The sequence below is a fragment of the Pygocentrus nattereri genome, chromosome 13 (genome assembly GCF_015220715.1).
Source record: "Pygocentrus nattereri isolate fPygNat1 chromosome 13, fPygNat1.pri, whole genome shotgun sequence".
NCBI lineage: Eukaryota > Metazoa > Chordata > Actinopteri > Characiformes > Serrasalmidae > Pygocentrus > Pygocentrus nattereri.
Genome location: NC_051223.1, coordinates 30,341,931 through 30,486,109, shown reverse-complemented (window position 1 = coordinate 30,486,109; position 144,179 = coordinate 30,341,931). Strand labels below are relative to the sequence as shown.

The 144,179-nt window shown below is 40.5% G+C and overlaps 2 protein-coding genes across 5 annotated transcripts in view; both read left to right on the top strand.

Annotated features, from left to right (window-relative positions):
• Window positions 1-26,777: 26,777 nt before the first annotated feature.
• Window positions 26,778-123,903, top strand: odad2 (outer dynein arm docking complex subunit 2). Of its 2 annotated transcripts, XM_037544426.1 has the most exons (22): window positions 26,778-26,855; window positions 27,676-27,902; window positions 28,562-28,719; window positions 29,074-29,230; window positions 30,587-30,693; window positions 32,277-32,413; window positions 34,637-34,753; window positions 43,862-44,079; window positions 47,155-47,298; window positions 52,846-52,999; window positions 70,142-70,288; window positions 71,260-71,469; window positions 74,093-74,326; window positions 75,157-75,267; window positions 75,450-75,604; window positions 85,642-85,884; window positions 90,731-90,845; window positions 98,671-98,859; window positions 99,138-99,359; window positions 114,983-115,086; window positions 123,373-123,554; window positions 123,802-123,903. In XM_037544426.1, the coding sequence occupies exons 2-21, from the start codon at window positions 27,694-27,696 to the stop codon at window positions 123,500-123,502; spliced, it is 3,261 nt and encodes a 1,086-aa protein (XP_037400323.1). In that variant the 5' UTR covers window positions 26,778-26,855; window positions 27,676-27,693; the 3' UTR covers window positions 123,503-123,554; window positions 123,802-123,903. The 2 variants fall into 2 exon arrangements, with proteins under 2 accessions (XP_037400323.1, XP_017556367.1); XM_017700878.2 differs by lacking the exons at window positions 123,373-123,554; window positions 123,802-123,903 and having other exon boundaries at window positions 114,983-115,336.
• Window positions 123,904-129,609: 5,706 nt separating this feature from the next.
• The window catches only part of mkxa (mohawk homeobox a), a 44,766-nt gene continuing 30,196 nt past the window's right edge, over window positions 129,610-144,179 (top strand). For 2 of the 3 annotated variants that reach the window (XM_017701960.2, XM_037543919.1), the window contains exons 1-5: window positions 129,610-129,678; window positions 130,685-130,998; window positions 133,536-133,695; window positions 136,920-137,073; window positions 143,622-143,951. In XM_017701960.2, the coding sequence (XP_017557449.1) occupies window positions 130,823-130,998; window positions 133,536-133,695; window positions 136,920-137,073; window positions 143,622-143,951 (820 nt within the window). In that variant the 5' untranslated portion in view covers window positions 129,610-129,678; window positions 130,685-130,822. Of the gene's footprint in view, window positions 129,679-130,565; window positions 130,999-133,535; window positions 133,696-136,919; window positions 137,074-143,621; window positions 143,952-144,179 lie in introns of those variants that run through there. The other variant, XM_037543920.1, reaches the window with a different exon arrangement.

Genomic DNA, 144,179 nt, shown 5'->3' with positions numbered 1-144,179 from the left:
ACTGAGGTAAACATCTACATCGAATTTAAAATATATAAACCAGATCACCTTCTTAATGGATCAGGATAGCAATGTCAATTACATGTTCCTCAGTAACATTTTTCCTCTCTCGGTCTAATATTTCTGACTGATTTACTGCCACCACTGCTCTTACTGCAGATTTGTCCTGAGGAGTTTTTCTTGTGCTTGACAGAGGAAGAAGTACTTGGAGACAGTTATAACAAGTCAGCTGTTATTTTGCTGTCAATAAGCTGTTTACCTGATGATGGCTGAGAAACTGAAACCTTTTGACGGAACTTCCTGGAAAGGGCTGTGAGCTGAATGAAAGGTTTCTGTGAAATGTGTCCGGCATATTTATTCGCCTTGAAGTTTTATGTTATTGTGATGAAGGACCAATGGCATCCACTCACCTTCTCTGCAAATCTGACACGCTGTTGAAGTCTGTCCTTGAAAAGAGTACGCACTGATCCATAACCAGGCCGTGACGGGATCACAGTGGTAGCCTTAAACAGCTGGACTGAAAAAGAGCTGCATAACCTTGAGTCAAATCACAGAGGAGGTACAACCTTTACTGAGCTGTTCTACCCATAGTTTCTCTCTTAGGTCTTTTATATGATTTATTAATTTACTCATTTAATCTGATTTATTGATTCTTGTTGACCTGGAGTCATTGGTCATAACCTTCAAACTGCACATTTAGCACTGCAAGCCAGCTGTGGACAGCTGGATGATTCATATTGCAAAAACAGGCTGAGCAGGAAAAAAGGTTGAGCTGAAAGAATCTTTGAGAGTTTATGTGTCTCATCTGTATGAGCCACTCCCCAATTAAAAGGCAGTTTCGCTGTGTTGGGGCTGGTGATGGCTAAGTCAGATGTTGAGGAAGTTGTTGTGACACAATGGCCAAAGCAGGACGGTGGGCCCTCTCAGCTCCGTCACTCCAGGGAGCTTCACTCCCGCTTGATGAGCTGCCAAACCAAACCAGCAGACAGAGCACGGCCCCATAACCTTCAGCCCTCAGCCCCCAGCACCACATAGCTCCAACCCTGCAGGAGACTTTCAGAGGTCAGCGAGAGGTAACGGGTTTACAAGCCCAACTGCACAGTACAGGTTTTCATGACTTCTGTGACTTCTGTGTCTTTGTCCCTTGTTCTTTTGTTACTTATTATCCTCTTCTGTCCATGCTTTATCACTGAGTTAAATTTATTCAGTAACAGCTTTGAAACTAGCACTGAAGTTATGTGGTAATGAGAGTGAGGAAGTGAAATGTTAACATATGGACCCTGTGGTGAGACCAGCAGCTTCTTTGTTTGATTTGCAGGTTTTCTTCTTTATCTGTTTTCTTTTTTTCAATAATGACTTCTTCACAGATACACATCCTTTCAGATCCACAGTCATGAGTAGTCTTCTTACTATTCAAATTTTATTTTAACTGCGTGTGGATTGGTCACATCTGCCAATATTGATCCAGTAGTGGTTGGTATAATGTAGTGGGTAACACCTCTGCCTTCTGTACTGTAGACTGGGGTTCAAACCCTGCCTGGCTAAGCACCCTACACTATACCAATAAGAGTCCTTGGGCAAGACTCCTAACACTGCCTTTGCCTATCTGTGTAAAATGTTCACATTGTAAGTCGCTCTTGATAAGCCATAAATGTAACCTAAGGTGAAAAATGGTAGAAGGATCTAGGAAATGAAATGGTTAAGGTTCAGAAACCGAGCGAGATGCAAAGAAAGAGAATAGGCCTCACAGTTGTACTTTCCATGTCCTGCCTCCTTTCTTTCCTTTGCCACTTATTAGGTTACTGACGAGTTTGCTTGCAGTTAAGCCAGTGTGACGTGGGAAAGCTGCGCAAGGTAGGAACAGCAGAATTGAGATGTGTGTGCCATTATGTTCTCTTTCCTCTCCTGCCTCAGTCTGCCACAGGCTAGAACCTTCAGAATGTGAGCAGGATGGAGTAAGAGACAGCAGGAAAATGAGAGTGAAGGAGGAAAGACAGCATGAGGAGGGAAAAAAGACTTAATCTGGTTAGTGCTTGTGCCACCTCCCCTCAGACCTGTCTGCTCGAGGCTCAGAGGGCTCGGTTGAGAGAGCTCTGATGCCCTTTTTACTTATCCTGCTTACTGATCACTGTGAGTGAGCTGCAGAGGTGAAAAGTCCAGCATTCTTTCACACTCTCTAACCCTCTAGCCAACTTCAGTTACATCAACTACAGTTTATTTTCTTATGTCTGACGTTAGTGGGATTCACTTACAGTTGCGAGAACACTGTGCTCGGTGACAGGCTTCTTGTGACGCCAGCGCTCGCAGCCAAACAGCCACTTAACCTGCGCAAACACAGTGCAGACTTGACAGGCTGTTCAGCACTGCAGCAGTGAGGGAGAGTCTCTTGAGGAGAGGAAGAATGAATGTCACAATGTTTTAATCATTTCACACATCAAAATGGTCGTGTTTCATGTTTTAGTGTGTCTATGATTGTAAGTATTGTGGTGTTGGCGATGAGGAAGAACCAGAGCCATTAGTTCACCTTAAGGAAGTGCTGTTTTATTGAACAAAACAGAAAAGGCCCCTGAAAAAGAGCCGACATAGCAGGAAGGTCACTTCTAACCATACAACTTCTCTCTGCGGTAGATACACAAATCCAACACACTAAATCAACAAAGGGGGGTGGCACATGTGGGACAGCATACCCATGCCCCCTCTGAAACATGGAGCGAGTGGCAGGGGTCACAATATAAAGCACTGAGCCAACAAACACCAGCAACCACTAACAACCCTGAATGGTTCTTGGCTTGGAACTAAAGCTGTACTAAACTCATAGGGGTAAAGAACCTTTATGTTCTGTAATCATAGACGTTGCTTCTCCTGCTTTCCCCCTTTTCCGTATCTTGATATCAAACCTTATTCTCTGCTGTTATTGTTTGCTATCCAATGTTTGCCAGAGGATGGTGGGTTCCCCTTTTGATTCTTGGTTCCTCTCAATGTTTCTTCCTCTTGCTCTTAGGGAGATTTTCCTTGCCACTAATGGTGATGCTCATGGGGTATTGAGCCCAGATATTTCTGTAAAGCTGCTTTGTGATGACTCCTCTTGTAAAAAGTGCTATATAAATAAACTTTGACTTGATATGCTAAAGGTTCTTTAAAAATTCACACTTGCATGACTCATTTAGATATATAGATAGATTCTTTATTGTGCTCTCAGGAAATTTTTACTGTCCATGTCATACAGACATGTTTGTTGAGACATCTCTATCACCAGCTGGATGGGAGTATAGTGGAGAATGAGTGCAGTGGTTTAACAGGATCTTATGTCATAATAAAAGTAGTTTTTTAGTTGTGGACTGATGGGTTTTGTGTGGGAAGGCTTTTGAGGCAAAGTGCATGATGCATGCAAGGTTGTTAATATTTAATATTTTAACACAGATTGTAAAATACAGCAGTACATGCTGAGCTATACAGGAGTAGGAGTAACAAAGGTGTTACATTTAGTGGCTTCTTCTAATGACGTCTCTGGTTAAAGTCCATGTGCTGGCCCCCCATTCATATTGTTCTTGTGTGTTCTCCTCCATTCACATTGTTCTAGGATGTTCAGCCCTGTTCACATCGTTTTAGAATGTTCTCCACATTCACACTGTTCTAGAATACCTCCATACATATTGTCCATTCCCTTTCACATTGTTCTAGTGTTCTCCCACATTCACACTGTACCAGGATTTTTCCCCTATTCACATTGTTCTAGAATGTTCTCCATACACATGTTCTAGAATGCCCCCCCCATTCACACTGTAATAGAATGTTCTCCAACATTCACATTGTTCTAGAATCTTGCAACTTTTAGAATTTTTTTTTTTTCCCAGCTTTTATTTGGAATGTTTTTCCCAGTTTATGCTGGTACATTTAATTTAGTACTTCTTTTTCTAAACATTCTAAAGCAACTGTTAACATTTGAATGTTGATGTTTGGTCTGCTCTGACCTGATGTAGAGGAGAAGAGGATCATGGAACATTTTGTCAGTGATGGGCGGTGTTCTGCTGAGCATTAGAACAGAGAATTCTGAGACAGAGAGAGACCAATATGAAGGAATGTCTCTTTGAACAGTAAATGTTGCATCAGCCTGTTCAGGGTCTTCGTCCAGAGAGTGGGCAGGAGAGGAATGCATGCTTCCACGATTGAGTGTCTGCCACACTGCCACTAATAACCTTCCAAAGCTGCAGAGGAACATCACCACAGCTCCAGATGCAACCTTCTTTTGGATCAAAGAACTGTTTATCTCTATAAATAGACAGAAGTTCAGACAGAATTCAGGCTTCAAAATGACTGCTAATACTGTATTTAGCCATGTGACAGTTTTGTCTGTTTTTATACATAACATTGTTGTACAGGGTCAGAAACCACATAGGCGAGTCTGAACATAGTCTGAGACAAGTATGTGATGTTTTAGTGATGCAGTTTGCATTATGCTAATCTGGTGGGGTGTAAGTTTCCATTACTTTTTAGCTACATTAACCTCATTAACTCAAGTGCAAAAGTAAAGAGGCAACAAACATGTTTTGACCAACAGTCTAAATTTGGACTAAGCAGAGAACTATGAATTTAATTATAATTAAATTCTATAAATACTTCTAAATGGAATTTTTGGCCAAACCATAGCTTTAAACATGGATTTATTTCTCTTTTTCAATCAATAAATACTGACGATCTCTCTCTCTCTCTCTCTCTCTCTCTCATGTTTCTGCTGTGTGTTACAACTGAATCATAGTTATCGTGACATGAGTGAGTAAGAGTGTGTATCAGTGTTACTGATTTAAGATAATATACAGTATGTCTCTTTATATCTGGTCCCTCTCCAGAGCATGACCTCGTCACTGAGCTTGTTGATCCTAATCATAGCTTCCCTGGTTACACCATGGCCGTGCGTGCCCTGTTCGGTCAGGGAGAAGGAAGGTTGAAATCAGAGAGATTTTTCCAGCTGGTCTTTTTAACAGAGCTGTTCAGGAACCTCAGAAGCAGCCCAGAAGTAGCTCTGGACTCTAAGAACTCTCTGTCCAGCAGGAGGGTTGATGGAGCGCGTCCATCCCAGCCTTTTCTTTCTTCCCCATAAATCCTCCTGATAACCTTCCTTTTTAACAGGGCCCAGACAGTCCAGAGTTGTGTCTCTGAAGTTCCTGCCACTTGCCCTGTCTGCAAATTGGAAGCCATTAGAGCTAAATTATCTGGGCCTGCCCTCCTGATATAAGCTCTAATCAATTTGATTTAACAGTGTGAGCTTGTCTGGCCCCCAGTTTTTCCTTCCATGGATTTGATAAGTCCCACAGTTGTCTGACCTGAGTGGATGGGTTCTGCAGAGAAGAGCTGGAGGTGGGTGCGTGGGTGAATGGCCGGGGTTATGGGGTCTCCACGCTACTGAAGTTTGATATTCTTCCAGAAGAGACCCCTGGGAAAAGCACTCGTATTGCTTTAGACTGTAGACTAGCATCAGAATTCTCTCTCTCGTTCTCCTCAATATTGCTGGTTTTCTTCTTCTTTTTTTTTATCTCTACATAGCCGTTCAGAGCCGTGCAATCTGAAGCTTTGTTCACACAGCTTCTTACACTTGATTACTAGGCTGTGTCCACATTGCAACTTACAAATAACCATATATGATTTGTACAGCATTTAAATAAATCTCCAGCCTCCCCGTGATGTGCAGACACATGGACTGTGCATGTTAAAAAGAAAGTCCACAGGGCTGTCTGCTGTTCCTCTACTATACAAGGGGAGGTGATGCAAACTACCAGAGTGTATGCTTGGGAAGTGGAGTTCAGCAGACGTCCCCTGTGGAAAACCTAAATTCATAATGAAATCAATGTGACAACATAAAGGAAACAGGACTACTTCCAAAAAAACAGAACGCTACTTAAGACATGTTTCCAATGCACAGTTACTGTGCGAAAGTCCATTTCAGTCAAAACAGCCATTAAGTTAAACCTATTAATTTTTAGTGAGATATTTCTCAGGAGATTAGACATGAAATAATCCATTTTCATAGTGAAGAGGAAAGGAGAAGGAAAAGAAGAGAAAAAAGATTCAAAAGTGAATTCAAAAGTTCAATATATTGTTTAAAGATAGTGAAAATGGGTCTCCTTACAGCTGTGGTAGACCTGGTAGATAAACAGCACTTAGTTTTCATCTTTGAGAGAGAGGAGAAAAGCTTTACTCTTGCTTCAGATCTGCAAACATTGACAGGTGTTTCTGTCTATCCCTGTAACTGTGAGAACATAATGACTTGGGTGTGAGAGGATGTGTAGCTGGCAAGAAGCTGAAGTTGTTACACTGTAAAAAGTGGCTCTTCATATTGACTTAAAAAATGACCTCATGTGGGAACAAGTAAATTAACTAGTTTAATTCAACCTAAATAAATACTTTGAATGAATGGCTCCTTTAATTTTTTGAGTTGAATAACTAGATGAACTAATTAATTGCTTATTACTACATTAAGTATTTTTAGGTTGATCTGAGGAGACATTTTTTTACAGTGTACCAAGGAAATAAAATACAACAAACATGAAAATTTGCAAAGAAGCTGCTACTGATATCTCAGAGCAACATACTGGCCTCCCCAGACCTCAACATTATTGAATGTGTTTGGGATTACTTGGACTAGAAAATGCAACACAATTCTAAGACTACAAATACCTCTGCTTAAAAAAACTGATTTCTTCCAGCAATTCTTTTAAAAAGAAGTTGTAGTAAAGCCAAAGGTTGTACACTAAAAGTAGTAAAAGTCCTCCCTCATTATTATTATTATTATTATTTTAACTAGCTGCCTTTCAGATGACATAATGCAGACAACATGAATATCACAGAATGACCAAAGACTGTGAGAGACTAGATGATGATCTCCTCAGCTCAGAGTCTGGAGGTTTGGATTGACCATGTTGCACATTCTGAAACCAAGAAGAGCTGAATGAAATCTGATCTGTACTGGTCAAACTAAGTCACATGATCAGAGATCCCATTTGAATCTGATGTGGCTGAAATCCTGTTAGAAAAGTCATATTTCACTTTTTTCACTTTTTGCTGTTCTAACTGCAGAAAATCTTGCTTAAATCGCATGTGCCCAAAACACTTTGTTCCCCTTTCTTCATCTCTCGCTCACGTTGCTCTCTTTCACTTGCATATTACTTCTGTCTCAGGCACTGACGCTCCATTTCCATTTGTCATTTTTCTCATGTTCTCTCTTGTACTGTAATGTAGGGGTCTGCTTGGGGACGTTTTAAGCCAGCGGACAGTTAATCCGCTGTCTTGGGGCTTTAAGCCCTGTTAGCTCAGCCTGTTTTTCTCATCTGACCACAGAGAAAGAGAGAGAGGGAATAATACACAATGAGACGGGTCAGTGTGGAAACTGAATGATGGTAGAAAAGAGGGAAGAAAGGATAATGGAATTGTGGTAGAAAATGAAAAAATAAGAGAGCCTGTTGGCCTTTAGTTCATTAGGCCTGCATTAGCTAATGTCTGTAATGTGGAGGCATGTGGACCTGGATTACCTTGAGCTGCTCCACACAATTAAAGCCAGTGGAGAACAGAGACCGGAGGGAAGGATGTAGTTTTCTCCTCTGTTCTCACCTCTAAGTGGGGCTCTGGGGTTTTTCAGATTAATTTGCTTTCCACGTGTTCTAGGTAGCATGATGCTAAGTGTGTGTATGTCTCCGCAGTGCTCAGTTTGAGAAGTTAAAAGTTCATTTTGTAGTGTTTATTTCGGTGGTCATCAGTAGATTCTAAGATTCTTTGACATACAGTATACACACTCAAAGCAGTGTTCAAGGCCTCCTCTGGCAAAGCACGAGGACAACGTTGGAGAACGTATTAACAATCTTATGCAGCACATTGACAGTATTTAGACAATTCACAGTTGGCGCCAGGGGGCTGTATTGAAAATGTAAAGCGGACTACATTGACAGTGTTGAAGGAATGTCTTGACTAGTGGCAGCTCTGTTCAGGGAAATCATGGAAGACGTTTAGGGAATGCACTGGCGCTATTTGCGGAATGATTTGGGAGAGCCTTGAGAATGTCCTGGTAGTCTACAGATCGCTAAGGAAAGGCAGGGCTGTCCACCTCCTGTTTTCTTAAACTTTCCCTCACTGCTCTCTGCGGAACCCCTTCACCCACCGCATCAGCAATGCTAATTACCTGCCCAGAACAAGTACACACATACAGCCAACACGGACGAGGGGAGGGGAGGTGGTGTGTGAGGAGGAAGGTCAAGCGTGCGAATGTACATTTTTGAATTATATCAAAGTCTCTGAGGTTTTGAGCCTTTTCAGTGGCTCATTTTGTCCTAAGTGTTTTTCTTGCCCCATTCATCACCCCTTAAGGAAAATTAAGAGCCTTTAATGCAACCTGGTATGAGTATTGAGGGTGTATTGCATTACTTTTAGTGGTAAGCAAATTATATCCTTCAGATCCTTGACCATGTTCTCTCTGTTGAGTGTTTTTTTGTTTAGCCTCTTAAAGCTAAAGAGCTGCCTCCTGTGTTGCTGGAACATAAGGTAAAATGGTATATTGTTGAGCTTTATATGTATATGGAAAGCATATCTAATCATCTATAATACTGTGCAAAAGTCCATACTTTTTTTTTCTTTCAACATTTCCAAGCAAAATTTCCAGTCAAAATGGCCATTAAGTACAAATTATTGTTTTTTTGGCATCAGGAAAAAAGGTCAACAGCAAAAACCTCAATGATTAAATATAACATCAAAACATTCAGTATTTAGTGTCCATCCAAAAGACTTACTTTGAGTTTTTTCAAAGAAATCTGCAGGAATATTTGTCCACCTCCAAAGTTAATTCTTATCACTTATCATTCTGTTTTTATTTACATTTTGCACAGCGTCCTTACTTTGTTGGAAATAGGGTTTAAATAATTTGTACTTTAATGTCTAGTTTGACTGAAAATGAAATAAATGAAGGGTGGTCTCTTAATTTTGCACGGTACTGTATATGTTTTTGTTTTAGCAGCACAAATTAGATTGAGCTCAAGGCTGACCCTTACAGTCACTCTCACCAAGGCAGCCACACTTACACAAGGTACACTGTTAGCTAGTGGTGACTGTGTATCCTCAGACTTTGACATGAGCAGAGGAAATAATGACACACTGTCTGCAGCCATCATCAACTAACAAACATTCCCACGCAGCTCACACGCACATACGCACACACTCATACCGGAAGCCTATGCACACATACGGTTAGTAGTTTCCACATTTTTGACAAAACACACACAACTTGCACAAATTGGCCACTGTGGCCTCATAGGAGGTAGTGGCGCCACGTTTCAGAGAGGTGTTCAGGTCAGGCCTAACTACAGGGGCACGTGTGCATGTGTGCAGCAATCTCCTTTGTTCACATTTGTCTTAATTGTGGGTTGACCTGCTGGCACTAAGCTAGCTGCTGTAAATACTTGCTGTCTTTATAAGGCTCTGTTTATTGTACAAGTGCAGTACAATACATTACAATCAATACTTAATCAAAGAGATGTGTCTTCAGTCTGCATTTGAAGACAGCGAGAGACTCTGCTATACAGACAGCCAGTAGGAGTTTGTTCTACCACCTGGCTGCCAGTACGGAGAACAGTGTCAATGCTTGTCTTCCACGTCCCTCGGAGGATGGCAGGTTAAGCCGAGCTGTACTCTAAGCTCGAGATTTCACCATTGCCATTAAGTAGGTAGGGGCTGGTCCATTTTTGGCTTTGTAGGCAAGTATTAGGGTTTTAAATCTGATGCGTGCAGCTACAGGAAGCCAGTGAAGGGAGCACAACAGTGGGGTGACGTGGCTGAACTTGGTGAGATTGAAGAGCCATGCTGCCACATTCTGGATGAGTTGCACAGGCTTGATGGCCTGCATGGGAAGACCAGCCAAGAGCAGTTGCAGTAGTTAAGTCTTGAGATGACCAGAGACTGCACTAGCACCTGGGCGGCCTCTTGAGTGAGCAGGTCGGATCCTCCGGATGTTGTACAGGAGAAACCTGCACGACCAAGTTAGGTTTGTGATGTGAGTCGAGGCCATCCAGAATCACATGGCAAGATCATGATGAGGACCTCAAGTTGCAGGGATGAATAGCAGCTCAGTCGTGCTAGGATTAAGCTTCAGGAGGTGAGCTGCCATCTGTGAAGAGATGACATTTTAGTTTGTAAGTGGCCCATATCTGCTGTTAGTGTGAACATCTAAAGGAGCTACATGCACACATTCTGTCTTTAAGCTAATGACCGAATACAAACACTGATTAATGTTCACAGAGAAGTGTGTATGCACTGTCTGTCAATCTACAACCATATTTAAAACTGGGTCAGTTTTGATTTGGAATGATCTGATTTTTGTGTTCACATACTAGGTCTAAAAAATTAGGTTGGTTCGACTTTATTCACCTTCTACCCAGAGATGAGTCAGAGATGATCTTAGTGATGCCAACTTGTGCTGGTAGTTTTTTACTTAGTTGTTCTTCATGACATGACTATCTGGATTGTTCAAGCCCAGAGGCGTGTTAACACTAAAGATATATATATATGGATCCTACAGACATTAATGTGGATCATCAAAGCAGCATGATCACATCTGTGCAAAAAATGTGAATTGATTAATAAGGCTTTGAACACCAGCCTTAGATTTAAAAATTTCCAGTTGGTAATAAAAGCATATACTGTATATAAATGCCTCAAGCCTGATTTGGAAAAAAATTTTTTTGTTCACACAGCTCTGAAAACATCACATCTGTGTTGCAATCAGGCAAGGAATTAGATTTTCACCACCTAAACCCTGTAATGTGAATATAGCCTTGCATTTTCTCTTATCTCTTTTCGTCTCTCTCTCTCTCTCTCCCCCTCTCTCTCCCCCTCTCTCTCTCCCCTGAGAGAAAATGAAATGATAGAAAAGACACGTTCCACTGTTCCATCACAGCACTACAACAGGAGGACCAGCAGAAAAAGAGGTGTGTGTGTCTGACTCCATAGCAGGTCAAGTCCTTTTATGAGCTGACGTAACGCACAGTAAAACACGCACTCCGCCACAGTCACTATGAGCTTTAGATGTGTTAGACAGACCTCAGTGTGATCAGAACTCTCTTTTGCTCACCAGAGGAAGTGCACACACACAGGTAAAAATCTGTGGGTCTGTGTATACATACTTATTCAGGCGTGGAACACAAATTAGATTTCGGGAAAGTGCAGGACCACCGTGGTCATTACACATGTGTGTAATAGGTCTCCACTCTGGCAAAAGGCTCTGCTAGAGAGGCCAGTTCCATTGCCATTAGATGAAGGAAATGAAGAAATGGTTGAGATGGTCCATGAAGCAGCATGATGAAGGGAACAGAAATGAACCTGGAGCAGAAGCCAGGTGGACAGGTGTTTATCTTTAAGGAGCCTGAGTCTGGGTTCTGAAGACCAGCAGATTTGTCAGAAGGTGTAGCGTGTATTCATTCCAAAGCAAATACACATAATCCTAAACAACTGCACTGTCCACTGTGCAGCTGTTTAACAGGTTTAATATGGACTTTTTCTCTGCCTGTCAGAAGTTCAGGGCACTTTGCTTTCTATTTAAATATTCCACATATTATTTGCCTCTCCTTGGATCACCACCTTATCGTGGTGGAGGGGTTTGCGTGCTTGAATGATCTTAGGAGCTATGTTGTCTGGAGCAAAAGCTCCTGGTAGGGTCTCCCATGGCAAACTGGTCCTAGGTGACAGGTCAGACAAAGTGTGATCCATAATAACCCCTATGAAGACACAAAAACAGGACTTGCGTACCCTGCCCGGAACAGGGTTACCGGGGCCCCACCCTGGAGCCAGGCCTGGGGGAGGGGCTCGCCAGCGAGCGTCTGGTGGCCGGGCATTTACTCATGGTGCCCGGCCGGGCCCAGCCCGAAGGAGTTACATGAGTCCCCCCTCCCATCGACCCACCACCAATGGGAGGGGCAGTAGTAGGGGTTCGGTGCGTTGTGGATCGGGCAGTGTCCGAAGGCGTGGGCCTTGGCGTTCTGATCCTCGGTTGCTGAAACTGGCTTTTGGAACTTGGAACGTTACCTCACTGGCAGGGAAGGAGCCTGAGTTGGTGCGCGAGGTTGAGAGATACCGGCTAGATATAGTCGGGCTCACCTCAACACACAGCTTGGGCTCTGGGTCCAATCTCCTTGAGAGGGGCTGGACTTTATTCTTTTCTGGAGTTGCCCATGGTGAGAGGCGGCGGGCAGGTGTGGGCTTTCTCATAGCCCCTCGACTCGGTGCCTGTATGTTGGGGTTTTCTCCGGTGGACGAGAGGGTAGCTTCCCTACGCCTTCGGGTTGGGGAACGGGTCCTGACTGTTGTCTGTGCTTATGCACCGAACAGCAGTTCAGAGTACCCAGCCTTCTTAGAGGCCTTGGGAAGGGTGCTTGAAAGTGCTCCTCCTGGAGACTCTATTGTCCTACTGGGGGACTTCAATGCTCACGTGGGCAATGACAGTGAGACCTGGAGGGGTGTGATTGGGAGGAATGGCCTCTCTGATCTGAACCCGAGTGGTGTTCAGTTTTTGGACTTCTGCGCAAACCACAGTTTGTCCATCACGAACACCATGTTTGAACACAAGGATGTCCATAAGTGCACATGGCACCAGGACACCCTAGGCCGCAGTTCAATGATTGACTTTGTAGTCGTGTCATCGGACTTGCGGTCATGTGTTTTGGACACTCGGGTAAAGAGAGGAGCTGAGCTGTCAACTGATCACCACCTGGTGGTGAGTTGGATCAGGTGGTGGGGGAAGATGCCGGTCAGACCAGGCAAGCCCAAACGCATAGTGAGGGTTTGCTGGGAACGTCTAGCAGAAGAACCTGTCAGATTGATCTTCAACTCACACCTCCGTCAGAACTTTGACCAGATATCGGGGGAGGTGGGGGACATGGACTCAGAATGGGCCATGTTCCGTTCCTCCATTGCTGAAGCGGCTGACTGTAGCTGTGGCCGTAAGGTAGTTGGTGCCTGTCGGGGCGGTAATCCTCGAACCCGGTGGTGGACACCCCAGGTGAGAGATGCCGTCAAGCTGAAGAAGGAGTCCTACCGGGCATGGTTGGCCTGTGGGACACCAGAGGCAGCTGGCAGGTATCGACAGGCCAAGCGATCTGCGGCTTCAGTTGTTGCCAAGGCAAAAACCCGTGTATGGGAGGAGTTTGGTGAGGCCTTGGAAACTGACTTTAAGTCAGCTCCGAAAAGATTCTGGCAAACCGTCAGGCGACTCAGAAGGGGAAAGCAGTGTGCCACTAGCACTGTATATAGTGGAGATGGTGTGCTGCTGACTTCGACTGAAGACGTCATTGGGCGGTGGAAGGAATACTTTGAGGACCTTCTCAATCCCACCGACACGTTCTCCAGTGAGGAGGCTGAGTCTGGGGACATGGGAATAGGCTTGTCCATTACTGAGGCCGAAGTCGCTAAGGTAGTTAAGAAGCTCCTTGGTGGCAAGGCTCCAGGGGTGGATGAGATCCGCCCTGAGTTCCTCAAGGCTCTGGATGTTGTGGGGCTGTCTTGGCTGACACGCCTTTTCAACATTGCCTGGACATCGGGGGCGGTGCCACTGGATTTGCAGACTGGGGTGGTGGTGCCTCTTTTTAAAAAAGGGGACCGCAGGGTGTGTTCCAACTACAGGGGAATCACACTCCTCAGCCTCCCTGGCAAGGTCTATGCAGGGGTAATAGAGAAGAGAGTCCGGCTTATAGTCGAACCTCGGATCCAGGAGGAACAGTGCGGGTTCCGCCCTGGTCGTGGAACACTGGACCAACTCTTCACCCTCTCCAGGATTCTGGAGGGTTCATGGGAGTTTGCCCAACCAGTCCACATGTGCTTTGTGGATCTGGAGAAGGCATTCGACTGTGTTCCCCGGGGTATTCTGTGGGAGGTGCTTCGGGAGTACGGGGTACATGGCTCTTTGCTACGAGCCATTCAGGCCCTGTACAAACAAAGCTGGAGTTTGGTTCGCATAGCCGGCAGTAAGTCAGACTCGTTCCCAGTGAGAGTTGGACTCCGTCAGGGCTGCCCTTTGTCACCGATTCTATTCATAATTTTTATGGATAGAATTTCTAGGCGCAGTCAAGGGATGGAGGGTGTCCGGTTTGGTGACCTCAGGGTCACATCACTGCTGTTTGCAGATGATGTGGTCCTATTGGGGACATCAGGCCGAGAACTTCAGCTTTCGCTGGATCGGTTTGCAGCCGAGTGTGAAGCGGCTGGGATGAGAATCAGTACCTCTAAATCCGAGACCATGGTTCTCAGGCGGAAAAGGGTGGAGAGCCCTCTCTGGGTCGGGGATAGGCTCTTGCCTCAAGTGGAGGAGTTCAAGTATCTCGGGGTCTTGTTCACGAGTGATGGTACAAGGGAGCGGGAGATTGACAGGCGGATTGGTGCTGGGTCAGCAGTGATGCGGGCTCTTTACCGGTCTGTTGTGGTAAAGAAAGAGCTGAGCCATAAGGCAAGGCTCTCGATTTACCGGTCGATCTATGTTCCCACCCTCACCTATGGTCATGAGCTTTGGGTAATGACCGAAAGAACGAGATCGCGAATACAAGCGGCCGAAATGAGTTTCCTCCGCAGGGTGTCTGGACTCTCCCTTAGAGATAGGGTGAGAAGTTCAGTCATCCGGGAGGGACTCGGAGTAGAGCCGCTGCTTCTTCACGTCGAGAGGAGCCAGCTGAGGTGGTTCGGGCATCTGGTTAGGATGCCTCCTGGACGCCTCCCTCGGGAGGTGTCACAGGCGAGTCCACCTGGGAGGAGACCCCGGGGAAGACCCAGGACACGCTGGCGCGACTATATCGCCCAGCTGGCCTGGGAGCGCCTCGGAATCCCCCTTGGAGAGCTGGTGGAAGTGGCTGGGGAAAGGGAGGTCTGGGCTTCATTGCTTAGGATGCTGCCCCTGCGACCCGAACCCCGGACAAGCGGAAGATAATGGATGGATGGATGGATGGACATATTATTTGATTTTTATTTTTACTTTTCTATACCATAAGAAAAAATACTGGTGGCTTCTGAGAGCCGAAGCCATCTAAGTATTGGTCTTATTATTAAGTGTGTTTACAAGCTCACAGATTTCTGCGGTTATCTGATTATTCAAATGGTCGTGTAAACAGCATACTCCAATTTGTTAGATCAGAGTAAGGTCTATCAATCTGATAAAGGGAGCTGGACTTAGTTAGTTTAGCTTAGTTATCAGATTTCTCGGTGCATGTGTACTCTTATACTCCCAGATTTCTTTCGGGTTTCTCAGTCTGCACATATGCGTAGACCGTGGGACCAAAATAAGTAATCAGTGTTTAACACAGCACCTGCTAGGTGGCAAGAAAACACTTTTGGAGCGATGCTGAATCCAAACACATGCTTGACAAAGTGGAGGATTTTAATAATCTTCATCTTCTAAGTGTATGTTCATAGCTTCAGGTAAAGTAACGCAATTTTTAAGCCGTGGCATAATGTTTGAGTATTACATTACGTTTACATAACATCTTCTATGAGTTCAGCAAACCCAGCGCAGAGTTGAGCAAACCCAGCAGTTGCAGTTCTTCTCAGCCCTCAGCAGTGTTGCTGAGCTGAGCAGGATGCACAATGACAGAGCCATAACCCATATAGAATCCAGCAGGCCACCCTATGGGTCCCACCATTACCGATGAAACATGCAAGCACCACTCAGCGAGGATCCCCCCTTAGGCCTGACAGTTGGAGGGGTAAGTTAGGGAATGTGTGTAAGTAGCTGCAGAGTGAGTGGATAAAGGCCCTGCTTTGATCATACTGCTGTTGTTGGTGAATGTGCTTGTGATCACAGGAAACTCCAGCACTGTCTCATGCAACTCTAAGTGCTTTTCCATGGTGCCACAGCATGATATCACATATACACATCCTCCATCTCTCTCTCTCTCTCGCTCTCTCTCGCTCTCTCTCTCGCTCTCTCTCTCACTCTCTCTCTCTCACTCTCTCTCTCTCACTCACTCACTCTCTCTCTCTCTCTCTCTCTCTCACTCACTCTCTCTCTCACTCACTCACTCACTCACTCACTCACTCTTTCTGTCACTCTCACTTCCTCGCTCACTTGCGCTCTCTCTCTCTCTCTCTCTCTCTGTTTCTCTCTGTCTCTCTCTCTCTCTGTCTCTCTCTCTCTCTCTCTCTCTCTCTCTCTCTCTCTCTCTCTCTCTCTCTCTCTCTCTCTCACACTCTCTCTCTCTCTCTCTCACAATTTTATACAATGCCAGTACATAGGGTCATACAAATGTCCTTCTGCATAGAAGTTGTCCTATGCTATCTGGTACCAAAAAGTTAACAGCAGACCCTTCGGGTCCTGTAAACTGCTAGATGGATCTGCCACAGATGCTCAATCGCATTGAGATCTGAGGAGTAGAGGCCAGGGCAACAGATTGAATTAGTCATTCCTAAATCATTCCAGAACACTGTGTGCGGTGTGGCAGGGCGTGATGGTAGCGTGTTAGTGTGTGTTGTGCTGGTACGAGTGGATCAGACAGCAGTGCTGCTGGAGTTTTTGAACACCTTAGCATCGCTGCTGGACTGAGAATAGTCCACCAACTAAAAATATCCTGAGTCCCATGAGCAGCGTCCTGTGACAACTGATGAACGACTGGAGTAGGGCTAACACAAACTGTGCAGCAGCAAATGAGCTACTGTCTCTGACTTTACATCTACAATGTGGACAAACAAGGTAGAGGAGTCTAATAGAGTAGACAGTGAGTGAACACAGTGTTTAAAAACTCCAGCAGCCCTGCTGTGTCTGAACCACTCAGACCAACACAACACACACCAACACACCTGTGTTGGTCCTGACCATTGAAGAGCAGAATAAAACTGGACTAGCAAATTATGCAGACAAATGGTCTGGAATTATAGAAGTACAAAGTGCATCTACTATATATGTAAGTGTAGCTGATAAAACGGACGATAACTGCAGATACACAAGCAGGTGTACTCAGTGAAGTGGCAGGTCAGTGAGTATATAAATATATCACAGTCACTGTCGGAACAAAACTGTGTTAATGTGAAAAGATTTTATTCTAACTCTGTTTGGTCTATTTCTGTTGGTCTGTTCATCATGACATTTTGACACAATGCAAACAGCTGCTGCTACTTTCAAAGTATGTAAAAAATAAAAGAACAGCAAATATAGTGGTACAACACTTTGTTCCCAGTGCGTGTTCATTTTTGGATGATTTAGTAAAATTATAAGTTTCTTAAACGTGCATGTGACGTAAGCAAGGACGGGCCTTATCGATGTACCTGACTGACTATATGAGGTCGTCCCGTTGCACGTGCTTTCCATTGTGGCTCATGCTCCTGTGTTTGTAGCATCCTTTGCAGGTGAAGTCTGCCTCGGAGAAGAGTCTGCGAGGGCTTGCATCACAGAGTTCCAGCAAGTGGGTCTTATCGACATATTGCGCGCCTTACTGGTCCTGCTTATTTAACTTACTTAGCATGCTTTCTCATTCCTTCCTTCTGTAGAGTTTTGATGCAGGCACCATCTTTTTATGAGGCTCTTAACCCACCCAAATAAAATAGTTCTGTATGCTGTATAAAAAAATCTTTCATTTTATTTACAGTTTACCATTCAGTAGAAAATACGTGAACGACCCTCTTAGGGCTTTACAAACTCCAGAGAACGATCATTCGAGTTAAACCTCAGCAAAGAAACAAAAAACGTTTTACCCGTTTAGTTAAAAAAAAAAAAAAAAAAAATCAGTAACAATGTTAATTATAATAAAATTACCGTTACATAGCCGTGACTATTGCCTTCCCTGATATTGCAGGGATTTTTATTTATTTTTTATTTATTTATTTGCAAATCATTTTTTTCTATTATTAGAAAAAAAAATCACAATAAATGTACCAACATAAACATAATAATCTAGTAACATAATACAGTATTCTAAAATGACTTCTTGTTCTGTAAAGTTATTAATATTAAGCAATTTCTTTTTGTACGAGACTTTTTCCTGACCATTTTTTTCATGACCATACATTTTTATGCGTGTTCACGTGTGTGTATGTTGTGTGTTGTAATGCATGGCTCGTGCCAACGTTGGACCAGTTTAATCCCTGAGGACAGGACCTCTAGAGTCAGATCGAGCCTGTTGTTAGACTCAGTTGTGCTGTCAGTGGAGAAATGTTACTCAAACATCTTTAGTCTTGAGCTCCGCTTGACCTAAGAGCAGAAAAGCGGCTCTGAAACAGGGAAGGTAAAAGACAAGTACTACGCCACATGGTAGTCAGATGCACACATCTGCACACGTTCATCCAGGGCAAGGAAAGGAGAAAGAGAGCGGGTCTGTGATGTCTGCCCGCAGAGATTATAAAACAAAAGTCAAACTGTATTAAAGCTCCTGACACGTTACTGCCATGGACGGTGCCAAACCCAGACAGGCTCCCTAGACCGCACTTTCAAAATAATAATTACAGTGTGAGGGAGCTGGAGAGGGAGAGGAAGGAGAGTTAAAGATCTGTGTTTTAGCTCAAACATGTTGAGTGGCTTTGAAATAGTAGAAGCGGTGGCTATCAGCAGGACAGTGAAGTGTGTGGGTGTAGGACTTGGCCACTGGGGAGGCAGAGGCATATGCAGCCTGGATTAAGGCCATAGATAATTAGAGATGAGGACAGCGTGCACATACACAGATACGCAAAAAAGGCTTATAGATTAAAGAAACTGGGACTGTAATTTGCTCTGGAATATGTGTTATACTGTAGGGCAACTTAGTTTCCTTTATTTTCCATTATTTAATTCACCCTCTTTGCGTATCTGTGTATGTTCAAGCTGTCCTCATCACTACTGTTGATGACTTTCATCCAGACTACATAAGCTTGTAGGAAAGTCCTTTTTCAAAGTATAATTAAGCATCTTTTGAACAGCCTATACAGCCAAGTCATGTTTTAACATTTAGCAAGAACACTGGTTTTGCTGGACTGTGCTATTTAAGTCTGTATGATGTCAAATTTGGCTGATATTTTGGAAACATTGGTCATGATATGACATTTTTGATGTTTTGAAATGCTTTTTCCCCCTGAAGAATGTAAAAATTACAGACACAGATGATATTTTGACCATCAGTCTTTTTAAAATGGTTGGAAATATTCAATTTTATGATGATATGATGTTCTTAAATACATGATTTGAGGTTGTGGTCTGCAAGAGTGGCCCTATCTCTAACCATATCTGGTAAAAGCTATCTTTGATTTAGCGTGAAGAATTGGGGTTCTGAGATTCCAATGAAAAAATAAGAAAAAAGCATAGTTAGGCCTAAATAAACAAACAAAGAGAAAAAGCTCTCTCTAATATACGCAGTCAGAAAGAACCAGTATTGGCTTTTCCATAAATCCATATATTCATAAATCTCTTTTTAACATCTGTATTTGACAGACAGGCTTCTGCTCCAAAGAAAGCACAAGCACCAAGCAACTTGAAATACACACACACACGAAAGCCACAATTGCAGGTTTACGTCTGCGAGCGGACCGAGCGGCGATGCTCATTGTTACAGAGCAAACATTTTCAGTCGTATCTGATGATGTTTTCTCAGTGCTGAGAGAAAGTTTAGCGCAGGAGTAATTGACTTTATTGCCTCTGTTTTATAGCATGAGCACTCTGCATAGCCACTTGTGTTTGGCTTTCGATGAGCGCTTCTGAAGTATTGGCACTGATTAAGTACTTGTGTTTATGTTAGGTGCACATGGATAGGAAAGTTATGGCTGTTATTTTTTAGAAAGGGAAAAAAAACTCAAGCAAAAATAAAAATCTAGAGCAGATCTGTACAGAGAACAAAAACCTCAAGCTCACTTTTTGGTTACCAACTTGACCTTGCATGGCCAAAATAGCCTAACATTATTTTTAACCAAACAAGAACACTTTTACTATTAAAACATCCCCAATGCTGCCACAGCTGGTTAGGTAAAATGGCCTGTTCCCTCAACCACTGAGCGCATTTATATATACTTAATAACCCGCTAACTGCAGAAAATCAGATTTTGCCAGTAATCTGATCAAAATGTTTATGTGCACTTGAGTAATCAGACTTCTGCTTTACAACCATAACCTCACAGAATACATGAGGTCAATGTAATGCAAAGCTCAAACTTTATGCTGCAGCTTTTAAAAAAAAAAGTCACACCACCTTAAAATATGAACATACATCGTATTTAAATCCTTCATTTTGTCAAGCATTTGGTTTCACCGTCACTCCAAAGCTGTTTTTCTGCCATCTCGTGGCAATGCTGCTCACTTATTTCCAGTACCAGCATCTGTTTTCACACATGCACAGACTGAGAAATGCGAAAGAAATCAGAGTAAGAGTTCACATACATTGAGAAATCTGACTACTGAGCTAAAACTCAGCTTCTTAATTGGATTTCTAGACATTACTCCTATCTAAAAAATCTGAGTATGCTGTTTACATGATCATTTGAATAATCAGATAGCTGAAGAAATTGGACTGTGACCAGACTGTTGAGTGCATGTTAAATGCACTCATTGAGCACAATATGCCAATGCGGGCATCTGTTAGCTGATGTAACGGAATTGGCAGTTAGTGTTCTCTCTCAAGTGCGTTGAGGTGTCCAGTGATGTTAAAGTTAGCGGCAGTTTGAAAGATGCAGTGGTGCTTTTTGTGACTTGAGATAAGCATGTGTTACTCTTCACCATTCCAGCGTTACAGCATTGATGTGACAGCTAACAGGTGAAACCGGACATGACAGAATTGGGTGTGTGTATGTAAAAGCACAAACTTGGATTTATGCCTATGTGAAAGCATTATATGCAAATTCTGCTTGGCTCAAAAAATGAAGTAAACTCCTCCTCTAAATGAAAGACAGCAAATCTCTCCTCATCTGCTTTTAGTGCTGTCTCATAACCCGTTATTGCAATATGAATATAAGCTATAAATTAAAAGCAGTCTACTTAAACCACCATTTCTTCAGGTATTGCCAGTGCTCTCCAGATGGGGGGAAAAAAGCCATTCATGTTGAAATGAGTTGATGTGCACATGTAGCAGCCGTGAAAGTCATCACATAATGCTTCATAAACACAGAGATGTTCAGAGGCCTGCTTTTGTCTGCCTTGGAATATTAAGTGTGGTTTTCTTTGGCATACTGTGGCATCTGTACGGGTGTGTGTGCGCATGTGTCTCTGTCTGCTTGTCTGGCCCATCAAACCTTCACGAATGCTTGAGCATTTTTACATTCTCACACTCACCTGTATGGCCACCTGCACAAATACTCCATAAAACGGATTATTATTCCAAATGGGCAAATAACACTAGCATTTATGTTTATTTTGCAGCAGAATTAATTATAATGCAGAATCATAAAAAATGGAGCAGAGCCCAGAGATCTATCAGCACAGATAAGAAATCAGACAGTGCTTTACTGAAAGACATTGAGGTCATCACCTTTCTTGTTCATTGCAAGTCAGTTAGTCAGTTTTACTCTGACTGTCTCATAACCTTGTCATTAAAACCTGCCATACAGGAACATGGAGTGCTTTGCAGCTGTGAGGCCTTTTAAAAAGGCAGAAACTTGGTGAACCTACTGTATCCCTTCGTGTTTGTCCTTTTGCCCCCCAATATCTTGAGCTGACTGTGTTTTTACGAGTGTGTGACAGGCTTTGCAGGTGTTCATTACTATGAACAGAGTCATTCCTAGTTCAGGCCTTCGCTGTAACTCTGCTTTTGAAACATTTTTTTTCCGCTCTGCTGAACTGTGATTTGACTTCCTCAATTTATTAAACAGATCTGAAATATGACTGGCTGAGCCACATTTGTGACCACACACATCAACTGAATTCTGGGTTGATGCACAAAGTTATTTAAAACTGTTATGTTGCTAAGTAACATGGCCTACTGTTAACAAACTAGGAAAAAGTAGAGCACAGCCACAAATATTTACTTAATAATTTAAAACATAAGCAAAGCAAGAATAGTAAGAATAGTTTTTTATGCAAACAACCTGCACATCTGTGCTACATATGAAAATGTAAAGTTTGTTTCCAGCACCTACTGTTTGTGAGCAATTCAGTTGAAAGCAGAATAAGTTTCAAATGTTAGAACTTTGCCCATAGAGAGGTTAACTGTAAGAGACGAGGCTAGTTTTAAGTCAGTCTAAAATGATTGAATTAATTCAATGCAACTCTATGTTCTTTGAACAAAATAAGCTTTGATTCTAAATACCTAAAAATAGAATATATCTTCGCTGTTCAAAGACACACAAGTACCTCCAAAATGGAAATTTTTCAGACACTTGTAATGTTCTTTAATGTGCAGAGACTTTTTTTACACGCAATTTTGGAACTTTTCTTTTGGTCCATTCATGAAGACATACAAAGGGTAGCTGCAGAGCTCAAATGATATCTAAAAATATGGAGATAAATATTTGCTTTTTGGACAGTGACAATGTGAATCTCAATAAATATAATTAGTAAAAAGAAATGCTGTGTCAAACTCAAAGTACAGGAAGAAAATATTTTATTTACATGACATCTGTAGTCTTTGATGAATCTGTGAAAAAAAGTCCAGTTTTAAGTTATAGCAAGCTTCTCTTAATGTCTGCTTTAAGTGGCTTAGTTAAAATGCTGTTAAACCTAACCCTCCTGTCTGGAGGCTGTACTTTATCCTGATTAACTCACTCTGAGTTCTGTATTTCCTTCAAAATGGTGCAATATTACAACCACCAATCATATGGTGTGAAATCTCACAGCATCATGAAAACAGTTACTTTTATGGTACAACTACAAAACAGAAATATCTTTCTGATTGCTCTCAATATTCATAGATTATGTTGCAAGGGGAATTCATAGTGATGTTGCTGGGGAGTATAATTTATAAAAAAAAAATCTAAATTATCCAGATGCAAATTCTACTTGACCTTGTTTAACTACATAAAAATCTGCATTGCCACATTAGCTTGTGCCCTGCCCTCCCCAACATTGTTTGACAAAAGAGTTATTTTGTATTGAACATGGGTGCTTTTTAACATTGAATTCTGTCCCTGCTTTATACCAGATGACACCCAAGATGGTGCATTACAGTGATTTTGCCCCAGCTGAGGGGGCTGTAGGCATTTTACTTCAAGTTGTGCCTAAACAACATCCCTAGTTAACTATGGTCATCACTGTAACCCATAGCCTTGTGGCTTAGTGTTTTAACAATAATAGAATTCTGTGAAACCTAAAGGCCTCGTTTGTACTATGGAGCAGCTCTTTCAGTCACAGACCCTGCACTCTTGCTCCTACTCCAGAGTGTAACTCCAGTAGGCCCAGACACTTCATCACTCCCTGTGTGCATGTATATTTCTCCCTCAGTCTAACTTCCCTGTTAATGGGCTGTTGTGAGAGTGGGGAGAGGGCTGTGGACGGATGCAATCACAGCCTCCATGCTTTAAAATGGGCCGGTGCATCGTAAATCTCCTGCAGAGCGTTTTCCCCGCTCCAGCTCAATCAGCGACTCCGCTCAGCCCTCCAGACACCCGCTTTTTGTTTATTATGCCGCGGCTCAGTCAAAGGCGAATAGGGGCAGTGAAGAGAGGACTGGGCAGGTGCTTCTGACCGCAGGCTGGATGTGTTTATGTTTGGAGGAAGCTCTGGTGCACCAGATCATAGCTCTTAATCTCTCCAGCTTAACTCCCAGCAATTAGCACTGCTAATGAGAGCGTGAGGCAGATTGCAGATTAACTCCCTCATTTGTCCTCCCTCTGATGCTTTTTTGTTTCTGTTTTCTCTCTTTTGCCTTTGAGCTTGAACTTTCTCCATTCTTGCCGTTTACTCCACTGTGTAACTTCTGTCTTTTGTCCACCTGTTTTACACACGCATGGTCTTTCTGAACTGGGCTGGAGGTAAGGAAATTCTGTATTAGCACATAACTTAACAGACTTAGTTTTCAGTTATTAATTCTAGTTTATGATTCAACAGCTAGTGTATAACTAATGTACATTATGTAGTTATGAGAGTGAGGAATTAAAGATAAAACCCACATACAGGCCCTTAGGGTTTAAGGTAATACCACAGAGCTTATCTATTTTGTAGTGTGCAGTAGGGTGTTTTAAATTATACTGCTGATATGTTACCATTATTTAGTGCATATATATGGCCATTTGTGTTTACTGTTGATGTACACAACGAGTAAAAGGAAAATGAAAGGACTTTTTTTTTCTAACAATTGCAATGGAGAGCGAGGAGTGACAAAACTCCACCGACTGAGTCAGTCAGTCGTTTTACTGGCAAAAGAGCCTTGACGGTACCTTTCTCTGGCTCTCTTCTCCACTCTGCTGTCTTTCCAGAGAGTCCTACAAAGGCCAGAAATCTGCCATACAATAAGATCAACAGGGTTGATTTACACCCGCTCATTCAGTCATGGATAAAAGAGTGGGTTTTTGCAAATCGAATGAAAACATGTCTGGACTATAGGTATAAATCAAAGTCTGGGCATGCACATTCACATGCTGTTCAGTAAGCATTCGAATCATTAGTTGTGTGTCTATGCTAACCACTGCTGTGGCTTCGAGTTTGAAATCGAGCATTTTGCTGAAGGAGGCCAAGAGCAGATATGCTTATGACTCCAGATCAAAGCCCAAAGCCACTGCTTATTTTCTTTCTGCTTCTATCTGTAAGGGAAAATGTGGTGCCCCTAAGTCCCTTTAATTAAATGCTTTAGCCTATAGCTATGTTTATCTATGATGGATTTGGTAATTGGGAAACACCTGTAAGTCATCTTACCAGGCAGTTATGATGAAGTGAATATAAAATATCATTGCTTTGCTGCTGAAATAATACGTCATTGAATTTGTAAATTGTGGTTGGGGTCTTAGACAAATGCCCTCTTCTCTGTGGGTGAAGAGCACTTATATATCAAACCACTGTATCTTCTGACTAGGTCTTTCCTGCAAAACAAACATAAATGTAAGACTTGCAAGAAAATGAATTAAATACAGTGTAAATGCGCTGTAAATTTACCTAAAACAGTATTTGCTCCATCAGCTTCTTCAGTGGTTTTGATGAACTATATTCTCTTACTGTGGTGGCTGTACTTGGCACTAAGCCTTACATATATAATAAGTATAGCCCTGTACAGTACACAATCTGACTGGAGAAGAGTGAGCTGCTGTTCAGCTCTGCTTCAGTGAGTGAAGCCCATCAGAATGTTAAGCCCAGCATGAATAATGCTGAACTGTATGAACTTATTTTTTGAAAGCCTTGCAGTCAATGGTCAAATGGAGACTTTCTGTTGACCAAATGTTTGTGTGTATAACTCTGCCAAACCATACAACACAGCATGGGGAAGTTTATAGAGGCTGGGCACGCAACCAGAGAGAGAACCCAAGCAGTTAAGCAGTTGGCATTATGTAGCAGCCTTTAATCCTTTAATTCACCTGGGTAATGATTCTTTAATCTTAGCACAGTGTGTCTTTATATAATCTTTTTTTCACTATATCACGATTTAAGCTTTTTTTTAATCTTAGCTCTTTATGTATAATGTAACATTTTATGTTTTATGTTGTTTTTTCATTGTCACCCATCTGTGTGTGTGTCCGCGCATGATGGGTGAAAAAAGAAGGAAAAAAACAAAACATAAAATGTTCTCGAAAGGTGTTTGCCATGGATGATGGAATACCATTCTTCCAAAATATGTTTTGTCGGTCCAAAATCTCGCATAAGTGTTCAACTGAGTTGAGATTTGGTGACCTTGAAGACTGGAGCACTTAATTTATGTCATTTTTATATTCATCAAACCACTCAGATCCCACATGCTCTATGGGTGCACTGCCAGGACAGAAGATACAGGTGATTAATCAGAATGTATAGATTTGCCTTGACCATTCCTGGGGTCTCAAACTTCCACCCATGGGGGGCATATCCAGCCCAAGAGAAAGCTTCATACAGCCTGTCACACATTTATCTTGGCCCACAAACCATTTTTATTTATTTATTTATTTTCTGTGCCCTTACAAAAAAATGTCCTGTAGGAATGTGAACCTTCATAAAGGAATCATGAGGGTATCTTGCAGGAATTGAGCAGGAATTAGAAATTCCAGCAGGTAACACATATGTACCTGCGGGATCCCTATAATAATACTAAACAAAATTAAATATCAAACCAATTTTAAATCTTGCATGATTAGTTTTTGGTGAGCCCAAAAATTGCTTTTTGCCTGAAAAAGTGAATTCATTAGTGCATTTGAGCATCAACACGTACTTCAACCATTTACTCTTGGGTTGTTTTATTCCAGCTACTCCAGAAAGCCTTCAGACCTCTGATCATTGAAGAGGAATTGTCCAGATGAAACAGTATGTGGGTATTTTTTTTTAGGAATCAGTTATTTTTGTCTTTTCCAAAGTGACCTACAGGAAATTGTGAAGGAAGAGCCAAGAATTCCCATGACACTTGTCCAGCTTTCAGGAATCCCACAAGAAAATGATCACTGAAAGTCCTGTAAGATTTTATCGCTGCAGAAATAGCCCTTACACTATTCCTGCGCTCCAGCTCCCCCTGCTACCCAGAAGAATAAGCGGCTTAGAAGGTGTGTGTGTGTGTGTGTGTGTGTGTGTGTGTGTGTGTGTGTGTGTGTGTGTGTGTGTGTGTTTTCAGGAGAAATCTTATGGGACTTTTTAAATAAGGTAAGCTAAAAATCTAATGGGCAGTATTTCTTCACCCATTTTTAATGATGAACCTGTTTGGCCCTTTCTGCTCTATGTTGTTTAACTGTATCCTAGCAACCGGGGTGCGCGTGTGGTTGTCGCCATAGTTACCGCGTGACGACAGACGACCTGAGCAGCCAGAAAAGTTGAGAGAGAGAAGGAGCGGAGAAACACTCTACATCTGATCTTAATCTGGGTAATTCACAAAAACTCTTATTTTAACCTCATTAGCTACCTCAGATACCGAAATGTAATGTTGCTGGATAGCAAGTTTAATATCAGCAGTTTCTCAGCTCATCAAATTCTCAGTCTTGCAGGTTAACGTTAGCTAACCACGTTAGCGAGGTTATGGTAAACGGACTTAACTGCATGTCTTCAAACTTACAGTCGTTTTTTGTTTTTTATTCGCTTGTTTGTTCGTTTCTTTGTTCGTTTCTTTGTTCATTTTTAACCCAAATTGTTAACAAACAATAAAAGTCACCCCTGAACCAACTAACTAGCTTTACTGCCGCTAACTAGCCTAGTTAATAAACCCAAGTTTCAAAGTAATTTGTCTTTGTTTTTGTGAATAAAGCCCTTTTGTATGAAATGAGATTCCTTTAGCCATTGTTCCGTCAGAGAGAGCTAGATTACTGTTTTTAGTGGAGAAGCAGGGCACACAGCAGTTTCTGCACCTACATGTTGGCAGTAATGGTGTATTTCTTTCCCAACACCAGACGGAGAGTAAAGTAGCACAGCGTTGCTGACTGACAAAGCTACAACATATTCATAAACACTTTAATCACTGACTGTTTTTCTAAGAAAAACATTGTGAAAGACCTGAAGCAGGAAAGTCCTAATGGAAATATCTTAAAGGGTTTTACTTGTGGATTTATTGCACAACAGCAGCATCCTGAATTTATGCTGTTTAAGGACAAGAGAAGTCTGTTAGAGCTGCTATGTTGTCATTAAAAGATCTCCATACCCACAAAACCGTATAATATAAAACAAAACGATAAACCTGTGTTAATTTTTAGGAAAGCCTTTTTCTTGCCATGGGGGTGGCACTGACCCGGGCAGCTCAGTGGACCATGGGAAAGCTGGAGGTCAGCCCGCTAAATGAGGCCTTACTGAATGACATTGTGAACTTTGTGGAACAGTTCAACAGCAGACACCCTCAAGAGGCAAAGCTGGTGTTTACTGAGCCACTGCAGTGGACAACGGCTCTGCAAGCTTCTGATTTCACCTCAGAATATGAGCTCAGGTAACCATCAGCACTACTTATTGCTATATAAGCTTATGGAGGATTTGGTCTCTGTATTCCTTCTGTGTTTCTATCTTTGGAGAATTCATAGTTGCACTCGTTTAGATCTTTAAGAGACATTTGTGTAGCAGACTTTAGTGAGACTCTGGACAAACCACATCTGCTTATCTTTAATTTTTTAACCCGTGGCAGGCCACTGCTTATGATTAATCTTCATTCCTCTGCTTTTGCTGCTTGATTTCGATAGATCACACTAACAAGCTCAGATTTCACACTTTAAAATGTATAAATATGTCAGATGTCAATAATAATTAAGAAATCATTTGAAACATTGTTTTAGCTATCGCACAGTCAACACATTAAATGGTTGGATGAAAATCAGTTGACACAATCACAGTACTTGATCCGTTACTCATTCCCCTGGAGTATATTGCTCATGGATCACAGATAAGGAATCTTTTTTTTGGCTGTTAACATTTTTAGCTTATTAGACCAAGAAATAGAAAGCTTCTCATTTTGTCATGACATTTTTTGTTAGCCCCTTTATACAAAAAAAGCTTGTATGTGGGCCTGTTTTAATTCCTCACTGTCACAGCTGTGTAACTTGCATATTATTTTCATACTGTATTAGGAGCTGATGTCTTTTCTCCCTCTTTTAGTGGCTCCTCAGTGCACTCTCAGGATACTGACAAAGATGGATGTCCCCTCCTCCAGTTGATTCCTCCTGACATCTCTGTGCGCAGTTTTAGCCACCTCTGCAAGGTGGTGCAGCTAGCTAATGACAGCAAACTCAAGGAAGTGTGGGCCTGTTTGGAGGGTATGCTCACAACAACTGGACAACCACAAGCCTTAAGACTAGCAGCTCCAGTATTTATGATTTCTGATTTGCTCATGATACAATTTGTGAGTGCTGTTAAGTTGTTGAATGATCTTTGTCTACCAAATCCTCAAGCTGGTTGCTTCACTTTATAATAAATCCAGCTTTCTTTCAAAAGCTGTATCTGTGACCCATATAGTTTTTGACAGGCACTGTTGGAAGTTCATTACACATACTATCATGATATAAAAGTAACAGGAAATTGTAATTTCCCTTGAAATGCATATGAAGAGAAATATTAGTAAAAACACTGTGCAGTCTGAGTGATAATTAGAGGCTGATGTGTTGGTGCAGCTAACAGGGAGCCTGTGGTGAAGATGCTGGGGCCAAACTTTACTACAGCAGAAGTATCAGACTCATCTCCAGAAGCTGAGTTCAAAGTGAAACTGCTCCTTATCCTGCAGCAACTGGACACACAGCTACTCAACAGCTCCATCACACAGCTCTCACAGTATGATCTGCATTATATACTTTACACCAACAGTATTGAATTCCAGTCCTGGAAGGCCAGTGTTCAGCCTAGTTTGTTGATTTCATTGCTCAATTACTCGTTCTTCAACTCATCTGATAACTGCCAGGTTAAGTAGGTGCGTTTGAGCAGGGAGCAGAAAAAAGAATAGAAAGATTTGCTGGACACTGGCCCTGTAAGACTGGAATTAAATAGTCCCACAAGATCATTGATAGACTATCATCTATCCATCCATGTTATGTTAACTTATATAAATACAGTTGTCAGGAAAATGTTTGTGAACTCTTTTCTGAATGGCTCCTAAAATGTCATCAGATCAAATATGATCATACAAAATAAAATCAGTAATATTTAACATGCAGCATGCACAAAATTCTACATAGCTATAACTGTATTATAACTATGTTACTACCTTAAAAAGGTTCAAATGGATATAATTGATGAACAAAGTATCCTCTGTAGAATAACGACCAATGAAAAAGAGGATGTTAGAACACCAGGCTGTTCTACAGCACTACTAAAACAATGTTTTGCAGACATGCAGATCTTTGGGGGTAATTGTGCACAAGAGATTTGGAGAAAACAAAACCCTACATGCCACACCAAGACCTCCTCCCAACTGTGCAGCATGGTGGAGGGAGTATAATGATATTTCTGGTGTTGGGCTGCTTTGCTGTCTCAGGGCCTGAGTGGCTTCCAGTTGCACTAAGGAAACAATGAATTCCAAATTGTATTAAATTCTGCAGAATGTCAGGGTGTCTGTTGGTGTTGTAAGTTATGCAAAATAACAATGATACAAAAACAGAGTAGCTTCAATTGAAGAAATTCCAGATTTTAGAATGTCCTGACCTCACTTCCATTGAAATGACATGGTGTGATCTGAAGCCAGCTATTTAAGCAAGACACCACAAAAAAATGATATAAACTGAAACATTTTTGGGTACAGGAATGGGCCAGAAATTCACACGAACCGCTGGACAGGACTCATCAGTGGCTACAGAAAGCATCTGGTTGAGGTTATTGCCAATAAAGGAGGTTCCTAGTAACTAAATATAAGGGTCCCATGCTTTTTCCATCAATAGGCTTTATTCAGTGTGTTTTTGTTTTGTTGTTTGTTAAATAAGACTGTCTTTTCACTATTTTGACTTAATGTAGAGCAGATTGTAATACAATTGATTCAGATGTCCAGATAATTTCAGGGTTCATAGCATTCACAGCATCCCCACTGACTGTACCTAAAGCCATAGTTTGTTAATTATCAGCAAAACTGTATCCTATTTTAACATTTGGTGAACAGACCAGAATTTAACCGCATGTCTCTTGTGTGCTTGTGCTCAGAAAGGTCAGGCTGAGTCCAGCTGCTGTAAAGCGTGATGTTGAGCTGCTGAAGAGTGTGTGTGGTGCAGGAGAGAAGAGACTGCTGAAGTCAGTGCGCTACACATCAGGTTTGCATTACTTTCTCTTCTCCTTTGCCTCTCACCCTCTCATTTTCCTCCACTCCATCTCTTTCTCTCTGTCACTCATTCAATTTCAAATTTACTTTTGCCCTCCTGCTTGTAATGTATACTAGTTTGGGCATATGTTTCTCTCTCCCTCACTCCTTGAGCCACCACCATTAGTGGGCAATGCTGGATATCCTTTAAATATAAAATGTCTGTGTTCAAGCCTCTTCAACATGGAAACCATTACATATGTCAGGTTCTAGTTTACAAAGAGATTCATCAATTCCACCCCTTTCCCTCATGAGAAGGGGCAGATTTGCCATAACAATTAAATGTTTGGGGAGGAGAGAAGCACGCCTTGCAAATTCCGAATGATGAATGTGGCCACATTTGAAAAATACGTCCCCCTACACCGGGGACAAATTGGAACCTTCTATGCAAATAAAGTCGGAGGTGGTGGGGTGGGGGTGGGCTGAAGCTGGAAAGGATGCGCAGAGCGGTTTGGAATATGTGGAAGTATTGGCGGGGGTATTTGGAGAGGGTGATTTATTTTGGGGTGAAATCAGCGCTCTCACCCGGGCTGTCTGCAGAAGCTCCACACTGAAGAGCCATCAGTCATCCTCACTGGTAGCACTTCGGCAAGCAGCCCGCAGCCTCCCTCACGGGGCCTGCACTCCTTCAGGCTGCCACAAGCAACCATTTACTGCACGCACACCTCTGCTACATACCGAGGAGTACAGGCCAGTTATTGCATGCAAACAGATCACGTGCATGATACTTTTTTGGTTCTGCAGGTGATATGCAATGCATGTCAATATAACTATACTTTACAAAGAGTACTATTTAAAAAGTCTCAGGTCACCTGAGAGAATTTTATTTAAAGCTGTTTGTCTAGGCAGTAAATATTCATTCAATTAGAAAAATACCATAAGAATAAATAGAAAATAAATGTAAGCTTAATCATTTCCAAACTGCTCTGTTTTGGCTAAATTGCAAAAAGCAGTGATTGCCAAGCCACTTACTGGAGATCTGCTTTCCTGCAGTTTGTAACTCCAACCTGCATATTACATGCTGCCTCCTTCTTACCTAACAATAATTCATCTGATCCAGCCGTCAAGAACCTCTGAAGGCATCCATTGGATGAAGCAGGTGTAACAGATTGTAGTTGGAGCTAGACTTTTGCACCACCAGGGTTGGTGAATACTGGCATAAAGTAATGCTAATGTAAGTTGTGCTATTGGTGGAATCCATGCACTGTCTGAGCTGCATTCTGGAGAAGAGGAACAAACTTTTTTGTTCTTCTAACTGAACATATCAATAGCTTTTTGGTAAATAAGAAATTACAAGTAGGTAAAGTTTAAGCAAGTGGCCTCAGATTGCCTAAGGCTTTTGCAGAGTACTGTAGAGAGGTAAGAACCTCTTCTGACTTACCATCAAATGCATTTGATTCTGGTGTCCTCACTCAATTTCAAAATCTCAAACTCTCAGGTTTCAAGATACTGGCTCTAGTGTAGACTAATGTGCTCCTTTATTTATTCATCTTAAAGAGACGATCTTTATCTTGTGTACTCTGGATGACTCCACAGATTATGAGTTCAGCAATGGCTGCCGCTCACCTCCATGGAGGCAAGCGCATGGAGAGATTGCCTACCTCATCATCGAGCCGTGTGACACAGAACCACTATTCATCACCTGCAGCACTGCTGGAGTCTACCTCAATTCGGTGAGAAATGCTATAATCAGCAGCTTGAGCTTAGAGTCATTTAGCCCTTTAAAATACAATTAACCTTAATGAGGAATTCCTTCCATTATTCAAAAGAAAAATCTGCATAATGAAATTGTTAAGATGATAACAAAGGTATTCAGTGTGGCCTGATGTGTGAAAAATTTACCAAATCAAAATTGTTTACAGTGGTTGTGATAGGACCCAGACATCTGAAGTATTTAATGAAAAGGTTGTTGCAGGAAACAGTTATGAAATATCCTGCCTGATACATGAGACAATGTTTTATCATAGCCTGAAGACAAGGTTGTGGCATGCATTTTTTTATTCATTCAGGACAGAGAGTTACATTCAGGGTGTTGTAAGGCAAAACAGTACCCAAAGAAAACTTGGTTTATTTATTTGATACATGTTTCAGATTTATCACTATTTTGCCATTATTAACATTGCATATAAAAACTCAGAAGACACATGTATGTAGCTTATAAAAGGGCAATATTGCATTATAGATATCTTGATCTCTGGCTTTAATCATCACCACTGTAAAGAAATCTGATTCAGTATGTTTCTACAATGTAGCATTTTACCTCAAACCACTCTAAATGTCTTTATAACTCAACAATTTATTATATAGAGCCTTACTTAGAAATCATTGCAACCTGACACATTTGTCTTTTGTAAGTGACTGATTTAATCACTTTCACCAAAGTTCGTCTCTACACAAAGCAATTATTTACAAATTTTATGTATATTGTGTTCAAATGTCAAGAAAAACTGTTCTGCATTGCATAGTTTGCATGGCTAGCAAATTAGTTCACTGAGACCAAACTAGTTGAGGATGAGTGCATCCGACTGAATAATCATTATAATCTTTGAACCACTCATCACTGTCCCCTCCTTCTCTTCTGCTAACATAGATGCGATCCACTTTTGAGTGGTGAGTTAAAGTTGGTTTGTTTGACCTCTTTAAAAAGTATTGAAACCGGACCTGAGAACCCATATTGCAGGATAAATGAATGTTTTCATGGTCCCATTTGGGAAAAAGTGGATTGGAAAAAGTCTGATTTCATGTGGGTTTTGCTGTTCATGTTTCTTCAAATCTTTAATGCTCAAAGTGCATATGCCAAAAAATCTGATTTGACCTGCTTGTCTGAACAAATACATTATTCACTAACTGCTAGGAAACATAAATAAGTTATATAGTTATGGGAATGAAGAACTGAAGTGAAGCCCTTATGGTTTAAAGGGTTGAGTGTTTTGTCCAAATGAAATAATTACTCCCAGAGCACTGAGTGCTATAGCAATTTGTGCCTGCCTGCATAGCAATATGTGAAATGTGTACCATACTTATGATATGAGTCTGTCCTTACTTATTTGAGCATGTTTTGTTTCAGACAGTTTCCTCATGGCAGTCTTTTGCTACAGTAAGACTGTAACCCAGACTTGCTAATCCTAGCAGGCCTAGTTTGAGTGGCTTGTGGGGGATGAATGGATCCCATCAGGATGCTAAATGGTGCAGCATGGTTTTTCTACAAATGAAATGTGTCAGCCTGTCAAGGAAACTAATGTCGTGAGATAATTTTAATGTACACAACGAGCTGTTAATGTGTGTGAAAGAAATGATACACAGACCCTTTTCCAAAACATGAGGTAAGCGAAATAGAAAAGTTTAGATATGCACTTGTGTGGTTGTGGGCCAGCTTTGCCTCTATAACTATGCTAAGTGTTTTGAGCTGCCGCTCAGACCAAAATGTGTGTGTAATTAATCAATGGGAACATTTTACACACCACAACATTCCCCTTTCTCTCATCTAGCACATTGGAGGAAGGTGAACACATTTCCTCTCTTTCCTCTCCGTTTTGTCTCTTTCTTTTTCTCAAAGCACATATCTGTTCCTGTCACCTTCTCATATTGGGATGAGGTCAGATTTAAATGGTCGTTCCAAATGGGTGACAGTGATGTTAATAATAAAGAACCCTCAGGAATTCTAAAGCTCCATGTGTTTTTAAGTTTGTGTGTGTGTGTAGTGACACTCTTTTAAGTTTTGGCCCCTAGATTGTTGACCCTTCTAGCTGGCTCTTTCAGCCACCGTTTCCCAAAACTCCTTCTGTGCCAGTAGATGTAACCACTTAAGCATCTCTGCCAAAGGTCCATGATGCAGGCCATGCACCAGAATGCTTCCAGTCTCACAGTTCTAGACCTTCTGTATTTTGATTTTACAGGGAATCAAGCAAGAAGGAGAGGAGAATGCTTATGAGAGAAAAAGTGATGTCTACAAAGATCTGGTCACACTTCTCAAGAGCAAGTCTCTGCACTTCACTGAGAACATCAATGAGCAGGTAGTGTTTTTAAACCTAAGAAGAGAAATTAAAATGAATCTGTTTTGTTTTCAGCCAGAAGAACAAAATGATAGATGACATTTATTTGCCTATTGATTGTATGAACTGTATGTCACATTATTAAAGGGGAATTCCACCTTTAAAAAAAACTGCATAATACATTGATTGAAATGAAAACAAAGTCATTCAGAGTGGTCTGATGTAAAATGAAGCAATGTAGGGAAATGTACCGACCTAGATTTCTCTTCAGTGATATATGATTATATTGTCTACCAAAGAGCAAAATTGTCAACACAAATGTATCCATTTTATAACCACTTATCCAGAATGACCAGCGAACCTACATGTCTTCTGGGTTTTTATATGTATTTGCTTTCCATTTAAAAGAAGTTCTGAACTTCTTAATGTTTCACCATCATGCTGCAGCTCCATAATTCTAAGTATTCTAAATACTGCATTTTCAAAATATAACTTGGACTGAATACAGATACTTCCTTTCTGTATTCTGAGGACATATTTCATATACTTATATTCCATTACATGCCAAATCTGATTACAATTAGGTGTGTTGAGTTGAAGCAAATATGTGTTAAAGTACATCAGAAAATGTATCTACTAAGACAGAGGGCAGAAGTGAGTAATGTTTGTTTATGTGATGATTGTTAATTACACTTTTAGAAGGCAGTAGTGAGGAATGTGAACTTTTGAGCTTGAGCTGGGCCTGTCATTAAGTATTGACAGCTAGGAAACAAGGTAGCAACAAAAGAATGCATTTGTAGGCAGAGCATGGACAGGTCACTTAATAAATCAGGTAGAGAAGCTCCCAAAGCTTCCAAAGCTCCAAGAGGAAGGAGAAATTATAGCTCCTCAAGGTGAGGGCCTTCCTTCAGAGTTTTCCCACTCGTGAACAGCACAGGTGGTGGTTCGTGGGTGGTTTTGAGAGATGGCGTGCATGTAGGGGTTGTTAGTCCTTCATGCCCCTCGAGGACACATGACCTCATCCTGTGAGTAAGTCACCTTAATCAGATACACACGCACAACCAATCAGAGTCATAGCTCAGCTGTCTCACACTCCCCTGTCAAGATAAATGGGAGGGCAGCGACTCAGGGAGTGAAAGAAAAACGTGCGCACACAAGCAGCGCAGACGTCCTCCAAGCAGATCCGAGCCTGCTCACTCACTCACTCACTCACTCACTCACTCACTCACTCACTCACTCACTCACTCACTCACTCACTCACTCACTCACTCACTCCTAAGGCTGCAGTGTGAAGTATGCACTCTCAGATTAATCAAAGCTGAGGAGAGGAGCGGAGGACAGAGTGATGGGAAATCAGTGTCTGCTCTACACTTTGCTGTGAGATAGTGTCTGTGTCTGCCTGTCACAGAAAGAGAGAGACTTTCTCTTCCTTCGTCGTGCTGTTTTTCACATCACCGCAGTGTGAAAGAATGTGAAAACGGGCCAGTTACTCAAGCCCCCACCGAAAAAACAAGTCAGATGCACTTCTGAAAAATCAGTGATTCATTCAATAGTGCTGTTTCCTGCTTTAGTGACTTGATAAATTAACAAATCGGTCCCCAACAATGACGTCAAGATGTGGAAAAAAATGTGTTTATCATTTAGAGAATATAGTATTTCTCACCAATGACTATATTTGTTGGAAAAATGTATCATTTTGCAAGATTGGCAGAGTTTACAGGGCCAAATATTTACAAAGTCCTTACGTGTTATATATTTTCACATTTTTAAAATGAAATGCCCTTAATAGATTACCATCTTCTAATATTTATGAACTGGCTCCTTTGCCCTGTGTCTTATCTTAGTTATAAGCAGTGCAGGGCAATAAATACCTTCTTGTTGATGCAAACAAAGGCTCCTGTCCAACATGTACTTTTCATTTCTTTAAACAAAGCCTTTAAATCCATCCTGATGGTTTGTGCCGACTCTTGACCTTTTTTTACAACCAACATAATTCTGTCCTTGAACGATCATAACGGAAACTCTATCACAGAGACAGATTTCCCTTTATGTTCTTTGGTAAATTACAGTGATGTTATCTCATTGCGATATATAGTTTGCAGATGGAAAATGAAAGGCAGACGGCAGTATCTATGTTGGCTTGTGCTGCAGTGATTATAGCTAATGGCTGGTTTAACAGTGAAGTCGAGAACTACCGCATGGTGCTCCCTTAAGTTACCTTTAGGACAAAAACTTTGGAATGTTATCTTCCTGCACTGTTTCTACATCTGAAGCCACTGACTGAGACACAGATTAAGTTTATCACAGGATTACAATAGGTCCTTGAATAGAGCTATCCAAGTAAAACTGGGCTGAAGTCCAGCAAAATGCTTCATTTTGAGAGTTTGAATGTATGGCCCTTAGAGCTGAGCTTTGCTCAGTAGCTCTACTTACCTGGAATTCTCCTTTCCTTTGAGGAGTGACAAATGCTCAAATGACAAATGCTCTACTGAGTAGGGCCACTGCTCTCAGGCTGGAGGAGACTGAGAGAGAGTGGAGGAGTCTGTAGGGAGGTACGCCTGAAAACAGACGCTTTGCAGCCAAAACTTTAAGATCAAATTCTACCTTCATCAGCAAATTATTGTTCAACCAAAAAAGCCCCAAAATGAAAGTCACGGTTTTTGCACTTGTCAAGTTGAGGTGTCGTAGTTGTGACTCCATTTGAAAATTCAAACAGCTGTTAATCCATCAGCTGAAACGCTGATTGACTCTGTCCAGTTGAAGGATATCGTACCAGTGGTGCTCCTAATGAATTCTGCAATACCATTGCATTCTTGGAACCTCTAATGTTTGCTTTCATCAATAGTCTTATCACAACAGAATGAAAGGGCTGCTGATCTGTCTGCATTGCTTTTTTTACTTTTTTTAGCCAGATTGCGCCAAGAAAATCTTCTTAAATGTGTTTCTTTCAACGTTCATTCTACAGAAAAAAAAATAAGGAAAAATTGTTGTTCAAAAACACTTCTTGCGAATTCTCTTAAGCTTTTTTTTGAGAATAGTATTTGAGAACATTCTTATATTAAGAACTTATTTAAGAACTTCTTAGTGTTTGTCATTAGAACATTCACAAGTTTTCTGAAGAAAGCTTTTGTGAATTCAGCCCCTGTTGCATTTTCTTGTAGCACTGGTGGTTGGCTGTGGGAGCGACACTGAGGAAAGGGCAATAAAACTGGGCATGGTGGTAGTGGGCTGGGCTGGATTATGAGTGGCAGTGAATAGAAAGACATTATTATTCTCTGAGGACAAAATGCCAGGCAGTCAGTATGTGTGTGTATGCTTATGTGTGCATAAAAATGCCCTCCAAGCTTTCATGTTTTACAATGCCAGCAGCAGGAGCTTGGCCATGAGTGCGACCAGCTGAGGATTGACAGACTGGCTGTAAAGAAAAGAGTTGAACAGAGTCCACTCTGACTAGCCTGTACACTTCCATTGAAAAGTTTGGAGTCACTGTTCAAAAGTTTGGAATCAGTGTTGTTTAGTTGAGTTAGGCACCCCTGAACAAGTGGCATATTTTGTGAAAAGTGGAAAGAAGTAATTTGTCTGCAAATATTAATGCACAGTTACTTAATGTTTGATTAATTAAAAAATAGACAAAAAGTAATTATGTCAATTATGTACAAAAGTTTGGACAGCCTGCTAAGTTTGTACTTAGTAACAGCCCTTTTGGCAGATACAGCTTGGAAATGCTTTCCATAGCCTGTAAGGAGTTTTTCTATTTTTGTTTTAAGAATTTCTACCCTCTAGGGCTGGAATATAATTTTTTTAATTCTGGGATTCTGATATTTCTTTCTTTATTTGCCTACATGTAGGTTATCAATCAAACTGCAAAATATTGTAACATTCAGGATTTTCTGGAGAAAATTAGATGACTCGAGGTTACAGTCCATAATGTAGCTTTATTTTTAATTTGCTGAAAACAGCACCAAATGTGCCAAAAATAAACACAGCCTCCACTAACAGCTGAAAACACAGCCCTCTGATCTACCCCAGAAACTGTTCAACGTAGCTGTTTGTGGATTGGTTCTCTGTTAATATCGATATTGTACCATCGCATCTTGCTGCATTGTCTTAAAATCAAAACCGATCAAATATGTTCAGTTCACAGTTCGCTTTTGCTAACCAGGAGAATTCTCCCTTTCATTGCACCTTGCCTGTCTGTAATTTGGTTAATTATATTTGCAGACTGTTTAAGGAAGGAGTGCTGTATGTGTCCTCACTCAGAGTTAAGTAGCAGTGTCCCCAGCTGATGTTCACTCACCTGAATTGTCCTCTCCAGAGGCATACTGACTCATCGATCGCACGCAGATAAAGCTACCAGCAGTGTGGAGGGGGCTACTGCTGTGTGAATTGAATAATCTGCTTTACTCCAGAGGCTCATTTCCTCTGGATCAATGCCTGGGCTGCAGTAATAAGTCTACTCCGACATCCAGCTTGCAGTCAGAGCCTGATTACGGCACCCAGAGAGGCTGAACTCACACCAGCTCCAAGTCAGGACCAGCACAGGGGCCAAAGACAACATACTGTATCTCCTGACATATCAGCTCCTCAGAAAACCGATGCCTTTTCACACTTTTATTAAATCAGACACTTTCATTCAAATGTGCATGGCTGGGCCAGAGCAAAAGGGGGCTCCCATTAGGGAATAGCAATCAAGTTGGACTGTGTTTGAAGGTGTAAAGTTTTTGATTAGCACACCGCTTGCATTAACATGCATGGTCAGACACAGACACAAGGATAGGACGTATCATTTAAACTCTGTTCTTTCTGTACTTCTTTGTTCTTACACATTCTGGCACTCCTTTTTCATATCACTCTGTTATGGGCCAGAGCATGAGCTGGATGTGGCCAAAGCTCTGTCACTGTCTTTGTGGAGCAGGTGTGTGTTTCAGTTGCTTCTCTGACAGCTAACACAGAACTGACAGCAGAGAATCTGCTCCTGCTCTTCTCTGTGCTTCTTGTTTTCCATCCGTGCAAATCTAAGCATCTCCAGTTCACCCAGCACATGGAAAAACAGTAACAAAACAGTAAGGTTGTACGTCAGCTTTTCAATCATAGCCTGCTCCTGAGCAGAAATGCAAGCTTTTGGTTTTTCTGAATGCTCTGCTCGTGTTTTGACAAGCACTTCTCTGTTTAGTGGCTTGCGTGCCATATTGGAGCACCGCTGCTTCTCACATGTTCCTGGACTAAGCAATTATAGGTATATTAAATAAAGGCGGGTGGAGCTGGACTTTGGCTGTTCCTGCCACTCGCCACTTTAGACTTTTTATGACTAAACAAAGTTCTGGAAGGGACAGGGTGTGCTTGGCACTACTAGTTTAATGCAAACAAACTTTTTTTTTTAAATTTTCATTCTTTTTATGTTACCTTTTTAACCCATTAATGCATACACAGAAAGTGCTGTTTAATCCACGCTTCTCCTTTAACAGTGCGATGTCTCAAGTCAGCTATTGCGTTAATTTTTCTAGGTAAAGAGCTTGATTTAACAGTCTTGTGCCATCAGGCATGATCTCATAAAGACCAATTTATAGTCCATTTATAGCGACAAGTGTCAATTGACAAAAAAACGGTGATTGACAGTCGCAATGCTGCAGGCTTTCATAGTCTAGCACCAGCAACAAACCGTCAGAATAGAACATCATCTGTACATTCTATGAAGACTTGTGTGGCAACGCCGCTAATTACACTGTTACTGCAACAGTGTAATTAACTGTGTTGCCACACAGTTTTTTTTTTCACACAGTGCATTTGTCTGTTATGTTTTTTTTAGTTATTTTTGTTGAGCAACACTTGTCGCTAAAAGAATATACTTCTGGGGACAACTTGTCCAACAAGGGTATGTCCCTCTAAAACCCTCCCCAAATTTCCTGCCTTTTTAAGATCCAGAGTAATCATTAATGCAAGCAAAACAAGCTAGCCAGATGTTTTTAGCTAGCATTAGCTATGATTTGCTAGCATTAGCTTAGCATTTTTCAGCATTAATGTTTAAACCACTGTACATTTGTGTTCAATCACAAAACTCATTCTATTAAACCACTTCCAATACTATAAAGATCATAACATGAAACATTATGATAAGTGTCATGACAGTAGGGCTTCAACAAATGATTAATATGGTAGTCAAATAATCGATTGATTATGCGGATTATGAATCACTACATTAACAAATAACTTTTATGTAGCTATGAGCTTTTAAATTTATCTTGAGTATTTTTTTATGCATTTGCTAACTAGTAATAAATACAATAAAAATGAATATCAGTCAAGAATTCACTGTTTTAATGAACTTTCCTGCTGATCCAAAAGATAAAAAATAAAGCTCCAATGTATTTTTCCTGTCAAAATCTATAACCAAGGGTGTGCAAAGTAGCCGAAATAAAATAACAAAACTAAGTCAGTTCTCTTTTAATCAAGTAAATAATAATAATAATAATAAAACAATCATAATTTAAAAGTTACATTTCAACAGTGTAGTCTCTGCGTTGTGTGCATTCTGCTCTCCGTCTATACTTTGCTGCACAGAACTTGTGCTCTGATGGAACGGAGGGGAAAGTGGCCAATGGTTGTCGCGAACTTGTTCTCTATGAACAGTTAAATGTGAATGATTTTGTGTAAATACTTCATTTCAGTGGTAACCCTTTGTCCAGCCACCCTGTGTGTTCTGAAAAACTAGAGCCAACAAGTTTCCACTTCAGATACTCCAGCACAGAGGATGTGCTCAGTTGTCAGCTAAGGTCAGCTTTACAAATAGCACAACTGACAACCTTTTTTTCAGAGTTTAGCTCCCACACCTTTGAGCATTTTGTTCTTGAGGCAGCCACGGTGCTGTTACTCTCCAGTAAACGCTTATGTCAAAATGTTCCTAGTGAGCGTGAGAAAGATGCGTAACGACATCACCAAATAATCGACTACTAAATTGGCAACTGATTTGGTCGTAGATTTTAGTCAACTAAGTTGAATAATCGACGCACCCCTACATGACAGTTGGTACTAATGATAAACATGTCCTTGTTATTTTACTAGACATAATCTGTCATCATCCATGACATATTTGAAATGTTATGTCAGTGTTATGTTGCAGGGTTCAAGTAAAGTGTTATTGTTTATTTTTGTACATCTTCATGCTTAATTGGAGTTTTTGGAAGGATTTTCGAGCGATGCTGACTGACATTACATCCATGGGCTAATGACAGGCTTGTTGTCTGTTGGACAACATTGACGAGCACACCCCCTACTATGAACCCCATCCTCCCAAAGTCTTGAATTGGTTTAGATAGCTCACACCATGCAAGCAGATTGGTTGAGAAGCATTTTAACTATAACACTAACCCATAACAGCATGGGTTTTTCAAAAATACTGTATCACTGCAACTACTTTGACAGGTGTAGGAAATGCTCAGAAAATGGATACTTTTAAGATTACATTTGACCTGGCTCTGAAGATGAGACTACATGTTTGGCAAATGGTATTTGATTCATATCTGGTTGATTCCAGGTTGTTTAGGTTCTTCTGTCACAGCTGCTGTACTGAAAAGCGTGCTCAGTAGTAATGACAGTTTGGGAATTTAGTGTAAGGAGCTGGAGAGCGAATTGCTGGCTGAGCAGCAAGTGAGCATAGTTAGATACGCTGACGTAGCACAAAGCTGCTTGTTAAGGAACTCCATTTTGGCAGAACGAATTGCTAATATAAAAACGTATTAAATTGCACAATCACGGCCCAATTTATTTATTTCTTACTTTATTTATTTAACTGTTGTATAAAAGCAATAGAAGACTCAAGGTTGTTTGTTATTATGAATTAGTTATTAGCTATAACATTTGCCTCATGCAACACATTTCTTCTCTTGTTCTATTGCTTAAATATCTCATGGCTCTCCCCATTCTCATTATATCACATCACATCTGGCCTCATTTAACAAACCAAAAATTCATAGGTTTGTATTTTGTATCATAAACTGCCATTTTACAAAAGCAAATAAATGAATATTAGTGGTTTAACCTTGTTGCCATTCATTTAAATAATAATAAGCCCTTACCAATCTGAATTGCATTCTGATTGTGTGTGTGTGCATTCTCACTCAGAAATGATCACAGTGCATCCAACAATAAAGGAAGCATTGTGTTTCTTTAATACAGTGATAGAAAACATGGTAGCCGACAGAATGGCACATGCCGATACTTTTCATTATACTCAACGTGGACATGCACATGTTTCAACTACTCTGAGGGCAGCCTGGTTTAAAAGGAGACAAATCCAGTCTCTGAAAGTATTTGGTTTGATAAGGTTCCATCACTATGTCAGCTGGAAGCATCCAGAAGAATGGTGGCAGTGCTGGATGTTTTCTGCCTAGCAGGTGTCTGTGATTAAAAATGGCCCGGCCTGCAAACAGTTCGTGTGCTGCACCCTGTTGGCATGCTCACAGAGGTAGTTAAAGAGAGAGACCTTCAAAATGTCAAAAATCATCAGTTAGTGGCACAAAGACTTTGCTTAGACTGTGCCAAACTGCCAAGCTACAGCAAGCAGAATGTACAGAAACAATAAACGTTTCATATTGTTCAGCCAATTAATACAGGAGGCCTATGCACTGCACTAGCCTAGAAAATCTGTTTCTGTTTTTTTCCCCTCTTTTTTTGTCATTTACTCCCCATAACTCAATAAAGAGTGAATTGTTATTCTGTCAGTGGACTGTGGAGAATGGCTGTCTTACTGAGAAGTCTAGTGATACAAATTCAAAAGTGTGATTTAGTTTTATATGTCTCCTTCGAAGGACAAGCACCCAGCCTTGCTCATGTGTAAGTGTGTGATGTGTGTCTCCAGTACAGCAATAAAGAGACAACATGTCATATGTAGGCTGGAAAATATGCCGCTGAGCATTATCACAGTTTCACCCACGAGGAACAGAGGACTAAAAGAACAGCCATTCAGAAGAACTCCTTTTTAAAGACTGAAGTCTGTATAATTTTACAAGAGCAGTTTATTATATATTTTACAGCTTGCATTTCAGCGCAAATTAAGACAGGTTCTTTTCCTGAATGTCTTCTCATATCTTTTTTTCTCTCTACTTTTTGCTCTTTTTTTAAACCCCTTTACAGGATTTTGTCATTCACGAAGAACCTCCGACCACTCTGAAAATCCCACATGTGGAAGCCGTCGATGTGGAGGAACGAGGCCAAACCCTGAGGTCTTACGAGCATCAGGAAAAGAATGTGCATGAGAAGGCGAGACAACAGCTTGCGCTGAACAAGTCAGGCGTCGCAAAGAAATTAGAACCATCTTTGAAATGGAACCTCGGCCTCACATCCCCTCACGAGTAAGTGACTCCTCTGCCTCATGTCCCCTCACGAGTAAGTGAGTAAATTGATTCCAAACCCCTGTAGACACCCCCATGAGTGTCACTAGAAAACAGTACCAGGCTCCTGGAACCTGGTGATGCCCACATCTGAGAAAGCATTCTGTGAAATACACATTAGCAGTCACACTTTATAAGGAGATGGTTAAATTGTCTATAAATCATGAGGCCACAGCAAATATCGGCAGCTTTTCTCTTATAGGCTAGCGTTAATGGTTGTATTTTTGACATGGCACCATTACACTCCGTAGCGACCAGCTGATAAACCCGCTCCTGATGCTTCACACATGTTCCCCCCTCCACAGATAGATCTAACAGAGCCATGAGCTCTTCTAGTTGCCCCTTCCTTCATCAGTTTCTTCTCCTTTAGCTCTTTCAATTGCACATGCATTTACTTGGAAAAATAGCTCTTTCAGAATCTTTTCCTAGAAACAGCAATTTCGTTATGATTGTTTCATTCATTTTCATCAGTTATTAAGGGGAAGTCCACTGAATTCAAAACTGAAAAAAGTCTGCATGACCATAAGTCCTTCAGATTGGTTTGAAGTGAAATGTATATGTACTGTAGTACTATATGTAATTTTAATTCAGATTTTCTGTGCAGTGGTAGTGATGTAATGTAATAATTGTAAAGGTAAAATAATGGTAGGATATATAGTGGTAAACAGTTCTCTTCAAACATTTGGGCACTCTTGGCCAAATGACATGTTTAGTTGATTTTCTAACTGAAATTAACATATCGTCTTCAGAGAACACACTTCTGCACATATTAATGCACAGTGACTGTTTGTTTGCTGACTTTAACATACTGGGGAAAAAGTGTGACCTGTGAAAGTGTAATGGCACATTTCACATATGTTTTATAGAAGCTTTGAAACACCTGTGAAATCCTTCTCTAACTTTAACAGTTATATGAAAATGTTGAAACAAGTTACAAATTTTGTTGTGTATCTTGTAATATAATAATAATTATGAGTCTGTTTGGATTCAATTATTTATTTTTCTGTCACTTCCTAGAGTGCTCAGACTTCATAGAATGTTGGCGAACATTTGACCTGATGAGAAATTGTAGTGCTCAGTTTTTGTTACAGCAAATGTTTTTATATTCCAGTGAATATCAATGAGCCACACAGTGTGTAGAGGATGCATTATCAAGTCATGGATGCTTGCAGGAGCTGTAAGGCAGGGAGAGACAACTGAGCAAAAACCTGTCAGTGTGACCTTTTAGACACATACAAAGTGAATATGATTTAAATTGACTAACTCTAAATGAAAGTATTTTAGCTACATGCTGCATCTTCTCAGTATATTGAATGGGGTCTTTAGAGCTTGTCCAACCTAGCAACAGTTGCTAGTAACAATGCATTGTGACTATGATATCTCAGTGCATTGAAACAATGTGCATTCTATTAATTAAACCATCTAATGCAACACCAAAATAAACAGTCTGCACCCATCAACAACCCGCTCCAGCCATTCATGACTTATGCCGCAGTGCTGCCGCTTCCCAGTTTATTAGGATGCTGGATACTGTCATCATTCTTCTTCATTCACATTTTCATGTTCAGAACAAACAATGTGAGAATATTGACTTGTGAAGCCATTATCATGAATGAAATTACAAACCCAATTCCAAAAAAAAGTGTGGAAAGTAGAAATAATGTAAATTAAAACAGACAAATCTGTTGTGATCTGTATTAAATTAAAAATAGTACAAAGATGCGATATTTAATGTTTCAACTTAGTAACTTTGTTGTTTTTTGTATATATACTTTTATTTCAAATTTGATCCATTGCTCCAAAAAAGTTGGTACAGTGGCATGTGTACCACTTTTATGCATCACTTTTCCTTTTAACCCTGTTAGATAACCATTTGGGAGCTAAGAACTGGGAACACTTGTATTCTCTCACTGTGAATACATACTGTTTTATCATTAGCAGAATCTATCTTTGCATTGTCTTGCTGAAACAACCAGGGACGTCTCTGGAAAAGACTTGTCTAGATGGCAGCATATGTTGCTCCAAAATGTGTGTGCATCTCTTAGCATAAATGGTGTCTTCAGTTACACATGCCATTGACACTAACACACTCCCATACCATGATAGACCCTGGCTTTTGAACATTGCATTGGGAATAATTGGGATGGTATTTTTCCTTTTTGACCCAGAAAAATGTCATCCATTATATCCAAAAATAATTTGAAAGGTGGACTTATAAGATCACTGCACAAGTTTCCACTTTGCATCAGTCCATCTCAGATGAGCTCAAGCCCTGAGAAGTCAGTGGTGTTTCTGAATGTTGTCGATATATGGCTTCTGCTTTGTGTAGTGTTTTGTGTAGTAACTTGCATTTGTAGGTGAAGTGACAAACTGAGCTTACTGACAAAGGTTTTCCATAGTCCTGAGCCCCTGTAGTTATATTCATTACAGAATCAACATTAGTATTAATGCAGTGCCATCTGAGGGACTGGAGGTAAATTTTTGGGCTTGCCCTTTAAGTATGGAGATTTTGTCAGATTCTTTGAATCTTTAATGATGTTTTGGACTGTAGATGGTAGAATCACTAAATTTCTTGCAATTGGGATGTGCACCTGTATACTTGTGGAAAGTTTCAAAACAGGTGTTTTACCAGTCTTACATTGGCCCATCCCAACTTTTATGGAAAGTGTTACAGCCAACAAATTTGGATTAAGCAAATGTTTAAAATATTAAATATTTCTTCTTTGCATTTTACCAGTTGCCCCAAAGTTCTTGGAAATGGGCGTGTGTATTGTTGGCTAAAATGTTTTTTTTTTTTTGTCTAAATTTTGGCTAAAATGTACCGTCACACCATTTATTTCTACGAAAGGACACATTTCTGGGCAGAGGCTTGATAGGTCAATTAAAGAATAGCTTAAAAGAGGGATTGCTCTTAACAGCCAAATGTAAAAGGGCTTGGGGAAAGAAATAACTTTTAGAGCCTGATTTCACAATAACCTAAGTGTTTATGGCACAAATACAGATGTAATTCATTTTCAGGGTTTTGTTTTTATGCAGAGAGGCTGAGGAGAAGAAGGCAAGAAAAAATGGAGGAGGTGAGAAAGCCACAGAAAGCTGGACTAAGTCCCCCAGGTCGGAGAGCAAGAAGAAGGCTGATTTTTCTGGATCTCCCTTACCAGACCGTCTATCTTCACAGAAAACGTAAGTCGCCCGCACAATGATTAATAACATGCTGTGACCCAGGCAGTGTTTCCAGTTAGAAGTTGTGTCTGTCACAGTCTAGGCTAAAATAAATACTGAACCCAAAATGCCTCCCAACATCAGCCCGAAACAGCTTCTCCTCGTTACATGCCTAATTGAATGAACCTTTAATCTCAGGCCCAAGCGGACAGGCCCTTCTTGAATCATTGGGTTGGAAAGGGAGACTCTTTTTCACAGTGAATTATTTCAGCTGTAGGGGAGTTTCCGTCTTACAGTCCTAATAAGACATGGATGAAGTAGCCAATGGGGCTGGCATGTGGCTGCCATGCTCCTGCAGCCATAACGAGCTTTTCTGGGAGACCTGGTAATTCTGCGCTCTCTATTGGCTGTCTCTTGTGTGTTCTATCTGACTGTCTGTCTGGCAGTGGAGAGCAACATCTCCAGCTGTCCCATAACACTGGTTGCCAGAGTACACACAGTATACTGCCCTGCCTATAAAGTATGGGGAGTGCCTTCAGCCACTGCATTGTCCTACTGCTTCTCTGGCTTAATGCAGCTTTACTGGACCCCTGTGATCCACACAAAGGCCTAAACAATTAGACAGGGATGGAGCCCCTAGAAGTCATCATACACACATCACATATATGCACACTGACCGCTTTATTACTACACCTACTTCTTCATGCCTTTACCTAATCAGCCAATTTTGAGGTAGCAGTGCAATGCATAAAATCATGCAGATACAAGCCAACAGCTTCAGGTAATGTTCACTGTAACCATCAAAATGGGGAAAAAATGTGATGTCAGTGATTTTGACCGTGGTATGGTTGTTGGGGCCAGATGGGCTGGTTTGAGTGTTTCTATAACTGCTGATCTTTTGAGATTTAGAATCTCTAGTGTTTACATAGAATGGTGTAATAAAAATAAAACATTCAGTGAGCAGAAGTTCTATGGACAGAAATGCCTCATTGATGAGAGCGGTCAACCGAGAATAGCCAGTCTGCTGTGAACTGACAGAAAGGCTACAGTAACTCAGATACCACTCAGTACAATTGTGGTGAGCAGGAAATCATCTTAGAATCCACAGTACATCAAACCCTGAGGCAGATGGGCTACAACAGCAGAAGACCATGTCTAGTTTCCCTTCTTTCAGCCAAAAACAGAAAGCTGAGGCTGCTCTGGGCACAGGCTCACCAAAACTGGACAGCTGAAGACTAAAAGAAATGCCTGGTCTTTTGATTTCTGCTTAGGCACACAGATGGTAGGGTCAGAATTTGGCACCAACAACATGAATCCTTTGACCCAACCTACCTTGTGTCAACAATGCAGGCTGGTGGAGGTGGTGCAATGGTGTAGGGAATGTTTTCTTGGCACACTGTGGGCCCGTTAATAGCAATTAATTATCACTTGAATGCCATAGCCTATTTGAGCAAGCAAGCAAAATTTATTTATATAGCACTTTTTACAACAGATGTTGTCACAAAGCAGCTTTACAGAACAATCAGTATTACAGATAGAAAAGAAAAGAAAAGAAAATCCAGGTCCAAGCCCCCATGAGTAAGCCAGCGGCGATGGTGGCAAGGAAAAACTCCCTAAAGAGGAAGAAACCTTGAGAGGAACCAAGACTCAGGAGGGGAACCCATTCTCATACGATTGACACCGGATAGCAAACATTATTAGTATAACGTATTATAGTACAAAGTGGGAAAAAGAAAAGCAGCATCTGAGTGTGAGGATTGCATAGCGTTGTAAAGCAAGAAGCTCAGTGGTGGTCAAGCCGGTCCAGAAGGCTGGTTAGCAGCGGCACCCGATCAAAGCAGAAGAGGCAACAGCATCAGATGCACAAGATGGGCAGCTATTGAGCTCAGCAAAGAAAGGAAAGAAAAACGCAGTCAGTTCTGTAAAGAGTGACTGACCACAGATTACAGTGTTAACAAAGCAGCAGAGACTCTGTCAGGTCTAGATCTGACAGGGAAGACTAATCACCAAAGGCTTGACAATACAAGGGAGTTTTTAGCCTAGACTTAAAGACTGAGTCCCAAACATTAACAGGAAGATTATTCCAGAGCTGGGGGGCTTTGTATGAGAAAGCTCTCCCCCTGATGTAACTTTATTAATTCTAGGTACCAGTAGTAAGCCAGCACCTTGTGATCTAAGTAGGCATGATGGTTTATAGTGGGAGAGAAGTTCACTCAGGTACTGAGGGGTGAGTCCATTTAGAGCTTCATCAATCAATTAATCAATAATCAATTAATTAATCAATAATAGAATTTCATAATCAATGGGAAGTTTAACTGGTAACCAGTGCAGGGCTGATAAAACTGGGCTAATATGGTGAAACTTTGGCTGCAGCGTTCTGGACTAACTGAAGCTTGTTAAAACTTTTGCTGGGACATCCAGACAGCAGGACATTGCAGTAGTCTAGCCTTGAAGTAATGAATACATGAACTAACTTTTCTGCGTCCTGTAGAGATAATGCATTTCTTAATTTAGGGATATTGCGAAGACGCAGGAAATCTGTTCTAGTAATATTAGTTACATGGACCAGCGTCCATCACGACACCAAGATTTTTAACAGATGAGCTCGATGCAACTGAGAAATTGTTAAGTTTAAGTGTTAAGTTAGACAGTTTGTTTCTAGCTGCTTTTGGGCCAAGACGGAGGACTTCTGTTTTATCGGAGTTAAGTAGCAGAAAGTTACTTGACATCCAGTCTTTTATGTCCTCAATCTTGCTAAGTTTAATTTTATCATCCGGTTTTCTTGATATATATATATATATATATATATATATATATATATATATATATATATATATATATATATATATATATAACTGAGTGTCATCGGCATAGCAGTGGAAATTTATACTGTGTTTACTGATAATGGTGCCTAATGGTAGCATATATATTGTGAATAATATAGGTCCTAAAACAGAGCCTTGTGGAACACCATACTTTACTTTTACAAGGACAGATGATTCGCCCTTTACATTAACTAACTGATAGCAATCAGTGAGGTAGGACCTCAGGAAAACCAGGAAAGAGCTGTTCCTGTTACCCCTACAAGGTTTTCTAGTCTATCTAGTAAGATAGAGTGGTATGTTGTGTCAAATGCTTATATACAAAATACACATTTCCTTTGTCAGAGAATAATAGAAGATCATTTACAATTTTTACTAGTGCTGTTTCTGTACTGTGATATGGCCTAAAACCAGACAGAAATTTTTCATGTAGATATTTGAGTGTTGTTGCTGACCATGCTCACTGCTTATTGGCCACAATTTTCCATCTCCTACCAGCATGGTAATTCAAAAATCATCTCGTTGTTTCATGATCATGTCAATTAGTTCATTGTTCTTTAGTGCCCTTGCCAGTCGAATCCAGTCCTTTGGGATGTGTTAGATTGGGGGATTCGCAACTTGAAAGTGTACCTGAAATATCTTAAGGAACTGTGTAATGCAGGTATGTTGACATTGACCAGAATCTCAAAGGAATGTTTCCTACACCTTATTGAATCCATGCTTTGAAGAACTGAGGCAGGTTTAAGAGCAAAGGGATGCTTTACACAGTATTAGTATGGTGTTCCTAATTGAGTGTTTGGTGAGTGTTTATATTTTATTTGCAAGAACCTCATAACTGAAGCAACACCAAGCGAAACACACTACCTTGTAAAAAATGCCCAACCCCACACATTTTATGCCTTTGTTGATGTCAGTGCTCACTTTTCAGGTCTTTGAACCACCTTTAACGCAAAAGATGTTCAACAGGTGCAGGTACAGACAGACCCGAAAGAGCACTTGCACCCTGCCGTTTTCTCCTCTGGCTGTAGAAATACGAAATACTTGAAATGTTAGCAAAAATGGTCCAGTTGGTATTTTTCTGTGTATCTAGGTAGATACAGCCAAGCAAGCTCTCCCATTGGTTGTATGTTAAAATGTCTATTGTGTCACGCTTGGCTCCTCCCACTCCCTCATGTGCTTTTTTGTTTACCTTTTGATAGTCCATGTGCTTCTTTGTTTTGGTATCCCTAGTCCTGCCCCCTTGTTTTGTGGCTCCGCCCCTGATTGTTTTCACCTGTCCCTCGTCTTCCCGGTGTCGTATTTAAGCCCTGTGTTTGCCCTTTGTTTTCGTTGGTCTTTGTTTGTTTGATGTATGGATGTATCTTGGTCTTTGTTTGTCTTGCTGGTTGTTTGATGTTTCTTCTTTTATTCCGGCCTCTGTCTTGTACTTCAGTCTGTGTTTATTTTGTCACGTCTGTCCCACAACCTCTCCGTTTTGGTTATATGAACCTGGACTGTCATGACCACGACCCTGGATTTGCCCTCAATAAAAGTCACTTTCCTCAGCACCTGCATCCGCCTCCTCGCTCCACATTACAGTAAGCTTCAAATAAAATATGAAACGTCTTAGCAAGCTTCAAATATCCACATCTAATCTAGAATGAACAAAAAAGTTCATGTGAAATGCTTGAAATGCTATTAATTTAGTGCAGAATGTGAAAAACCTAAGGGTGCTAGCAGGAACTATTATTGTGGAGGTGTTTTTTCCCTCTTCTTTTTGACCTTTTTCTTAGTGTTGACATTTATGGCTCAAACTAGACTCCTAGTTCTAATAGTGATGGATGATAAACTAAAAAGTTCAATTTAGTTTTAATGTGCAAATCTCTGTTACTACTAGTCACACCTTAAACTACCATGCTCCATTATATTTCATACTATATAACACACACAGGCGTAATAGAAATATTGTGTTGATAGTTTGATAATAATTAGTACCTGAATGAGTGTTTACCATGGCATAGATTACGCATAAAGAGCCTTGTCTGGCTTTGAATGGTACAGCTTCTCCACTGGAAAACATATCTGTGTCCCCCCGGCCCTTCCCCAGCTCCGGCCTGCGCTGTTTTCATGATCCTCTCACTCCAATGGCCCTGGCTCTTTTAATGGCCAGCTGCATTTGTGTGTGTGGGTGTGTGTGTGTGTGTGTGAGAGGGAGAGAGAGAGAGAGAGAGAGAGAGAGAGAGAGAGAGCTTTAAAAGAGACCTCTGAAAGTCTCTGATGGCCACTCCAGTCTTTTCTGCTCTCTCTCTCAATTTCTCTCCTACTCTCTCTCTCTCCTTCTCTTCTCTTGTATGTGCTCTCTCTATCCCCTGCTGCTTAGGTTGAGACGATGGCTTAAGCTGACACTTCAAATACACTCTTGAGCTGTGATGGGCCTTTTGGCAAACAGATTTACCATAAATGCTTTTCAGAGCACAGTAAGTCATTCTGCATTGGTGCTCAGGGTCCATGGCTTTCAGAGGGTTCCTCATGAGAGGATGGCCTCTCAAAGTAAAGTGGCTTTGATCATGTTTCCAAGGTCCTTAGAGTTTGTTGATAATCTTTTAGTTGTAAGGCTGTCTTACTTTTGGTTACAAGACTGCTCCACATATAAATACGGTTTTCTGAAATTCTCACATCTGTCATTTAATGAATGTGATTCTGCTATTCTGTGCATGAAGGGCAAGACAACTTTTGCTGTGTACCCATGGTCCTTTCGTGTGTTTAGTAAGAGCCCAGGTGGAGGAACAGCAGCCGAAGAGTTCAGCGAAAGCTCATCTGAAAGTGAAGAGGATGAAGAGCAGAGTGAGAGGCGAGGAGAGAGCCACACTGACCTGCCGTCTGAGTATTGGCAGATTCAGAAACTAGTCAAGTACTTAAAGGTATGCACAAACACTTTAACACTGAGTTGAATATTGTCAGTTTCCCTAATTAGTGACATACCTAAAAGTGCACACATACACTAACATGCAGATGCATTCTCACATAAACAGTTAAGTATCCCATAAATACATTTAAATTCTAAAACTATTTAAATGTCTGGTATCTACACTGATGTATGAACTTTTTTAAAAACCGAAGGTTCTCTCATGCTCACACAGTACTCTACAACAGTCAACTACACTTCATTGATTTTATTTCCATTCAAAACAGCAGTCAAGTATAAATAATTAGTTTTTCAGCATCAGGAAAAACAGAAGAAAATATAATTAAAATGTCATAGCATCATATATAACATAAATTAATATTTTTTTTTCAGCATGTATTCTGTCCACCCTTTGACTTTATTAGCCTCTTTTTGAAGGATCTGCTCTGAAATCTGCAGGGATATTTTTCCAGACCTCTAAAGTTCAGTCTTAGATGTTGGTTGCACTTTCTTTGACTCATTATCCAAGAAATCCCAAACACATTCAATGATGTTGAGGTGTGGACTTTCGGGTGGACAGTCGATTATTCTGAAAACACTATCAGCTTTTTTGATTTCTTCCCTTTTGTCGGTTTTCTTTTCTTAGTAATATCTACTTGACAGCTACACATTCTTTCAGACCCATAGTGTTGAATTGTCTAATGTTGCCAGTATTGCTGGACTGCAGGTCATGCATGGTTGTTAGAAGTCCTCTTCTCTATATCTTTTATAACTCCAGTTTTGGAAACCTGTTTTTTTCACTCACATTCCTTGTGCAAGTGGATGATCTTATATGTAATATCCTCAGAAATATCTCCTGAAAAATGAATAATGTGTGCTTAAAAGCTGTTTCTCCAGTCTCTGACTTTTGCACAGTACTGTATGTACATACACCAACATGTATATCTTGGTATATATAACATGTATATCTAACTTCTAAATAGTCAATTTTAGAAACTAGTATCTGCCTCTTTTGTTTTCTGCTTTACTATTGATGAGCAAACCAAATGGTAACATGAAAGTATTTCGGATAAACAGTACAAAACTCTTCATTTGCAAGAAACAGTACAAACGAAACACTGAAAATAAAATGTGATGTCAGTCCTGAACTGAACTTTCCATAGTTTTCTTTCTAATACGTTGAAAGTCAGGACCTGTTACTACTCAGACATCTAGTGCCATGCGTGCTGTTGAAAAGAAGCAGAACAGAGCTCTGAAACATGTACTACTGCATGGGCAGTCCACAGCTACTGGCAGGAAACAGTGAAAATCACTCTACTATAGCTGGACTACACTATAGGACTTTCTCTACTGACTACCTTCACTGTTGGCCCATAGTATCACTGCATGGTAGGAAAGCATGATCTAAATAGATCTACGTAATGTCTCATTGACTTCATCTTTGTATTGCTTTGTCAAAACATGTATTGGTCTCTTTGCCAAACTCTTTTAAAGTTATTTATGTGTTATGACATGCAGGTATCTTTCATTACATGTGTGAATACCCTACAGTAATATCATGTTTGGTGTTATATAATTGAATTGTGTTTATTCATATGCATTTTTTTAGAATGCGTCAGTCAGGTGAATGTCTTCATTCATCCGTGCTGTACTTTGCCTTGTCCACAGCTGTATAAAGCTGGTGTTTATCTGGATGAGACAGCACATGTGGGGAATATTAGTATGTCAGGGCGACAGTGAGTCGTTATTAGACTGCTCTGCTGACCCAGACTGCCCTGGCACGGCTGTGCAGGCTGATTACGGATTCCAAACTGCTCTTGCACGTTACCTGCTCTGATTGTTTATGCCGCTCCATAGATACCTTTCATCCAATCACATGATGTCACACTGACCACATTGGACTCAAGAGTCTTTTTAATCGCAAAGTGCAAAATGCAGAAGGAATTTCTCTTGGTACAGTTTGTAAGTTATAAAGTACACATGTTATAAACTACATATAGCACAGTTATAAAGTACATATGTAATATATTACATGCAGAATGATTAGATACTGCATGTAGAACCTATCATTGCTGTTGGAACAAAACCTTATATCTCCAAAACGATAAAAACCTTCATAACTTTCAATGTACAGTCATATTCATACAATTTTCAAAAGTAAATGAACATCTATAATATAATAATGAATACACAATTACTGTTTATTTGCTAAATTTAGCATATTGGGTGGGGCAGGATATGAAATGTGACTGAAACATTATTTCATATTTTATATTCATTTGAACTTAGCAAATAAATAGAAATCGTGTACTACAATAAAAAATACCATATTTACATTTGTTCCCTGTAGAGGAAGTGTTAACTTTTTTTAATTTTATAAAATTAGCAAAACATTTAATTTGACCAGGGGAGCGCAAAGTTTTGCATGCTACTGTAAATTGATGTGATAGATTTTGTTTCAACCCATTTTACAGCATTTATTTTGGTTGATTCAACATGAAATTTCCACACATTGTAAAAAGCAACTGGTATTTTCAAATTCTGTTAAAAAGTGAAAAATAGAGATTGCAAGTTTTGTTCCTACAGTCACTATATATTAGCATCAGTGGTAAATATGTATAATTGAAGACATGATCAGTGGATATACACTTATATACTATATTGCCAAAGTGTTCACTGACCCATCCAAATCATTGAATTCAGGAGTTCCAATCACTTCCATGGCCACAGATGTATAAAACCAAGTATTTGTGAAAGAATGGGTTGCTCTCAGGAGCTCAGTGAATTCCAGTGTGGTACATCAGGCACAACGCAAGGCGTCGAATGCAGTGGTGTAAAGTTAAAAGCAAGGTCCATAAAGACATGGATGAGCGAGTTTGGTGTGGAAGAACTTAACTGGCCTGCACAGAGTCCTGACCTCAACCCAATAGAACACCTTTGGGATGAATTAGAGCAGAAACCTTCTTGTCCAACATCAGTGTCTGACCTCACAAATGCATAAACACACTCCTAACCCTTGTGGAAAGCCTTCCCAGAAGAGTTGAAGCTGTTATAGCTGCAAAGGGTGGGCCAACATCATATTAAACCCTATGGATTAAGAATGGGATGTCACTCAAGTTCAAGGTTGGGATAGCGACTGAAAAATGAGTAGTTAGCTACTTTGTACCAAAATTTGTAGCTCGCTACAATTTAGCTACGTTTCCAGAAGGAGATTTGGCTACTTTTTAGCTACTTTTTGAAAAGTAGTGCGCTACTTTTTAGTTACTTTCAAAGTGTGATTTTAGGAATGTTTGTGAATCACCAAAAAGATCACTTAAAGTGTAACCAACAATCAAACTTGCACACCCAAAGGCGTGCTATCTAACAAAATTTAAGACTAAATGCAAAGTCAATCATTTCAAAAATCATCAAAAATAACCGAATACAAACAAGAGAATTTTGTGCAAAGCGTTGTCAACTGTTGAAATAAAACTGCTCCTATTTAAGCATTTCAACGAGATACACCAATCAGGCATGACATTATGACCACCTCCTTGTTTCTACGCTCATTGCCCATTTCATCATCTTCACTTACTATATAGGTGCACTTTGTAGTTCTACAATTACAGACTGTAGTCCGTCTGTTTCTCTGCATACATACTGTAAGCCCCCTTTTACCCTGTTTCCAGTGGTCAAGACCCCCATTGACCCCCACAGAGCACTATTTGGGTGGTGGATCATTCTCAGCACTGCAGTAACACTGCCGTGGTGGTGTGTTAGTTTGAGTGTTCTGTTGGTTTAAGTGACGCAGCAGTGCTGCTGGAGTTTTTAAACACCTCAATGTTACTACTGGACTGAAAATAGTCCACCAACCAAAAATATCCAGCCAACAGCATCCTGTGACCACTGATGAAGGACTAGAAGATGACCAACACAAACTGTGCAGAAGCAGATGAGCTATCGTATCATGTCAAAACTAAAATCAAAATGCAGAGTTTACCTTCTTATTTATTTTTCATAGCGATTGGCTGCAAATCTGACAAAATTAAAATGAAAATGCAAAATGGATAAACTGGCGACCTGTCCAGAGTGTATCCTGCCTTCTGCCCGATGACCGCTGGGATAGGCTCCAGCACCCCCCCGCGACCCTGAGGGAGAAGCGGCTTAGAAAATGGATGGATGGATGGATGGATGGATGGATGGATGGATGGATGGATGGATGGATGGATGGATAAATCAACAGCAAAGTGACAGTTTGTGATTCTGTTTTTGGCGCTGGCGCGCTTAAACTGTCAGAATGAAAAGGAAAATGAAAGCGAACATCAGCGCCACCTGCTGGAGAACTTTTCATTTTCCAATTTTTGTTTTCTTTTTCTTTCTGACCAACATGCAAATATATGTTAATTAGCACTAGGCAGAGCTACGGGGTACATTTTAGGAAATTTGGAGATGAATGCAGTTATTTACATTTATAAATCACTCAGCTGATTTCCTGATACGTTTAATGTGCAGCAGTTTGCGAAACTGAAGTCAGTTTTTTCGAAGTCGAATTTTCCCGTTCCACCTTAATTGGCGCACAAGGACCAATCTGGCACCTCAGGCACATTTTAAGGTGGAACGTGAGAACTCGAACGAGAAGCTGGAGGATGTGAAGCAACTTCAACCTTGTAAAAAGTCAAACATTGAGAGACATTTTGCACAAAACTCACAGAGAAGTTGCCTAAGACCGTGACCGCGTTCTATGGTTCATTTTCTGTGGATTGACTGAAGCCTGTTCTGAAATTTCAGCAAATCTTTTCGCTATAGCTACACAATTTGTAGGCGCTACAGCTACTAGCTAACTACATTTCATAAAACTGTAGTGGCTACAGCTACTAGCAACAAATATTTGTAGCTAACTGCAAAAAGTAGCACGCTACTTAGCTATTTCCCCATCCCTGCTCAAGTTCACATGCGTGTGAAGGCAGACGAGCGAATACTTTTGGAAATGTAGTCTATTATGTACATTTGTAAAATACATATCGTTGCTGTCAGGACAAAACCTCATATCTCCATTTTTGTCGTTTATCAGTTTTGGACACAATTTGAAATTTCCTGTTGTTCTTTACATTATGTGTAAATTTCATGATGAATGGGCCAAAACACAAGGCGCAAAATTACTTGGAAACAAGTCAGGTTCCAACTTCAAAAGTTAAGTAGGTTTTTCCTTCTCCTGTAAAGTTACCATTTTAGAGATACAAGGTTTTGTTCAGACAACAGCGATATGTACAACTGATCACATAAGACGTTGTTAGAGAGTATCATGACCTGAGGAGAGATGCTCTGCAAGTTCTGGCCAGTTCCAGTATCTAGGATTCTTACTGTTGGCCATCTGTAAGAGTATCATCACCAGCTATTTAGAACATACTGCAATCAGTTAATCTAAAGATCAGAGTGGTTTGTGCCAGATCCGTAGTCAAAACAATTAGCTAAGATGTCATTTATCTATAAATCATCTACTTTCCTGCCTTTATTCTGACAGATGCTAGTTATTTCTTAGATGCTTAATGCTTGTTGGTAATCCTTTGTTTGGATGTGCACAGCAGACCTGCTGTTTTGAATGTGGATATTATTGAGGTATATTTTGATAGAATCAACTGCAGCATGACTGCTAAATCATCGGAAGGAAAACAATCAGGCAAAGTCCAGCTGTAGGAAGATATTTTTAGCTGAGCAGAACACTGTATAATGAATGTAAATTTCCTAAAGAGAGGCATTCATCTTCTCTGTCTTTCACAAACATGAAAAGAGGAACCAGACGTTTAATGAGAGATGTGGTAAATCTCAAAAAAGCAAATGCTATACTTATCATTGACCTTTGAGAGGATTATTTAGGTAAAAATAATGTATTAAGATGTTCGGTTCCGATACATTTGGCGGTATTTTGGCAACATAGTGCACAGTTTCAGAGTGGAAAGGATGTTTTATAATGTGACCTTTTCTGAGTTCTATCTGTCTGGAAACCACAGCGCCCCTTATTTATGAAGGTTTATCCAGTAGCGCACTTATAATGTCATTACCATCAGACGCTGAAACACAGCCTTTGCCAAACAAAATATCTGTTTTATTTTTGGAGTCAAGTTTCTTTTTTTCTACTCTTTTTCTTCTTCCTTTGCCAGCATATAGACAAGCATTTATATTTCAAGAAGTGTTGCATGAATGATCTGAGCTGTGTTTTAGAATTTATTTACCTTTGCCTTTGTATGGCATGCATTACCGGCGCTGTACATGCATACATGTTTGCTTTTCAGTGCACATGTAAAGAAGGTTGTTTGCTCAACTGACTACATCCTTTCATGGTGTGCAATATGCGCGCAGACATTTTCACAGCAGTAATTAGTGTTATATTTAGAAATCGCACATGTTCTTAGCCCGCAGAACATATCACACTATACTCCATTCACTTGTTGTGCTGATGGGTGAGAGAACAAGGTTTTTAAATGGAAATGCACAAGATTCCATAACCGCATCAGCATGTCGTGGAGGTAACCTGCTGGGTATTTGTTTTATTAGCTCCAGCCTAACTGCCTCATTAGCTTGAATTAGAGATAGACGGCAACCGAAGAGCGTTTTTGCTGAAAAATCCTCTCACACTTTCACAACTGCCAAGACTTTGCTGCTTTCAGGCCACGCTCTGGTCCTCCTTAATCGCCTGGAAGTAAGTTAATCATTTGTGGCCTAAGACTCTTACGTGATGAAAAAGCATGCAAGATTTTGCCAATATGATTAGCAAAGTTTTATTGCTGACCCATTTTGACTTACAGGTTGGTGCAGTTTGTCTGTGTCTGCTCAGGAAATTAAGCTTTAATTAGCGTCTCTGTTGTTGCAACAGTACTTATGTCTCAGTTACACTCTCTTCATTGTTCATTCACTCTCAGAAATAAAGGTATGAAACTGTCACTGGGGCTGCACCCCTCTTGCCACTGGGGTACAGGGAACATAATTGTACCATAATCCATTGAAACTATGTTTTCTAAGCTGTACTGATTCAACACACCTCGTCTCGTCTCCAGGCTTTTTATTTTATTGTTCATTTTTAAAACATTAGAAGTACTTTTCACCTGGGGAAAAAAAAACCTACTTGAGGTACACAATTAAAACAACAGAGGCACCTTTGAGGGTACATTTACATTTTCTAACTGTGTACTGATGCTACCTCTTACCAGTAATGTTTCTTGCTGGCCCCCTCACCCACTCCAATTCTGTTGTTTGTAGGTAAGAATAGAAAAAGTTAATACTCCATTCCTTTTAAGCAGGAAACAGAAGCAAGTGGAGAGTAGAATCTTTAAATAACTACATTGTCCATAAAAAAGGAAAAAAATTGTGAATAAAATTAAATACAGTAATTTTTCTGACAGTATCATGACTGACTGAAATAATAAAAATGAAAATACCACCACCACAAACAACAACAACAATAATAAATGATGGGTTTATAACCACCCCATCTCCTCCCAGTTCCTCAGACCTACTACAGCTAGGCTAGGTCTGGTTTTCTAACTACTGGCAGAAGCTGCCCAGAGCTACAGCCCAAGTTCTCAGAGTTCTCCCCCCTCCCTTAATCAGGCTTCCCTCATACCGCCACCATATTGAAAGCATGGTCTGAACTCACTAACAAGAAATAGCCCTGTATGTTACTTTTCCACATCTTGCAACGCATGTTAAAGAGGGTGATTCCTAGTGAATTAATCTCAAAATGTCTTGATGCTTGTGGTACAGTGCTGCTAGAGAGGGTGAGAAGTGATGGTAATAAACACTAAGAAGTGTTCCTGTCAGTCACTAGTTAAAGAGCTTGTCTTAATGCAGGGGTGGGGAACTCCAGTCTTTAAGGGATGGATTCCTGCTGCACAGTTTCCTGTTAAAGCACAGCTGATTCAACTCATCAGTTAATTAGCAGGTCTAGTTGGTGTGCGGCAGCAAAGAAATCACCAAACAGTTCTGGACTCTGGCCCTCAGTTTCTCCTCATCCCTGCTTTAATGGGTGGCAGCATCTGCTTATCTTTGAACTCGAAAGTGGGGTTTTGTCCCCTCTACTGGTCAGAATGAGTATTGGTGTATCAGGCATTGTGGCTGCCTGTGTTGGTTTAGTCTCCTTAATGATTGAGAGTACGTAAGGGTGAGTCTTATATACTGACAAAAACTGATGTGACATCGTATTTACCATGCTGATGTAACAGATTTTACTACAATCCATTAAATCTGAAAAAGTCCATTCAGTGATGATGAGGTCTGGACTGGGGTGGTCAGTCCATTTTTCTGAGAACACCTGCAATTTTCTGGCCATTTTCTTTCATCATTAATAGCTTCTTGACAGCTACACATCCTTTCAGACCCATAGCATCATGTTCACATCTGTGTACAGTGTACAGAAGCACTGGATTTTTTTCCGATATGAAGCAAGACTGCAGGTTGATTTCCTCCTCTTTCTTAAAGGCGAAGCTTTAACTGTTTGATGGTGACAGTTTTGGGGGTCTACCAGGCCTTATTTTCTCTATAGCTCCTCAGAAATGCATACTGATGAAATGCATTATTTGTACTTAATGCCCTTTTAACTGGAAGTTAAATAAAAGAAAAATGGTCTCTGACTTTTGCCCAGTATTTTACTATTTGCAAAATGAACAGAGCATTTTCCATCTGTGTGTGCATTGCGGTGTAAAAGTGCACAGATCAGGTTAATACCATCCATTAAATTTGATACCTCATTGGTCTTAAATCAGTAGGACCTCTCTCTCTCTCTCTCTCTCTCTCTCTCTCTCTCTCTGCCTCTGTAAATCAAATATGGCAGGCTTTATATTACACTGGAGAGTTGACTGTTTAATTGAGGATAAATGATCAAATCTCTGTGAGCTTCTCTCTACCTCACCTTCATAAATTAGGTTGAATGTGAGTGCTGCTCCACCACTCTTCCTGATGCATGGCCTCTCTCAACACATGCATGCCAGGAGGACGGGTTTTCAGGTGTTTCTTTTTCACCTTCCAACTTATTGTTTATTTGTCACTTGTCCACGTCCAGGACCTTTCTACTACCCCTCCCCCCACCTCTGTCTCTTTCCATCTGTCCCTCAGATGAGATGAGATGAAGTGACGCAGGAGCTTTTTTACTATGACTCTGCCTAAGTTGATATATCTCCATCCATATATCACTGTGTTTATGCACTCCCTCTGTGTGTGTCTCTTTTTCTCTTAGACTTGTCTGACACTCTCTCTCCTCTACCATCACTTGCTCTCACTCTTTTTCTCTCCAGTTTGAGCTGATTCTACGTGCCTCTCTCATTCTGAGCTGTGTGTAGGAAGGCTGAGCCATTTCTCCATGCTGTTTAATGTGTGATGGGTGAAGTTTTGCTTCCTTAGGGTGAGATTTATGAGGGTGCTCAGCTTGTGCTGTCACTGTCTGTGATCTAGAGTCTGGAGTTTTATACATAGTCACTCAGAAGCAGCCCTGCAGCTATTGAATAATTTAATTTTAAAATATTCTATTGAATATTTCAAATTTCTGCTAGAATGAGAAAAAAACTTGACAAATACCTGGTTGTTACAATAGCTTTTAAAATTTTGTTATCATTATTTTGGACTATTGCAAAAGCTGTTATTTATTTTTTGCTTTTTAATAACACCTACTACAAGATTATGACAAAAAACATGACTGATAAATTATTTCACAGAATTTAAACCAGGGATCCTGCACAATCTGGCAACCCTTAACAGGTTGCTGGGTCTTTTTGAACAGTGAAGAAAAACTTTTTGGTCTTTTTGGTAACTCTTGTCAGGGAGTGATTAAGGTTTTTAAGCTGCCCCAAAATGTGCAGCACGCACTAAACTTGGCTATGTTGGATTAATCGCCTGGTACTGTCTGAATTCATTTTCCTACAGCTCTGAACAGCTATCTAGACAGCACGCTCCAATTTATTCTTGGTATATAAATGCAACTGCGAGCATGCTAGCTATTTTGTTTTCCAGAGCAGCAGGTAACTTAAAGTATTATTTGAACTGCACCTGGATTTCAGGCCAATACTATGGCCACAGTATGAGTCAGCATCTTGCGGTTTCATGAAATAAAATATGGGTGTTTCTGAATATATTAATGATCAAATTAGTTTGTTTACTTTAATTTTTATTACAGCCCCACGTAGCAGTAGGCATTACAAACATTCATACATTATTCTGTTTAGTGCTATCATCACTCTCACACACACACACACACACACACACACACACACACAAACACACATATACATATACACTGATCAGTCATAACATTATGACCACCTCCTTGTTTCTACACTCATTGTCCATTTTATCAGCTCCACTTACTATATGGGTACACTTTGTACTTCTACAATTACAGACTGCAGTCCATCTGTTTCTCTGCATACTTTTTAACCCTGTTCTTCAGTGGTTAGGACTCACATGGACCCTGGCAGAGCATGTACTATTTGAGTGGTGGATCATTCTTCTTTTTAAACACTGTGTCCACTCTCCTATCTTGTCAGTCCACCTTGTAGATGTAAAGTCAGAGATAATCATCTGCTGCTGCACAGTTTGTGCTGGTCATCCTCAAGTCCTCCATCAGTGGTCACAGGACGCTGCCCACAGGACACCGTTGGCTGGATGTTTTTGGTTGGTGGACTATTCTCAGTCCTGCAGTGGCACTGAGGTGTTTAAAAGCTCCAGCAGCCCTGCTGTGTCTGATCCACGCAGACCAGCGCAACACACACTAACACACCACCACCACATCAATGTCACTGCAGTGCTAAGAATGATTCACCACCCAAATAGTACCTGGTCTGTGAGGGTCCATGGGGGTCCTGACCACTGAAGAACAGGGTAAAAGGGGGCTAATAAAGTATGCAGAGAAACAGATGGACTACAGTCTGTAATTGTAGAACTACAAAGTGCACCTGTATAGTAAGTGGAGCTGATAAAATGGACAGTGAGCATAGAAACAAGGAGGTGGTCACACACACATACGCACAACGCACATATGTATGATGCTAGCACTGACCAGAGCACAGTATGAATATTATGCTCACTGGCTATAGTAAAGCCATTTGAACACTTTTCCCACTGAGTCTGATTGAGGGAATCTACACAGTTACAGTTGGATATCAGGTGCTTTGTGTCATGTGGCACTGTCAGCTAACTTTCACCTGAGGAACGTGGCTTATTGCTAAAGCTCTAACTTTGTTTTTCTCCTGGTCTTTTTCATTTATTCTTTCTCCTCAGCAGTAATAGTTAGCCAACAGCTCTTCAGATAAATGGCACTTAGGGGCTTAGAAATAGGGCTGTTTGTCAATACATAAGTGAGTGGGGGCAGTCATGGGCTGGAGGTTAGGGAACCGGTCTCGTGACTGGAAGGTCGCTGGTTCGATCCCCAGAGCCGACAGCACATGACTGAGGTGTCCTTGAGCAAGACACCTAACCCCCAACTGCTCCCCGGGCACTGCGGATTGGGCTGCCTACCATTCTGGGCAAGTGTGCTCACTACCCCCTAGTGAGTGTATGCTCACTAGAGTGTATGTGGTGTTTCACTTCACGGATGGGTTAAATGCGGAGGTGAAATTTCCCCATTGTGGGACTAATAAGGGTATCTTAATCTTAAGTATATACAGGACCATGCAAAAGTCATTGGCAACCCTTCACTTATTTAATCTTCAGTCAAAATGGCCCTGAAGTTCTTCATTTAGCAGGAGATATTTCTGAGGAGATTAGACATAAGGAAGGGTAAAGTCAAAGGAAAATGAGTGAAAAAAACAGTTTAGGTCACCATCAGGTCAACAGTAAACAACTTAAAGCTTTCATCTTTGAGAGAGAGCAGAAAATCAAGGTGCACTCTTGCTTCAGAAAATCCACAGGTGTTTCTGTCCATCCTTCCAAGGTGAGAAGACACCTCAGTGCTATGAGTCTGAAAGCATGTGTGGCTGTCAAGAAGCTGTTACTGAGAAAAGGAAACGGGTAAAAAGAAGAAAATTTGTAAATCAAACCAAGAACCTGCAAGTGCTCTCAGAACAATAGACTGGCCAGATCTTAACATCATTGAATGTGTTTGGGATTACTTGGACAGAAATCAGAAAATACAGCCAACTTCTAAAACTGAAAAATATCCCTGCAGATTTCTTTGAAAAACTGACAGCAAGTGTCTCGAAAAGATTGGAAGCTGGATTTGTTGCAATTCTGAAAATGAATAACTCCAACCTAATGGCCATTTTAAATGGAAATGAAGCTGATGAAGGGTTGTGTTAACTAATTTACTCACTTCTGAGTCTGGTCACAGTGAGTACTGCAGTAATACATGGTCTCATGACCGACTGGATGTGTTGCATGATAGCTGCAGGAAGGCGGTCATGTTCACAGCTTCTGTGCTTAACCCCATGGTGTGAGTGTGTGCGTGTGTGTGTGTATGTATGAGACACGGCTTTGAATATTATCTGTCTTGAACATCTGTGTCTTTTAGACCACAGTGGTGTCAGAGACTCCTATTATAAAAGACCTTCAGATGTTGTTAAGAGTTTTAAAGAATGTCCACAGCACTTTGAGGCCAAAGCTGGTGAAAATGAAAGCATATGATCACTGTGCTGCCTTTTCTCTTTAGTTGAAGTCTCTGGTATCAGTTGTAAACCTCGCATTGTTTTTACAAGGTTTGATGCTAACTCGCAGAATCCTTTGAAGAAGGAGAGAATGGTGGGGTGCAGAACGAAGTGGATTCACCACTGCTACTGGTTCACATTTAGGCCAGGATCTTGATATGGACAACACATGTTGCTTCTATCTCTCTCTCTCTCTCTCTCTCTCTCTCTCTCTCTCTCTCTCTCTCTCTCTCTCTCTCTCTCTCTCTCCCCCTCTCTCTCTCTCTCTCTCTCTCTCTCTCTCTCTCTCTCTCTCTCTCTCTCTCTCTCCCTCCTCATTCTTCTCTCACTCTGTTTTGTCCCTTTTACTTCAGCAAACACATCTTAGCTCACATCTTAGCTCACAGCAAGCACATCTTAGCTCTTAACTAACCTCTCTTTTCTTGTTTGTCTGTCTCTGTGCTTGTATCCATCCTCCTAAACTCTCACCTCTTTCCTCTTCTTGCTGCCTTTTTTCAGCAGAAGCTGCAGCATCTGCTCTTAATATCCAAACCGTCTCACTTCACTGAGCACATTTTATCTAAGTGTGTGTATGTGTGCCTGTACAGTGTCTTGGTCTCATGTTGAATGTCTGGGATGGTCCCCATTTGCCTCCTGAAGTGTGCAGGAATAGCTCTCTGCTGTTCATGCATGGCTTTATCTGTCGTTCATTTATGAAAAAAAAAAGAGAAAAAAAGAAACAGTAGGAGCGATTGTTCACTTGCCAGGAGATTTGACTTCAGTGTCACATTTCAAAGTGCTGCAGCACGACTAGCATTACAGGAGCTTTGTGGCGTCTGGTGGACCTACTGCATCGAGCCTCAGCCTCAGCCTCAGTCAAAGAGGGAGGGCAAGCTTCTCTTTGTTTGCACTCAACACAAAAGAGAGATTCGCATGAAATCTGCAAATGTTCCACTAGACTAGTTCAGCCTGTTTGCAGTGTTTTACTAAAAAATACTTTAAAAATGGTTTTAAATGATTCATGGCTGAAATGCATATATAAAAACCTCATATGGACATTTTTATTAGATGAAGGTTCTTTAAATCTAATTGAAAAAAGTTCACACTCATACATCTCATTTACAGCAGTGGTTCTTTGAAGTCCATCCATTGAAAAAGTTCTCTTAGTAACCAAATGTGGTTTGGTAACCCTTCAATTAAGGGTCACAAATAAATGTAATTTAGTGGTTAACTGTTCTAACTAACTGTTAATTAGTTGCTGATTAAGTAGTAATAGAATAGCTACTGATTAAGTAGTAAAGTAATAGTTGCTGATTAAGTAGTAATAGAATAATTGCTGATTAAGTAGTAATATAATAGTTGCTGATTAAGTAGTAATAGAATAGTTGCTGATTAAGTAGTAATAGAATAGTTGCTGATTAAGTAGTAATAGAATAGTTGCTGATTAAGTAGTAATAGAATAATTGCTGATTAAGTAGTAATATAATAGTTGCTGATTAAGTAGTAATAGAATAGTTGCTGATTAAGTAGTAATAGAATAATTGCTGATTAAGTAGTAATATAATAGTTGCTGATTAAGTAGTAATAGAATAGTTGCTGATTAAGTAGTAATAGAATAGTTGCTGATTAAGTAGTAATAGAATAATTGCTGATTAAGTAGTAATATAATAGTTGCTGATTAAGTAGTAATAGAATAGTTGCTGATTAAGTAGTAATAGAATAGTTGCTGATTAAGTAGTAATAGAATAGTTGCTGATTAAGTAGTAATAGAATAATTGCTGATTAAGTAGTAATAGAATAGTTGCTGATTAAGTAGTAATAGAATAGTTGCTGATTAAGTAGTAATAGAATAATTGCTGATTAAGTAGTAATATAATAGTTGCTGATTAAGTAGTAATAGAATAGTTGCTGATTGAGTAGTAATAGAATAGTTGATGATTAAGTAGTAATAGAATAATTGCTGATTAAGTAGTAATAGAATAGCTACTGATTAAGTAGTAAAATAATAGTTGCTGATTAATTAGTAATAGAATAGTTGATGATTAAGTAGTAATAGAATAGTTGATGATTAAGTAGTAATAGAATAGTTGCTGATTAAGTAGTAATACACTGTTATTATGCCATGTTCAACTGTGCTTGGAAGTGGGAAAAGCTCAGAAGAGCACACTCAAACATGCATATAACCTGACACCATTAGCCAATGATAAGCCATGAGTTCCACAATGTAACAGAAAGAAACTAGATTGCAGAACTCAACCCACTGAAGTATAACTCGGCATAACAAACGAAGGTCCCAAGATTTTGGTGAGTCAGACTTAAAATTATGAAGTAGTAATTATTTGAGAAAGTTAAGGAAATTGATTTGCAAAACTTTGTTGCATAGTGTTATTTTGGGTAGGTTAATCTAACCGTAATAAGAGTAAATTCTTTACTGTCCTCCAGAAAGGAAATTAGTTCTCAGTCTGTGCCATTTGTACATTGTATTGAAGCTTACAGCTGATTAGACATTAGGAATTGCATACATTTATTAAGAGTTGACTATTGCTTAGTTACTAATTAAGTACTTACTAATTAGTTGTTGAATACACTGTTAACATGATAGTTTAGTAAGTTATGCACAAAACAGACATGAGTACAGGAATCCCCATCTCTACAACACCAACAAAAGATACGTATCAGTTACTTCCTTTAAAAGTATGCATTGTTGAATACCCATTTCAGTGGGGAAGATTGTTAAAGACTGCTATGGCTAAAGGGGCACATTAGCATTTTTGCATGCTAATGTTCTGTATTTCTGACCTGCTGGAAGATATTAGTAGTGAAGTGAAGATCCTTCCTTCACTTGGACTGACATGTAAGGCAGCAATTAATGGTAATGTTACATGAAGTATAAAGTAATTAATGGTTAAAATGAGAGAAATGAGCATAGTGAGACTATGAATATGTGGAGGTGAAGTGAAAACGTCCAAAGTCTTTGGTCCACACAATAGTGGAGCAGAAATGTAGTAATAAATTAGTAGATTAACAGGAAAATTAAGGACACTAATGCATAATTACAAGTTAGTTCTTATATTACTTCTTTATGGGAAACATAAGTTCATTATCAGTGTAAAGAGCATCCGTTTTTACACAATTAATGAGCAATTAAGTTATGAACTCAACAAACTAAACTTTACATTAAAGAGTGCTCAATTACTAATTTGTATCACTAAAGTTTTGCTAAGTAATAACTACTGTGTAATACACACTGGATGTATAAATAATGAGTAATTACCAACATATTAATGATGTAATTAATCTTTTATTTGCACTCCTTAATGTAATGTTTTATCAGTTGTTCTTCTGCTGCATCACTCAAAACTCCTTTACAGCTTCATAGGTATCCAAACTAAACCAAACCAAATCAAACACACATTGCTGCTAAGAACAGGATAGGAAGCAAGCAGTATTTTTCTTTTCAAAAGTTTGAAATTTCCAACTACCAACACAACATGTATGTTTACATTTACTTTAACCAAATGTCATTTTTCCAGGATATTCCACAGGTTTTCAGTGATGTACTTTGTCTGTAGTATGATATATGGGACAGTCTTCCTCACTTTGTTAATAACGACCCTTACAGTTTTTCATTATTTACAAACTCCTAATTTATCAAACCTGACTCAATCAAGCCTTCAGGAGCATCTGCGAGTGAGAATCAGTTAAATAAAGCAGTAGTAAAACTCTGCACATAATCACCATTAGCAGAACAAATGAAGAAATAGATGTACAAATTGCTGTAGACATTACTCAAACCTTTTCCTTTATATTCATAACTTTTTTCAACGTTTTTTGTTGATAAATATACTACTGTCTTTTAAAGACATTTTTTTTAAGTTCATGTTACTTCCAAACCATTGGTCTGTAATTTAACTAGTTCCATCATTTTTCCTATTTCCAAAGTCTGCATGTTGATATTCAACCCTATCACATACTTGCAGTGTCCTTACTTTAGATACTGTATATTTTAATACACATACATGAAACATCAAAACCACCACATTCTCTGAGAACTGTCTCCTCAGAAGCCCCATCCAACTGATGCCACATGTTTGGTTTGCAGTACTTACTCAGTTTTCAGATGGGTAACCAATTTAAAGCAACTGTGTGTGTATCTGTGTGTATAGCAACTGTCAAAACAGAGTTCAGTCTGAGTCAAATTCATTACTCTACACAATCTTTCTGTGCTTGTTTCTCTTAATTGCTAAGTTAGGTCATTGTCTACAGTTCCCAGCCACAGCAGGAGTCTTAACTATCAACTGTCTTAAATGATCTCCCCCTCAAAATGTTTATGAGCAGAATTCTAAACGCTTACGAACACACACACTCCTGTATATTAGTCTTTATGGAAGTTCTGTTGGTCTATATATTAGTATAGCAGTATGCTAATAGGACTGCACCTAACCTTAAATTTCTTTCTAACCTTAGAATGCAGAAGGACGTCATTTTCCACCATTACTTTTTCAGCACATTTTGTTAAATATTAAATTTTTTGGATTATGCATGAACTACAAATATATGTTTGCATATGCTTTCAGGGAGGTAATCAGACTGCCACAGTGATCGCTCTCTGCTGTATGAGAGATTTTAACCTGGCTCAGGAGACGTGTCAGCTTGCCATCAGAGACGTGGGGGGGCTGGAGGTGCTCATTAACCTGCTGGACACTGACGAGGTCAAATGTAAAGTGAGTACTTTCACAACCTGATTTTGAAAACCCAAAGCTAGAACTAACTATAGATTTGATGGTGTTTACAACAGCTGTAGGATACACTAGTGCAATGATGAGGTTATGACAAATAAAACGTTGCACCTGGATTACTCCACTCCAGCTCACATGTGACCTGGCAGGTCATATCATATAGTGCAGGTCAAAAGTCCTTCATTTATTTAATTTCAAGTAGGTATCTCTTTTTCCAGGAGCTATTTTTGAGGAGATATAATAATGGTTTGTGTAAGGAAGGGGAAAGTGGAGCAGGAAAGTGGAAAAAATTAAGTTTCTGAATTAGAGGTATTAAAAGATCTTGGAGAAGTTGGACTCCTAACAGTCTTACAAGGCCTGGTAGAATAACAAAACTGTCACCTTCAAATTAAACAGTAATTATAGCTTTCAGCTTTACAGCTCAGCATTATGGGTCTGAAAGGATGTTAGCTGTTGCTGAGAAAAAGAAATGGACAATAAAGAAGAATATTTGCAAGCCAAGCAGAGAAGCTGCCAGTGTTCACAAAACAATGGACTGACCACCCCAGAGTCCAGACCTCAACATCATTGAATATGTTCTAAGACTGAACTTTTTTGGGAACTTTTGTGCTGTACTGTGTATTTCCATAAGAAAATTCAAGCAAACATTTTCTTTAAATTCATACAACTATACAAGATTTTGAGACTGTTCTCCAAATACATTTTTTGTTGTTAATTTTTGAAATTTGTCCTGAACGACTGAATCACTAAAATAAGGTAAATGTTAAACGGTTAAATAATTGTTGGTAAGATTTTTTTTTTATAATGCAGCAGGCCATAGACAAAATGGCATAGAATAAAATACCATTGTGTACAGTTGTATACAATTTGCATGCACAACAAATTTCTCTTTAAATTTTTATAGAACAGTTTGTTCTCAGTGTAACTTGCTGCTGTTATCTCAACGTCTCTGACAGATTGGTTCTCTGAAGATTATGAAGGAGATCAGTCGCAGCTCTCAAATTCGGCGAGCCATCGCCAACCTGGGGGGTCTGCAGACCATGGTGTCTATCCTGGACTCCCCAGACAAAGAACTCAAATGCCTGGCTGCAGAGACTATTGCCAACGTGGCCAAGTTTAGAAGAGCCCGCCGGACCGTGCGTCAGTACGGTGGCATCAAGAGACTGGTGAGTGACAGTGATTGATGTGTGCACATGTGTGTACATAAGCATGCATAAGCTCTAATTCATAGACTCTAAACAGTGCTTATGCTTATTGTTGGGAATCAAATACAGAGCCACCCACAAATAAATGTCTTACTCCTCCTTTCACTCCAACCAGACATATACAGACGAACTTCAGTGGCACAGACCTTACCCACCTGTTTCTGCATACCCCCTCCCCTCTCTCTCTCGTTGCCCCTCTCATTTTATAACCCTACATCAAAGGCTATGTAGTTCAGGTAAAAACAGATTAAATATCATGCTGCCCCTTGGCCTGGCGGGTGTGTTTATTGACAGAGTGACGCTTGGTATGATTAGAGCCCATGGGTTTCGCTGCTCTGTATATTTACACGGGTCCTGACTCGGACGTAGTCGGTGTAGCCATCACAGATTAGTTCCACTTAAAGAATCAGACCACCTCTGAACCGCATGTGTGTAATGCTGTAGTACACTGTTGCCTGTATTGCGTCACAGAAAAGGAAACTTTAAGCATCCAGTTTTAACAGAGTAAAAAAAGTCTGAAACAGAGCTTTAGATTTAGCTTTTGAGAAGTTAAAATACAATAAATTTAATTTAATATGCTTAAGAGCCTCTTAAGAGCCTCCTAAAGTGTAAAGTTGCAGTCCAGTCTATATCTTAAAATTCTACTCGAGAACTTGTCAAGTTATTTTACTGTTTTGTACCACATTTGTGTAGATTTATATACTTTCATATGTTATAGGAATCACATACACGCATATAGCCTGCTATCTGGTTTTCTCTCAGCTCCTCAGTCTGTAAATGACTAGTGCGTCAGGACTTTCAAAGCATATTGTAATGTGGCTGTGTTCAGCCTTTAGCTAATGTTAACTGAGTAAGAAATCTTCTTTTTTAGTCTAATATCACATCCATTGTTAAGTAATTGCCATTGTCTCCTGATTTTATGACAAAATAGTTTGTTTTAAACAGCAATAAATAAACCTCCAGTTCTGAATTGTCAGGAAACAGGAGAGTTCTAGAATTATTTGGTTGTCTACAGGTTTAAGAAAAGGCAAAGCTTCTGAATACTAAATAAAGAAATTACTTTATTTGGGCATCCCTAAAACAATCAAGCTCTTTCTTTCTGTTACCTGGATTTCTTCATGGCATTCTTTCAACAAGGTGTTGGAAACATTCCTCAGAGATTTTGGTTGGTTATTTGAGTTACTGTTGCCTTTCTATCATCTCTTCTGACCTCTCACATCAACAAGGCATTTTCGTCCACACAACTGCTGCTCACTGGATATTTTCTCTTTTTTTGGACCGTTCTCTGTAAACCCTAGAGATGGTTGTGCGTCCCAGTAGATCAGCAGTTTCTGAAATACTCAGACCAGCCCATCTGTTACCAACAACCACGCCACGTTCAAAGTCACTTAAATCACCCTCCTTCCCCCATTCTGATGCTTGGTTTGCACTTCAGCAAGTTGTCTTGACCACCTCTACATGCCTAAATGCACTGAGTTGCGGCCATGTGATTGGCTGAATAGCTATTTGTGTTAACAAGCAACTGAACAGGTGTACCTAATAGAGTGGCCGGTGAATGCATATACACAGCAGTACACACAAAATTAGAGGTTAATAATTCTGTTTTAAGTCACATAACAAATCAACAAGTCACTATTTCCTATGAATTGATATTTGTATACCTGAATGAAAACTGGTATACATGTACTACGTGCATCACTACATGAGTACCTGGTACAGTTTAGTACAGTCATTACAAATTATGCTACACTTGCTGCTCGTGCACTACGGCCTTCAAATATGCTACTAATGGTAGCCAGAATTCCTACTGTAGCTACAAGCCAGACTGCTCTCACAGTCTCCAACAAATTCATATGCTGGGTTAAGGTGTCATACATGTGTGTGATTCTTAGGAGGTTCTAGAGCAGGGGAGCCCTGGTCCTGAAGATCTACCAAGCACAGTGCCAACCAGGATTGGGCATCCTTATTCTAGTCTTCCATTTTAGTACACCTTTAACAGATATGGTGATCTATAATCTCAACTATGTATTAAAAATGCATTGTTGGAAATGTTAGTGCCCTCAAAATCATCTTTTTACAATTCAGACACCAAGAGAACTATGGCTAACATAACAGTGCCCTAAAACAGATATAGGGGGATCCCTTTCGGGCACCACATTGTTTGTTGGGGAATACTGAGTCAGTGTGCTATGGCCCTAAGTGTCCTTTTTAAAGCACATGTGGATCTGCATCTTATGAATGGCCACCATGCTTTGAATCACTTCATTGCGATGCGCTGTCACCACTAACGTCTGGCATGCCTCTAATGGCAGTTTCCATTCTTTTTATAGAGATCTCCTCTAGTCAGAATGAATTGACTCAGCTAAATAACAAGTTTCCTCATTCAACAGCTAATTAAGGTCATCCAATGACAATGATTAAGTCTAGGTGTGGGTTAATTTGTTTTACCAGTAATGGAGATTTTACCGGTAATGGAGATTATTGAAGAAAGTACAGCTCTATGAAATCCAAATAAAGCATGATGGTGTAAAGTACCACAGGACCACATTGGGATGACAGAGTCATTATGGTTTGTCTATGGCAGGTGGAGCTGCTAGATTGCGTGCCTGACTCGGCCATGCTGAGCACGGAGCAGGAGAAAGACGTGGAAGTGGCCTGCTGTGGAGCTCTGGCACTGTGGAGCTGCAGCAAGAGCACCAGGAATAAAGAGGCCATCCGCAAGGCCGGTGGTATCCCCCTGCTAGCCCGCCTGCTGAAATCCCCCCAAAAGAACATGCTCATCCCTGTAGTGGGCACGCTGCAGGAGTGTGCCTCTGAGGTAGTGCTCTGACTTTAGATCTCTGTCAACATTTACACTTTGTGATGTTAATCTTATCTGGACATGACTCACAAGAGTAAATTAAAGAATGAAAATCAATGTAATTCAAAATACTAAAAGAGTAGTCCAAGGTTTTCTAAAAAAAGAAACAGACAGTTTTCAGACATTTTTAAACCATGTTTCATAATTCACAGAATGAGATAGAATTGCCTTTTGATATACAGCTGAAGCAGTGACACTATGTTCTTCAAAAGTTGTGCTATTATTTTATTCTATTGTAAAAGCCTGATAAATAAAGAGAACACTTGCAATCTTTTAATTAATTTAATTTTAATTTTAAAAACTTTTTTGGACACAAAACATTGGACTATTCCATTACCACTATATAAAGTATCAGTTAACCTAGCCATGCTCTGCCCGCAAATAAATTTGTTGCAACTATTCAAAAGATGGGAGCTTTATACAATGTTGACAAAAATCACATTTCACCTAATGGCTTTAGGTTAAAGTTTGGATTTGTTACATATTGTTGGATTTGCAGTTTAAAATGCTGCACAATGAAACTGGACTATGTTGCTGTAGCTAATCAAAACTAGGAAGGTGGAAATGGCTACTATTTTGTCTGCATTGCTAACATTAGATTTCACAACAACAAAACAACACCCAATTTATCCTAATAGTGTGAATTTTCATTCACAAACAAACTTTAAAGTTATCTGATATAAATGACATTGTAAATGTATATATTTTGACAAAAACTGAGCTGTGCACACAATGAGATCATCTTACACAAAAGACTTTGAGGTATTTCTTTTTATTTGGTTTGGCAGAGGAGTTACAGAATTGCCATACAGACAGAGGGCATGATTGAGGACCTGGTGAAGAATCTTAACTGTGACAACCAGGAGCTTCAGATGCACTGTGCAAGTGCCATCTTTAAGGTAATTTTGCAGACACCTGGCATGATCAGTGTCCTTTCAGAGACAGCTAAAGTGCTTTTGCAGCTGCAGGTTCCTTCTTTCTGACTTTATTTGAACTGGAAAAGATTTAAAGAAACATCAGGTACATGCCTGTCACTTCAGCTTCATGGTGATTTAGAGGTGCTTCTGTTAATGTGTGGCAGTGTGCGGAGGATAAGCGGACACGTGACCTGGTCCGGCAGTATGAGGGTCTGCAGCCCCTCGTTGTTCTGCTCAATGAGGCTGACAACAAGCAGCTGCTTGCAGCTGTCACTGGAGCCATCTGGAAATGTTCCATGAGCATGGAGAACGTAGTCAAGTGGGTATACAATTTATCACTGCCGTTGTACCCTATTTGTAATGCAACTGTAAGTTTTGTAAACATATAATACCACATTTATAAATGTGCTATAGCTTGTTGCATGAGTTTTAAAACACAATATTACAAAGGGCTGTAAAAATTCTTATGGGGGCTGTAACTCTTATGTAACTCTTAACTCAGTAACTCGTAATAACTCTTAGGGGGCAGTCGTGGGTGGGAGGTTAGGGAACCAGCCTGAGCTGACAGTACATGACTGAGGTGCTGTGGAGCACCGACTGCTGCTAGGGCTTCCCACCGCTCAGGGCAAGTGTGCTCACTACCTCCTAGTGTGTGTCTTCACTAGTGTGTATGTGGTGTTTCACTGCATGGATGGGTGAAATGCGAGGTGAAATTTCCCCATTGTGAGACTAATAATTGTCTCTTAATCTAATTATCATTGCCATTTATGGTTTTAAAAGAAGCTGAAGGTATCATTTCTATAACCAAATACGTTTTTTATCTTGTCTTTTACTTTATTTTTTTAACGTTAGGCATTTTTCAATCAGTGGGTCTTCATTTAATGTTTTTTACACTGCGTATAAAACATTAGGTTTACTATTTAGTACATTTTAAGAAAGAATGTACACACTGGTGTGCCTAGAAACACCAAAAGAAAACAACTGTGGTAGATAACAGAAGAATTGTGTTCTTGGTCACCAGATTAGAGTTTAGACCATGAGATCTGTCTCTCATCTGTCAAGCATGGTGGAGGTAGTGTTATAGTGTGGGCATGTATGGCTGCCTATGAACAGCCCCTTTATACAGCCCCATTTCCAAAAAAGTTGGGACGCTGTGCAGAATGTAAATAAAAACAGGATGCCATGATATGCAAATCATTTAAACCATATTTTTAAAGTTTGAAAATACTACAAAGACAATATAAACATTGAAACTGAGAAATGTTATTGTCTTTTGAAAAATATAGGCCCATTTTGAATTTGGTGCCAACAACATGTTCCAAAATAACTGGGATGAGGGCATGTTTACCACTGCGTTTGAAGACTCCTTCTTTTAACAACACTCTGTAAGCGCTTGGGAACTGAGGAGACTAATTTCTGTTGTTTTGAAAGTGAAATGTTTTCTTGTTCTTGTTTGATATAGGATTTCAGCTCCTCAACAGTTCAGGGTCTCCTTTATTGTATTTTTCATTTCATTACGCTCTCGACTGCAGGTAGGTCAGTTTAGTGCCTAGACTCTTAATACGGCATCCTGCTGTTATAATATATGCAAAATGTGGTTTGACATCATCTTGCTGAAATAAATTAGGCCTTCCCTGAAAAAGACGTCACCTGGATGGCAGCATATATTGCCAAAATATGTATATATCATTCATTAATGGTGCATATCATGCATTAATGGTGCCTTCACAGATGTGCACACTACCCATACCATGCACACTAATGTACCCCATACCATCATGAAAACTGGCTTTTGAACTGTGCACTGATAACAAGCTGAGTGGTCTTTAGCCCAGAGGACGCATCGTCCATGATTGCCAAGAATAATTTCAAATGTTGATTCGTCTGACCCACAGAAGGTGGCAGCGCTTCTGCATCCTGTTTACATCTAGTTTCTTGTTTGCATTTTAAAGTTTTGATGCATTGACAAACTGTTTTCATAGGCAGTGTTTTTCAGTGTTCCTGAGCACATGCAGTGATTTCCACTACAGAATCATGTCTGTTTTAATGCAGTGCCACCTGAGGGCCCAAAGATCACGGCCAGCATATACTGGTTTTTGGCCTTGTCCCTTGTATACAGACATTTCTCCAGATTCTCTGAATCTTTTAATTATTTTCAGTGAAACATAGGGTTTAAATGATTTGCACAGCATTGCATTTTGTTTGTATTTATATTATTCAGAGCATCTCGTCAAACTTTTTTGGAAATGGGGTTGTATTTGTTGATGGTATTGCTGTTGATAAAAGCAGTAAGATGAATTCTGAAGTGTATGTTTTGTGCTGAGATTCAGCCAAATGTGTCAAAACTCACTGGAGAGCTCGTCACAGTGCAGATGGACAATGACACCAAGCATTCTGCAAAAACAATCAAGGACTTTTTTAAGGCAAAGAAGTAGAAAGTTCTGCAATGGCCAAGTCAATCACCTGACCTCAGTCCAATCGTGCATGCGTTTCATTTACTGAGTTTAAAAGGTAAAATGCCCAAAGAACATCATACCTGTCGTTTAAGGTTTGATATAGCTTGAACTGCAGATGTTTAAAATGAATGAAACATATCCCATTTTATATAGCAACTACTCACATATTACAGAAGCACCCGAGAATGGAACATTCATTGTGTGGTCAGCGAGGTCTCCTTACCGCATGGAACATGTGTTATTAGAGTAGATGGACTCAGGTGATTTTGAGGGCTGTAATTGGCTGCAGATTGACCAGACAGGGCTTCACTCTTGCTGTGAGAGTGGCCCCGTGCTGCAGAGCAGGAGGGCTACACGCACAGAGGATGTGCAATCACATTTGCCGACTCTTTACGAGACGTCTCATTTGTTCACATCTAGCACTCACTTTTTCCACCGCTGAATTCTGCCATGCCTCATCCCTCCTCGCTGAGGACCACTAGAAGTGATTATTTGAACAAAATGCAAAAGTTTTTTTTTTTTTTTTTTTTTTTTTTTTTTTTTTTTTTTTTTACACTCTGTCTGTGAGCTCTGATCTTGCATGATGACTGTTTGCCAGTGGAATGTGTTTTCTCTTTCAAACCCACTGTTAACAAAAGATGAAGTAAAGTGTTGATTTTATGGACAGCAGTGATGTGTTAGTCAAAGCAGCACTGCCATTAGCGCAGGGAATGGGCTGTGGGAGCAGCGGAATGCACGCTTTTGCCACTCGTGCTGTAATAGTCCGAGTTTGAGCTGACAGCCCTTTAAATCGTTTGTCATGTACAGTGTGTTGGCCTCTACTACAGCGTCATTCCGCTCATTGAGGATGATGACGATCCTGGAGGCTTTCCTGCTGTAATTTTTCTGGCGCGTGATGTCTTTTAAGACGGTAATTTTCCCCCCATAAATAAAAAAGCCTTGGAACCGTGACCTGGCAAGCGTGTTCCGTCACAAAGGTACGCTCATATAAAAATGATTTAGGCCTATTTATTTTGTCATGGGCTATGAGTTCAGGGACATGTAGTATACAGGGCTCAAATATGCATTATTTTATTCTGCTATTACCTGTCTATAAATTACAGAGTTTTATTTTTACAAGTCTGAGGCCAAAGATCTGATAAAGTGTCCCTGCATTTTTAGTTTATGATAAGAGTGTTTTTGGCTTTTTATAGCATTATGATAGATTTGATCTGTGGAAGTGTCTACTGTCTGGCTGTATACCAGACAGAAATAGAATTGTTCAGGAGGAGGAATGCAGAGGGAGGTTTGTGTCTGCAGTGGCCCAGTAGCAGTTAGACTGCTCTCTCTCCACCTCATAAGTCAAAAGTGACAGAACCTTATCCTGCGTTTACATCACATTAAGTCCTTTGCAAATGGAAGCATGTGCTGTGTGCCATAATCAATTCACTTAATAACCCATTAACCAAAGTGACTAAGGGTTTTCTTACGTCCTGTCTCCAATGCACTGTTGTCTTTATACCCACTATGTTTTGGAGGTGGACTAATTTGATGGCACCTAAGCATGTGGTGACAGGTCGTCTCGTTTGAATGCTTTAAAACATTTACAAATACAGTTATTACTCGTTGTCCATCCATTTGAACCGCAAACAGTACACATTCAGTTTAAAATTATAATACAGATTTTGCTATGAGAAACTGAAATGATGCCATATTTAATGACACAACTTTACATACAAACATAACTTGTTAGTACTGTGCTGATCTTCACTCCATCCAAGAAATGCATAGAGTCTGTTGAGAATTGTCCGTTGGCAAAATTCTCAGAAATCCTGCCTCTAGAAGTAGACAAATGAGCAGAAACCTTTTTAATTCAAAAAGAAATAGCTTTACAATATGTTCACTGCACAGTATTTGACATACATATTTGAGAGCAAAATATGCTTGCTGGCCAGTTAAAGTGGACAAAATGAGTATTCTAGAATCCGTGTTACATTAATCAAACCAGGGAAATTGTTTAGTCTAATATCCAGTAAGCAGGAGGTTCAGAAATGGATGCTACACCTTCAAATGACCTAACGTTAAAGTTGACACAGGGGCTAATCAGAGCGATCTTGTGTGCTAAAGGGTACTCATCATCTTTTGCACAAGGTCTTTTGACAAACTTTAATGAAACAAAGAGAATGGCATCATTTTTTCATTACACACAATATTTTAACTGCAAATGTGAGCGCTGTTTAGTGTTTTGGTTTTGCTTACCTTACCTTAGAGCGGGTATAAATCTGCTTGTTGATACACTTGACACTGAGGTGTGAGTGAGATCTTCCTCAAAGTTTGATCCAAACTTTTTCAGATGCAGGAATAAAATAAAAACACACAAATGATCAGGATAGCGTGTGTCAGACATACTAGAGGTCTACACAGGCTTGATTATTAATGCCCACATATGCCTTAACCACATAACATGTCTGCCTGCACCTGCAAATCCTAGTGCCTGTTCTTGCCGGCACCCGCCTGCTTCGACCACACATCATGCCCACTTGCACTCTCTATCTTGGGCTATGGTCCTCATCCTCACTTGCACTGGTTTAACCTTTGTGATCCGCACAGCTGGCATAGAGCATGCCTTTGCAAGCCTCTGCATTTGAATTTTGGAAAATATAAGAAAATGTTTTGTGTATTTATAAGCTAAACAAAACCATGAGAAATGGCACATGGCCTTACACAGTGAGTGCTGCATTGCATGGCGTCACTGTCAACAGCCAAGTGCACAGCAGCACAATGAAGCAGTTTTGTTTGTATATTTTTTCTTATATGATAAGCTAAATTTACGGGCAAAACAATTTTCCATGAAAAAAGCAATTGGATTTTATATGTAACTTACTCAGTGGGGGTTATATAGCTTCATTATATGTATGCAGCATGTAATAATTACTGACCCGCTTGCCTGTCCGCTTCTTTGAGCAGCCAATAATTGTCCAAGCCTGGCCCACCCAGCAATACCTGCCCTTGTGCAGACCTTTACATTATAAGTTACCTCCTCAGTTACACTTTCTAAGCCCAATAATACTGGCTAATTTACTGCCACTGCTGTTCTTACTGCAGGTTTGTTTTGAGGAGTTTTGCTAAAGCTTATCCTTCGCCTTATGGAGGAAGTAGCATTTAGAGATGATTGTGATCTGAGAGGTGTTTTGATCATAATTTTTTCAGAAGCTTACTTGATTCGCACTGGCAAAATGAATACGCTCATCTGTTAATCACTATTTCTTAGTCCTCAGAGTTCAGAGAATAAAAGCTTTTCTGCTGTTCTCCGCTGTTATCCAATTTTTGTTGGCTGGCTACATCTGATCAAAGTCCTAGTACAGAGAATTTCACACATTTGCTACAGTGTTAAATAATCACTTAATAAATCATCATACTTATGTTGGGTATTGTGTCAATTTTCCACAAAACACTAAAACACAAAGGATATTGTGTGTTATTTATAACTTGACCAGCACCTTTTAGCTCCTTGGCTTGCATCCCAGCCGTTAACCTCTCTACCACCTCCCCTACTGTGAAAACCAACGGTGTACAAGAGAGCTGCACAAATAGTGCTGCTAAGCCTGGGTGAAACAGCCTGGCAAGGTGAGAGAACAAGTGAACTGTGCTGGCACCTGGCTGTGGTGCAGGGCAAAGCCCTCTTGCCCAACTCCAGCCCTAATGACTCAGAGCACTGTTGCTATGTGCGAAGCCAGCAGTAATAATAATAGCGATGATAATAATGATACCAATAATCGCATGCTAACCACAATTGCCAGTGCTTCATTTGCTAGCTTAAAAAAGCCTCAAAGTGGCTTCCAAAGACTGATTATGTGTTGGATACGATAAGGTATGCAGCAAGGAAAATTAGAGTGTTTGTAAGAGTGCAGCAACGTTTCTGTTAAACAGTACTTCTCCTCTGCCCGGCCCTGAGTTGTGTTATGTTCTTTTGGATCCTATGCGCAGTTGGGTGTGAACAAAGGTAAATTTTGTCCGTCAGCTGGAAAGGAAAGTAGCGTGATGTTGGCCGAATATTTAATGCGTACTTAAAGAGGGAAATCTGGTTTTTCAACTCTCTCAGAGTTATTTGAACAACATATAAAAACGTCAAGGTCAGACGCTGTGTTTGAAATGAAATGACCAAACCATTCTTGTCAAACCAAAGTGTGCGTGGGGCTAGGGGCGCTAACTTAAGCAGAGCTTTTCACTGGGCTGTCTGGAGCATGCGGTGCGCCCACTTCAACATCAATCACAGCCAGAGTGGCATTCCGTGACAAAAATCGTTTTGGAATATATTTTACAGCAGCTATAATTTAAAGGAGCTTTTCCCCCCTCTGTTTTTTCCCCTCTCAAAAGTACATGAGCAAGTCAGACAGCTTGTGTTGCCAAAAGCAGACAGCATGTCTTTGTGTGAGTGATGTGAGACAGCACAGTGACGGGCCGGCAGGAGAGGGGAGTGGAGGGGAGGGGGGTGTAGGGGTTTCAGAAGCAGGAGTGTGCTGGATTGATGAGGGAGGGGGTAAATTTAGGGGCTTGAGAGAATGAAGAAGGGAGTGAGAAAGGAGCTGGTGAGGTAATACCTCTGCCAAAGCACTGGGAGAGGAGCATGTGTTAGCCATTTCCCTGATTACTGATACATCAACATGAAAGATGATTGATGGCAAAAAATACAATTATGTTCATAGACTTTGTGTGTTTATTTAAACAGTGATTTTGTTGTCTTCTTTCTGAAAGCAAAGATGCACCATTTTTACCACAACTCAGTATCTCTCTCTCTCATCTCTGAAGTAGAGCTTCAACTGTTTGTCCAAACCTGATGGGACCCAACTACTCATGTTAGGTTGGGTCAGGTTCAGATATCAGTTCCTAAGTGTATGTTGGGCTGACGTTGAGGTTCTAACTCTGAACGGTTTGAAGGCATTTCTTAATAAATAAATTTGTTAAAGCTTAATATAAATGTGATTATTAACTGTGATCGCATGATGGCTATTACATTTGCTTACATGGTAATTTATCTATCAGGTTTTATTTGTTGCTTTGGGTGTTGGTGGGCTGGTTCGGATTTTTTTAGACAGAAATTTGTTGTGCTCAAGTCAGTTTCAGACTCCAAACTTCATATGGGTGGGGTCAGGTTCAAACAAATTTTTATTGGTCTCGGGTCGAGTTCAGACTTAAATCCTGTTGCTGCACTTTGAGCCGGGTCAGACTTGGACAAAAATTCTTGGCTCGTATTCTGGTTCAGACCAAAATTCCAGGCCTGATTAAAGCTGTACTCTGAAAACAGACTGAAGTCCCTCTCTGTGCAGCTTTCACATCACATTCATAAGTATCTGCAGTTTTAAAGATATCAAAAAGGATTCTATACAGTGTCCTTATAATGCAAAGAGTCTGTGCCAATTTAAAGGGTTTGAACAGTGCATCCAAAAAAAATAAATAACCTTTGTTTTTAAGCATGTAATTAAACATCATCTTGAGCTGTGCACACTGAAGTGTTGCAGAATCATGAGCATTGTCTCAGAGGAGACCAAAACGTTTCTCTGGAGTTACAGCAGAGTGAGGAAATGTCTTGATGGAGGAGTCAATTCTATGCCAAAGCGCGGAGTGAACTTTCTGCCAAAAAACAGTCATGTTTGAGGTCAAGGGCCAGAGTTTCAGCTGCAATTATGCACTCTCCCATCTCTTACCTCAATGGGGAGTCTATGATGTGCACATAGCACACCATAATTACAGATAGTACATTCTTCCCTCTTACTGCCTCTCAGCCTGTATTATGTTTTACACATTCGTTGTTTTGCACAAATGTGTTCGCACTTCACCCCTCATTTGACTCAAGGAGGTCAAAGGAGTTGACACGAAGCTTAAATGTCTGTCTGAAAGTTGCTTGTAGGGTCTCAGAGAGCCAAGCATGGCTTATGGCTGATCTTAGACCACAAGATAGCTTCTCTTTCCCTTTTCTCCAATACATGACTCAAGTCCTATCTTGCTTGCCCATGTCAACAAACACCTGCCAGTATGTTTTGCTTTCTTAAAAAATATTGTTGCTATAGCAGTCATCTCCTAATAGATGTATAATAACAAAGGCTAATAGACAGAAGGTGCACTGTAAAGTGTTTAACTCTTCGGATGGGATTAAATAAGGCTGTCTGCTCTTGAAGCCAGTGTTTGTAGATGCAGCTGTTTAGACTTGCTTCATTTCATTCTTTTTCATGGCATCATGATGTGTGTTGGTGTTGGCTTTGCAAAAATGGACATGGTTTAGCATATCATTCATCAAGTATAATGCATGCAATCAATGTATAATTTTACTGTAGCTAATTGAAGCTAAAGCCAATGTGGTGGCATGTTTGAATGTTCATGAGTGAAGCTTTTGCGTAATACTAGATGAAAAAGGGTGACATAAGCATTCATAATGCTCTGCATGAATTCTACTGTCTTGAATGTTTCAGATCCTTCAGAAAAAAAAAAACATTTTCTCAGCATATTGTCATTGTCAGAATAAAACCTTGTATCTCCACAATGTTACCTTTACAGGAGAAAGACAAAACATTCTTAATGTATAATAGAAGTTAATGTAAAAATATTTTTCGCAAAATTGTTTTCAAATTATTCAAAAAAGCAAAAAAAACAACAAAAAACAAAAATGAAGGTGTAGATTTTTGTGTAACAATGATTATGTATAACACATGTGATATTACAGTGGAATAGCACTACTTGTCACTTTTATATTTCTGCAAGTCAACTCTAGGGCCTCTGACTGGTGCAACTATCTAAGCTTTGGCCCTATCAAGTGATTGTGGGATCCCAGGCAGTGCCTCAGCCATCTGTGACCACAGCAAATAGGGCATAATTGGCCTTGCTGTTTCTGGGTGGGTAAGACTGCCTTCTCTCTCCCCATCACTCAGCATGATCATAACTAATGCAGGCATGTGTTAGCTTCTGTAACAGATTTGGCAGTTAGCATTCTCCTCCAAGCATATAGAACTGTGCAACTGTTACAAAATGTGGTGCTGGAGGAAGCATATGCTAGCTTTCTTTAATGGGAGAGATCTAGCTAACGGGTGGGAAAAAATGATTACTGCTTAATCACGTTTGATGAAACCGTGTGTGTGTGTGTGTATGTGTGGAGTCTTTAAGCAGGGTGTTATAGGGGCTTATGTCACACTTTTTTTTTTAAAAAAAAACTCCATTTTACCTTACAAGACTCAACTTTGGCAGCTGTTCTCGTCATTACTGTTTTACTTGCAAGAAAACATTTGGTGGACTTTGACCAAAACCAAGTGACCTTGGACACTCTCTACAATCGCCTTTAGGGCTGGGATGCCAGAAACCGTAACTGTGAATAAAAACAGTCATATAACTTAACCGTACATCAGAGGTTTGTTGAGGCGCTCCGTGACCACATTATACCCCTTTTAAATGTTTACTGTAGTTTGCCACTGTACAGATCTTGGCAAACAAAGCTGAAATCGCAGCAGACGCTCTCTGTGTCTTGTTCCAAGCCACAGAAAGCGGTGGTCATTGAGAATAAGCGTGTGTTGTGAGCAGCGTGGGAAACAGTACTGGACTACAGTCACCTGATTTGTTCTTACCCCAGATATCTGCTGCCCTCACAATCATCTGCCCAAGTACACTCCCAATGTTCTGGAGCTTCCAAGGTTTTCGATTCCAGCTGGTACATGAAGAAAGGAAGTTTTTCTTCTCCAGCTTATAATAGTGATAGATAATTTTAGATATTTTTGTACTATGTGGGATTACCTTTGCCAGAATGAAACCCACATGGCTGAAGCTTCTGGTGAAATCATGCTGGAGACTGAGGATGAGGATGTATTCCTAGAAACTCCATTAGAGATTATACCTGCCGTGACTGAGTATGCCTGCTAACTTTCTTTCATTCTTACAGGTTTGAGGAATTCAAGGCTTTGGAGAGGTTGGTGAGTCTGCTGACAGATCAGCCTGAAGAGGTGCTGGTCAACGTGGTGGGGGCTCTGGGGGAATGTGCCCAAAGACCTGCCAACCGGGCCACTATCCGAAAGAGTGGTGGCATCCCACCCCTGGTCAGCTTGCTGACAGGAACGAACCAGGCCCTACTAGTCAATGTTACTAGGGCTGTAGGAGCCTGCGCAACCGAGTCTGAGAACATGATGTAAGTCCAAACAAGCTTTAACCTGGAATGAGGCTTAGGCATAATTGTTCAAAGAGTAAGCCTGTTCCAGAATGGATCAAAGTTACATTGTGTTCATTGTGTTGATTCCTTTTTTCTCAAAGCTTGTTTCAATGTCCCTGCTTGGTATGATGAGGGAGAGAAGGCCACCACAATGATGTGACCCCTTTGACATGTTGTGTTTTGTGCTATAAGTCAAGCCATTCACTAACCACAACCCAGAATAGATTTGAAGTTTTAGGCCCAGCGTTTTCTGACAGTAGCTCATAGGCTTACATTGCTGGCAGCCTTTAAGGTCCCATGAGCCAGCTTTAAAATGGTTCCTCTGCCCTTGGCCTGCTGAGGGTTAGAAGGAAACCACAATATTGCTCTGGCTGAAATGTGCTGTTGCCACCAATTCTGAATTGTAAGTCAAGTTTCTCTCTCCCCTAAAGTTGTCAGAGGAGGCTTCAGTAGCTTACAGTGTAGAACATTTCTATCTTTGGCCCTCTAGCAAGGTTGCAAACGCTACTGTTGCCGTTTGCTTGGTTTAGGCTGGGGAAGATAACATTGTTCTGCCCATTTAAACAGACCATATTCACCACTGCTGCATCGGATCCAAAGGGCCCTGAGAGGTTGTTGCCAGCCCACCGTCCACGCGCTGTCCAAAACTGACAGGTCCAGTGTGGAAACCCTCATCTCTCATGCCTGTAATGACAGGGCTGAATACACTTTGTTTACGCTACCTGCTGCACTCCTCATTGCTGTGGCCAGGGTGGAGGCCTTTATTGTCTCTGTGCGGTCAGTCTGTGTAAGCTACAGTGCAGTGCTGGCGAGGGTGGTTAGGCCCAGCCACACAAAACTGGAACAGATAGAACATCAACATAGGATCACTATGCACTGAGAATATCTTTATTCAGTAAAGGCTGGTGTACATGGATTACTGCCCTCAGAATTGCTCAAGCTCTGTCAAGCTTGATGGGGATCAGCAAAGAACAGAAAAGCTTGAGTCAGATTGGGTGAGTTATGTTCAAGAACTGACTGTACCACTCATGGAAATTCATTCTGTTGTTGTTACGCTACCCCATGTTGACTTTTAGCATGAGAATTTTTGCAGGTATTCCACAAATGGTTTGCAGGAAGACATAACAATGTTCTTCTCATTTCTTCTTCTTTAAACACACCATGTTCACCACTAACCATCATTGCCTAGAACACAGTGATCTATTTTTCTACTTTCACAAAGCAAAGCGATGCAAAATTTGATATTATTCGCTTTTATTTATAAAATTATAATTATATTTATAGGTTTTTCCTTATTTCTTTTAGTTTTTGTAATTGCAGTAATACATTTAGTGTACATGTAGTGAATCTATCTTACATGCTGTGTGGTGACACAAAAATCTATCTTTAGTTCCAGCCTCTTAGGCAACATTTTGGAAGCTTTCAGCTCAACAATAGCAGACTAATCTTCTGAGCTATGCTAAGAATTGGCAGTGTTGCAGGGAAATGGTTAAACAACTTAGCTTCTTGTTAGACTAGGCTATTATTTAAGCATGGGTCCCACTGAAGTCCATACATAAAATACATTAATGCATGCACATAATTTACCACAATGTACGACACAATGCTGCTATTTTTTGCTGTTATTTAGACATTTTAGAATATTTCATTTAGAAATGCTATTTAGGCTTAGGACATTTAGTCTTAGGAAGAACCTAATGGACTCATTTGGAAGTCTTTCACTTGTCTTCACATCATAGCTCCTTGAATGCACATTCACCATTGAATCATCTAGAGTCTAGAGGGCCTGGGACTTGACTTCACACCTTGCCACAATACCTTATTAACTGTATAAAAGCCTGTGCTTCTTGGTAGACCTTGGTAGATACTGCTCTGCAGTATCAGGGTTGCACCATTACTCTACATTGGCCATCCATATTTGCAATTAAACAACATTTCCATCATTTTATGAGCTGTGTGCAAAGTTTCTGAGAAACTGCGATCTAACACTTCTCAAACTGGCATGCCGCTTATACACATGCAGAGTTGAATCTTTTTATAGATTGGCCTGCTAACCAGTAGGCATTTGATTGTCCATATGTCAAGTTAAAAAAAAGAAAGTAAAAGTGGAGAGAGTATCATGTTTAACAGAGCTTGAGACTGCCATGTGATTCCCCTGGGAGTGTGGTAGCACACGATCCAGTGTGTTCTACTGTATGTTTGCACCATCTGAATCTTATTACTTTTACAAGACTGTTATAGACTCCAGTCCTATTCTTAATTAATGCTGGACGCAAATACAGAGCTTTATGTTTGAGTTCTCCCAGTCAGGCAGCCATGACCTGCCATTGTCTAAAACAATAATATGTTTATGGATGTAAGCCACCACAGTGGCATAGTAAAAATCCACAGGGCTTGTTTTTAAAGAAATAAGGTCACTCCGCTTCTATGAGAGTGACGAGGAGTTCCAGGCTATAGAAAAATGGATCAGCTCCTAAACAACATGTTCTTCACGTTTTCTCAAGGCGTGTATATTTAGGAGCATCTTTTTTTACATTTACACTTAGTTGTGGACAGAAAGCCTTTATTTTCCTCCTGCATGCATTTTTCCCCTTCGTCTTGTGGCTTATTTTGAGAGCTCTGTGCTGTAGTTTGCTGAGCAATTAGCATAGCTACCATTTGATTGTTTCCTGTTGCAGCCCAGTCTGGTCAGGACTGTGTAGGAGATTAAGAAGAGCACTGCAGTCCAGTCTGGTGTTACTGCCCAAATTGAGAGAGAAGAGAAAGCTCCAGGACATTTAACAAGAATTGGGGTATTCAAGTCAAAATGATTTGAATATTTAAGTGTATTTAGTGGATGACATGCAGAATGTCATGTTAGTTACTGTGTATTGTTACGCCTGATTGAGTGTAGTGGATATAGTTCTGCCTATACAATTGCCCAAACTCAAAAAAGCTACTTTAGCAAGGATTGTTTGCTTTGGCTCATACATATTGTATACTTTGCTAGCTTGCTAGATTTCTCAGATTAATTGGTTATTAAAGAGATTGGGGAGCCATTTGTCAAATGGCATAAATCTGGTTTGAATTTTTTTCACATCTGACACTGATTGGGTATTAAAACAGAATTTTTAATTTTAGCTCTCAGTGGTAACTTCATGCCTCAGTAAATTGGTTAAATGTTAAAAGTAAATAGTGTAATGCTCATTGAACATTTTCTGTCAGCATGTCTGTTCACTGACTCATTGTGAACATGATACACTTCTAGGTCAGTCAGACAAGTGGAGCTGGTGGATAAATCTCATGTTCTGTAGTTCCACAGCTAAACCAGAGTCCCTAAGGAGTGCTGCCAGTAGATTGTAATTCTTCTATGCTCTTCTAGTCAGCACTTTCTACCTGCTGATATACAGAGATCCTATCATCTTTGAATCAGTGTTGCGAGTGTTGGGGTTGTTGTGAAGCTGGATTTAGTGGTCCCTCGGGATGCAGGGAGGGCTCTCCCTGTTATCATGCCTCTGGGCTTGATTTATGACTCGTGGAGGGGACGTGTGTCGCTAGGACCTCTCTGACCAGTGCATGGCCCAGCCCCCAGTCACGGAGATCCCCCAATTACAGCGTGGTTTAGTAATTATGACAGCATTGAATGTCTGCCTTGTTGGTGGACGCACACATGGGAAACAGGTTATGCTTTATTTATACTTGACAAACAGGCCACACTGAGAAGCCATTCTGCTCAGCTTCCCATAGCCTGACTACAGCCTTGAGTAGAGTGGTGTCCACAGTGTGAAATACAGCCTAGTCTTAAGCAAACCTCACTCAGACCCAGTGAAATATAGAGAGACTTGTCTCCAAGACTGTTTGATTTGGAAAGAGGACTTTTCCCTGGGTTTTTTCCTTCTCTGTGTGTCAGTGACAAGATCTGAATTACTCAGTAAACTGTGTGTGTGCCTGTGTGCCTGTGTTTGTACGTGGCTCGCTCTAGCTATAAATATCCAAACGGATCTCCGAAAGTACTGCACACCAGTTTCCTGTGGGTCAGCTCCTGGCCAGGTGAAGCGCTGATGTTTTGTTGACCCTTTCTTGGCATTCTAGTTGTGTTTGAGAGCGAGAATGTGTAAGGAGTAAATTTAGGACAGGGTATGTGGGGTATGTGATGGCAAAGATATGCAGAGTGTTTCTAATCGGATAATGGAATGTTTTCAGAAACTTAGCATAGTGCTGGATGATGCTTCATCTATACTAGTATAGAGATATTGAGGCCTGTACCTGGTTACAGCTAACTACGTCATGACAGTAATAACCCCTGTTATGATTAAAATCTTATCCGTTTGAAAAATGTTTGTTTCATGTAAACTGTAGTAAGACACTCGTATTCTCACATCTGAACCTAACTGCACTTTTAAACATGTTGGGTGATGTGATATCCTACATTAATAATACTTTTATTGTAGTGATAGAAACATGGCTGTTGAGCTGCACTGGTTGAACTTGTTCAGGTGGATGTGGTACTGTATGCAGCTGCAGAAGGCAGATGTCATATCAGTACAAAAAATTTGTATGAAATTCACAATTCTGTTCTCTCTCTGTTCATGACAGCATTACATGTTTGGAAAATGTACAATGGAGTTTTTTTAATACTGCCCAGTACTAACTTATCAGGAGGGGTGCTATATTATGGGAGCAATTGGAGAAAATAGCCATGTCCAGGGAAAAAGACAATGGCTATGCTGTGCTATGCTTTGTATGTGTTTTCATGCTTTGCTTTCATCCTTCTCTCTCTTTCTCTCTCTCTCTCGCTCTCTCTCTCTCTCTACTCTCTCTCTCATTTACTATCTCTTCCTCCTAGGATCATTGATCGCCTGGATGGGGTTCGCCTGCTCTGGTCCTTGCTGAAGAACCCAAATCCTGATGTCCAGGCTAGTGCTGCTTGGGCCATCTGCCCCTGCATAGAGAATGCAAAGGTACAACAATTTACTGCACAGTAATAAAACTAGCAACACAGCAGCCAAACAAATGAAGCAGAATACATATTTTGACTGCTAGACCAGAAGGCTCTCTGGGTATTAAGGCAGTAGGCTCAGAATCCAGGAGTGGCTAGAGAGCAACAGACAAAAAAGTATGTTTGCATGTCTACAGTACTGGGTGCAGCATTTTGCATTGTTTATTTTGGGTCCCCACATCCTCTTTTTATTAGCCCTTTGAGCTGCTCTTTAGTTTAGCTCTTCAGCTCTGGGTATGTTTTGGCATAAGTATGTAATAAGAAAGCTAGAAAATTCTAATGTCTAGACACAAGTGTGTAATCTGTGAAGAAGTGTATATGCATTTTAAAGCCTGAAATTTTTGTCTGAACTCAAACACAGTCCCAGAAACAGCAGTGTGTTCTGAGTCTGAAACTGACCCAAGTTCAACAAGATTCTGTCCAAAACAGACCCAAAGTGTCCCATCACCCAAAGTGTCAAATAAAACTGGATGTTTCTAATGATAGTGTAGGTTAAGTGATTGCATAGCAACTATAGCAGCTTCCACTGGATCATGGAGAATCAAGATGATATAATGTAATGTAATAAAATAATCAGGTGTCTGAAATGAAGTTTCTGTTACACTTTCAAATGCAGTGCTTTCAAAAAACATTGTGTTTTAGTCTGGATTATTTGTGTTGCTAAGAGTAGGCTAATAGTCTGCACCAGTTTAAAAATACCTAAAACAAAACCACCTTTGGTCAAACAAACAAAACATTCTTTTGGCTCCACTAAACTGTCCTGTCCTGAATGAATTCACTGTTATTTCTCGTGCAGCCGCTCGAGTGTGGGCCTTGTGGACCTTAGCGCTAAATTTTATCAACAACACAGCAACGTCCGAACTCCACTAAACCAGACCTGTGTAGTCGGGTCCCATCGGGTTCAGACAAATATTTCAAGCTGTTATGCATGTTGTTCTGACCACCACCTGTCTGGTGAATGTAGGCCAGCGTTGAACTCAGTGAAGCTTTGTGTTAGGTTTGCAGCTTGTTCCTTTCTCTGGCTGAAAACCATCTGCTCTGCTGTAATATCCTGTGGATTCAGATCTTATTATGCACACATCCATCCATTCTTCTCTTTCTTTCTTGTCTCATTCCCTTTGTTTCTCTCTGTTTCTCCAGTTGCAACATTGCAAACCATTCAATAAGCTTACACAACAAATTTCTTACCCCATTTGCTATTCACAGCCAACAAAACACGCCACATAAGTCAACAGGTGTGACACAGTCATTGTAATCCATCATGAGCAGTAAGCATACTTAATCCTGCCTTCAGTCACTGAATACAGCTTTATACATATATCATTAACACATAACAGCATGTTAGACATGTTTAGAAATGCTGCTTACTTTCTCAATCAGAGCCAAATTTAGCTCTTAGCTTTTATTCACCAACATATAAATATTAACCTCCATAACTGGCACAAGTCTAGTCTGCCCTCTTGAGCCTCTTGTGTAATGAGCCTGCACAAATGCATCATTGTTCTACAAGCTTATCAGCATGATTAACATAAATAGGGTGTTGCTTGTGTAATTTTAGTGAGATCTAAATATACAGAGACTCTGCGGTGGCCAGGTGTCTCAGGGCAGTTTTTTTTTCCTAGAAGCCCCCCCTTTTAGCTCCACTGGCTCTAAACAGTGGTAGAAATTACACAGGTTAACCATGTAGATCAAAAAGTCCACAGCTCACAGCTTATGCTCTAACAAAGTTTGACAATGTTTGTCTGGCATTTACAGTGTCAATTTTTTAGGTGCTGGGGGAGCATAGAGTTTATGGTCCAGGGAGGTGGTGGGTTAGTGACAGGAGCAAAAATGGTGTGCCCAAACAAACGGGGAACTAGATCAGCCTCATGGCAGAGGTTATTTAGAGAAAGGCCCATGTGGCTTGAGTTAGCAGCTCCAGGGCCAGATTTAGGAGAATCACACTGGAAGAACAGCATCTGGGCGCTTCCAAATCCTGCAGGATACACAGGCGCGCACACACACACACACACACACACACACACACACAGAGAGCATGTGTTTACTATGAAATATTTAGTGATTAGAAACTACTGTGTGATTATGCTTTGGTCTTAGATCAGTCTGTTGTACAGTAGTAGTAGTTTTCCTTAATGAAAGCCACCTTTAATCTACCCCGTGCAAAAATAATTGCAACGCACCATTACCTCTCCTTTTTTTACAGTGAGGAACTGAAAAGCTTGATTACTTTGAAGTAATCTGTCTTTAACTTGCACAGTGGTCCCCCACCTTCTGTATTCTGTAGTGTTTCTCTGCTCTCTCTGTAGTACTAGTAATATTACTTTTCGTATTAGTGCTTTGCACAAGTGCTTTTGACAAACACACATCTAACAGGGGGCGCAAGAATCATGTATACAAGTTAAGTACACCATATGTTACAAAAGACTCATAACACACAGACAAAACAGATGAATTTAAACAACTCTATTGCACATCACATCTTTTTGCCCACGGTACCCTTTACAGGCTCAATGTTCTTAAAGCTATCAGTATTTTGTTGGGTAATGGCACTATCCAGCCCATCCAGTCTGACCTTTGGATTGTGACATGTGAGAAATTTACAAAAAAAACTCCTGCCTAATCCAAGCAGACTGTTCTGACATTTGAATGAACCTTTTAGGCTTTACAGGGTGCAGCCATGTTTTTTTTCCTGCTAGCTAAGTGTCCCTCATCACACAAATGCTACCAAGCTGGGATGATAAACACTAGCATAGGCCTCTTCTGAGATACATGGAGCTAGCACCTACATTTTTGTGTAGGAGAACACTACCTGCAATTTCTGTATCATTCACTCTGAATGATGGGGAAGAGAGAGAGCCATCCCACCCAGCAAGAGTGAGCGATGCCACATATGCTGTCTTGCATTACCAGCCACAGATGGCTGTGGCATTACTCAGGCCACACATATCCGACTCAAGTCCTTGCAGCACTGCAGATATCATTCTGCCCCATTATATACACTTGTTTGAATTCTATTTGGCAAGATAGAAGAGTTAAAAAGCTGATTTCTTCAAAGCTGTGACCCGGAAGGAACCCAGTTTGACCTGCCTGGCTTAGATGGTTGCACTACTCAGGAGCTGTGAAACCAGGTTGTAGCATATTTTTTTCTCTGCTGACTGTAACGCTACTTTTAAATCTTTGACAAAAAAAGATCCAGCTTTAACCTCTCCTCTTTTGCTTGCCTGGTTTTTCACTGTTAACTCCTTCATTTTTAGACTTAAATTTTCAGTAGTACAGTGTTGTATGCTTCTGTTTCTCTTTGAGCTCCCTCCCCCTGCTGCGTGCTGTGTGTGCTGATGTGGGTTGGTTGGGGATGTTTTTGTAGGAGCGGGTTTGAAAGGATTCCTCAGTGACCCGCCGCAGCTGGTGACTTTAACACGCTTCCTCTGCCTCTCCTTCCCTCCCTCTCTCACTTTCTCTCTCTCTCTCTCTCTCTCTCTCTCTCTCTCTCTCTCACACTCTCTCGCTCTCTCACTTTCTTCTCTCGCCCTCCCTGTCTTCATCAGTATTCCCATGCTGCTGTTTCCTGTGTGAGACAGCCTGTGGATTCCTCTCTCTCTCTCTCTCTCTCTTTCTCATCCTCATTCTCTGCTCTCGCTCTCTTGCCCAGACTCGTTGAACGTCGAGCTCATCCTTTGGCATGACATCTAACACAGACTGTCCTCCCTCCTTCTCTCCACTCCATCCCTCCATCTCCTCTCTGCTGACCTCACTCGCCCGCTACAGCCGCCCATTCTGTTGCTGGACCGTTTATATTGTGCTGTACTTTAAGCAAAAGGACTGTATGGATCTACTGTGCTTTGGGCATGGGGCCATGAGCTTGCACTTTTGAGCACTATCTTGCTTTCCACTGCTTTGTCCTTCACCCTGTGACTTTTAGGACTCTATGAGAGTCACATTTACATAAAACACAGTGTATAATGGGTATTCTGGATGTGCTTGGGTACATCATTGACACATTACCATTTGCAGTGCCTTGTGGCATTATTTGCATTAACTAGTAGTTGTTTTTTTTTTTACAAAGGGATCGACACCAAAAATAGTGCATTGAATAGTGAACAGTGCAGCTGACCAAAGTGTGGACCATGGGCCAAAGTTTAATTTGGCCTGCCAGCAAGTTAACCTAACCCCACACCCTCAACCAACAAACATTTGTACTATATATAGCTTACTGGAATCTTATTTTCCATATAAAATTGTACTTTCAAAGCATATTTTGTGCCTTGTTATCTAAAACATTTTGATGCTTTGGCTCTTGAAGGCAACTTTTTTTATAGGACGTAGTTTTAGTTGCAATTTCCTAAATTTACTTGTGTAAAGATCATTTTCCAACATTAAATTGCTTAAACAACCTTACAACTGACTATAACCCATGACAAAAATTATGGAATCACCACTTTTGGAGGGAAATCTTTCAATTCTTTAATTTTGTAAAAAAAAGGTTCATCAAAGAGACATGCCACAAAACTTTTTTTCAAAATTCCAACCAAGATAAATACATATAATTTGTTGTAGTCAATCACAACTGTGTTTGTAGATCAAATAGAGGAATAAAATATGGAATCTCTAAATTCTGAGGAAAATATTATGGAATTATGAGAAAAACACTGCACCATTAGTACTTTGTTGCACCACCTCTGGCTTTTATTACAGCTTGAATTCTCTGAGGCGTGGACTTAACTACTGACAAACAGTATTCTTCATCAATTCGTCTACAACTGTCTGTTATTGCTGTTGCCAGATCAGCTTTGCAGATTGGAGCTTTGTCATTGCCCATTTTCTTCAATTCCCACCAGAGATTTTCAACTGGATTGAGATCTGGACTATTTGCAGGCCATGCCATTGACATTACATTTTTTGAAGGAAAGTTTTCACGTCCTTTGCCCTAAGGCAAGATGCATTATCATCTTGAAAAATGAAGTCATCATCACCAAACATCTTTCAGCTGATGGAATAAGAAAAGTGTCCAAAATTTCAATGTAGACTTTTATTGGCATTATTGGCATTTATTGAAGATGTAATGCCTGTCATCTCCCCCGTACCTTTACTTGACATGCAATCCCATATCATCAATGACTGTGGAAATTTACGTTTTCTTCAGGCAGTCATCTTTATAAATTTCATTGGACCGACACCAAACAAAAGTTCCAGCATCATCACCTTGCCCAATGTGGATTTGCGATTCATCACTGAAGATTACTTTCATCCAGTCATCCACAGTCCATGACTGCTTTACTTTAGCCCACTGTAACCTTGTTATTTCTGTTTATGTGTTAATGATGGCTTTTGTATGGGTTTTCTGGATGTAAATCCCATTTCTTTTAGACGATTTCTTACAGTTCGGTCACAGGACTCCCGTTTCCGCCCACTTGTTTCTCATTTGTTTTGTTGTTCATTTTCTGTTTTCAAGACCTCTTGCTTTAAGTTTTCTATCTTGAGGCGATGATGTTTTCCTTGGTCTACCTGTATGCTTCCCTTTTACAACCTTCTTGTTTGTACTTGGTCCAGATTTTAGACACAGCTGACTGGGATCAAACAACATCTTTTGCAACATTCCACTTTGTTTCTACTGACATCTCTCGTGTTGGAGCCAAGATTCATGTCAATCCACTTTGTGCAACAGCTCTCCAAGGTGTGAGCACTCTTTTTTTTAACTGAAGCCTAATTAGCAGATTTATTCTGATGCAGGTGTTTGTTTTAGAACTGCAAATTCCATAATATTTTCCTCAGAATTTAGTGATTCCATATTTTTTTCTCTACTTGATCTACAAACTCAATTGTGACTGACTACAATTATATTTATTTCTTTTTTTTGTTTTCTTAATACCAGAAGGTTGGAATTTTGAAAAAAAAAAAGTTTGTGGCATGTCTCTGTGATTAACTTTTTTCTACAAAATTAAATAATTGAAAGATCTTCTTCCAAGAGTGGTGATCCCATAATTTTTGCCATGGGTTGTAGATATCGCTGCTATCAGAACAAAACTTGATATCTCCATTTCTGTTTTTTAGTTTTTCAGGTAATTTGAAAATGCCTGTTGTCCTTTACATTGTGCGTAAATTTTATGAAGAATGGATCAACAGAAATGGCCAAAATATAGTCTGTTTTTTCCTTCTCCTGTAAAATTATCATTTTGGAGATTATGTTCAGACAGCAGCAATATGCTGAATAAATTTAAGATGGTTTAACTTGCCAAGATATATATTTTTGCAGTGTACTTTCTGTAGTCAATTCTGAAGGAACATAAACGCAAAAAAGTTCTAATTTGTTGCACCATCCAATTCCCAGCCCATAATTACATGTCTCTGTGCTGTCAATAAAGACGTCTTGCTGGCATTTTCTAATCACTAATCATGGCTGGTGCTGTAATGATGGTCTGCTGTTTGTCCGAGGCACCACAATAAAGAGTTTTTTATTTTTTTACTTAAATAGTGCCCATGGCTGCCGATTTTGTGTATGTGTGTGAATGTGTGTGTGTTTGCCCGCTCTTCCGCTGTAGTCATCCCTTGGCTGCCCATTATGCTATGGGAATAAGGCGCTTTGTGTCCAGCTCGGAAAGTCCTGTGGGAGAATCTGTGCTCTCCACATTGGAGCCGCTGACCCACAGCCTAGCTTTGTACATACAGATCTGAAGGCATTTTATACATACACTGCCTCTTACACAGTTACCCAATCAATCGCACAGCCTTTTTTAAACACAGACCATAATATTCAGAGAGAACAAACCGTGCACACACAGACACACCCGTGTTGTGGCCAATTGGCTAGAATTGCATTATTGAAGACAAGTTAAAGCTACACTATGTAAGATTTGAGGGTTTGGAAATGGAATGGTGACATTGCATGCAACATGTGAAAGAACATTTTATAATGTCGAATTTGAGACCTAAACATTGAGCCTTCTTTTTAAAATATGACATGGCCTGAAAATCTCCCACAAAATCCCACCAGATGCCTCAGCTTTACATACAATCATGCGGATTCATTTCGGCCCACTAAATTTTCACTGACACAAGTTTAGAGGATGAAAAAACATTTTTATGGAGCTGTTAGCTTAAGCTCCTTTTAAGTCATGTCTTTGTTAGCATCAGAGGCCAATCTTAGCTTAGCAAGAAGGGTAAACCCTCAGCAATTTTGGCTCACTGATGCTGCACTGAGGCAAGTTTAGAGGTTAAAGACTGAAATCTCAGCAAGTAAAATGGAGTGACAGAAAGACAACATCTTTCTGGTTGTTAAATTACAGTGGGGACTTTGTTTCTGTTCTGTGTCATCTGTTCAACAGAGACAGTGTTCAAGGTAATGGGGAACGGGTGGAGTTTAGAAACAGTGCAGTGAAAGGGCATTTACTATTTGAGTAATTGTGAATATTTGAACATTTTCATGTTCTTAATACGTGTAAAGGTTTAGACATGCTCCTCTGCCATTTTTAGTCGTTTTTGGGGCATATTTAACAGTTCAATATTCAACACATTATATTTTTTGTATTTTTATGACTTTAGGTATTCAAACTGCAATGCAAAATATTTTCTTGCTCGAATTAATTTAAAGTCAGAAGTAGAAGATGAAATGGATATTGTGAAATGAAAAAAATGCTCACAAGTACAGCCTATGTGGGGGAAATATTGCATGTAAATATAAATAGGTTTACATAGTAAGTCAGTAGACTCTGCAACTCTCATTCACACACACACACACACACACACACACAGTAATTGCTTGTGACTGTTTTTTCCCTGGGGGTGTGTTTCAGGATGCGGGGGAAATGGTGCGTTCCTTCGTGGGCGGCTTGGAACTGATTGTTAATTTGCTGAAATCACCGAATAAGGAGGTACTGGCCAGTGTGTGCGCAGCCATTGCCAAAATCGCCAAAGATGAGGAGAACCTGGCCGTCATCACTGACCACGGAGTGGTGCCCATGCTTTCCAACCTCACCAACACAGTAAGCCTTAGCAGGCCCTGGGCTACAATTCCATTTACACATTTACACTCACATCAGACATCTTCTTCTGATTTAGCGGTTTCAGGATTTCATAACCATCCATGTATTTTATATGCCCTTACACATAGTGAATAAAGTGTAAAGTGGTTAAAAACCACTCCATGTGTGGTACAAGTCCAGGGTTTTAGCATAATGTCACAACCTGCAGGACAAGTAAATAGTAAAAGATCCGTGATAATTGATTTGAGCTCATGGTGGTGTTTTCTCTCAATCTACAGGCAGATGATAAGTTGCACAGGTATCTAGCAGAGGCTGTTGCACGCTGCTGTATGTGGGGCAGTAACCGTGTGGCGTTTGGGGAGGCTGGGGCTGTAGCTCCATTGGTCCGCTACTTGCGATCTAAAGACCCCTCAGTGCATCAGGCCACAGCCCAGGCCCTCTTCCAGCTCTCCAAAGACCCCAGTAACTGCATCGCCATGCATGAGAATGGCGTGGTCAAGGTATGGCCCCAGCACTCAGAACACTGTAGATACCTGGTTTTCATTACACCTCCCTGGCTGTAGAGGAAAGTAGAAGGATCAAAGCACTTATTCAAACATACTCAAAGCAGATATGAGATTTAAAGCGCTGGTTTGGACAAAAATCAAACTTTTCACAATTTTCCCCTTATGGCAAATGTAGTCTATCATTCAAGATCAGCTGTATTTGCTGTCTGAAGTTTTTTGGGGTTTTTTTTGTACATTTTCCACTGAAGCTACAAGGTTAATGTAGCTATCATACATCTATTTGAGATTACTGAATAGCTCAACATGGTTTGAGACAAGTATACATACAAATTGTGCTATGCTAAGCTGGTGGCTAAGCTTCCCTCACTACTTAACTACACATAGCTCATACACATAACATGTGTTGGTGAAATGTCTTATTTACACAGCATTCCCCAGATGCAGTCTGTCAGTGAAGACATGTTTGGTTTCCAAATTTTGCTTCTGCACTGTGAAATTGGAGCTATGAGGCTCCACAAAGATAACAAACATTAGAAGTTCATACTCACCCAATTCTTTTCCATAAATTCATTGCCCAAAATTTCTCTCAACCCACTCAAACTGCAACCAGTGCTTTAATGACTTATAAGTTCAGCTACACTGTGAATTTATGTCATTTTTTGTCATAGTCTGTCATATTGTGCCCAAAACCACACTGGAAAGTCTATATGAATGTAATAAAGGGCAAGATGCAGTTTGAATGAATTGCGCGAGAGAGAGAGACGTTTTAGGCATGTATTTAAAAAAAAAAAAAACTTTTAGCATTTGTTAACATTTGCTTCATAGCTGCAGTGTTAAACTGCACCCAAATTTGGACACCAGACCCATCTTCACTGATCAACTACGTTTCGGGTATGTGTATAATAAATTTTTGTCCAAACCAGCTTAATAAATCTCTTATTTGAGTATGTTTAGATAAATGCTTTACTGTATCTACTTTCACTGTGTCATTACTGAATATTAGTATTTTTAAGTGGATGCTTTATGTTTGTTAAGCTGTTTCAAACAGCTTTGTTCATTCACATCTTTGAGGCTTTAAGCATGTTCGCCTTTATATTAGACTTTGCACGCACGCACACACACTATGTTTCCAGCTGGGGCCTCTCTGGAGGGCTATCCCCCTCTCTCTCCTTTTAAGTGACGTGTGAAAACATCACTAATAAACTTTGAAAGGCTGCAAGCTATTTTCAGAGCCCTTCTGGAGAAGCAAGGGCAGAAAGAACAAGGCCCGTTTTCTTTCTGGGCCGGCGGAAGCGCAAGCGCGTTTTTCTAGCCGTCATGGGAATTGAGCTGAGCAAACAGCAGTGTGTGTGTGCTGAGCGCCACTTTCTCTGCAGATCCCAGCGTCCAGCATGCCAGGGCAGCAGCGCACCCAAAGGCCGTCGCTCAGGGAACGGTTGCTAAGTGCATGGCTGGACCGGGACAAGGCAGAGTGTGAGTGTGGCATGTCTTTGGCTCTCCGCAGTGAGCACACAGACAAACAGTAGGCCATGAGGCTGCTGGACGCTTAGCCTTTGAGTGGCAGCTTTTTGAAGTGGCTGCTGTGTCTAGAGGTCATGTACTTGTGGAGGCACAATGTGCTTCAGGCCATGTAGGAACATGCAGAACCTTTATGGTTTCTGCTGTGTAAGACTTGGTATCTTGCTGAGTTCTGTCATCCGACTCATCCGAATCAGACTGAATGCTTGGGATCATATGAAAATACTGACAAAAATCCCTAGATCTCTTTGATTCTGGACTTTTTACTGTGTAGTAAGCAGCCTTCAAACGAAAATCAGACATATATCAGACAAACTATAAAAATACATGTACGTCTGTTCTGTACTATAGATATGTAGTATTGTTACCATCCCGAGGTTCTTCTGTCTGATGGCTTAGTTTGTGAATGACACAGTTTATTCTTAGGGGAAGCCTTAAGCCAAGAGATATCTGGCATGTAAGCTGTAATTCTGGCATGAACACTGTAATCCAGTTTACTGAGGGGGATAGTTGTTTTGCCGATATGTAAATTCAACCACGTTTGGCATTTCCACCAGGAAAGATTTTCACATGAGAAAAAAGCATTTGCGAGGACAGAGCTTTAAAACACTTCCCCCCACACCCCCAATAGAAATGGTGATATAAATTATGAAAGTGGTTGCACCATTGCAGCCAAGTCTTTTTTCCCATGTTCCTTTAATGGCGAGCTCCAGGCTGATGTGCTGTTGCAGTGAGTGCGGTTCAGCACTGCCCATAATTGGAGACTGGGCTGAACATTGGGTGTTCCAAAAGAGTAATGTCCAATTTGCAAAAGTTGTTAAGCTCAGTGTTGTTTTTTTTTATTTATTTATTTATTTTTTGCCCAACTAAAGCCATGATAAAAGCTATACAGCTAGTTTGTGTGTGTTTGTGTGTGTGTGTGTGTGTGTGTGTGTGTGTGTGTGTGTGTGTGTGTGTGTGTGTGTGTGTGTTTGTACAAGTGCACACAGACATTGTCCTAGGTGTAATTTTGTATGTTTTTTTTTTTTAGAAGTTGATGTGAACATCACATTGTTTGCTACTCAGTCAGTCTGTTGCTGCTTAGCAGTGCAGTATTAAAGTTTCATCACCAGACCAACATGTGTTCTGGGCCTTTTAAAAAGTTAATACTCATCGCAAACCCATTCCACCATTAGGCTATTGCTCTTTCATTTAGCCTCTAGAGCAGATGCATACATTCAGTTCTCTCTGTATTTACCCGTGATATACCTGACTTACCCCAAGGACACATAACAGAGAGGAGGGAGAGCAAGTCTGCTTTGCTATACATTTTTACCTATGATATATGTTTTGGTGTGGCAGAAAACGTGTTAAAACAATATTTCCTAACGTTGTAAATGGGTTTGGAGAGGGTTTATCGGAGAACGATGTCTGTGCTGTAGTCTAATTTATGGAGGGGTGTAAAACTCAAGACTGCCTCCTGCTATTATTGCAGCCGTATTTCAGAGTTAGGAGCTTTTTCTGAGAACATGTAGCAGCATAGAGCAGTAATGATTTCCTTCTCTCTCTCTCTCTCTCTCTCTCTCTCTCTCTCTCTCTCTCTCTCTCTCTCTCTCTCTCTCTCTCTCTCTCTCTCTCTCTCTCTCTCTCTCTCTCTCTCTCTCTCTCTCTCTCTCTCTCTCTCTCTCTCTCTCTCTGTCTTCTCGCATGCTGTCTCTGAGAGTTGTGTTCAGACAGTAACTTTCTTGCTGGCTGTTCTTAATGGTGTAGAACCCAGTCCCCTATGCTCTAGCAAAGGAAATTAAGCATTGAGAAGAAAGTATTTTACCCTGGAAAACCCATTAGAGACCCAGTCTGTGTTCTCCTGTCCCCTTGGCTTTACAAGCTACAAATACTGCCTTTAAACTGTATTTTTACACTATTTATTCTCACACAAATAAGGTACTTAAAATATTTAATAAGAATATTTTATAAAAATATGAAATGACATTGAATGAATGTTTCGGGCCAGTATTCGTTTTTTATGAGTATGTGTACGTGTACAAGCAGCCGTTTGTTTCTTTAAGGAGGTTTTCATCTTGTTCAGCACTTTTTCTACTAATGTGAATGAAAGAGTTGTTCAGAACTCACTCAATGTTGAGTGGTATGAATTTCGTTAACTGCAATACATAAATATCTGTAACAATTAATAGGTAAGCAGGTCAATGGAGAACACTGGAAATAACTTATGGGCAAGGAAAAAAGGGCAAAGGTGCAAACACGCACACACACACAGAGAGAGAGAGAGAGAGAGAGGTGAAAATAATACTAAGAGAGAGAGATGGAAAGACCATATTGTTTGTAGTTTTCGAATCTTGTTTTTGAGGCACTTCATGTACTGTACTGTATATTATTGTATTTAATATTTATTTCTAGATAATTTCTTAATTAATAGCTTTTAATTTGGAGTCTACACTGCGTCTAACAGTTCCATTCAGATGTGTCTCATTTTGTCTCTCATGGAAGGAAAAAAAAGTAACGCTTAGATAAATAACACGTTCCTAATGTTCGTCTGCCTCCCCTTCTCCGTGCTTAATGCTGCTACTGCTGCTCTGCAGATTGTTTGCCAGCATTCTATATTAAACAGCTCCTTTCATAAGCAAAAGCTTTGTGAACTAAATTGAGGTAAATTACAAAATGTGGATGGTAATTATCAGGCATTTTCATGAGAGGGGATTCCAGCTGGTGCGGGTTGCCAGATCCTGGTATCTGGTATGTATTTTTTGGGAGGGGGAGGAATAAATGAGAAAAGGGTTGCACAGGCCTGTCGTTGCCATGCACGCTTTGACTGATGCTATGCTGTTGTCAGCCTGTTTTTCACTGCCATGTTCATGCTGAGCACTCAAAACACACACACCAAAGACTGAAGGTTTGAAGGAGGAAAAAGGAATGAATACACTCTTTAAAAAAAGGTTCTTTGGGGTTCTTTAGTAAAGGCAGTATACATGAATGATCACAACTCAAAACACCATTTGGAGGCTTAGAAGGTTCTTTGCAGTTCTGAAAACGTGTGGCATTCTAAGTATGCTACATATATTTGTATATTATGTTAAATTAAATTAAATTTTAATACCTACTCACTGATCTGATGACTTGGGAGGCCATTACGGTATACTGGAAACAGATTGAGATGACTTGTGCATGGATTCATGCTGTTTACACCAAGTTCTGAGCATGCCTTCTGCATGTTACAGCAGAAATCAAGATTCCTCAGACCAGCCGTTTTTCCTTACCGCAACTGTTCACTTTCAGTGAGCGTGTGCCCACTGTAGCCTCAGATTCTAGTTCTTGACTGGAGTGGAACCCAATGTGGTTTTCTTCTCTTGTAGCTCATCTGCCTCAATGTTTGATATGTGGTGTGATCAAAAATGTTTTTCTGATCAACAGTGTTGTGCTTATTCAAATTACTGTCACCTTCCTGTGAGCTTGAACATGTCTGGCCATTCTTCTCTGACCTCTCTCATCAACAAGGTGTTTCTATTCACAGAACTGCTGCTTGTTTTTGCAATGTTCTGTGTAAAATGTAGAGATGTTTTGTGAAAATCTGAAAAACTCTGACCTCCCTGACTGCCACCAACTACCCTGCCACCCTCAAAGTCACTTTCATCAGTTTTCCTTATTCTGATGTTTGTGGACATTAACTGATGCTCCTGGCCTATCCTCATGATTTTATGTATTGTGATGCTGATACATGACTTGCTGACTGAACAGGTGTACCAATGTTCCCAACAAAGTGGCTAGATTATTACAGTATGAATACAGCAAGAATAATAATTTAGATTTTGATTATTTTTAAAATGATTTGTATTATTTAATTATGTTGATGTATACAGTTATTTCTGTCTTTTTGTAATTATTACAAATGACATGTTTAGGTGTTTAAGTGATAATAATCTACAGAGAACACACTTCTACACATTATAATGCGTGATTCCTCTTTATTTTCAGAATTTAACATATTAGAGAAAAAAGGTAAATGGTCTGTGCAAAAGTTATGGCACTTTATATTTTAATGATAGTTTTTCCAATATATTAAACTCAGCAAATAAATAGAAGCTGTGCACTCAAATTAGCAGAAATGCCATATTTAAATTATAGAAGATACTATGTTAGTTTCACCTAAAAAAAAAAATCTTGTAATTTGAGAAAATTTGACCAAGAAAACCTTTTCAAGCTTGCTAGGACTGTAACACCTAAAATTGGCCCACTGTTATTTACAAGTCATAACCCAAACAACAGAACCCACATCAAACCCTTTTTGCCTAGCGACAGAGGCAGACAGAGGAGATGTGAAGCAGTAGGCATGTTTCAGGCTGCTCTGTATGGTTTCTCTTAGTCATGCTGTGTGGGGAGCAGGTTGAGGCTGCTGTGGATATGGAGAACAGATGCCATCCTAACACACTCAGACTGCTCAGTATTCTCTCCTTCTCTCACTCTTTCTCTCTCTTCTCTGATCTGGCTACTGTAGCATATGTCTGAAGGTGTGAGGGCATTGTGTGTTAAAACATGACTCACCTCTCTGCTCTGTCTGAGATCCGGAATGCAGAGCTTTTCAGGTGTGTGTGTGTGTGAGCGCGTGACTGGCTGATGCTTTGAAGGTGTGAACAGTTTTACAGTAGAGCTTACAGGCCTAATCTTTGCTTGAAAAATTGAGAGAGATTTGTATGTGACCTGCCTTGGTGCTGTGTGTGGACAGACCGAAACTCAGCAAAAGGGTGAGTGTGATGAAGGCTGAGGAAGATGAATGAGAGGTGAAGAAGAGATAATGGGGGAGAGGAAAGAGGAAAAGCAGAGATCAAGTAAAGAGGAAAGAAGAGAGACCACTAAACGGTCCGGTCTGACTCTGGGGCGCAGGGGAATGTTGTTTATCCTGAATGACCTCCCCACTGCTCTGGCTAAACACTGCTGCCTGTTTACCCACACTCAGAAAGCCCAAACACACACACAAACACACACACACACACACCCAAACACCCACACCCACCAGTGCCAAGCTTTGCTAAGGAGACAGAAAGAGAGAGAGAGATATGGACAGACAGATATTACATTACGTTTTACATTTATTCCTTTATAGCAGCCACTGTTGAGAAAAATGTTACAAAATAACATCACAAAGATCCAGAGGGTCTGCAAAGATTTATGAACGAAAGTAAACATCATCATAACTTGATTTCTTGATTTAGTTGTAAAGTTAGAGACATTGAGGAGGGCTTGTGGATTTTCTCGCCAAAACAGCCATTAAATACAAGTTAATCTGTTTTCAGGAGACATTAGATACAAGGTAATCCACTTGCGTAAGAAGAGGAAAGTTAAAGAAAAATAAATGGAAAAGCAGGAGTTTCCAAAACTGGAGTTTAAAACATTATCAAAAGATAAAAAGTGGGACCTTAATAACAACACCTGCAAAACCTGGTAGACCACCAATGCTGTCACTATCAGAAAAACAGTTCTTAAAACTTCCATCTTGAAGACAGAGGACACAATCAAACTTACTGTTTGTTTCAGATTTGAAAAAATCTGCAGATGTTTCTGTCCATCCGACTACGACAAGACAACTCAGCACTATTGATCTGAAAGGATGTTGCTGAGAAAAAGAAACAGACAATAAAGAAGAATATTTGCAAACCAAACAAAGAAGCTGCTATTGTACTCAAAAAATCAATGGTGAGCCCAGACCTCAGAATGTGAATGAATGTGTTTATGAAAAAAAGGAAACATACTTCTACACTTTTACTTTTACACAGTACATAGTATTACATATATTTATATATATATATATTAAAGAGTGTAATAGCATGACTGATCTGGGCAGTAAGGAAAAGTGCATAAAAGTGGATGGGCCTGGGATGGAGGCAGAGGAGCACTGGTGAGGGAAGGGTGAAGTGAAGGAGGAGAGAAAAGAGGGATAGAGTGTGGGAGAGTCAAGAGCAAGTCTGTAGAGAGTGGAGGGAGCTGCAGTAATGGCTCTCAGGTGGAACAGGGGCTTTAGGCTTTAGAGGGATTTAAACCCCTCTCCCCAGGAAACAGCAGCTCACCATCACTGTACTTAACACCACAACGCCTCCATGCGTGACAGAGTGTGTGTGTTTGAGGGCGCGTACATGTGCGTGTGTGTTCGCAGAGGGCCTGGGAAAACGTGTTTCACTCTGCCTTCCTGGAGGTCAGGACTCTCCAGTCGCCTTTCGCAAACATGAAACAGAGTGGGAGGGGGAAGAGAGAAAAGGGAAAAAACTCAAAGCAAGACGTCAGCACCTCTGAATCATTTTTCAGATGGGAGAGAAGTTATCATGTTTCTGAGGTTTGGGAATATCTAACAAGTGGAGTATTCTGGAGTGGCTGGGTGCCGGCTGTGGGGTGAAAAGAGAGCAGGGCCTATCTGGGGCTCTTCTCCAGACCCAGCGAGGGAGCCCCTCTTTGGCTCTTTCTGAATAACGTGCTATGAGCGCTGGCAAGCAGACGCTGGCTCGCTCACAGGCATCGTCCAGCCGCTCACAAAAGCAGCCTGTCTGAGCTGCCCGCCGCCTTTCTGTAGCCTTGTGTGCTCACATCCCACCTCGCCTCTGCGAGGTGTTTCGGATGCTGATTTTTTTTTTCTTCACAAACATGCAATCTAGAAATGACTCCAGCTGAAAGTATTAACCCATCCATGTTTTTTTTTTCCAAGAGAAAAGTGGAATGTAAGAAGCTGGCAGTAGCCTTTCCAAAACAAAGCGCCCAAAAAAACTCTCTGAAGTAACAAATCGAAATGGAGAGTCTGTTATTTTCTCAGCTTTTTGCGGATGTCAATTAAATCCAGGAATCTGGTCCGAGCTCGCAGATAGAAGATTCGCCTTTCCCCTCTGTTTTCCTTTCTCTATTTGTCTTTGAGCAGGGAATTCTGGGAATGTCTCGCCTCTCTGTGCCTTGGCACCATGTCGACCACATAAATGTGTGGAGCAGCCCGGCGAGTGTGTGTCTAACACGAAAAGAGTCAGAGTTCAGCCTCAAGCCTCACCCTCACACACACGACGTGAAGACAATGATAACATAGTACAGAGCACAGAAGCTCTCAATTAAATCCAGAAATTCTGGAACACAATACAGTTTATGTATCCCTCCAGTCCCGGCTCACTGAGTTAAAACTGAAATGACTCATTCACTTAGCCTTCGCATATGACCAGTTCAGTTCTGATTAGTTGCATTTCTGACCATTTCACTTTAGACATTGTCTACAAAACTGGTTTACCAAAATTCAGGGTCAGAAGCCTAACAGGCAAGCCAAGAGCCACAGTGTCAAAGACCAACTAACAGAGGTAGCATATAAAACATACTTTTTACATTTCTTTTTCTTTTGGATGTGATATACCATTGAATCCTTGCTCCACTGCATACTATTCATTCAGAAGCTAGCAAGTGGGGAATTGGGTTTCCAGAATTGGAGTTAAAAGGTATAAACAAAATATGACTCCTTAACACTATTCAAGATAAACAGATAAATGTTTAAGAGATAAGAGAAAAGGTCTACATGTTTAGGATTACTTGGATTATAAGAAACTGAGAATGCAACTAAGACAACTTTGGAGATGTGGAAAAATATCCCTGCATCCCTTTCCAAATGGTTTTAAAACTCCTTTTAATGCTTGTACTAAAAAAAGAGTAGTATGTACCAGTTTTATCCTTCCTTTTAAGTAATGTTTTAGAATAATACTGTGTTCAAACAATTAAATGTGTATCTAATATGAAACAATTTACTTGAGGGATGTCAGTCATGTTTTCATTTTAACCAATATCGTTATCAATCTTACTGAATCTGTGCACACTAAAAAAGATTGAAAAAGCATATCTCTTTAACTTAGCATTTAATTAAAACTTCTCTTTAATTAAAACTTCTTTTAATTAAAACATGTCTCTTTGGTATTTATCATTTTAATTTGATCTGTATCATTGGCTTATTATTTTGAATTAATATACACTGCTCAAAAAAATAAAGGGAACACTTAAACAACACAATATAACTCCAAGTAAATCAAACTTCTGTGAAATCAAACTGTCCATTTAGGAAGCAACACTGATGGACAATCAGTTTCACATGCTGTTGTGCAAATGGAATAGACAACAAGTGGAAAGTATTGGCAATTAGCAAGACACACTCAATAAAGGAGTGGGTCTGCAGGTGGGGACCACAGACCACTTCTCAGTACCTTTCTGCTTTCTGGCTGATGTTTTGGTCACTTTTGAATGTTGGTGGTGCTTTCACACTCGTGGTAGCATGAGACGGACTCTACAACCCACACAAGTGGCTCAGGTAGTGCAGCTCATCCAGGATGGCACATCAATGCAAGCTGTGGCAAGAAGGTTTGCTGTGTCTGTCAGCGTAGTGTTCAGAGGCTGGAGGCGCTACCAGGAGACAGGCCAGTACACCAGGAGATGTGGAGGAGGCCGTAGGAGGGCAACAACCCAGCATTAGGACCACTACCTCTGCCTTTATGCAAGGAGGAACAGGAGGACAATGTGTCTGCACAAACGGTTAGAAACCAACTCCATGAGGATGGTATGAGGGCCCGACGTCCACAGATGAGGGTTGTGCTCACAGCCCAACACCGTGCAGGACGCTTGGCATTTGCCAGAGAACACCAGGATTGGCAAATTCGCCACTGCCGCCCTGTGCTCTTCACAGATGAAAGCAGGTTCACACTGAGAACATGTGACAGATGTGACAGAGTCTGGAGATGCCATGGAGAGCGATCTGCTGCCTGCAACATCCTTCAGCATGACCGGTTTGGCAGTGGGTCAGTAATGGTGTGGGGTGGCATTTCTTTGGATGGCCGCACAGCCCTCCATGTGCTTGCCAGAGGTAGCCTGACTGCCATAAGGTACCGAGATGAGATCCTCAGACCCCTTGTGAGACCATATGCTGGTGCGGTTGGCCCATGTGGCTGGAGTGTGTCAGCAGTTCCTGCAAGATGAAGGCATTGAAGCTATGGGCTGGCCCACCCGTTCCCCAGACCTGAATCCCATTGAGCACATCTGGGACATCATGTCTCGCTCCATCCACCAACGCCATGTTGCACCACAGACTGTCCAGGAGTTGGTGGATGCTTTAGTCCAAGTCTGGGAGGAGATCCCTCAGGAGACCATCTGCCACCTCATCAGGAGCATGCCCAGGCGTAGGGAGGATATACAGGCACGTGGAGGCCACACACAATACTGAGCCTCATTTTGACTTGTTTTAAGGACATTACATCAAAGTTGGATCAGCCTGTAGTGTGTTTTTCCACTTTAATTTTGTGTGTGACTCCAAATCCAGGCCTCCATTGGTTAATAAATTTGATTTCCATTGATGATTTTTGTGTGATTTTGTTGTCAGCACATTCAACTTTCTACAGAACAAAGTATTCAATGAGAATATTTTGTTCATTCAGATCTAGGATGTGTTATTTGAGTGTTCCCTTTATTTTTTTGAGCAGTGTATATAGCTTATAGCTTCTTCTGTTAGTGCTTTATCACCTGTCTGTAAAGCACTTTGAGTTGCCACTGGGGCAAAAAGTGCACTATAAATAAATAAATTATTATTTTTTTTATTATTATTACTTCTTTGAGAAACTGAAAGCAGGTCCCTCATGAAGAATGGAAGCTATAAAAAGACGAAGCATGGATGAAAGTTTTAAATTTACATTTAGTTATTGAGGCTTTTGTGCAATTTTCTGTTAAATATATGTTTTCTGCTTTTTCCTGTTGCTGAAAAATAAATGACTTGCACTTAGTGGCTGTTATGACTAGAAATTAAATAAATGAAAGAGTGGTCTCTGACTTCTAAATATTACTGTATATTAAATCTCTTTGATATGCACCGTGAAATGAGACCCAAATGTGGCAACACATGCTAAAGCCTCTTTGGTCGTGAATCCAGTTGGTTGTATTCAGTTGTGTAATATGGTAGCATAACTGGGTTTACAAGATTTTCTTGCTTATTAATAAATGCAAAGGATTTTCTTTCTCTCCTGCCAAGAAGGAAAAGCTTGAGTTTTTGACCAACCCAATTACACTTTATCCTGAAATACACACAGTGTAAAGTTCAAACCATACTTTATGCATAAATGTTCCCCTTATAAACCAAAAGGCCAAGGGCTGATCACTCTACTGCTTCTATTTTCCTCTTGAGCAATGGGAAAAATGGCAAGGACCAAGATACCCTGAAGCTCAAGAGCAGCAGTTGTCCCAAGCACTGTGTGAGACCACTCCTTATGGCCAGAGGGTACTGATAAAGGTAGAGAAAGATATTGTCTAGAGCTCACCGAAGGAGTCTGCAGCTTGCCCAAATGAGCCGCCATTGTGATCACATAGAGGACCACATATTGAATGTATTTAAAAAATCAGTTGTGCCAAATCGCTTTGCTCCGCCTTTGCCTACAATTTGTGTTTATTTAGATTTGAGAGCAAAGCTCTCCTCACCGCCCATACAAATAAGAAAGACAAGTATATTATACTATGTTATACTGTGCAGCCACAGTGTGGCATTGGCACCAATTCTTCCCCTTACATTCACATCATGTGACAGTATAATGAGTAACTCGTTCTGCACATAAAAAACGAAAAGGTTTTAATGTGTTGTTTTATGTTGCCAGACTGTTCCGGAAGCGGTTATCTTGGAGTTAGCAAGCCGGGTGTGGAGAGGTGCTATCAAACAGAGAAAGCTTATACGAGGCCAAAATGGAATGATTCGATTTGCCCTTTTCTTTTCAGGAGGGTGGAGTCAAAGACAGTTTTAAGTCCGTGTTAATGCAGCTTCTATAAAAGTAGGATATATGCATTCTTACCATCTACTTATAGGCCCATTATATAGATGCACAATTACAGACATTGTCTGCCTTATATGTCAGTTTCTGACCACAGAATTGGCAATGACCATTCTTAACACATTAAGACGGGGACATGATACGTGTAGTGCTGTGGAAGTGTATCAGGCGTTGCAGTGTTGTTGCATGAGTTCTTTTTTTCCCACTTCAGTGTCACTACTAGCTGAAGAATGGTCTAGCACTCAAAAAGAGTGTCTCTGTGGTCAGAAACTGACCACTGATGAGGGCTAGATAATCACTAACATTTCACTGACTATGAAAAAGTCAGCAACCACCCTTCACTTATTTAATTTCCAGCCACTAAGTACAATGTGTTTATTTTTCAACATCAGCAAAAAATCTGAAACTATATTGAACAGAAAATTGCACAAAAGCTTCAGTGACTACATGAACTATGTCTTTAGTGTCCTTCGTTAGTGTGTCCACGCAAGAAATCTGCAGGGAAATTATTTCCCCACTGCTAAAGTTCAGTTGATCTCTGACTTTTGGACAGTACTATATGTATAGAAGCTTTTCAGAATTTCTAGCAATTTTGGTCAAGAAGCAAAAAAAGCATCAGACTCAAACATGCTACGATTCTTAGCCCCCCCCTAATAGCATAGGAGGCTGAATGTGCACACAAACGCAGACTCAGCACAAAATGTGCCTCAATGTAATATGCCCTCACTATACATTTGAAAGTAATGGTCAATTTACTAAGGCTCCACCTATTACCTGCACACTCATGAGCTACAGGGCTTAAAAGGTACACTGAAGCTGTGGAGCTGTCAGTGAGCTTAAGACAAAAAAGAAAATCAAGGTTCATTGATGACGAGACAGCACTGTTAATAATGTTCTTTCCCACAAACATTCTAGGAGCAGCTAACAAAACAAAGTGGAAACAATAACACGAACTGCACACGCGTATTGCAGCCACATCATGGTGCATTCACACTGCATCTTCTCACGTACAGACATCTGATTCTAAGAGGTGAAATAATGTTATACAGTTGGTAAATGATGTTTTCAGCATGTGTTAGAGACCCGCGCCTCCATTTACCTACAACGCCTTCTGCAAATGTTAAAAGAATTCTCCTAATAACATGCCTTTGATTCATAGGGTGGCACAGTGGCGTGGTGGGTAGCGCTGTCGCCTCACAGCAAGAAAGGGCCTAGGTTCGAATACCCGGCCGGGTGACCGCGGTTCTCTCTGTGTGGAGTTTGCATGTTTTCCCTGTGTCTGCGTGGGTTTCCTCCGGTTTCTTCCCACAGTCCAAAGACATGCAGTCAGGCTGTTTGGACATGCTAAATTGCCCCTAGGTGTGAATGAATATGTCTGTCTGTCTGCCCTGACGACCTGTTCAGAGTGTATCATGTTTTTTGCCCAGTGACAGACTGGGGTGTGCTCCCCGCTTCCCAGAAGGAGAAGCAGCTCAGCTATGTGTGATTCGTACCTATTGCAAATTTACATCAGCTGCCCTTCCAGTATCTGCATCAACTTTTTTGTTTGATCCATAAACATTTTGTACTGTAGTCCCATATAGGCCTACGAGAGAGAAGCGCATTCTGCTCTTTTTGACGTACATGGCCTATAAACTGTGCATTCAGGCTTGGACATTAGTCTTTTGCTGTAATGTTGTACCATTAAAGCGAACATATTTAAATGCCTCTGAAGGGACCATTTCTTCACACAGTCTCATCAGGTCCTTTCCAGTCTCTTCTTCAAGTTTTCAATGGGGTTTCAGTCAAAGATAATGATGCAGCCTGTATAGGTTTTGTTTTATAGTTAGTGTATCAATTTTCATGTGGATTTGCTGGTATTTTTTGCATTATTGTCCTGCTGAAGGACCTAACACACAGTCATAGTCACTGATCACATGTCCACCCTATTAGATGGGGAAAGAATATTTATTAAGTTGCATTTTTAAGATAATGGCAATTTATTTGTTTTTCGTGAGTGCTGCTGTTGTATTATGGCAAGTAAAAATCTTTAAGTTCTGTCTTATTACTCTCAGCCTTTCAGTCACTGCTGTTGTCTGCCATTACCTCAGTCCTTCAGTTCATTATCAGTGTGCTGGTGTTTGAATTTGAAGCTCCTGCTTTGGTCAAAAGGGACATGTAAAAGTGAGATCCATTTGCTACTCGAGCATGTTATTTGTCCACTTCCTAAGCCAACAAATAAATTTAAAGAATGTCTTTGTTGTCAGTGCTCTGAAAATGTGGTACTTACAATGCACTTTTACTACAAAGCTAAGATGGCTGTGTCAAAAATCTATATCAATGGAGTCATTGAAGGTAAGACATGGTCCACAAATATTTGGCACTATGCTTTAGCCTAGGATGTGTGGGGTTTTTTGTATTTACACATCTCAGCTTAATCATCTTGTCTTCCTTGGGTAGTTCCTGTGATGAGCAGATGCATGCTTCATAGTGAAGGGTGTTGTAGCGTTGGTTGTGTTTACATGAATCAAGCATTCTGGTTGATGCATAAACAGTTTGGATATTTTTTGTATCATCAAAGGGTGGGAGCTTTGGAATAGGTGGGGTGAGGCCTGCAGTGATGTCAGCAATAGGCTATAGCCTGATGTTTTGACACTCTGCAGCAAAGTGTTTAGAAACTTTAGAAGTTTGCGGACTCACTTTATCTCATGACACTAATTTAACTGTGTCCCAGTCTAGGCCTCACATATGTGTATGTTCCACTGAGTAGCATATTTGTATCTACTAGCATCTGAACTGACCAAACTCTGCAGCCACTGCCTTATGTAATGGAGTATGTAAGATGTTCATTTGAAGAACAAACTACAAATGAACAATTGTAGAACAAATGTTCTACAAACTACTCTCCAAAGCCTGCCACAAGCAAAGCACATATGTACATGCACATATTCTGATTTTGGGGCATTCACATATAATAATTCCACTATTTTCCCCCTCTCTCTTACACACGCACTCAGATATCAGAGCCAGAGCAGTGCTGTCACATCTTCCCATATGCCATCCAGTAGGCAGCAGGCTTTGGCTCACTGTGAAGCTGTAAACTCTGTTGGAAAAAGGCTGCTTTTAGCAAAACAGTTGTTTTTATAGTTTAATAGCAGTGTCTCCTGCAGGCTTTACTTTATGGAAAATTTTCTCTGCTCGGAGAGGCTGTAGTGAATCTGTGCAGATCTGCTGCTTTGATTTCTGTTGGCAGTGTTGTGATGAATGAGTGGTGAATCAGCTGTTTTGATGCATTGCTCTCCCTCTTGTTCGGTGTGTTTGTGACAGCTGCTGCTCGGGATGATGGGCTCCACGGATGAGGTGCTGCAGGAGGCGGCAGCCGGCTGCGTGGCCAACATTCGTCGTCTGGCGCTGGCCAATGAGAAGGCTAAGTATGGCTAATAAACAAAAACTTCACCGTTCCCTACATCTGTTGGAGAGAATAGTATTTGATTTGATTGATAACTGATGTATATGAATGTGTGTGTACAGCTACCTGGAATGTGAATTTTTGACTTTTTTGTTCTGTAATAGCAGAAAACGCTAAACATGTCATCAGTTTTTCTCCCTACACAGTCCTGTTTGTCACATATTTCAGTTTTTACTCATTGATTCGTTTAACAATAAATTCTTTCCTGCACAGTTTGTGGCCCTGTAGAGTGTTATACACATTATTCCAGTAGAAGACACACACACACACAGCAAGACCTGATGTATATGTATCTGAACAGGGAAAGCATCTGCTAATAACTATCTCTCTTCAAAATGTTCATACAACTCTGCAATTAATGTTGTGTGCTTATTGTCCTTGCTCACCATGTCTCTCTCTTTCTCACTTGCTCTACATCTTTCACTATATCTCTTTCTTTGTTTTTTTCTGTTTTTCCGTCTTTTCCTCATTTTCTCTCTTGCCATCTCTCTGCTCTCTCTTTTTCACTGTCTCTTGCTTGCTCTCTCTTTCTGTTCTTTCACACTCTACATCTCTGCTTCTCTTCTTCTTCTTTCTTTTTCTACTTTTGTCTCTCTTTCTATGTCAATTCAAGTAGCTTTAAATTCAGTTTAGCTTTATTGGCATGACTGTTTTAATTACAGTATTGCCAAAGCATATAAACTTCAAAGTTGACTATACTTTGTAGAACTAATAGCAAGTATAGAATTAATAATAGTAATAATTATAATAACAATATAATAAAATATAAAAATAATAATATACCATATATTTAACTTATTACAGTGAGATCCATTGGGGTCAGGGTGTCACTCTTCAAGGGGTTCCTTATCTCTTTCTCTGTCCCTCTCTCTCTCTCTCTCTCTCTCTCTCTCTCTCTCTCTCTCTCTCTCTCTCTCTCTCTCTCTCTCTCTCTCTCTCTGTTCTTGTGTGCATGTTGAGTGGTTTGAGAAGAGCACACTCAGCTCACTCTTGCGTACATTGTTGTGTTTGTTGAGTATGTGTGCAGCTGTATTCGGGGAGTTCATGCAGATAGAGATATCCTTGTTAATTTTAAAAGCTGCTCATAAATTCATTCACCAGTGACGTGAGTGGGCATGGCTCACTCTGCATCAACCCAGGAGCAGGAACATTAGCTCTCCAAAGCCCAGTGAATGTGAACTTAAGCATAATTGAAGCGAGTAGAACTCTGATGAATTGGAGCATGCTGCATTATTATTATACAGTTAGTTATTGTCAAAATATAGAGATGGAGTTCCTGAGTGTCCTCATTAGTGCTGCCTGTAAAGACTGCGAGAGCACATGAGGACAGGTTAAGTGCGCTCCATGCTCCATAAAAACATAATCCTTAATCTTTTATATCTCAGTCATTATGGCAATATCTGGTAGCTTTTCCAGTACCAGGTCTAATGACTGTGCAATAACAAACATAAACAAATGCAAACAAGATCAAATATTAGCTACTGGAAAATAGGATGGAAAGTTTTATAAGTTGACTTGTTGTCAGATGTCATGGTTATGCCTTTACGTGCACACACACACACACACGCTCCCTGTTTTGTACTGTGTCATGAGTGGTGTTATAAATACCAGCCTTATTCCATGTACAAGCCTCATTTCTAAAAAAGTTGTGACAATCTGTGAAATGCTAACAAATACAGAAAGCAGTTATTAGTGACTGCTTGACTGTGTGGGACTTTTGTTGTTGCATTTTGTGCTTCATAATGTGCCACATGTTTTCAGTAATACTGAGGTCTGGACCACAGGCAGGCCAGTCTAGCACTCACACTCTCTGATTATGCAGCTGTGCTATTATAACACATGTAGAATGTGGCTTGGCATTAAAATTAGTGTGCATGTCCTTGACATTGTCTACAAGGCAACATGTGCTGCTCCAAAGTGCGTGTATATACTCTATATGGCCAAAAGTATGTGAACACCTGACCGCCACAACCATGAGCTTGTTTTTCATCCCTATCTAAAGCAATGGTCATTAATATAGAGTTAGCCTTTGCAGCTATAATAGCTTCCACTCTTCTAGGAAAGCTTTCCACAAGACGGAGTGTGTTTTTGGGAATTTGTGCCCATTCTATCAAAATAGCATGTGTGAGGTCAGGCAATGAAGTTGGAGGAGAAAGCCTGGCTTGCAATTGACATTCCAACTCATTCCAAAGGTGTTCAGTGAGGTTGAAGTCAGGGCTCTTTGCAGGCCGCTGAAGTTTCTCCACACCAAATTCATCAAACGGTGTCTCTATGGACCTCAATTAGTGCATAGGGGCACAGTCATGCTGAAAAAGGAAAGAACCTTGCTCAAACTATTGCCACAAAATTGGAAGTATATAATTGTCTAAAATGTTTTTTTATGCAGTAACATTCACATTACCCTTCACTGGAAGTAAGGGGCCCAAATCCTGTGAAACAGCCCCAGACCATTATCCTTTTCTGTTGGTACTCTCCTAACATCCCAAAAACCCAGATTCAGACTGCCAGATAGTGTGATATGTGATTCACCACTCCAGAGAACAATTTTCCTCTGCTTCAGAGTCCAGTGGTGACATGCTTTACACCATTCCAGCCTATGTCATGAAGTTTCTGACAGACAGTTCTTGTCTTAATATTGCTTCCAGAAGCAGTCTGGAACTCTCTAAGGAGTGATACAACAGACAATAGGCAATTTTTGCATGCTTTGTAGTTCAGCACTTGTTAGCCTTACTCTTTGGTCTACTGCTTTCTGGCTGAGCTAGTGTTGCTTTTAGACATGCACTTGCAGTTGACCAGGGCAGATCTAGCAGGGCACAGATTTCAACTGACTTGCGGCAAAGCTGGCATTCTATGACAGTGGCACATTTAAAGTCGCAAAGTTTTTTAATATCACTCATTCTACTGCCAACTGTGCATTCTTTCTTTTCAGGTAAGCTCAAGTCCAGAAATGTCAGCTGTGTCTGGACATTGTTACCATATGGCTTCTGCTGTACATAGTACATTCTTAAGTTGTAGTGGATGTTTTGTGTTTTCTTAAGTTTGTGGATGCAGCAATGAGCAGTGTCTATTGAGTACCAAGTACCAAGCTCATTTGGTGATATCCATCAAAGAAGCAAGCAGGTTTTTAAATGCAGTCTCATCTGAAAGAGTTAACATTTACAGACATGCCATCAGTTTTTAGCCTTGCCCTTTTATGCAGATTTCTCAGAATATCCTGAATGCACTGTAGAGAATGAAGTACCTAAAATCCTTGCACATGCTCATTTAGGAATGTAGTTCTGAAACTTTTGAATTGCTGGAATGACTTTCAAGTACGTTGGTAAGATAAAACGGTAAATATCTCGCTTGTGTACTTAAATACAGATCAAATATAATTTACTATTCAGAGTGCTCACCACACTATGACAGTATAAACTGTTGTGCCTGAGGTGGTGGTTGAGCAGAGGTGTGTCTCCTTATTGGCTGCGAGAAGAAGTGAAGTCTCTGTACAAAGCGGTGGACTTCAAATACAGCCACTATATCCATAGTTAATTAATTTACTCAAACACTTCAAGAACAAGTTAAATGCCTAAAAAACATTATGTGGAGTGATGCTGTAGAGCAGTTAGTAACACTTTTCTTGAACTCTGCAACATAACATTGAAATAACCATGCCATAAACATGTCATAGCAGATGGCACATGCCGTCATGTGTTGTCATGCTATGTCATAATGTTTGATGTCATGATTATTAATAAAAATGACCATGTGACATGAAACATTATGACGTCTGTCATGCCAGTTACCACACATAGTAACTAGTAAACTAATAGTAAACTAATCTGTGACGACGACTGATAACAGCAGATGTTGTGCTATGACATGTTTATTCCATGGTTATTTTAGTGTTTCCCCACCCCTGGGCCTGAGGAACCCCAGCCCTGCACATTTTAGTGCTTCCCCTACTTTAACAAACTCTAAAGTGTGCAGGACAGCCATTTTTGTAAATGAGAGTGTGAAGTTTTTTTTTCCCAAAGGACCTTTAAAGGTTCTAGATCTTTTAATGTATTTTCCTAAAATAAATAAACCTAAGTCAGAAACTATTTAGGATTCTTCTTTTTTTTTAACAGTGTGTTATCTAATGTCATTTTTCCACTGGGCAGTACGGTACAGCACAATACGGTTAATCAGAACCTAGAACTATTTGTACCCTGCTTGAGTTCTCTTTAGCTTGTGAAGTTACATGATTGCTGTCATGGTAGTAAGAATGGAGAAGCTTCAAGGTCTGATTTATTTTTTACTGAGCATTTGGTTTTATATGACAGTCACAGACATGGCCAACTATGGCTTGTAATGGGCTGGAAGTTAGGGAATAAGCCTTGTGTCGCTTGTTCGATCCACTGAGCTTGACAGTATGTGACTGTAGTGCCCTTGAGCAAAGTATCTAACCCCCAACTGCTCCCTGGGCGCCATGGATAAGCCTGCCCACCACTACGGGCAAATGTGCTCACTGCAGAGAGTGGTTTGTGTCCTTACTAGCTCCACCCATATATTCCAGCTCGGTACCCTGGCCAGAAGGGTAGCCAAATTCCACACAGGTAGGCTACTCAGGTAAGTACGGTTGAATTGGCACTTGAATTGACAAAATGCATGATGACAGATTTTTGTGGTTTTTGGTACCTGTTCAATTTTGGTACTAACAGGACTTAATGGTACTTAAGAGTGTTCTCCTCTGTCTTTGGTAAGACTTGCAGCTTAAACCAATGACAGTTCAGTTAATCGTTTACACTTCCTTGCAAGGATAAAGTCACCAAGCACTATAACCTCACCAATAAGAGCACCAATATGTCAGCTAGATTAGTATTGTTGATGTTTCTATTGCTGTTTATAGAACATTGTAAAAAGTTTGCTAGGACACATGAGCTAGTTAGGAAGCTGAGGAAGCTGACAATAATGTTATTAGCATTTATGATCACCCCCACAGAATGAGTATATTTGCACACTTGACAAAAATTTATTACTTGTTTGTGTACAAGATTTGTAATAATTGTAGTTTTTGTAGATTCACAGAAGAGTACAGTACGTAGTTTCATGTTGACCAATAAGTAAGCTATAGCTAATTAGCCCAATTAGACACCTTAGAGAGCATAGAAAAACATTATTTATTTTTTATGTTTTATTATTTATATGTTTTATTGCTTCTCATTTAGGTCACTTCTTGATTTTGAATGTGCAGAGGAAAAATGCCCATCCATGACAATGACACTGTCAAAACTACTCATACAGTACGCATCACATCAGATGACTTGGCAAATTGTAATTAAATACTTACAGTGATATTAAGAATGGTTTGAATCAGAACAACATTTCCTGGAGCCACGAGTAGCTTATACTTTTCCCCCTGTTGTTGAGTCTGTTATTTGTAGCTAAGTGCAGAAACTAAACATCTCCAAATGCAAATCAGCACAAGATCCATCTCATCGTTTCCAGTGGATACAACTCTGACCATCATATAAATCAGAGTCTTTCAAAACAGTCAATGCAGATGTTATATCCTTTCTCTCTCTCTCTCTCTCTCTCTCTCTCTCTCTCTCTCTCTCTCTCTCTGAGGTTAGTGACTGGAAGGACATGCCTAACTACCATCATTAAACAAATGTAGCATGTTTGACTGAAGGACAGGAATTTATGAGATGCCGAGTGGAGTCTGTAGGCATGTTTAAGTCATTGGGCCTGAAAGCGTTAGCATTAGCGTCTGTCTGCTAGCTGTCTGCCAGCTCAGAGACGCTTGCCATTCTCCACAGCACCTAAAAGCACACATATATTTCTCTGGTGACAGGGAAAGCGCCTGCTCGCCATGCTTACTCAAACCCTCGCCATTTTAGAAGCGCCTTATCATAGAGAAAGCTGCTGTGGCTGAGCTGCCTCTGGAAAGGGAGAAAATTAGATCAGGGTCTGTTTCCACACTTCTGCCATGGTTGTTACAAAGTATTACACAGACACCCCAGTGCGCTCTTTACACTGTAGATTTTGGATGTCCATGGTAAAATAGAAGCACTGTTTCCTAAACTTTATGCCTGTTTTGGAGCTTTTCTCTAGACCACCATAACCAAGAGCTCATTTGAGGAAAGAGTGCAGGAGTGCATGTTTTCATACTCAATTTTGTTTGATTTGTCTTGAATGTAGCATAATGCAGATGTTGGGAAGTTCAGGGTGGAGTGTGAGGTGCGGAGTGATGTTTGTGTGTGAGGTGCGGAGTGATGTTTGTGTGTGTGTGTGTGTGTGTGTGTGTGTGTGTGTGTGAGCGTGCACATGCGAGTGTTCCTGAAAATGAAACGTTTCTGTTTGAAGTGGAGAGATCCCACAGTTCCCCAGGCATAGGGCTGAAATATTTCATAAAGAAGCTAATGACTAGTAAAAGTCTCGTCCAAATATCAGAAGTGGCTTTGCCTCCCCAGAGGCACAGAGAGCTGCGTTTTAATATAACGCCAAAAAGAGCGCAGCATCACAGCCATTAAAAACACACACACACACACACACACACACACACACACACACAGGGAAAACCAGAAAGGCTGAGATGCAACCGTCTCTCTTTCTGTCTATGTCTAACTCGCTCACATTTTCTCTCTTTCACTTTTTCTCATTCTTCTCCCTCTCATTATCTCTCATTCTTTTCTCTCTATTTCTATCTCTTGCTCTCACTTGCTCTCATCTCGTTTTCCTTTTCCTTCTTTATCTCTAACTGTTTTTCTTTATTTCTTTTTCTTTACCTAAATCTTTCTCACACTCTCTCTGTCTCTTGTTCTTTTCTCTGTCTTTGTTTTCTCTCTTTCTGTCACATGTGCTCTCTCTCTTTTTTACGTCTCTTTCTTTTTTCTTTTGTTCAGTCTTTCATTCTTTTTCTCAATTTCAATCTCTCTTTCTCTCTTTTTTGTCTTTGTCTCTATATCTCTCTTTTCTCTTTTTTAATTATCTCATTTTTCCCCTATGGCTTTTTCTCCTTTTCTGTCTCTCTCACTTTCTCTTTTGCTTTTTTCTCTCTCACTTTTTTCTCTCTTAATTCATTTCTTTCTCTCTTCCTCTGTCTCCTGCTCTCTCACATTCTCTCTTTTTCTCTCTCACTGTCTCTCTGTCACTTTTTCTCTTCTCCCTCTATTATCTCTGTTATCTCTCTTTTCTGCAACTCTGTCACACTCTGACTCATTCTTTTCTCTCTCTCTTTGCTTTCTCTCTATCTGTCATTTGTGTTCTTTTCTCATCCTTTTCTCTTTCTTAGTTCTATCTTTTTTGTTCCTTCTGTTTCTGTCTCTATCTTTCATTCTCTTTTTAGTCTTTTTCTCTATTGATTTTCTTCTCTTTTCTCTCTGTCTCTCACTCTCTCTCTTTTTACACACATAGCTGTTGTGTCTGCACATCATGTTCTTGCAATGTCTTTTGTTGTTGTTTTGTTGTGTTTTGATTTGCTCTGTTGTTTTAGTTTGAGGTCAGACTGTCTGCAAATAGGTTAACAGCACCCTGTAATACTTTAGTATGCCTCTCTCTCTCTCTCTCTCTCTCTCTCTCTCTCTCTCTCTCTCTCTCTCTCTCTCTCTCTCTCTCTCTCTCTCTCTCTCTCTCTCTCTCTCTCTCTCTCTGATTTCATTGCGTCTAATGAATTGTGACATTCCCATCCATAAAGTGTAAATAACTAGCTGGCCTAACAATAAATAAACAGAGAAATGAGTAGGCAAATACCGCAATGTCTGGGTCTGCTTACAGACCTGTCCCCTATAAAGACCTCAACAGGATTAATAAAGCCTGCATTGCTACTGACAGCCTATGCTTATGGTTATGTACTTTATGGAGTTTACTCCATGAGGAAAAGTCACCTGCAGTCCACAGCATTACACACACACACACACACACACACACAGGGCATGCCTATGCGTGGTGTACACATTAAACCTAACCCAGATTTATAACCAAATAACTCCATGCTATTACTTGTATAATATTCTAATAAACCTGCCAGTTCTGATGTGTTAAGTGATCTCAAACTGGTAATTGAACTGGTATCAGTTTAGCAATGTAGATGGCAAAGCAGATAAAATATCTGTGCTTTTAGACACAGGCATGAACTTATTTGTCTAGACTGAATACATTAAAGGTAGTCTACTTTATTAAAGGGCAACAAAATAGAGTTAGATTGTACTGGGTTTTGAAATGGCACGGATTTCTCTTTAATAGCTTCTCATCACCTTTGTGATTAACACATGCATTGTAATTGCAGACCGTGCAGGAGAAGGCTTTCTGTCTTGCTTATTAACCAGCCTGGGAGCTCTCTATGGCTCAGGACCAAGAATCATATTATCCTTGAGTTTTCATCAGGATGTGTTCGTCGTCTTCTCAGCGCCCAATGAGAAGGCTTTTAAAGGGAGAGAGGCACAGATGGAGGGAGTGGAAGAGAGAGAGGTGACTGACTGCTGAGGATTATCTAGACTTTTCCTCTATTTTTACAGGTTGCACGCTACATTAGAGATGTAGGACCTGGGGAAGACTGTATGAAACTGTAGCTTTCACTGAGGACTGTTAATCTGAAACTCTAGAGCATATCATTGATCATAAGTAGCAGTTTACTGAATCGACTCAAATACAGACAAAGCACCTCTCTTACTGAAGTTCAGGAATAGAAACCGTGCTACCCTCTCTCTTTTTTTAGCCTCTAACCCAGCCCTGCCCCATCAACCTGCTTGAAGACTTGTTAACTTCAGAGGTCATGAACCCACCAGCCTTGCAAAGCACAAAGAAAAAATCTTCAAGGAAAGAACAAACCTGAGAAGATAACAGCATGCTGAGAACTCAGAGCCAAGGGAAACAAAGCACAACACGCGAGCTTCACAGCCGCTGCGGTATTTTAGGAAACAGTTTTTAAAGGTAAAATAGGACTAAAGACGGGTGGGAAAATGCACAGAAGGCCTAGTAGTCAATTAGGCTTGCACAATGCAGCATGCTTTCCAGCTGAACAAGACACTAATGTCATTGTATGTGTGTGTGTGTATATACACACTCACCAGCCACTTTATTAGGTACAGTTCAGTTGCTTGTTAACACAAATAGCTAATCAGCCAATCACATGGCCTCAACTCAATGCATTTAGGCATGTAGTGGTGGTCAAGACAACTTGCTGAAGTGCAAACCGAGCATCAGAATGGGGAGGAAAGGTGATTTAAGTGACTTTAAACGTGGCGTGGTTGTTGGTGCCAGACGGGCTGGTCTGAGTATTTCAGAAACTGCTGATCTACTGGGATTTTCACACACAACCATCTCTAGGGTTTGTAGAGAATGGTCTCAAAAAGAGGAAATATCCAGTGAGCGGCAGTTGTGTGGATGAAAATGCCTTGTTGATGTGAGAGGTCAGAGGAGAATGGGCAGACTGGTTCCAGATGATAGAAAAGCAACAGTAACTCAACCAACCAAAATATCTTGTTGAAAGTTTGCCACGAAGAATTAAGGCAGTTCTGAAGGCAAAAGGTACCCAACCTTTTACTAGCAAGGTGTACCGAATTACATTTACATTTACATTTATGGCATTTGGCTGACGCTCTTATCCAGAGCGACTTACAATTTGATCATTTTTACATAGGTAAAAAATGAGCGGTGTTAGGAGTCTTGCCCAAGGACTCTTATTGGTATAGTGTAGGGTGTTTGACCAGGTGGGGATTGAACCCCAGTCTACAAGGCAGAGGTGTTAACCACTACACTATCCAACCACAACCAAATAAAGTGGCCAGTGAGTATATATATGGACCAAAACACTTGGCATGCAATCAACCTTCCAGTTCATCACAGAGGTGTGCAGTTATTTTTAGGGCCCTATTTACCAATATCGTCTGATGTTTTTTTCTCTTAAATTTGTTCTTGAAAAAGGTCCTAGAAAAATTCATGATGTGTGGGGCAGTCATGGGCTGGAGGTTAGGAAACCAGCCCTGTGACCAGAAGGTCGCCAGTTCAATCCCCAGAACCAATAGTACATGACCGAGGTGTCCTTAAGCAAGACACCTAACCCCAACTACTCCCCAGGCGCTGTGGATAGGGCTGCCCACTGCTCCAGGCAAGTGTGCTCACTGTCCCCTTGTGTTTGTGTGCTCACTAGTGTGTATCCGGTGTTTCACTTCACGGATGGGTTAAATGCAGAAGTGAAATTTCCCCATTGTGGGCTAGTAAGGGTCATCTAAACCACAGAATTGTTTGCAAATTTGTGCTCTTGAGTGTGAGTAGTTTCCAAATAAATAAATAAATCACAAATAAGAAAACATTGGTGAATCAGAATCTTTGCGAAAACTGGGTTTTGTAAGAATGGTCGGTGAATGAGGTCCAGTGCTTTTTGCAGGCCACTGGAGTTTAACCACATCAGCCTCATAAAGTCATGTGTTTATGGAGCTTGCTTTGTGCATAGAAGCACAGTCTTACTGGAACAGCGAAGGACCTTCCCCAAACTGGTGGCACAAAGTTGGAAGCATATAATTGTCTTTAAATGCTGTAGCATGAACATCACTCTTCACTGGAACTAAAGAGCCTAACCCACATCATTATCTATCCTCCACCAAACTTTACCGTTGGCTCTATGCATTCTGGTAGGCAGCATTCTCCTGGCATCCACCAAATCCAAATTCTTCAAACTCCTAGAAAGTGAAGTGTAACCCAGTGATTCTCTGCTTTACACCTCTCCAGCCGACACTTGGCTTCACACGTAATAATGTGCAGCTGCTTGGCTATAGAAACCCTTTTCCATTTTAAATCATTTCATGATTTTTTTTTGTTATTTCTCCAAATGTTTAAAGCAGTTTAAAACTGAATCAGTTTTAACAATCTCTATTGGGTGTAATTGTTCACCGGCCATCAGCTCATTTATATTTTCCACCAAAAGGCGATTGAGTTTAACAAATCTGTCTGTGGCTTTTATAAATGTGCCTAACAGAGCAACCTTCACTTTCTGCCCTCGTCCCATATAAGGCCTGCAGCGGGTGTGAAAATGTCAGTTTAAATGAGGGAGATATTAAAGGCTCCAGAAAAAAAAACTGTAGAGAGGGGCAATCAAGAAGGCTTTGAGATTTTAATGAGAAGAGGTGTAGACATGGCAGTAATTTCAGGAAATGAGCAACCTTTGACCCCAGTCGCTCTGTGTGTGAGAGAGAGGGAGAGACTGTATTACTGCCAGCACAGGAAAGGCCTACCTAAATATAGCACATTTATAGTGTACTTTGAGTAAAGTGTTGGAGAAAGAGGTGAAATTGTGTAACAAATCTTTGCAGACACTATCACTAGCTTTCACTCAGAAAAGGCCCTCTAGCATCTAAACATCTTATAAAACATTTTGAGTTGTGGTCAAACCCTAGTCTGTACTGTAAGTGGTGTTTTATTTTTTCACATAAACACTTAATTGTCATTTTATGCAGATGCTTTTGCGGCAGCAGTTCGCATAAACCCCCTGAGCAATGTTCCAGAAAGAAACACCAGAAAAAGTAATGAAGAACAAAGCCCAAAAACCTAATGACTAACACTCCTGCCTTGCATACACCTCCTCATGGATCACTGCAAACACAACACCATCACACATGCTGTGTTAAGAAGAGAGAGATGGTAAGATCTGATACGCTGTTCAGAAAAGCCTCAGGAAGACTCAGATGAGGAGGTGAGAGTGATGGATGTGAAGTTAATGAAGACTTCAGCTGTGTTCATCAAACAGCCTGAAACTTGTTTCTTTAAAAAAAATAATTGGACAGTTCAGAATTCAAAGACAATCTCTTTCAATTTGACAAATTATCAAGTAACACAGTTAGATGTGCTACAGTTGGAGTTAACTGTAGCAGATGTGCTAAAGAACACAAAGTCCAGACACTGAGCTCCACTCCCTGCGCTCCACGTGCTGCTGCTGAATCCTCCCCAGTGCAGCTGTCAGATCCAGCTCTCTCTGCATTTTTCACTCACTCTCTCTCAGTCTTCACTAATAGGAACCACCAAAGTGGACTAATCACTTTTGTTTAAGGTGTGAGAGATTTTATTTAAAATGTCCAGGTGATCAGCTTTTGTTATTAAAGCCCTGCTCTATTCTAATGGGGTGGAAGCAATTCTGCATAGTATTTATTTTAATTAGAACACTTTTTACTTTTACTCAGGTATATTTGTGAGGAAAGTAGTCTACCATTCACTCCACAGTAGCCCTTCATATTTAGCTCAGAATTCCTATTTTAGGTTCTTGTCTGTTAGTTGAGTTGAAAGGCTTTACTGTTGCTGTTCTCACTTTATCACTTTCTTTTAGACCAGCAGTGTCAAACTCAACCTCTAAAGAATACATACTAAAAATTTCAGCAAATCTGTGGGCCAGCTTTTTATTTCATTTTTACTTAACATTTTGCCATAACCTGAACAGGCTGTTGTTATTCAAAATATGCCAAAACTGCAACAGCAAAAAGGGCATTAAATACTTCTTAAAATAATTCTAAACAAAACACTGATTTTAAGTGTTTTTTAATGCCTATTTGCTTCAACTAGACATCTGACATCTTTTCTTTTTTGTCTTGCCCACAGATTGTTGTTAGGGGAAGGTATGTTGCACTGCTTGCCGAGGACAGTAGTGCATCTCAGGGTGAAACAGGCTAATAAGAATAGAAAATTAAAATAATTCTGCAGGCCAAAAAGGACTGTTTCTTGTGCTTTGGCACATGGTATTTAGACAAAAAGATTCCCAAAAAGAGAAAGAAAGCTCCTACCAAACTTCAGGTCCTATACAGAAGCTGGATATACTAAAAAGTTTCACTACAAGGACCTCAGAGCCTCATTTGCCAGCAAATTCCAATGTTTTTCTTAAATCTGTTCTTGAGAAAGTTCCATGGCAGATTAATGACAGAGCAGAATTGTTCACACCTTTGTGCTCTTGAGTGTGTGTGGATTCTGTTCTGACCTAAGAACAAATCCCAAATAAGAAAACATGGTGAAAAACAGAATCTTTGTGAAAACTGTATAAGTGGGCTTTAAGAAGAAATTTCTTCTTAAGAACAGTTGGTGAATGAGTCCCTCAGGTCTTGAGGAGTTTTTAATTAAAGTTCTACCTGGTATCTGCTTTTGCTTCTTCTTCTTCTTGAGCCATTATTTCATGACAGTAACAATCCCTTCTCTAGAGTGCTGTGTTAGACTACTCTACCCATTTCCCGATGTGCAGAGAAGTGAGAAAAGGCATGAGGGCACATGAGGACATCAGCGGGACAAAACAGTGCGGTTCCCTCAGAGATCCCACTGGCAATGTGAGTCATTCCTGTGTGGCCACCCAGTTCTGATAGACAGGGGACAGTAATGTCACCGGTACTTAGTGGTGGGACGGCTCTGTCTGTTTCTCTCCTCTACATTACATTTAGAATGGTGGAGTGAGTCACTTCTCTGTTTCTTCATTAAATAGGTAAAAATAAACCCAAATAAAAGCAGCACTCCAATTAGACGGGGCGTGAGGACACAGGAGCCTCTCTCATTTCACCCCCAATCCCCAGGCTGCCGAAAAAGGGCCCGGACAGGGAGCTCCCTCAGCTAATTTGGGAAAATGAGAGGTTAGCAGAGGCAAATCGATGCAGTACCAGGACGCACGCAAACACATTTCCCTCCGCACAAAGCATCACATATGGTGCTGATAGAAGTCATTAGATTCTATTGGTTTGCTGTTGTTCCTCAAACCGAACTGGAATAGAAAGTAATTGTAGAGTGTGGTGCAGATGTTTGATGTAGGTTTAGTGTGTTCAGTGGACTGATGGAGCTCTCTAAATGTTACAGCAGTTAAAGGGAGGAGTTTGGGGCTTTTCTCTCCTAGCTGCAGGGATTTGGGGTTTGGGAAGGGAATTCAAACTTCCGCTTTAATCCAACCCCTCTGGGTTTCTGTTCTCGTTTCATGGCGCTAAAATGACTTGGCATGTGTTATTAATATCTGATACGAACAAACGATATGTCTATGCGTATTTCATTACATGACGTCACTAATGACTGCGTAGTGTATATGCTATTATTTGTGATTGGATTTTAGATGACATTTTTCTTAACAGTAAAGCTTATTTTTCATTACCACCACCAATAGAATAGAATCTGTAGTGTTTTCTCTTCCTATATAAAATCCCATATTATTGTCTGAATTGTTTTGTGATCTGCAATTAAACCTGGTTCTCCTCCAAACCACCTGCTGTTTGAAACGACTTGTTAAATCACTCTAAACCTTGTGTTAAAATCGCGCTCGTTCTCAGACTGAAGCGCCTGTGCGACCCCCTCCCACCCCACCACCACCCCCCACCCTCTCCCTCTGTGCCCCTGAATCTGTATATCCGATCCTCTGTATGTTCGCGGCGCGCGCCGCCGCTCTGGGAAACACGAGCCTCGCGGCGCGTGCAGGTTCCCGGGCGCGCGGATAAAGCGCGGGGGCGCGCGCACACCGGCTGCTTTTCATTCAGCACGCGGAGCTGCTGCTGCTGCTGCTGCTGCTGCTGCTGCTGGAGTTGGAGTGCGAGAGAGAGAGCGCGAGCATGTGAGAGGGTAATGGGAGAGAGGACGCAGCACTGCACAGGTAACACACACACACACACACACTGCTTTGTATCAATGCACACATTAAGGTTCGTCTCAATAGCTTGAAGTTGTTCTCGGTCTGAAACTGAGACTCGCGTTTGACCGAAGCCCTGCGCGCTGGAGTCAACCTGACTGGCTGTGAAAGCCGCTGCTCGCGCTGGTCTTTGTTTATTCTTATTTATTCACGCTTTGCTGTTTAAGAGCACAGCATAACCGTCAGAGCTGGATCGTTCTGCACTGCTGATTGTATTAGAACGCGCAGGGCTGCTCTACCGAGCCCAGAGCCAGACTAGACTGCAGTGCCAGTGGTGACCAATGGAAATTCCTTCTAGTCTAGGTTTAGGCTCAGTCTCGCTCTGGGAAACTGGCCCGTTGAGTTGAATATACATACATAGTGTTGTGTTAAACCTCTAGTGCTGGATTAACGTGTACAGTCTTCATATCAGCGGCACTTGATTGAGATGACCGCTGTGAGTCAGTACAGCTGTGCGGGTGAAGTTCGCCTTGCACACTAACTTAATCTGGATTGAACAGCGAGATTAGCGCTTGTGTTTAGGACGTGGACGAGGAGCTCCCGGTTACGTGGGTGCCTTTTATGAGCAGCATGTTTTGTCATGTCAGGGTTTCACTTTCTTTGAGCCGCGCTCTCAGCTGCGTTTCACAGAAGACCGCGCGCGCCGTGTGCACGGTCTGATGGTGTTTATCAGGCTCTCCTTGAGCCGTGAACAAGTCGCTCCGTGTGTGCGCGCGTATGAGAGAGAGAGAGAGAGGGAGGGAGAGGGAGGGAGAGGGAGGGAGAGGGAGTGAAGGAGTCTGCACGCGTCAGAATGTTTGGTTTGGGTCTCTGATGAAATGTGCCCGCGCGCGTGTAAGACGAGCCCCCCATGCAGGCTGCTTTGATAGTCCATAATTCTGGCTCTCGTATCATCCAAATAGTGGAGCTGTGTGGAGTCGCGTGCCTGAGTCGTGGACTCCGGGCTCACTCAGTGCTCTTTACTCCTCAGGACAGGCAGCAGGACTCTGCGCAACGGCGCCATCCAGCAGCACGCCGAGAGCGCGCGCAGGACTTTAACGCAGCAGGGGGAGAGAGGAGAGCACGCGGGGACGCAGGACGCGGGACGCAGGACTACATCCAGCCAAAGATGAACACGATCGTGTTCAACAAACTGAGCAGCCAGGTCCTGCTCGAGGACAAGGCCAACGAGGTGGAGAGGAGCAGCAGGAATTATCTGGAGGTTCTCGATGGACCGCACGCGGACATCCTGAGCAGCAGCCAGGGCATGAAGGACAGCTCAGCGCTGAGGCACCGGAGACCTGGGTAAGGAGTGAACGTAGCATCAGCTCCCAGTGAGCTTATCACCAATTTACAGTGCGTTTAAACATGGGCTTGACATTAGCTTCACATACGTTCGTATCTGTCGGAACAAAACCTCGTATCTCCAAACCGAGAACTTTACAGGAGAAGCAAAAAACCCACTTTACTTTTAATGTAAGTCAGTGGAACCAGAATTTTTTTTGTTTTCCTTTTGTTTGGTCCATTCATCCTGAAATTTACGCACAATGTAAAGGGCAACAGGCATTTAAAAATTATGTCAGAAACTCAGAAAGAGGTTCCGACCGTATGGACAAGCAGATATGTCTCATATGTCTAATCGTGAGCTTAATATCAGCTTCATTTGTGTTCAAATGTGCTTTAGTGTGAGCTTAATGTAAATGTTTTGGTTTCAGCTAGTGATCGTTAACGCCCTGTTTAAACGTCTCGTTATGAGCTTCATGTGAGCCTATTACGTATCTAATAGACAGTTAATACGTACATAATATGCGTCTCAACATCTCTAGTTAAAATGATGTATATCTAGGCTTTAATGTGGAACCTTGATACGTGTCTAATGCTCATGTATCAATATCAGCTCAATTACGCACTAATAGGAGCTGAACCTGTTTCACGCTATACTTCCATTTTAAAAACGGCAGATGAATTCATTAATTAACAAACAAATTAATTGGTTAATTAATTTAGAACAGATGAGGCAGTGCATGGAAAACGCTTTGGTCAGTGAAACCAGAGCGGTGATTCAGAAGCGTGTAGAAAGAGCTTCATCCGTTCATTCGCTCTGAGCGTGCTGCTCAGCATTTGCTTCTCTTATCAGAGAACAGCGACTCAGTTAAGACCTTCAGTGAGTTCTGCAGAGTTCAATTAAAACAGCTCGTGCTCTCCGACTGCCCACTGTACCTGTAACCGAGATGAAGCGTAGAGCGAAGGTGTGAAGATGAGCAGAGCTTCGTATCTCCCTCTGACTCCAGGGAACGTGAATGAATCCGGCGGTTCTGAAGCGCGCTGATTTACTGCGCTCTCCGCTTCTGCCCTTAAATGGCAGGTTGCTCTCGGGCTCCATGTGGTTTGAGTTTACAGCTGATTCCCCTTTTTCTTATCGGTAAATGCAATTAAACCTGCATATGCAACGAGTAATTGCAGGAAATTAATGTCCATCTTTTAATAGCGCTAATATAATGTTCGTGTTGCTCCAGCACTGGCTGGCTGGTCTCCTGTTGGTCGTTAGTGTGGTCGGTAGCTCGAGCCTGTTTCTAATAAATAAACATTTCCTTCAGCTCTATGTGTGGTCCAGTCCATCACGCTATTTTGGCGGAGAGGGAGCAAAAAAAAACAAAACACCTGATCTTCATTGCACCCCTAAACCCTCGCGCTCCAGCTGCCTGTTCGCGCGCTTCTTGATCTTTAGGGACATAGTAACGAGACGCGATGCGCAAAGATTACGCGCAAAGAGGCTGAAATGCGTAACATGCTGCGCAAAATAGCGGCAGTGCGCAAAGGCACTGCGCTGCTGGTGCGCGTGAGTGAAAGCGGAGTCCGGAGGAAAACAGCAGGGCGCTCCCTCCCCGCGGGGGGATCACCCCTAATGAAGAAAACGAATCTAAACACTGAGGTGTGTGTCGCAGATACCGAGAACAGGGGGAGAAAAAATGACTCCAGGTTGTTCATACAGATCCGAGTTACAAGGAAAATATTTGCGGAACATGAAGCTCGAGCGGCCTCGGGGTCTGGGGGGGGGATGTGGAGCACGTGCAGCGCAGCTTCAGCGCGAGATAACGGGACAGCGCCGCGGTGCCATACTGACATCTACAGGCTCAGAGCGACACCTGTTTGGAGAGACTGCAGAGGAACATCAGATCCACACCAGATAAACATCTGATGTCCATCTGATCTCCGTCATCAGCGCTGCAGCCGCAGCCTGATAAAACCAGTTCAACATCCAGCTTCCGCACTGAGCTCAGTTTCTGCACTTGATAACCTCTTAAATCCTCACATATTCCTTCCCTCACATACAGAGCTGCACACTTTACCTCTTAGTTTCATAGAGGTCTTAAGATTCGCAACAGAATAACAATCCTGGGGTTTAAGGGGTTGAATGTAGGTCACACTGGTCTTTCCTTTCAGCTCCTCTGAGCTACTGAAATGTTCATAGTGGTTTAGCAGTTTCTGGAGGGCACAGCGGAGCTGGACCGCTGGACGGCTGCACACTCTGCAGTGCCACATACACCCAAACACACACTCATGCTCAGCGCTGGGCTCTGCGGATTGAGAGCAGAGTGTGTGAGCAGCAAATTCATGCTTTTCTTTCTTTCTTTTTCTTGTTTGGACATGGACATTTGGACTTATTTTTGGTTAATAATGAAATAATTAATGATAATCTATTCAAATTTCAGTAGAAAGTGAATCAGGTGTGTTTGGTTTGTACACCATATACAGAAAATGGAAGGACAGTAACGTTAGCTGGGATTGCTGTGATATATGAGCATTTCCCAAGGGCATTTCTGCTGTGTGTTGTCTGCCAGGTCCAGGCAGGGTGCTGGTAAGGTTCGTCATAAGCGGCAGGCGCTGCAGGACATGGCCCGGCCCCTGAAGCAGTGGCTCTACAAACACCGGGACAATCCGTACCCAACCAAAACAGAGAAGATTCTTCTCGCACTCGGCTCCCAGATGACCCTAGTGCAGGTGAGCAAACACTATTCACATGCTGGAGGGTTTCTATTAGGGTGGGTTGTTTGTTTGTTTGTTTATTTAATTTAATCTCTACATCCAGTTTAGTTCAGTTTTTGGGTCACTGTGGTCTCATGGTGTGTGTTACTTTAAAGTTAATTTGTTCTGCATGTTGTAACTCAGAAGAGCTCTCTCTCTCTCTCTCTCTCTCTCTCTCTCTACCTCTACATCTGCCATTCTCTCTAAATGATTCACTCTTTCTTTCTTTCTTTCTTTCTTTCTTTCTTTCTTTCTTTCTCTACCTCTACCATTCTCTCTAAAGGATTCACTTTCTTTCTTTCTTTTTTCTTTCTTTCTTTCTTTCTTTCTTTCTTTCTTTCTTTCTTTCTTTCTTTCTTTCTTTCTTTCTCTCTTGCTCTCTCTCTCTCCCCCTGTCTCACTCTACCTCTACATCTGTCATTCTCTCTAAATGATTCTCTTTCTTTCTTTCTTTCTTTCTTTCTTTCTTTCTTTCTTTCTTTCTTTCTTTCTTTCTTTCTCTCTCTCTCTACCTCTCTACCTCTACGTCTGCCATTCTCTCTAAATAATTCACTTTCTTTCTTTCTTTCTTTCTTTCTTTCTCTCTCTCTCTACCTCTACCATTCTCTTTAAATGATTCACTTTCTTTCTTTCTTTATTTCTTTTTTTCTTTCTTTATCTCTCTCTCTCTCTCTCTCTCTCTCTCTCTCTCTCTCTCTACCTCTACCTCAACCATTCTCTCTAAAGGATTCACTTTCTTTCTTTCTTTCTTTCTTTCTTTCTTTCTCTCTCTCTCTCTGTCTCTCTCTCACTCTACCTCTATGTCTGCCATTCTCTCTAAATGATTCACTTTCTTTCTTTCTCTCTCTCTCTCTCTCTCTCTCTCTCTCTCTCTCACTCTCACTCTACCTCTACGTCTGCCATTCTCTAAATGATTAACTTTCTTTCTTTCTTTCTTTCTTTCTTTCTTTCTTTCTTTCTTTCTTTCTCTCTCTCTCCCTCACTCTCACTCTACCTCTACGTCTACCATTCTCTCTAAACGATTCACTTTCTTTCTTTCTTTCTTTCTTTCTTTCTTTCTTTCTTTCTTTCTTTCTTTCTTTCTTTCTTTTGTTCTTTCTTTCTTTCTTTCTTTCTTTCTTTCTTTCTCACTCTCTACCATTCTCTCCAAATGATTCACTTTCTTTCTTTCTGACTTTCTTTCCTTTTTTCCTTCTATCTTCATTTATTTCTTTCTGTCTTTCTCTCTCTCTCTCTCTCTCTGTCTTTCCCTCTCTCTCACTCTACCTCTATGTCTGCCATTCTCTCTAAATGATTCACTTTCTTTCTTTCTTTCTTTCTTTCTATCTTTCTTTCTTTCTTTCTTTCTCTCTCTCTCTCTCTCACTCTCTCTCTCGCTCTCTCTATACCTCTACTTCTACCATTCTTTCTAAATGATTCACTTTCTTTCTTTCTGTCTTTCTTTCTCTCTCTCTCACTCTCTCTCTCGCTCTCTCTATACCTCTACTTCTACCATTCTTTCTAAATGATTCACTTTCTTTCTTTCTGTCTTTCTTTCTCTCTCTCTCACTCTCTCTCTCGCTCTCTCTATACCTCTACTTCTACCATTCTTTCTAAATGATTCACTTTCTTTCTGTGTTTCTTTCTTTCTCTCTCTCTCTTTCTTTTCTCTGTCACCTTTCTCACTGACTTGTTTGCTGTTCTCTTCTTCCTTCTATCTCTTCTCTCTATATCTATCTATCTATTGGTCAGTCTGTCTGTCTCTGTCTGTCTGTCAATCTATCTGTTCTGACTGCTTCAGCGGCGGAATTTCACCTCATCTATTATGTTCAGCTTATAGAACAATACTCGTTTGTGTTCTGTGCTCGTTGTGTGCTCGTTCCACGGCAGCACACTCAGATCCAAACAGCAGTAAACACCCGCAGAGATGCTGCATGTGTCCAGGAGCCAAGTGAAGATGTCAGGTTAGCATTAGCACTCACTCAGAACTGGACTCCTTCTGACTAATGGGTTCGGGAAGTCTGCAGCATTTGTCATTGGCTTCTATTTCAATTTCATTTTACTAATCTTTTGAGCCCATATGCTTTTTAGCAAACGTCCAGACCAGCCTCACAGTGCCTCATTTGTTTTCTCTGTAGGCCACTGGCTTCCATCTCCCATATTAAAACTGAAGGCCATCCAGAGAGGAGTGCAGCAGTTAGACTTTCTCTGTGCAGAATACGATCTCTAAATAAAGGCGAGATCAGAAAGTTCAGGGCCTAGCAGGAGTAAGTACTTTAGCATAAAGAAGTGCCCCAGCGCTAGGCCTGTCATAAGCCGCTTGAAGTCTATTGGGCATGAAAAGTTATTCTAGTATAACATCTAATGGTCTCTGGTCTCTGTGAAATGGAGAAGGTTGGGTCAAATAGCGCTTTTATTGCATAAAGACAGACAGCGTGTGGACAAAGAGCAGTATTATTAGACAGGGGCAGCGGAGGCCAGAATAAGCACCCAGGTTGTCGGCGTCTCAGTTGGAAAAGCATTAATGGAACGTTACGTTCGCGATGCTCACCAGCAGCTTCAGGCACGCTGAACGTTACCCACTGTCTTTCTGAATGGTCACGACCGGCGATTAATGAATAAAGCAGTGTGTGGCTCATTCTGCCTCTCTGTGTGCAGATCTCAACGTTTTCGCCTGTAAGAACACTCAACCTGTCTGACTGATGAAGGAATTTATTTTTATTGGTAGAAACAAGATAATGATTTAAGATACTGATGACTTGTTTTAGTCAATCACTGTTGAAGGTTTCACCTAATTCTGTCTCTCTCTCTCTCTCTCTCTCTCTCTCTCTCTCTCTCTCTCTCTCTCTCTCTCTCTCTCTCTGTCACTTATTCTCATAAGGTAAATATAAACCATCCTGAACTTTTTTCTGCCTGATGTGACTTCAGAAAACCACAAGGATATCCGTTAGAAATTACGTAAAAACTACGTTTTTGGCTGAATTCTTTTGCTGGTTTCAATTTGTTAGTTTCAGATCTGACACTCTGAAAATGTGATATGCTTTTAAAGGTTTAAAAATGTCTTATACTTTTGTAATATTTTTGTGTAATTCAATGTGTTCTCCTTCCTTTCTCTCTGTCACTCTGTCTCTCATTTTTTCTGTCTCTCTCACTCCCTCTTTCTCTCCACCCCCTCCCTCTCTCTAAATCTCTCTCTCTCTCTCTCTCTCTCTCTCTCTCAGGTGTCTAACTGGTTTGCAAATGCCCGACGGAGGTTGAAGAACACGGTACGGCAGCCGGACCTCAGCTGGGCTCTCAGGATTAAACTCTATAATAAATATGTACAGGGCAATGCTGAGAGGCTCAGCATCAGCAGTGATGACTCCTGCTCAGAAGGTGTGATACACACACACACACACACACACACACCAATATAAACGCACATCTATGACATTACAAGAGAAGAAAAAAATCATTTGGAACTTTGAACAAAAGTAAATATATTCTATTCCGAGTAATTTTGAATTTTAAAATAGAGAATCAAAATACTTTTGATTCTGTACTGGTCCATCCATCATGAAGATTTGACACAATTTAGAAGACAGCTGGAGTTCAAATCATGTGAAATAATTAAAACCAACAAAAGTGGAAGTATTAGGTTTTGTTCTGACAGCAACAAGATACATATATATAAAAGATTGTCAAAATTGTCAGTAAATAGATGTTATTCATTCTGACACTTCTGAAGATATTATATAGAAGATAATGCACTTCTAACAGAATAATATATATTGATCTACTTTTATATAAATCAAAGGAGCCAAAGGATGTTTTTTCCAAGTAATTAAGGGTCATTTCTGTTGGCCCATTCTTCATGAAATTTCCATATTTATATCCATTTATATATATATATATAAAATGTTGTCGGAACAAATCCTTGTATCTCCATTTTTATCGATTTTCAGTTTTTTACCTAATTTAAAACTACCTATTGCCCTTTACATTATGTGTAAACTTCATGATGAATGGACCAAAAGAAACAGCTCAAAATGACTCTGAAAAAGTCTGATTCCATTCACTTACATTAAAAATAAAGTATGTTTTTTCCTTCTCCTGTATACATATATATATATATATATATATATATATATATATATATATATAGACAGGGTTTGAAAGAATGTAGCTGTCAAAAAGCCTGATAAAAGATGAAGACAAGCTGCTGGATGGTGATTTTGCACAGTACTGTAGATACTATATTCATATATTCAAACAGATATATATATACTGTACATATATGAGCACAAACATATACACATAGTCCTGCATATATATTGAACTAAACTCTCTTTCACCTCATAAATATAAACAGAGTGTAAGAGCATGCTGGATCTGGAGAGAGCGCTGTGGCATGTCTGATATAGTAGAGAGTACAGTGACTTGTCGTTGAGGCTGAAAAGACAGAATGATCTAAACATGGAGATTTTATTGTCAAGTGGCTGCAGAGCACGAGACATTTTTAGTGTCTCAGTACCAGAACTATAAATCAGCCTTCAAGCATGCTGTGTGTGTGTGTGTGTGTGTGTGTGTGTGTGTGTGTGTGTGTAGGCTCGCAGACAGTTACACACTGTGATTAACACACCACGATGAGGCTTGAGGAGTCAACCACACACACATCTGCACACACATCTGCACACACATCTGCACACACACACACACACAAACTCACACACTAATTAAAATGTTAAGATATCAGAAGTGTAAAAGGAAGTTACAGGCTGTTACAGACAAAGTATTTATCACCATTCACTCACACACACACACATACACAATGCTCACCCTCTGTTTATGAACATCGCCAAAATATATATATATATATATATATATATATATATATATATAATTTTCTAAGAGTATTATAAAATTTTTCAACCTATTTCTATACAATTTTGGTTCTTTTAAAGGGCCCATATCCTACATTTCCATGTTTGTTTTCAGTTCAAAAAACAGTTCAAATTTATTTTTACCTCTCATTTTATCCCTTGGAATAAAATAGGCTGATTGAGGTACTGTGCTTTTAAGATTGACATATGTAAATTATCTTAGTTCTAATTAGCTGTGGTGTACTGTGCTTTGAGGTGAAACACTCCTTATAACTTCAGCATGAACAGTGCACACCTTAACAGTAAATGTGCTTGTTTTCATGACATCACAAATACAGCGAATTTAAAACAAGCTGTTTTTATAGCTTCATTTCCATGTACAGACTGAATTGTCTGGGTAGTGCATGGTATGTTTTCAAACTTTAACAATGTTTACAAACTTTATGTAAAAAAATGCAAAGTAAATTCAATTTTGTGTGATGTGGACACTGACACATTTTATCTCATTAAATATATATTTCTTTCTGTTGAGAAACATTTACATTTGCATGTAATATGTTATGATATTTTATGTTGACAAAACTTTTTTTCAATGCAGCTTTAGTGCAAAGACTGTTTGTCGATGCCTAAAAAAAGAACACATTTACACATATAACACATATAATACAAACAAACACAGACAGCATGGTGGAAAGGTTTAGCTGGACTGACGGGTTGGGGGGTTGGGGGGTTGGGGGGTGGGGGGGTTGGAGGAGAGCATTTTTAAAAAGAATGCTGCCACGTTTCAGCTCTTACAAAGAGAGAATGTCCAGAAAAGACTACAACCTTTCTAAATGGAAAATGCTCAAACAGGATTTGGCACAAATATAGAGTGGAGAAATAGATCTCTTGCATAATGGCCCCACTGAACAAAGAAGAAAAATAAAATAATATAAAATAAACAAAATTTCCATATCAGTAGATTTTGGGGTAGTCTGAGAGGCCAAAGGCTCACAGTTTGTAATGCAAATGCAGTCAGAGATGGAAAATATCAACCACCATTTTTTCTTTAGCAATAAACTGATACTTATGCGACAGCAGTTTTCTGTTGATGGCAACAATGATGGAAGCAAGCCCAGAGGGCAGCAAACATTTTTTACACATTTCACATTTTTTCATTTTATTGCACATTGTTGGAAACATAATTAATGAGAAATGTTAGATGCGTTGATGAGATTTAGGATGTCTTCAGTTTCCAAGACACAATTTATCCCATTGATGTCAATGTGTGTGTGTGTGTGTGTGTGTGTGAGAGAGAGAGAGAGAGAGAGAGAGAGAGAACATCCTCTGTCCGACTTTGCCCTAAAACCCCTCACACCCTGCCTCTAACCCCATCTGTTTATCTCTGAGGTCACAGGTCAGCTTGGTGTGCTGTATGGAAAGCATGTCTTGGGGAAGTAAAAGTACCCAAGATTGCATTAGTCCCTTTCCAGACAAGAGCTGAATTAATAACTGCATAGGAATTAAGCTATTTCTTCTTTTTAATCTCTTCCTCTCCTTTAATAATAATCTGATTTCTCAAAGCTACTTCTGAATTTATTTTGACACATAAAGAACATAATTTAATGAAGCTGAACATTTGTACATATTTAACTTGTTTGCGTGACAGCCTGGGGGAAAACTGGGGGAATGGGAATATATTTCACTCATGAGTCACATTTTTTGTTACCCTGATGAAAGGATTGAATATTTATTCCATAGTGATCTGAGTTGAGTTCTGAATGTTTGCACATCTCATTCCAGCTAACAGTAAAGGCAGTTTTGCACTTCTTTTATCCAGCGATAGGAAACACAGTGCACTCTTAAACATTCCTTTGTACAATGCCATAGAATAACCACTTTTGTTTTTTTCCTAAAGAACCTCTCAGTGGATGGTTCCTCACTTTAGTTGGACAGTCCACTACAGTCCCCTATAGAGTATCTACAGATGTTCAAACTTTCAAACTATCTGTTGAAAGTTAGTTGATTCCAAACAATGGTGGGGTTAGGGTTAGGATTTGGTTCAGGGTGAGGGTTAAATTTTTTTGGGTTAAGGTTAGGGTTACGATTAGATCCAGGTTTAGAGTTTGACATTATGGTCAGTTTAGTAGATATTTAGTTGAATGTAACTTCTAAAGTGGTCTATCCAAACAAAGTGATACCAAAAAATTTCCATAATCTAAAGGTTCTAGTAAAACCCTTAAAGTGCATTATAGAAGTTTCTTCTTACTCTCTCTAAATTGGTTCTTTAGTGAACTAAATGTGGCTCTTAGTTAAAGGCATTGCTTAAAGCACACTGTGAAGCAGATTTTGATAAAGGGGACAAATCCAAAGTCTCTGAATGCATTTCCAGTGAGCCATTAGACAAAATTATGTTCAGTTAGACCTAGATGAACACTGAATATTGATATATCCCCTTTAAAATCTATGCTTATTATTCCATATTATTAATTCTTTATAACTAATATACAAATTGTATAATATACAACTAATAACTAATGTATAAAATGTAGTTATACTTTCAGTGAGGAGCTGAAGTGCAGGTTCACACTTGAACTGTAAGTGTCTAAGGGGTTGACAGTACCAACAGTTCTATTGAGCATAGACCTTGTCACCATAGATCAGAGACAGGACCCAGTAGTGAACCCATAACTCAGGAGGTTTTCACTTATAGAGTTTTGCCCCTCTGTCTCCAAGGAGATGTAGAGTTTGTGTGCTCTCAAGTGTATTTGCCTTGGGCTCAGGCAGAAGGAGCCGGTTGTTGAGGGGATACACACTAAAAGATTCTTCCGAACCCTGTATGCTCTTTGAAAGCAGAAAAGGCAGGCACTAATGTGCGCATGTGGTTCTGATAAGCAGAGGCTGTGATTATAATTGGCTCTGGGCAGGATGATGGTGTGCCGCATCCCAAATGAGGCTGTAAGAAACCTGGCGTGGACCTGATCTGTGCTTCGATTGGGCCTTGATTCAGCCTCACTAGTCTTTCAGCACCGTGTCCTGTCTGTCTGTCTCACTTAGATCATGGCCTGGAATAAGGGGAGAGGTTCATCTTTTAATTCACTTTAATCCAATCCAGAAATTTTAATCCACTCAAGAGGTCCTGGCCTGTTTGGGGGAGATGTGTATGCACTGCAGAGGCGCAAGGCTTCCTTTTGGCTGGCTGACTGAAACAGTTGAAGCTGGGATGAGGCCATTATAGGGAAGCAAGGAGTGCCATAGATGTAGGATATGAGTTTCTGTCTTGTGTTCTACTGCTTTGATAGAACCTTTTGGCCAAAAACTATATTCTGGGCTGTTTTGGGATTTTATAGGTCTGAACAGATCAAATCTTAGCTTTCATACTGTGTCAACACTATTTGATGAAATATGGAAGCTGAGAAATTATTATAATTATTATTGTTGTTGTGGTTGTTATTATTATAAATAATAAAATAGATTTAAAAATCTAATATATATATATGTGTGTGTGTGTGTGTGTGTGTGTGTGTGTGTGTGTGTGTGTGTGTACACACACAGTACAGTTGGCTGAAAAGTATCATCTCACTCAACATTTCACCACTGTTTCACGTTCCTACTGTCCGTGTGTGTGTGTGTGTGTGTGTGTGCGTGCGTGTGTGTGTGTGTGTGTGTGCACGTGCCACTGTAAAGTTGTGTGAGCGTGTGTATGTGTATAATCTCTCTTGACCAAAAAAGAGTTTAATAAGTGTTGTATTTTATTTGAATAAACGCTAAAATATATTGATGTAATGCAATGAATTTCTCATCATTTTCTTATTATTATCATGACATTTCATATTTAAATTAGAATGTCTTGTCTAGCAAACAGTACTGTGCAAACATCAGATACAACCTTTAGTTTATTTAGCTTCCAGTCCAAACACCCATACAAACTATAGATTTGTAGCCTCAGAAAAAAGCAAAAAACAAATAAATAAATAAACCAAGAAAATTACACATAAACCCAATAAACCTCAACTATTAAATATAATCTTTTTCAGTATTTCTACCTTTGTCCACCCTTTGTTTTATTACAGCTTTCATTAATTTCAAGAGACAAGCTTTCAGTTTTTCAAATAAATCTACAGGAATATTTTTCCACATCTCCAAAGTTCTGTCTTAGACGTTTGTTGCATTTTGTTTTTCACGATCCAAACAATCCAAACACACCCAGTGATGTTGAGGTCTGGACCAGCAGGTTCTTCGTTTGATTTACAAACACTCTTCTTTTTTGTCTGTTTCCTTTTCTTGACAGCTACATATCCTTTGAGACTCATGTTGAGTTGTCTTCTCTCAGTGAAATGATGGACAGAAACACCTGTGCATTTTTTTCAGATCATGAAGCAGGAGTGGAGCTTGATTTTCTCCTGTTCCTCAAATTTATCTATACTGTTTATCTGACAGTTCTGTTGGTCTACTGGGTCAAAACTCCAGTTTTCCAAGGAAACGTTTCCAAGGAAATATTATATCTCTATTACATCCAATCTCAGAGCTGTCTCCTGAAAATGAATAGTCAATTAAATTGGTAATTAAATAAATGCAGGGTGGTTTCTAACTTTTGTGCAGTACTGGATAAAGCACACAGAAACACTAGTATTATAAAAAAGCTGAGCTTCTCCTTCTTAAGCAATAAACATTAAGTACACAAGTCAAAATATAGTGCTGCGCTCTTAAAAAATGTTAACTTCCAAATGGGTCTTAGTATGGACATATGGTTCTAGGAAAAACATTAACTGGTATAGAACCTTACATGATAGAAACATTTCTTCATATTTATGTTATTTACAAAAATAGTTCCTTTAAAGGGTTTTTAAAGAAATAAAAGTGTTTCCTATAAGAAATCACTCCAGCGCTCCTTTGGAATTGTTTAAAAGTGATGTGAAGTGGAGCAGGTTATAATTCAGTTTCCTCTCTCTCTCTCTCTCTCTCTCTCTCTCTCTCTCTCTCTCTCTCTCTCTCTCTCTCTCTCTCTCTCTCTCTCTCTCTCTCTCTCTCTCTCTCTCTCTCTCTCTCTGTATGTATTCTCTGTCTCTTCTGTGTCCTCAGATGGTGACCCAGCTGCTCGGACCCAGCCGGGTGAGTTCAGTAAGCCCATGTATCAGAGTGTCATCAAAAAAGAAGGTGGTGGTATGGGGGCAGGGCTCCGGGCATCCGCAGATGCCTCATTGGCTGAGGACTATGTGTCTCCACCCAAGTACAAGAGCAGCCTGCTTCACCGTTACCTGAACGACTCACTGCGTCATGTGATGGTGACCAATGCGGTGATGGATGCCCGGAGGAGGAACCACTCGGGCTCCTTCAGCTCCAATGAATACGATGAGGACCTCCTATCCCCATCATCTTCAGAAACAGAGGCCAACTTCGTGTACCGGACGGGTGAGAAACTGCCTGCTTTTCAGTTTGGATTAGAAACTCGTCTCTTTCTCTTCTCTCTGGATCTGATTGTGCGGTTTGAAGCAATGTGGAGGTCGTGTTTCCTCTTGGCTGTGTGTTTCTCAGTGTTGGCACTGTAGCTGGCCTCCATTTCTGGATAGCTACTGTCACATTATATATATGTTCTTTCTCTTGCTCTTTCTCTCTTTGACCCCCACATGTGCAGTTTTT

Excerpts from the sequence above, each read along its gene's own strand:
- odad2 (XM_037544426.1), top strand. The coding sequence starts at position 27,694 with ATGGGGGTGGCACTGACCCGGGCAGCTCAGTGGACCATGGGAAAGCTG. Across the intron at positions 28,720-29,073 it reads AGTGTGGGCCTGTTTGGAGG|CTAACAGGGAGCCTGTGGTG; the intron begins GTATGCTCACAA and ends GTGTTGGTGCAG. Across the intron at positions 29,231-30,586 it reads TCCATCACACAGCTCTCACA|AAAGGTCAGGCTGAGTCCAG; the intron begins GTATGATCTGCA and ends GCTTGTGCTCAG.